Below are 144,179 nucleotides of genomic sequence, written 5' to 3' on the forward strand. Positions count from 1 at the left end.
CCACACTCTGTGACATCAGGTACTAAACTAGTCCAATTAAAGGGTATCTGGAACCTAAGGGCTACTTGCAAAATTCTATTTGCAGGCCAGTAAATAATACGATTGCCTGCAGTGGTAATGAGATTAAAATGTATGTCTTGCAATGTGGTGGTTTTAACATACACACAGCTATCATTAGCTTGAAAAAGTAAGTGTCCTGTCAGGGTAGTTCCTTGTCCCCTACCCTCCCAGCAAACGTAGTCATGAAGAGTAACAACTGCTCCTGGCTTCAGTTTACGGATACACTGAAGCTGTGGGGGTTCTAACAGCCAAAATGTCCATTGACTCCCTAACCCCATCCAAATGTCAGATGTAATCCCAGGAGCACTGACTAAAATTCGATTGGGCATACCAGGTAGTCTAATTTCCCAGCTGTCTCGGTGAATTACCCAATCCCACATGCATCCTCCCCATGGACCCAGCAGGATTCGGTATGTGGGAGCCCACAACCCCCTAATCGGTCCATATGCTTGGAAGGAGCATTGAGAACGTCCACACTTCCACCCAGAAGGTCTCCAAGTATGTCTCCATGGCCACAGATCAGATGGTACTCCTGATGTGTCTGTAAGGGCAGTGGGCCAAGCCTGAGGCTCTAGATCATTCCAAATGGCCATTAGCTGGTCATTCAGGAAATCCTGAATTCCAAGACTTAATGCAAATAGAGATTTGAAAATGTTTGTTGTACTAGTAGTACAAAAGGGGGGGTTGTGGAAGCAGAGAAAGAACTGACAGGAAGGGGATGCAATGCATGACAGTTTGTTAGCAAGAGTCAGGCTAACTGTAACCCTAATAACGCGAGATTTGTAGAAGCGAGGAATGTGTGAGGCAAGTGGGAAAGAACTGTGTGAGAAGTTGTTGCGACCTTGTGTAGATAATATGGAATGTAGACTGAGTCTACATTAGTGAGCAAAACAAGATATCAGAATGATCTATGTATAAACAAAATGCAGCTGTTGCTCATTATTGTCTGTAACAAAAGGTATAAATGCTTGCTGTAATTGTTTACCTGTTGAGAGACCTGTTTAGCTCTCTCCCTCTATGCAATTGCTTGAGAAAATAAAGTATCTGACTTGCTGTACCCAAACAAAAAGTGAGAACTCTGTTATTCTCCGACAACTGTCTGTAATAACAGAAGAAGATAGGGTAAATCAGAGGAATTCCCTTATTCCCCATCACCATCCCAATCCCCCTGTTGTTCAATTGGTTAGGTCAATATTTTTTCTAAAGGGCTGGGAAGAGGATTCCCTAGTAAATGACTTGTAAATAAGCAAAATACCCATGCATTGGGCTCCCAAAGCAGTTGTGGCCCAGGCCCTGCAGGAGGTCGCTCCTGAAGATATCTCCTTCCTAATCAGCTGCATGTTGCCTATTATTTGGGAAATGCAATCCCTATCTAGGTAGAGATGGGAAAGATGGAAGTGACATTTGTCTTCAGCTCACCCCTGGGAGATGCTGGAAATGTGTAGAAAATGAAATCTGTGTTGAATATGGTATAGCTTCTAAAAGATCCCTATTTTTAATAGATACCTGACATTTGGTGTCTTACAGAGATTCTAAGCTGCCCCTGAATTTAGTCCCTAATTTAAATCTGTGCCACTAGATTAAAGAAATAAAAGGGCATAGATGGAGTTATACCTCACTATCACTACTGATATGTTGTGAGGTTGGTGAAGAATTCTACGCCAGAGAAGTGTAGAATTACTCCAAGTAAGGTCAAAGATTCGACAAGAACTCAGGTAGAAATTGTAGGTACTAGTGGTTGATTTTCACCCCAGAGATGGAAGCTATGGTGACCAGTGGCCCAGGTAAACTATTTTTAGGACACTGCTCCCTCGTTAAGTGGCATTGATCACACTCCTCAAGGATGCCATGATTAAATTGGGCACAACTGTCTTTTACCATTTGGATCCAAAGTTTTCATGAAGCACAGAGAGAATCATAGATGATTAGGGTTGGAAGAGACCTCCAGTGGTCATCTAGTCGAACCCCATGCTCAAAGCAGGACCAACACCAACTAAATCATCCCAGCCAGGGCTTTGTCAAGCTGGTCCTTAAAAACCTCTAAGGACAGAGATTCCACCACCTTCCTAGGGAACCCATTCCAGTGCTTCACCACCCTCCTAGTGAAATAGTGTTTCCTAATATCCAACCTAGACCCTCCCCCTGCAACTTGAGACCATTGCCCGTTGTTCTGTCATCTGCCACTACTGAGAGCAGCTGAGCTCCATCCTCTCTGGAACCCCCCTTCAGGCAGTTGAGGGCTGCTATCAAATCCCCCCTCACTCTTCTCTTCTGCAGACTAAACAAGCCCAGTTCCTTCAGCCTCTCCTCATCAGTCACGTGCCCCAGCCCCCTAATAATTTTTGTTGCCCTCCGCTGGACTCTCTCCAATTTCTCCACATCCTTTCTGCACTGGGGGCCCCAAAACTGGATGCAATACTCCAGATGTGGCTTCACCAGTGCTGAATAGAGGGGAATAATAACTTCCCTCGATCTGCTAGCAATGCTCCTACTAATGCAGCCCAATATGCTGTTAGCCTTCTTGGCAACAAGGGCACACTGCTGACTCATATCCAGCTTCATCCACTATAATCCCCAGGTCCTTTTCTGAAGAACTGCTGCTTAGCCAGTCGGTCCCCATCCTGTAGTGGTGCATGGGATTCTTCCCTCCTAAGTTCAGGACTTCGCACTTGTCCTTGTTGAACCTCATCAGATTTCTTTTGGCCCAATCCACTTATTTGTCTAGGGTCACTCTGGACCCTATGCCTACCCTCCAGGGTATCTGCCTCTCGCCGCAGCTTAGTGTCATCCGCGAACTTGCTGAGGGTGCAATCCATCCCATCATCCAGATCATTAATAAATATGTTGAACAAAACCGGCCCCAGGACAGACCCCTGGGGTACTCCGCTTAATACTGGCTGCCAACTAGACATTGAGCCGTTAATCAGTACCCATTGAGCCTGACAATCTAGCCAGCTTTCTATCCACCCTATAGTCCATTCATCCAATCCATACTTCTTTAACTTGCTGACAAGAATACTGTGGGAAACCATATTAGAAGCTTTGCTAAACTCAAGATATATCACATCCACCGTTTTCCCCATATCCACAGAGCCAGTTAACTCATCAGAGAAGGCAATCAGGTTGGTCAGGCATGACTTGCCCTTGGTGAATCCATGTTGATTGTTCCTGATCACCTTCCTCTCCTCCAAGTGCTTCAAAATGGGTTCCTTGAGGACCCGCTCCATGACTTTTCCAGGGACTGAGGTGAGGCTGACCGGTCTGTAGTTCCCTGGGTTCTCCTTCTTCCCTTTTTAAAAGATGGGCATTATATTTGCCTTTTTCCAATCATCCTGGACCTCCCCTGATCGCCACGAGTTTTCAAAGATAATGGCCAATGGCTCTGCAGTCACATCAGTCAATTCCCTGAGCATCCTCAGATGCATTAGATCTGGACCCATGGAGTTGTGCATGTCCAGCTTTTCTAAATAGTCCTTAACCTGTTCTTTCACCACTGAGGGATGCTCACCTCCTCCCCATACTGTGTTGCCCAGGACAGCAGTGTGTTAGCTGACTTTGTCTGTGAAGACTGAGGCACAAAAGCATTGAGTACTTCATTTTTTTCCACATCATCTGTCACTAGGTTGCCTCCCCCATTCATTAAGGGTCCCTTACTTTCCCTCACCGTTATCTTGTTGTTAACATACCTGTAGAAACCCTTCTTGTTACCCTTCACATCCATTGCTAGCTGCAACTCCAGTTGTGTTTTGGCCTTCCTGATTACACCCCTGCATGCTCAATCAATATTTTTATACTCCTCCCTAGTCATTTGACCAAGTTTCCACTTCTTGTAAGCTTCCATTTTGTGTTTAAGCTCAACGAAGATTTCACTATTAAGTCAAGCTGGTCACCTGCCATATTTGCTATTCTTTCTGCTCATTGGGATGGTTTGTTTCTGTGCCCTTAATAGGTCTTCTTTAAAATACAGCCACCTTTCCTGGACACCTTTCCCCCTCATCTTAGCCTCCCAGGGGATCCTGCCCATCAGTTCCTTAATGGAGTCAAAATTTGCTTTTCTGAAGTCCAGGGTCCATATTTTGCTACTCTCCTTTCTTCCTTTTGTGAGGATCCTGAACTCAACCATCTCATGGTCGCTGCTGCCCAGGTTGCCACCCACTTTTACTTTCCCTACCAATTCTTCCCTGTTTGTGAGCAGCTGGTCAAGAGGAGAACGGCCCCTGGTTGGTTTCTCCAGCATTTGCACCAGGAAGTTATCCCCAACACTCTCCAAAAACTGCCTAGATTGTCTATGCACTGCTGTATTGCTCTCCCAGCAGATGTTGGGTGATTGAAGTGCCCCATGAGAACCAGGGCCTATGATCTGGAAACTTCTCTTAGTTGTCCGAAGAAAGCCTCGTCTACCTCATACTCCTGGTCCGGTGGTCTATAGCACACATCCACACCACATCTCCCGTGTTGCTCTCACGTCTAAATATAACCCAAGGACTCTCAACAGGCTTTTCTTCAGTTTCATACTGGAGCTCTGAGCAATCATACCACTCTCTTACATACAGTGCAACTCCTCCACCTTTCCTCCCCTGCCTGTCTTTCCTGAACAGTCTATACCCATCCATGTCAATGCTCCAGTCATGTGAACTGCCCCATGAAGTCTCTGATATTCCAGTCACATCATAGTTCTTTGACTGTGCCAGGACTTCCAATTCTTCCTGCTTGTTTCTCAGGCTCCTTGTGTTCATTTACATACACCTAAGATAACTAGCCAATTGCCCTGTTTCTCAGTATGAATCTGGAGGCCCTCCCATTGCATTCTCCTCCTTGTGTTTCCTCCCGGTATCCCCCTTCCCCACTTACCTCAGGACTTAAGTCACCATCCCCCAGCGAACCTAGTTTAAAGCCCTCCTCACTAGCCTGCCTGTGAAGATACTCTTCCCTCTCTTTGTTAGGTGGATCCCATCTCTTTCTAGCAATCCTTCTTCCCGGAACATGCCATGGTCGAGGAATCCAAAGCCCTGTCTCCAACACCACCTGCGTAACCACGCATTTACCTCCACAATTCAATGGGTCCTACCTGGGCCTTTTCCTTCAACAGGGAGGATGGATGAGAACACGACTTCTTCTTTGAGTAATTGCTCATATCGATTCCAATTAGGTGTGCGCGCACTGCGTGCACCATCGTCGCAAGACTTTTACCCTAGCAACACTCGGTGGGTCGGCTGAGGTGCCCCCTGGAGTGGCGCCCTTATGGTGCTGGATATATGTCCCTGCCAACCCAGTGCCCCCTCAGTTCTTTCTTACCACCCGTGACGGTCGTTGGAACTGTGGAGCACGGCATAGCTGATCTCCACTTCCCTAGCTCTTTACTCATTTGTATCTCTAGTTAGTTTTTGTAGTATAGTTGTTAGTAGTTTATAGTTGTAGTTATTAGTAAACTTTGTAGTTAGTGTATATAGTAGTTGGAGGAAAGGGGCCCTCCCCCTCCCTCCTTCCTGGTACCCGGGCTCATGCCTAGGTCTCCGGGTTTCAAACCCTGCTCGGTCTGCCTTAAGCCGATGCCTACAGGAGACCCCCACAACTCCTGCCTGAAGTGCCTGGGGGAATCCCATCAACCAGATAGTGCCACATCTGTAAGGCATTCAAGCCTCAGACAAAAAACGAGCAGGATTTTTGTTTGAGGCAGCTCCTCATGGAAGCGGCACTTAGCCCTGTGCCCGTGGGCCCGAGCCAAGACCCGGCGCCGTCGGCCAGAAGCGCACCTCTGGCACCGGAACGACCCAGCACCGGCAAAGATTCCCGGCACCGGACGTCCTCAGCGCTCGCTATCTCCGGGGTCTAAGAAGCAACACAAGCAACCTGCTGCTCCTGCACAGTTGCAGGCACCGCCTGTGCCCGCCATGGAGCAACGCCCCATGCCAGACCGTCCCGCAAAGGCTCCAACTCCGACACCGTCAATTTCGGCGCCGCAAGCGCCGTTGAGTCCGGTTCATATAAGTTCCCCGGTGTGCACCGTGGTTGAGCTCGGTCTACCGTCTACCCCGGAGACCTTCTCCACAGCCTGTGACTTAATCGCACTCACCGAGTCGGGACCGTTGCAGCCTCCGGCACCGCCGGTGCAGTCTGTCCCATCGATAGGGAAGCCGGCTACCATGCACCCTCCATCACAGACTGAGATGGCTCGGCACCAACCTCAGTCCCAGTCCAAGTCGCGGTCCCGATCTAGACGCTGGTCCCGTGCATGGTACTGCTCGCAGTCCTGGCACCGATCATCATCTCGGCGCTTGTTGTACTCGTGGCACCGCTCCACCTCAAGAAGATCTCCTTCCTGGTATGGTCGGTACCAGTCAAGCTCCCTGCACCGATCCCGGCGCCAGTCTCCGCGGAGTTGCTCCCGGCACCGCTCCACGCGTAGATCTTCATCGGGGTCCAGATCTGCCTCCCGGTACCGATATGGCCGTCGATCCCGGTCCAGGTTGCGGTACCGCTCCAGATCACAGCACTGATCTCTATCTCCACGATGAGGCCCAGCGACATGGGATAGTTCGACACAGCATGACCAGTTGTGGCTCCACCTTGGCCTTCCCACCCCAACTTGAGGTCGTCCCAGGCGGAGAGTGGCTACCCCGATCTGGCTCAGGGACCACCGCAGTGGTCCTTTTGGACCCCTTGGGCATACCACCAGGCCCAAGGCATCCCCCTTCTTGTTCGGCCCATTTGGAACCCAGAGTCCCGGAGGCCACGGTCAGCTGCCCACCCCAGGGGGCTCGGAGACAGCAGCCCTGCCCTTAACTCAGGCCCATGCCCCTAGCATAGAGGACCTAGGACAGCTGGACCTCCCCCAGCAAGACTTGCCCCAGGAACCGTTAGTCCTGGGGCTGTCTTCCTCGTCGTCGCCTGACGAGGTGGTGGTGGGCACGACCTCCTCTGGCCCACCACCTATAGACCTCCTTGCACACCAAGACTTACTGCATAGGATGGCACAAAATATGAACCTCCAGGTGGAGGAGGTGGTAGAGGTAGAGGATCCGGTGGTGGACATCTTGTCGGCCGATGCCCCCACACGTGTAGCCTTGCCATTTATCCGGACCATCCAGGCTAATGCCAATACGATCTGGCAGTCCCCGGCATCTATTCCTCCCACTGCCATGGGGGTGGAGAGGAAGTACTTGGTCCTCTCGAAGGACTATGAGTACTTATACATTCACCCCCAACCGTGCTCCCTTGTGGTACAGTCAGTTAATGAGAGGGAAAGGCACGGTCAACAAGCGCCCGCTCCTAAATCCAAGGCACCTGGATTTATTTGGGCACAAGGTCTATTCGACTGGTGGCCTACAACTCAGGGTGGCTAACCAGCAGGCTCTCTTGAGCCGTTATAATTACAATACCTGGAACTCGATGGGGAAGTTCAAAGAGCTGGTTCCTCAAGAGTCCAGGAAGGAGTTCGGGGCCTTGCTGGAGGAGGGCAAGAAGGTAGCCAGGACGTCCTTGCAGGCTTCAATAGATGTGGCAGACTCGGTGGCTAGGACTCTAGCCTCCAGCGTAGCTATGCGCCGCATCTCATGGTTGCAGGTGTCCGGTCTTCCTCCGGAGCTGCAGCAAACAATTCAAGACATGCCCTTTGATGGCCAGGGGTTATTCTCGGACAAAACTGACTCTAGACTTCAGAGTCTTAAGGATAACCAGGCCATCATGCGCTCATTGGGCATGTATACCCCAGTGATGCAGCATAGGCCCTTCCGACCCCAACTGCAGCGCACCTACCCTAACCCTCAGCCACAACAGGACTTCTCCAGAAGGTGTGGCCGGGATAGTAGTATTAGGCAATCTGGCCCTCAGACGGGCCAAAACCAGGGCCCCCCCAAGCCGTCAGCGGGGCCCAAGCAAAACTTTTGAAGGTGCGCCCGAGGGCAGAGCACCAGTCTCCTTGCAGGATCCTTTTCCACCTTTCTCCAGCCACCTCTCCTATTTCCTCCCTGCATGGTCCCGCATAACATTAGACCGCTGGGTCCTACGCAAGGTGGAAAGTGGATACCATCTTCAGTTTGGTTTGTCCCCTCTTTCCCACCCTCCCTCCCCGTCCCTCTTCAGGGACCCCTCTCACGAGCAACTCCTTCTACAGGAGGAACAGTCGCTCCTGGCTGTCGGAGCCAGAGAAGAGGTTCCAAGGGACCTGAGGGGCAGGGGGTTTTACTCCCGTTACTTCCTGATCCCCAAGGCAAAAGGGGGCTACGGCCCATTCTGGACATGCGCAGATTCAACAAATTCATGGTAAAGTTGAAGTTCCGCATGGTTTCCCTGGGGACCATTATTCCTTCCCTGGATCCTGGAGACTGGTACGCCGCCCTCGACATGAAGGACGCGTACTTCCACATAGCGATTTACCTACCGCACAGGCGTTTCCTCCGCTTTGTGGTCAACCAACAGCACTTCCAATTTACCATCCTTCCCTTCGGTATATCCACGGCACCAAGGGTCTTTATGAAGTGCATGGCCGTCGTAGCTGCCTCACTCCGTCGACATCGGATCCAAGTGTTTCCGTGCCTCGACGACTGACTCTTTCGGGGTCGCTCCGAGCTCCAGGTGTAATCCCGTGTTCGGTTCACCATGAGCTTGTTCAGACAGCTGGGCCTGCTGCTCAATGCCGAAAAGTTCACTTTGCAGCCTACCCAAAGAATAGACTTAGAATCATAGAATCTCAGGGTTGGAAGGGACCTCACGAGGTCATCTAGTCCAACCCCCTGCTCAAGGTAGGACCAATCCCCAGACAGATTTTTGCCCCAGATCCCTAAATGGCCCCCTCAAGGATTGAACTCATAACCCTGGGTTTAGCAGGCCAATGCTCAAACCACTGAGCTATACCTCCACCCCTTGGAGCAGTCCTGGATTCAAATCTCGCCGTGCATGCCTACCGCACACCCGCTTCCAGTCCATGGTGGACATTATCCACAGCCTCCAGAGCTTCCCGACCTCGACAGCACGCACATGCCTTAGTCTTCTGGGGCACATGGCATCATGCAGCTTCGTGATCAGACATGCCAGACTACGTCTCCGTCCATTTCAGACCTGACTCTCATCAGTGTACCATCCAGGCCGACACAATTTAGACACAGTGCTCACTGTACTGAAGGAAGTCTTATCCTCCCTGGCTTGGTGGCTGAACCCCGACTTTGTATGCGGGGGAATACCATTCCATGCCCCACAGCCCTCCTTGGTCCTAACCACGTACGCATCATCTCTGGGCTGGGGCGCTCACCTTGCGGACCTCCGCACACAGGGCCTTTGGTCCACTCAAGAGATAGCCCTGCACATCAACGCTCGAGAACTGAGAGTAGTACGCCTGGCGTGTCAGGTTTTCCGTGAACACCTTCAGGGCCGTTGTGTCGCAGTCCTCATGGACAACACAACGGCCATGTTTTACATCAACAAGCAAGGGGGAGCGCGGTCATCTCTCCTCTGTCAGGAGGCCATCCAACAGTGGGAATTCTGCATAGCCCACTCGATCGACCTGGTGGCGTCATTTCTCCCGGGAGTCCAAAACATCTTGGCAGATCGCCTCAGCAGATCCTTCCTGGCTCACGAGAGGTCGATTCGCCCGGACGTTATCCATTCTGTTTTCCGGAAGTGGGGATTTCCCCAAGTAGACCTCTTTGCCTCTCGCAAGAATTGGAAGTGCCAGGTGTTCTGCTTTCTCCAGGGACGCTCCCCAGGCTCCCTGTCGGACGCCTTCCTAATACCGTGGAAAGACCACCTGCTCTATGCCTTCCCTCCATTTCCGTTGGTCCACAAGGTCCTTCTCAAGCTACGCAGAGACAGGGCCCGCTTAATATTGATCGCCCCGGCGTGGCCCAGACAACATTGGTACACCACACTCCTTGATCTGTCGTTGGCCACACCAATCCCTCTCCCGTTGTGGCCGGACTTGATCACTCAGGAGCATGGCTGACTATGTCACCCAGACCTGCAATCCCTCCATCTCACAGCATGGATGCTGCATAGCTAACTCAATCTGAGCTGCGTTGCTCCCGCTCGGTGCAGCAAGTGTTCTTGGGTGGCAGAAAGCCCTCTACTAGGTCCACATATCTGGCTAAGTGGAAGCGTTTCTCCTGCTGGTGTGCCCTGAACAATACTGCTCCTCTGGAGGCGTCGGTACCTACCATCCTGGATTATCTCTTGTCCCTGAAACAGCAAGGCCTCGCTGTTTCATCCATCAGAGTACACCTAGCAGCGATTTCAGCCTCCATCCCGGTGAAAACGGGTGCTTGGTTTTCTCCAATCCCATAGTCAGCAGGTTCCTTAAGGGATTGGAACATCTGTACCCACAAATTCGGCGTCCGGCCCCTACCTGAGACCTCAACCTGGTCCTATCTAGACTCATGGGTGCCCCGTTCGAGCCAATGGCCACCTGCTCGCTTCTGTACCTTTCCTGGAAAACAGCATTCCTCATCGCTATCACCTCGGTGAGACGTGTGTCGGAGCTTCGGGCCCTCACTTCAGACCCACCGTATACGGTGTTCCATAAGGACAAGGTACAGCTGCGACCACACCCCACCTTCCTTCCTAAGGTGTCGTCTACCTTTCATGTCAATCAAGACATCTTCCTTCCAGTCTTCTATCCAAAGCCGCACACTTCTTGATGAGAACAACAGCTGCATTCTCTAGATGTTCATAGGGCTCTCACCTTTTACATCGATCTAACAAGACCCTTTAGGAGGACAGCCCAGCTGTTTGTGGCAGTGGCAGACCGGATGAAGGGCCTCCCGGTCTCCACACCGTGCTTCTCATCCTGGATCACATCATGCATCTGTGCGTGCTATGACTTGGCTGGTGTCCCAACTACGCATCTTACTGCCCACTCCACTCAGGCTCAAGCTTCATCCTCCACCTTCCTGGCTCATGTGCCCATACAGGAGATCTGTAGGGCAGCAACTTGGTCATCCGTGCATACCTTCGCTTCCCACTATGCCATAGTGCAGCAGTCAACGGGTGATGCTGCATTTGGTTCAGCAGTCCTGCACTCCGCGACATGTCACTCCAACCCCACCGCCTAGGTAAGGCTTGTGAGTCACCTAATTGGAATCGATATGAGCAAGCACTTGAAGAAGAAAAGACGGTTACTCACCTTTATAACTGTTGTTCTTTGAGATGTGTTGCTCATACCCATTCCAAACCCACCCTCCTTCCCCTCTGTTGGAGTAGAGGGAAGAAGGAACTGAGGGGGCACTGGGTCGGCAGGGGCATATATCCAGCGCCATAAGGGCGCCACTCCAGGGGGCGCCTCAGCTGACCCACTGAGTGATGCTAGGGTAAAAGTCTTCTGACAATCGTGCACGCGGTGCGCGCACACTTAATTGGAATGGATATGAGCAACACAACTTGAAGAACAACAGTTACAAAGGTGAGTAACCATCTTTTTCACCTCAAACTCCTTTATCCTTCTTCCCAGAGCCATGTAGTCTGCAGTGACCCACTCAAGATCATTCTTGACAGTATCATTGGTGCCCACAAGGAGAAGTAGGAAGGGGTAGCGGTCTGAGGGCTTGATCAGTCTCGGCAGACACTCCATCACATCCTGAATTGTAGCTCCAGGCAAGCAGCACACTTCTTGAGTCTCTCAGTCTGGTCAGCAGATGGACGACTTCGTCCCCCTTAGGACGGAGTCCCCGACCACCACCACCCGTCTCCTCCTCTTGGGAGTGTGGTCGTGGAACCCCCATCCCTAGGAAAATGGATCTTATGCCTTCTGGTCGATGGGGTCTCCTTCTGATCGCTAGATTGCTCTTCCAAATCATTCTCCGCAGTAGAACCTGTGCAGAGAGCCTGAAAACGGTTTTGTACCTCTATCTGCATTGGGGGTACATAGGTTCTCCTCATTCTTCTTCTGGAGGTCACATGGTGCCAGTTTTCTTCCCCGTTCTGCCCTGCCCTCTCTGATTCTTTGGCATGTTGTGCCCCCAGAACCAAACACTGACTTCTGTCCAGAAAGTCTTCATTTTCTCTGATGCAACGCAAGGTTGATACTTACATCTCTAGTCCTTTAACCTTCTGGGTGGAAATGGGAATTAAGAGAAAACTGCCCTATCGGTTTATATTTTGTAATCATTGAATAAGTTGTTACCAGCGACAATGAAATTAAACATGAAGTTAATTAATGTAACGTAAGAAGCTGATTATGTGATAACTTTCAGTGTTACGATATAATTCAGGTTTTCTTCTAGTTCTCTCCCTGCCCCCTCCTACTAGATAGGAAATGGTGGCTAATCCTGAAATTAAAACCTCACTCCAAAGGAATTAGAGTTGGGGGAATATGTGAGAGAAATAACATGTACGAGAATAGAGACCCAGTATAGACGGTAATTATTTCTATTTAAAATTGAATCTTTTGATAAATTTTAAATCTTCTGTTAAGAGGAAACTTACTTGAGACAAGATTAGGAACTTTTTACCCAGTTAGAGGGTAACAGCCACAGAGGCTACAGGTGCAGAAATTTCTGTGGTTAAGCAGAGTGTAATTCAAGAAGGTAACACTGCCAGAACTTTTATTAGTAGGAGGTTACAGGATTCGTGTGTCTTTGACTGAAATGCAGATCAACACTGATGGTTTTAAAAACTATTGCCATTGACATACTTATTGGAAATGATTTTTTCAGTGCAGCTCAGGCTGTTATACCCGCGGCAAGAAGAAATACGATGCTGGGACCCCACAGGGAAACAGTAAAGTCCCATGAACTGCTGAACGAATGCCAGAGAGTCTCTAACTGCTCTGCAGGAGGAGGGGGAAGCAGCATTCTTCCAGGTGTGGGGGAGGTGGAGACCAGTTCCTGCACTGCAGCTGAAGGCACCACCACCACCTCAGGAAGGGAGGGGGATAAAGTGCCTGTCGGTGAGAAAACTGTCCAGGCTGTTGGCTGTGAGCCCTTTGCAGCTGACCAGGGGTCATAGACTGCTGTAGAACGCACAGAGGTGTGTGTCCTGGGGGTGGGGGCAGAGAAGAAAACTGGGGAAAGAATAGTGGAAGTACATGAACGTCTCCTCACTGGTCACTTGGGAGAGGATGCCCAGGACAGAGTGGCTGATTCAGCATCTCTGCACCCAGGCACTCAGCCTGTGACTCGGGTTCAGAGAGGACGGACTGTGAAACCGACCTCCCGAAAGGGGAGCAGTCACACAGCTGACTTCTCAGGGATAGATTGGGAACCCCAATCCAGGTCCCAGTTTTTCAGGACACCGGTCGGTCCCGATATGCTTGTGGAAATTAACGGTCTCTTTAAGACAGGATGCAAATTCTACTGAAGAAATACTTGTCTGTAAGAATGCAAATGACCCAATTGGCAGGGGGAGGAGGGCTTCCCCTGGGGTTGGGAAGACACAGAAAGCCACTGAGGGAGATGCAGATTTAATGTTTTATCCTTACCAGTGAGTTTGTCTAAAGTGCTGGAGAAATCTGCCCAGGTTGCAAAGGCTGGTGCATGTCTACTTTCCTTTGACAAAGTGGCAAACTAGGTAATGAACTTACAGTGGCCAGACTTCTGACCAGTGCAAAATGGGACAGTTCTGGGGTGCAGGGCTGGGGAATTGGCTGGAACCTATTGATGGTTCATGAGTGGCTGGGAGATCATTCGTGTAACACAGTTGGGTTTGTCCCTGCCTGTGGATGGCTGTGTAAGTGCAGTGCCTGTCAAAGGCTTGGAGCTTGACATCAGTATCACAGTGTGAGAGGCAGCCCAGGTTGGTGGTTTGGAGGGCTCAAAAGTCCCTGCAGTTCAGGTTTCACCCCGGGAACCCCTTCACCCCCAGGCAGTGCAACCCACACTAAGGCAGTTGAATATTTCAATATTGAAACCAAAACATTGTTCATGTTTAAGCTACAACCCCAAAGCTAATTAAAGCTTCCTCCTTAGATTTCAAGATTGGCTAAATCCTTCTCCTTCCTCCTCTGACACAGATCGAGGCCTCACCGGGGCTTTAATAAGCAGAAATTTAACAGCTTGTCACTGAATAGTTTACAGCTAACAGTTTAGTTTCTTCAGACTTCAAGAATGGGAAGTACACATTCAAGCAAATGAGTGTACTTGAATGCCTGGTTTTAAATGAGATTGATAAAAACAGGTATTACTGAACTTGGTGGAATGATGATAATCAATGGGACATGATAATATCACAATACAAAATATATAGGAATGACAGAATAGGTTGTGCTTGTGGTTTTACCCGCACAGTCTAATGCACCCCACCGAGGGCTCGCGCTGTAAGACACCTATCCTTACCACGGGGCTCAGGAAGAAACCTGGTCAATTTAAGTACCAGCCCTTTCCCAGGGGGCTCAGGGCTCTGCGGGGCTAGAGAACCTTATCCCAGCGAAAGAGCCTTATGCAGCTGTGCTCTAACCATCTATTTATTAGCAACCCACACAACACAAATACCAAGCAAATCTCTTACGCTCACCACTCCCCGTACACAGACAAATTTCAGCCGATGGCCAGTCAGGATCCACTACTCTGCGGGTTCCCAGCGCCCATACATGTCATGGGCGTGTAGTGGGTACGACGTTTTGCAGCTTGTTGTACTGCAGTCCGAGGTTGCGTCCCAAAGAACATTGCTTTTCATCTGCGTTATATCGGTAAAACTAGGTACCGCCTTCAAATTTCCTAAATCGATCAAATTATCCTACAGGCCTAAATACACCATCCTGCTTCCCACCCACGTTTTTTACATTGTATCTTTCATGCCCAAATTGGAACTTAGCTGTGAGTAACGACAGGTTTAATCACACTGTTAAGCAATGGACAGGGCCGGCTCCAGGCACCAGACGAGAAAGCAGGTGCCTGGGGCGGCACATTGTAAGGGGCGGCATTCCGGCCAATCTTGGGGCGGCATATTCCGGCCGCCCTGCTGTGGTTCTTTTTTTTTTTTTTTTTTGGCTTTGGTAGCCCGGTCCGCAGCTCTGGAGCCCCCGGCCGGCTCCCCGTGCTCCGCCAGTCCCAGCCTAGCCCTGCAGGGGCACGGACCCCGGCCTGGGTGGGCAGGAACTAATGATCCCCGCTGTTCACCGTGCTGCCGGGCTCCCCGGGACATGCCACTCCCTGCCGCCTGCACCGGCCTCCACCTCCCGCCCTGCTCTGAGCCCGGCCCAGCCGAGCCGCCTTTAAAGGAGGGGCTGAGCCAGCACCTGCAGCCCCCAGGGGCTCTGCCTGCCCGACTGGGAGGGGTACCCCAAGGCCGGAGGGGGGAGCCCCCTCACCCGGCTGCGAGCGGGCTGCAGCGCCTGGCTGCCCACGGGCGGAGGGAGTGGGCAGGTGCCACCCTTCACCCCCCTGGGAGCCGCCTTGACTGCCCTCCACGCGCTCCTGCGGCTACCTTTTTTTTTTTGCTTGGGGCGGCAAAAAAGCTAGAGCAGGTGTAACGACACAAACAGCTCTCGCTCCCCTTTTGCTACCTTGGGTGTACTGAGCATGCTCACTCGAACTGAGCATGCCCAGTAACCTTCGCTGTAACCACTGCCCTCTCTCTGCCCTTACTTCTACTTACGATTTGCTGCCTCCTCTTTGGGGGGGTTAAAAGGATTAAGGGGGGCAAATCGCAGCGGGGGGCTGTCAGGGTCTGAGCAGGGGGCAGAATTTTACTGGCCTGGGGGGTTCAAGCTACTGTAGCTAGCGGCAGAAGAGGGGCTGAAGGGGAAAAATCGGTGGTGGGGGGTGAGAGCCGGGGTTAAGCTGGGGGGGGGGGGGAGACACTGCCAGACCCCGTGCGGGTACAAAACCCCCGTTTAGGGAGGGGGAGGGGGGGACAGTGACCCCATGGGATGAGCCACCCACTGTGCTCGCTAATCTAGGGGTGTGGGGGGGGGCAGAGGCTGTTTTTGTTCTTCTCACAGGGACGCTGCATGTCAGCCTCGGAGCAGGGGGCGGGTTCCTGGGACTGGGGTCTTAAAGGCACAGGCCTCCAATTCCTAGCCTGTCAAAGCTTAATCAACGCAGCTCCTCTCTATCCTATACAAGTGTTGCAGGGCCAGGGCCGCCCAGAGGGGGGGGCCAAGTGGGGCAATTTTCCGCAGGGGCCCCCACGAATATGTCGGAGGCTGCCCCCGCCTCCGTCTTCCCCCGGTGTCTCAGCGTGCCGCGTCCGGGAGCGGCCCTGGCGCACTGCAGCGCGGTGGCTCCAACGCTGTCCGGGGCTGCTCCTGGTCGCAGCACGCTGAGGTTCCAGGAGAGGGGGTAAGCAGCATGGTAAGGGTCCGCCCCCCCCGACCCCATCCCAACCATCACCATCACCCAGCAACAGCCCATTATGTAATTGCAAATGTATACATACCATTAAAGCATTTAATGTTTTTAAATAATATATTTAGTGTATTTTCAAATTATTACAAATTAATTTTTGAATGTATGTCACTGGTTATTTTTTACATTTCCAAATACATGTTACTATAGTATTGCAACTTTTTTTATGGAAGGGGCCCCCAAACTTGCTTTGCCCCAGGCCCCCTGAATCCTCTGGGCGGACCTGTACACGGCTACGTTACTGCTCCAGCCAGGAGACTGAATGCGGTGAAATATTGTACAGACACTCCCTCCCTCCAACTCTGCCTCCCACATTTTGAATATGTAAAAGTGTCTTCTATCAGTTTCTATGCCTATATGAAATCACTGCAGCTCATTTCTCTTATATAACGTGCTGAGTTGCTAACTCCCTCCCAGAGCCCACATGTCTGCACCCCCTCCTGTACCCCAATCCCATGCCCCAGGTCAGAGCCTGCACCCGTCACTCAAACTCCCCATAGCCTGCAATCCTCCTGCACCCCAAATCCATCCCAGAGCCTGCACCCCAAAAAGGGCTGGATTAACTTTTTGTGGGCCTGGTGCTAAACATATTTGTGGTCCCCAAGGGGGAAATGGGGACTTGGGGCATGGGGGGCAGAGTCCTCAGAGCGACGGGCTGGCCGGGGGCAATGGGAGATGGGTCATGGCACGGCAGGGACAACCCTGCTCCACCCAGCCCAGTACAAGGGCACTGTTTACAAACCGGGAGCTGCCAGCCGCACACTGGCCAGCCCGCTTCTTCCCCTTCGGGGCGGGCCCATGACCCCAAGGTGATACCAGAGTGTCCCCTTTGGTCGATCTGCTTCCTCCTGGCTAATGTGACAAATTGATCTATTGTACGATTGAGGCGCGCTGTTTCACGTATTTGTGTGTGAGTCCGTGAAAAGGGAGGTAAGCTTTGGGGGTACAGAGCATGCCCCTGAGCCCAAGGTGAGACCAGAGTGGCCCCTTTCATTGATCTGCTTCCTCTTGGCTAATGTGACACAGTGATCTATTGGATGATTGAGGCGTGCTGTTTCACGTTTTTGTGTGTGAGTACGTGAAAATGGAGGTAAGCTTTGGGGGTACGGAGCATGCCCCTGAGCCCAAGGTGAGACCAGAGTGGCCCCTTTCATCGATCTGCTTCTTCCTGGCTAGCATGCCCCTGAGCCCAAGGTCATACCAGAGTGGCCCCTTTCATTTTTTCCACTGGCTCCCTCCTTCCTTATTTCCAATGACTTGGCTGCTCATGCACCTGTCACTGGTCCATGGGGTTGCGAATCAGGAGGGATGGGGTTTGTGGTCAAAAACACTCACGGTCTGCTTCCTCCTGGCTAATGTGCCAAATTGATCTATTGGACAATTGAGGCGCGCTGTTTCACGTTTTTGTGTGTGAATACGTGAAAAGACCCCACAAACCCCCATGCCCAGTGCCCTCCCACACACCACTCCGAACCCCCCCCAGATCCTCTCACTGCCCAGTGCCCCCTAGCTGTAGACCCCCCACAGCCCTCCCACAACTGCACAGTGCCCTGCCCCTCCCCGCCCAGAGCCCCCCCACAGATTCCCTCACTGCCCAGTGCCCCCCACCGCCCCACTGCCACCACTGCACTGGACCAAGGTGTGTTGGGTGGGCTTGTGGCCCCCAGAAGGGATGGGGTCTCCAGCAGAAGGTGCGGTGCTGGGGGGCCAGATTCCACCAGCCAGCCCTTCCTCACAGCTGCTGCTGCAGTGGCCAGGAGAACCAGGCCCTTGTAAATCGCCGGAACCCAGGGCACATTTTGCTCCCCCACTGTTGGCAACCCTGCCAGGAGCATCCAACAGCATTGCCGGACCCTATGGCAGGGCCGCTGATGCGGGGGGGCGGGGGAGGGTGCTAAAGGGGGCAGCGACATTAAAGCATAAAGCACTACCACAGCGGAAATGTAACGTCAGCCGTGTACGGGCCGGTACAAGTGGCTGGGTCTTACCGGTATGCTGAACCGGCCCACTTTCACCTCTGGTAATTATGATGTTTATTCTAAATATCAGTGTTGTTAGTTTGCAGAAGCGTATTTGGAGCACAAAGACATCAGTATGGTAGAAACAACACAAGAGGCTAATATTGCGTTTAGAAGACATATAGCAATTCTTCTAATGAAGGAGTCAGGTAATTACTTTCTACCATGTACTGTTGTCTCATTAGGCACATGTGAAGATAACATGAAGAGTGGAATTATGTCACATAGCAGACAGTTATCTTAATACCCTTAAAGTGGGATCTCTCACAGGTTTGGTTCTGTAATGGTGACTATGAACCAATAATATCCTTAAGTACACAAAAATTTGAATCAGGTGAATGATGATTGCTATTGATCGGCCAGCTAAATGAAATTGGCATTTTTAGATACAGGGGCAGTAAACTAAAAATTTGAGAAAATATGAGTCACAAAAAAGGAAAAGATACGTTCAAACCATTGACTGGATTAAAATATTGACATTAATTAATAAATGAAGATTTGCATTTTCAGTTTTGGTCATAATGTATTCATTTCATAACGATATATATATTTTTAAGAAAACGTGGAAGACTACTGCATATACTGCAACCTCGTCAACTGTGAAAAGGAAAGCGAGGATTGCACGATGGTAAGAAACATAGAATTATATGAGAAATAAATGCCATAAACTGCCTAAGGATCATGATTCTTGTAAAAAATCCACATCAGTAAACATTTTCTTCATGCTGATAGGCATACATACGTTAGGTAATGCTGACATGTAGAAGGAATAGCATGAGTGAATGAAAAGTATGTGTAACATTATAACTTCTGTGACTTCATTTCTTAATTGTTACTTATCAAAGGTACAGTGTGATTCTTGCAAGAGGTGGGCACATATGCCCTGCATTACAGAAGGAACCAATCAAGACTACCTTTCACGAATTCAATGAAAGGGGCCACTCTGGTGTCACCTTGGGCTCAGGGGCATGCTCCGTTCCCCCAAACCTTACCTCCCTTTTCACGGATTCACACACAAAGAAGTGAAACAGCATGCCTCAATCATGCAATAGATCAATTTGGCACATTAGCCAGGAGGAAGCAGACCATGAGTGTTTTCAACCACAACCCCCATCCCTCCCGTTTTGCAACCATCCCCCAAAGGAAGCAGACCGTGAGTGTTTTCGACCACAAACCCCATCCCTCCCATTTTGCAACCATCCCTGGACCAGAGACAGGTGCATGAGCAGCCCAGTCATTGGAAATAAGCAAGGAGAAGCCAGTGGAAAAAATGAAAGGGGCCACTGTGGTGTCAACTTGGGCTCAGGGGCACGCTCCATACCCACAAACCCTACCTCCCCTTTCATAAATTCAATGAAAGGGGCCACTGTGGTGTCACCTTGGGCTCAGCGGCACGCTCCATACCCACAAACCCTACCTCCCCTTTCATAAATTCAATGAAAGGGGCCACTGTGGTGTCAACTTGGGCTCAGGGGCACGCTCCATACCCACAAACCCTACCTCCCCTTTCATAAATTCAATGAAAGGGGCCACTGTGGTGTCACCTTGGGCTCAGGGGCACGCTCCATACCCACAAACCCTACCTCCCCTTTCATAAATTCAATGAAAGGGGCCACTGTGGTGTCACCTTGGGCTCAGGGGCATGCTCCGTTCCCCCAAACCTTACCTCCCTTTTCACGGATTCACACACAAAGAAGTGAAACAGCATGCCTCAATCATGCAATAGATCAATTTGGCACATTAGCCAGGAGGAAGCAGACCGTGAGTGTTTTCGACCACAAACCCCATCCCTGGACCAGTGACAGGTGCATGAGCAGCCCAGTCATTGGAAATAAGCAAGGAGAAGCCAGTGGAAAAAATGAAAGGGGCCACTGTGGTGTCAACTTGGGCTCAGGGGCATGCTCCATACCAACAAACCCACAAACTGTCATGTTGCGTGCCCTACCTCCCCTTTCACGAGAAAAAATGAAAGGGGCCGGCCACTCTGGTCAGGAAGCAGATCGGGATTGTTTTTGACCACATACCCCATCTCTCCTGATTCGCAACCCCATGGACAGGCGGTAGCAAGTTAACAAACTGTTTACCAAACTGTCACGTTGCGTGGCAGAAACCGCACCCAGTTGCAAAAGGGGAGGGTTCTGTTTCGTGCCGCTACACCTGGCCCTGGCAATGCAATCCCCATTGGAATGGATCCGATGTTAGCACTAGAGAGTATAGATGTCTCCTGCTCCACGGCGCTATCCCCATTCGGTCGGGGGGGGGGGCGGTCAGACCAAGGGGGGGGGGGGGTCGGGAGGGGCCGCTCGGCCCCGGGGGAGTGAGGGGCGGGGGGGCAGCTCGGACGGGGGGGGGCGGGGACACGAGAGTTCGCCTGAGACGCGGGAAGACGCCGGAGGCGGGTCTGAGAGGCCCGGCGGGGGAGGGGCGCGGGGGGGTCTCTACGGGGGAGGGGATGAGAGGCGAGAGGGGCGCGGGGGTCACTGCGGGCGGGTGGGGACAGGGGCTGGGGGGGGTCTCTACGAGGGGAGGGAAGAGGAGATGGGGAAAGGCTCAGGCTGACCCCGGGGCCCGCCCTTACCTGAGCAGAACAGGGCGGAAGCGCTCCCGGGGCAGGCTGGGAGATGAAGTTCTGGACTCTCCTGGGAGTGGAAGCGACGTCGGGCGGGGCCGGGCTGGGAACGCGCGCGGGGCGCTGTGGCTCTGCCTGGCTCGCCCGGGGCCGGAGCCGGTTTGTGCCGTTGGAGCTCTGGGCATGCGCAGATCGCGCCGGGGGGAGAGACCTTCATTAAACCCGGCCCGGGCCCTGCTCCCGCTGGAGCCGCCCCGGACTCTGCCCGCCCCGCTGCGGCGCTGCAGCCTCCAGGTACCGGAGCGAGCCCGGGGGCGGGGCCGGGCGGTGACTCTGCCCCAGTGGCCGTGGGGGGGACCCGGCATCTCGCAGCGCCGGGATCTGCTCCCTGGGGCCGCGCCCGCGGGGGGCTCGGAGCTGCTGTCCCCGCAGGAGCCCAACGCCCCCGGCCCGGCCAGGCTCTGCCCTGGGGCCCCACGGGGGGGTCCCGGGGGGAGGGGACCGGCCCCCATTGGGATCCCTGCGTGGGGCCGGGCGGGGGCTACCGGGCGGGGGGGGGGAGACCTGGGAAAGGGGCGGATGGGAAATGTCTGTGCAGCCCGGACATGGCCGGGGTGGGGGGAGGAGAAGAGCAGGTGACCCCCGAGGAGCGGGGAGAGAAAGGGGGGGGCTGAGATCCCCTCGGATTTACCGCTGCCCCCTCCCGTGGGGACCCCCCCATCCTCTCTAGCCCTGCCCCTTTCTCTCTAGAGAGCCACATCCAGGGTGACCCCCCCTTTCCTCTCAAATCCCTGAGAAGGTCTGTTCTCCTCCCCTGATTGTGCCCCATTTTCTCTCCTCTTCGCCAATGGCCAGTTCAAATCTCAGGTTTGGGGTGTTTCCCCCCATTTTTACCTGCAGTGATTTGTCCTTGTTCAGGTGGGAAATTGTTCCCCTGAGTGATTTCTGAACTGGGCAGAGGGTTAATGGGCAGAGGCTGGGAGAGCCCTGAGACAGGGCTGGGGTGGGGTGGGGGCCACTCTCTGCTGGCAACAGGGCATGGAAAGGCCCAGGAGGGGAAGGGAGGAGCAAGCGTCCCCCATGGAGACGGCCCAGCCCCAGGTTTCCCAGTCCCAACTACTTCCCCTCCCCCACCCTGCACGACCCAGCAACTCCCCCTCCACACACACACCACTGCCTGTCACATTTCCAGACCCCACAGCCAGTGACCTTCTGACTCCAGCCCCACTCCTTTCCCCTGTGAAAGCCACATCACCCCGGGCTCCCTCCTGGCCATGTGAATGTGAGGGAAGGGGAAACCATCCCATTCTGTTGTTGCTTGAATATCACTGTATAATCCCCTCAAATTTCCCCTCTTTTCTCTTGAACTGTCGAATGGTGACATAAAATCTCCCCAGATGTTGGTGCTTCTCTCTTACATTGAGGCACAAACCAAATATTTGCCATTTTCTCCTCAGTTCTGAAATACTGATATCAAATTATTGAAAATCTTCCTGCTTTTCTCTCCAGGTGTCTGACTGATTTATTATCCCTGGATATTTTCCCATCTAATTATCTGAGAACATCAAAGCTCCTCAGGTGTTGCCCTTTCCTCAACTTCTTGAATATTGATTGATATAAAACCCATTCAAATTTTACCTCTTTCCCTTGTGTCAACTACTGCTAGAAAATTCCTCAAACTTTTCCCACTTTCCTCTAACCTGTGATAAGGATGCTAAAGTTCCCCCTATTTGCAGCCAGGGCTGGTGTAACCACTAGGCCAGTGTTTTTCAACCACTGTTCCGCGGCACACTAGTGTGCCGCGAGATGTTGCCTGGTGTGCCGTGGGAAAAAAATATTAAACCATGCTTGAATGTCGGAACTGGTTACTAAAATTTTTGAATCCCACCACTGATGTTAAGTACTATAAATAGCTCCGGTGTCACTGTTACACTAACAGGAGGAGGACAGGAGGAGACATCGCAGTAGATCGCCGATGAGCAGAAGACCGCCAATGGATCTGGATTTGGAGGAAACATGAGCAGAAGAGCGCTGACTGATGGATCTGGATGGAGACATGCGCAGAAGAGTGCTGAGTGTGACGGACAGCGGCTATCTGGAGGAGACAAGCGCAGTAAGTACTGAGTGACAGTGAGATACTGCAGTGATGGACAAGTTTTTGAAAAGGAAAGAACTGGACTCTGAACAAAATTTGGAGCCAGATGAGAGCCCAAGTATGAGTGGGGATCAAAAGAAAGCAAAGATGGTTAGCTCAAGCAAATTCTCTGGCACAAGGCAATATAGCGAAAGCTATATTTCATTTGGATTTACTTTCACCGGAGATGCAAACAAACCAACTCCACTGTGCGTGGTGTGTGGTGAAAAGCTAGCTAACAGTGCTATGGTCCCAAGCAAACTTAAACGCCATCTCCAAACGAAACACCCTTCGCTTCAAAACAAGAATGCGGACTATTTTGTTCGCCTGCGTGAAAACACGGAGAAACAGGCAACTTTCATGAGAAAAACCACAAAGGTAAATGAAAGAGCTCTTAAAGCTAGCTATCAAGTTGCTGAACTTATAGCCAAGTCAAAAAAGTCGCACACTGTGGCAGAGACATTAATACTTCCCGCCTGCAAAGCTATTGTAGAGGAGATGCTCGGACCTGAAGCAGCTAAGGAAATAGCCAAAGTCCCTCTCTCAGACAACACAATTTCCAGACGTATTAATGACATGTCTGCAGACATCGAAAGTGTGGTTTTGGAAAAGATCCGTATCAGTGAGAAATTTGCATTGCAACTTGACGAGTCTACTGATATCAGTGGACATGCTCAACTCTTGGCCAATGTGCGTTTTGTTGATGGTGATGCAATTAGAGAAAACTTCTTTTTTTGCAAGGCATTGCCAGAAAAAACAACAGGAGAAGAAATTTTTCGGGTCACATCAGAATACCTTGAACAAGGAGGACTTAAGTGGGAAAACTGCACAAGTGTCTGCACCGATGGAGCTGCAGCCATGGTCGGGCGCACCAAAGGCTTTGTAAGCAGAGTGAAGGAAAGAAATCCAGATGTGATTGTTACGCATTGTTTTTTACACCGTGAGGCCCTCGTAGCCAAGACTTTACCAGCAGACCTAGTTCATGTGTTGGATGATGTTGTGCGCATGGTAAACTTTGTAAAGTCACAACCCGTGAAAAGTCGCATATTTGCAGCTTTGTGTGAGGAGATGGGAGCGAAGCATAAAACCTTGCTGTTTCATACGGAGGTCCGGTGGTTGTCGCGTGGCAAGGTCTTGGTTCGTGTGTATGAGCTGCGGGAGGAACTTAAAGTATTTCTGACAAATGAGAGGTCAGATTACGCAAAGCTGCTTGCAAGTGATGAGTGGTGTGCAAGGCTGGCATACCTGGCAGATATATTTCATCATCTGAATGAACTGAACACACGAATGCAAGGCCGAAATGAAAACCTGCTTACAAGTACAGATAAAATAAATGGATTCCGTTCAAAGGTGCAACTCTGGCATCAACACGTGGAAAGTGGCAATCTTGAAATGTTCACACTCACCAAGCAATGGCAAGGTGTTCACACTGCTGCACTGTGTGAGATAATAGTTAAACATTTAAAAACTCTCGAGGAGAAGTTGTCATTTTATTTCTCTTCAGTCTCCACTGAATGCCTTGACTGGGTTAGGGACCCTTATAGCTCAGCATCAGTTGGTGAAAAGGACATGACTTTACAGGAGCAGGAGGAACTAACTGAACTGAGACAAAATCGTGGTTTCAAGCTAAGATTTGCTGATCTACCTTTGGACAGTTTTTGGTTGGATACTGCCAAGGAGTTCCCCCTTCTGGCAAACAAAGCTATTTTGACATTGCTCCCATTTTCCACTACAATCTACATATCTGTGTGAGATGAGCTTTTCAAGCATGATTGCTATAAATACTAAATACAGAGAGAGACTGAGAGCTGTTGACGAAGAGCTACGTGTGTGTCTTTCTTCGATTCCAGCCAGAATATCAGCTTTGTGTTCAGCCAAACAGGCCCAGGTTGCGCACTGAATAAAGTATTTTATAATTTTTCATATTTCTGTTTACTTACTATTTCATAATAAAGTAATTATAAAATACTTTCTTTGTGTTTATTTGATTCCTATTCAAGAGAATTACTTTATATATAGTCAATATAGGCACAGAGTTAAATTTTTTAACATTTTCTAATGGTGGTGTGCCTCGTGATTTTTTTCATGAAACAAGTGTGCCTTTGCCCAAAAAAAGGTTGAAAAACACTGCACTAGGCGAACTAGGCAGCCGCCTAGGGCACCAAGATTTGGGGGTGCCAAACAGCGGTGCCCAAACATTTTTTACACTACAGTGGAGTCACATCTTACATGGGGGTTAGGTTCTAAGGTCCGCGCATAAGAGGAAAATTGCGTATAGTTAAAATTACCATAAAGTACAGTATACACGGTACACTCTAGAACAGGGGTTCTCAACCTACGGCATGCGTGCCAAAGGTGGCATGTGAGCCGATCTTTTTTTAATGGTGGGCTGTGGGTCCCGGCCACCGCTGAGCCTGCTGCCGGCCTGGGGTTCCGTTCACTCAGCCGGCAGTGGGCTGAGCGGGCTGGCGGCTGGGACCCTAGCTGGCAGGAGTCAGCAGACGGAACCCCAGACCGGCAGCAGGCTCAGCCCGCTGCCAGTCTGGAGTTCCGTCCGCCAGCTCCTGCCAGCTGGGGTCCCAGCTGCTGGCGTTGCTCAGTGCGCTGCCCGACGGGGTCCCAGCCAGCGGCTCCGCTCAGCCTCCTGCTGGCCTGGGTGGATGGCCTAGGGTTCCGTTCACCCAGGGTTCCGTCCGCCGGCCTGGGGTTCTGTTCGTGCAGGCTGGCAGGAGGCTGAGCGGAGTCGGCAGCTAGGAGCCTGGCTGGCAGCGGGCTGAGGTCCTAGCCGCCGCCCCGCTTAGCCTGCTGCCGGTCTGGGGTTCCGGCTGCCGGCCCCTTGCCAGCCGGTGTCTCGTCCGCCGGCCCCGCTCAGCCTCCTGCCGGCTGAATGGAACCCCAGACTATCAGTGGACTGAGTGGGGCCGGTGGCCGGGACCCCAGACCGTCAGCGGGCTCAGCTGCTCAGCCCACTGCTGGTCTGGGGTTCCGTCCACCGGTTCCTGGCAGCCGGGATCCCGGCCACGGGCCCCGCTCAGCCCGTTGCTGGCCTGGGGTTCCGTTCACCCAGGCCGGCAGGAGGCTGAGCGGAGCCACTGGCTGGGACCCCGGCTGGCAGGAATCAGCAGACAGAACCCCAGGCCAGCAGCAGGCTCAGCGGCGGCCAGGACCTGCAGTCTGCCATTAAAAAAAGATTGGCTCGTAGGCCACCTTTGGCATGTGTTCCGTAGGTTGAGGACCCCTGTTCTAGTGTATACTGTGTGTAGTGTACTTCGTGGTAATTTTCAGTATATGCAATTTTCCTCTTACACGCTGACCTTAGAACCCCCGCGTAACCTCCGCATAAGATGTGACTTCATTGTATTCATTTTTGTAAATTTATAATAAGCAATACTCTGGGGGGAGGGGTGTGGGGAGGTGCAAGGGGGAATTTTAGCCTAGGGTGCAAAATATCCTTGCACCAGCCCTGTTTGCAGCCTTTTCTTTTTATTACTAAATACCGATTTCAAACATCAGATGTTACCATTTCCTGTATTATTATCCAGCTCTGATTTAAAAAAATCCTCACTGGTTTGAAGGTGCTCCTCATGGGTTTTAATTGCAGCCTCTTCTCCTTTTTTGGAGGGAACCTGTTGCCTGACTCTTTCTCCGTGTTGGAGGTTCCAGGGTTACCTCCGCTCCCAGACCTCCCCAATCTGATGCCTAGAATCCCACCCCCTCCCCCAGATCAGGCCCAGTATCTCCACCCCCCCATCCCTCCCTGTACAAACCCAGACAGAGATCAGGTCCCCTGCTGTGCAGGAGATGGCAGATACCTTAACAGAGATCAGGCCCTGCATTGTGGAAGGCTCTGCTGGATCCCCATTGTGACAAATGTGGCACAAACCATGACTGAGGTCAGGGCTCCTATCGTACTGAACATGGCTCTGACCTGGACTGAACTCAGGGCCCCCGGTGTGCTGGGTGCTGCACAGACCTTAGCCAAGTTTGGGGCCCTCATTCAGCCTGGTGCAGGGTCCAAGCTCAGGGTCCCAATTGTGCCACACACGGCAGAGATCCCGACTGATATCACAGACCCTCTCTCAATGTTCCCTCTCATTTTCCCCATGCATGTGTGGAATGAATTTTGTTATGTGCCTCAATATGGAAGTGATGTGTGGCGGGGGTAGGGCCGAGGAGTTCAGAGTGTGGGAGGGGACGAAGGGCTGGGGTAGCAGGGGGGTGTGAGGGCTCCGGCTGGGGGTGCAGACTCTCCCAGCCCTCTCTCCCCGCAGCAGCATCTGAGTTGGGGGGGGAGGGGGGAGAGGCGCCTCTTCCCACTGCGGCAGCTCCGGGGCTAGGGAGGGGCACTTTTCCCCGGCCTTGGCAGCTCCGGGGCTGGGGGAGAGCGTCTCTCCCCACCTATCCCTGCTGTGGCAGATCCAGGATTGGGGAGAGGCACCTGTGCCTGGCTGCAGCAGCTACGGGGCTGTGGGAGAGTGTCTTTCCCCGCCATGGCAGGTCCAGGGCTGAGGGAGAGGCATCTCTCCCTGCCGCAGCCCTGAGCGTTGCCCGGCCACGCAGCTTAGAGGGAACTTAACTCTCTTGCCAGGCACTGCAGAGACCCCAAATGAGATGAGACCCCGCTGTTGTGCCAGGTAAAACTGAGACCTGGACCGAGATTACAGCCCCCTTTGTGCCAGGCAGCGCATGACTGGCCCAGATTGCTGTCTCCATTGCACTGGGCACTTCAGAGACCTCGGCTGAGATCTGTGTCCCCGTCAGGCCTAGCCCTGCACTGACCCCGACCGAGATCATGCCCTACCACTGTACTAGGCACTGCACAGACCCTGACAGAGATCCTGGCCCCACGTTTTGCCAGATGCTGCAGGGACCCCAAACAAAATCAGGGATCCTGTAATGCCGGGAGTTGCAGAGCCCCTGACTGAGGTCAGGCCCCCTGTTGTGCAGCGCTCTGTACAGACACTGACCAAGATCAGGGTCTCCATTGTGATTGGTGCTGAACAGACACCAAGGGTATCTCTACACTGCCATTAAAAACACATGGCTGGCCCATGCCAGCTGACTCAGGCTCACAGGGCTCAGGCGAAGGGGCTGTTTAATTGCAGTGTCGATGTCTGGGCTCGGGCTGGAGCCAGGCTGTAGCACCCTGCAAGGTGGGAGGGTGCCACATGTTGGTTTGAGTTGAGCTCTTTTGTATGGTGTACTTTTGTCCAAGGTTGTGTTAGTTTGCATTGTGTTGCTGTGCTCTCCTTTGTATTCTGTCATTTGATGTTGTGGAGTGTAGGGGTTTTTTTTGGGTGGGGGGGAGGCTGAATTGCTTGACATTAGGTTGTGGTGGGTTTTATTCTGTATGTTGTGTTTTCATATGTATATATTGTATGGCATCCTAGAAATCTAGGGCTGGACAGGACCTCAAGCTGTCATCAAGTCCAGCTCTCTCTGCCGAGGCAGGACCCAGTATATGTAGATTATCTCTGACAGAGGTTTGTCCTACCTGTTCTTAAAAACTTCCAGGGAAAGAGACTCCACAGCCGCCCTTGTAAGACTATTCCAGAGCTGAACTACCTTAGCTCTGGTAACAGAGAGTCCTGTGGCACCTTTAAGACTAACAGCTGTGTTGGAGCATAAGCTTTCATGGGACCTTCCCTTCCCTGATTGAACTAACCTCGTTATCTCCCTACTGATTCTTGCCTGCATATTTATACTTGCCCCTGGAAATTTCCATTACATGCGTCTGACGAAGTGGGTATTCACCCATGAAAGCTTATGCTCCAACACAGCTGTTAGTCTTAAAGGTGCCACAGGACTCTGTTGCTTTTTACAGATCCAGACTAACACGGCTACCCCTCTGATACTTAGCTCTGGTGACATTCACGCAGATTTTAGTGGTGAGCAGTTCTGGAGAGAGAGGAGACCCCAGTGAGTGGGCAGCTGGGTAAATAGACTAAAGTTGGAAGGAGAAACATTGACATGTCCAAGGTCACCCAGGCTGTCCATGACAGAGCTAGAAATAGATCCCAGTTCTAGTGCCACCATACTGCTGTTTTGGGTACTGAAGATCTCTGCCATGCTGGTGTTTTAGGCACTGGTACAAACCCTTAGTATAGACAGAATTTACACTAGTGCACTCTGATTGGCACTGATGCACCATGTCCCAGTTTGAAGGCATGTGGGGGAGGGGGAACAGTGACCTCACTGAGGCCTGGGGCTGGCTGACCAGTGCAGCTGGTAACGGAGGGGCAGCAGTGAGGTATGAGCCAGGAGCACAGCCCCACAGGACTGGGCACCGACTTCTCCTGACCCAGGACACCCACCCCCAGCTGTGTGCAGGGACTGCAGCTGAGCTGCCCTGCCCAGACAGCCTGTGCATCCATGGACAAACCACCGCTTCTTTTCCTTTTCTGCACATCTAGGAGTCCATGTCTCTGCTCCCTGTGGCCGTGGTGCATTCCGTACCAAAGCAGCACGTCAGCAGAGCAGACGCACACACCATAGCTCTGTCTGGAACACACAGCATTCACTGCCAGACAGGATGGGCGATTTTTCAGGGACCCAGCTTGATATGCCTGGCTGGGGTGGGTTCAGTTGGAAGGGGGTCTGGGGCTCTCATAGTTTGGGATGTTCCTTTTTGCATAGTGAGTTCTTTCTCTTTATTGTTTTCCTCCTGCCTGTGCCCTATGCCACTCTCTTCTTAACTTGCTTTGGTTATTTCAGTTCCAGTTTTTAAATGGGATCTAAGATGGTGAATGAAAGATAAAACAAACAGAACCATTTGAATTTTGGCCCATAGCTGGTAGAATTATACCTAGTGAAGCTATGCTGTAATTACCTGGTTACCTATAGCATTTTCTGGTGGGGCGCATAAAGCAATGTCAAAGAGCCAAAAGCACTTTTCAGGGCAAAAGGGCTCGTCAGGTGTTTGCTCTCTAGGGAGCATGTCACCGGCCAGGGCTTGCAGTCTTTCAGGAGTGGTGCACTGGATTGTATTTAGTAATCCCCAAGAAAAAGGTTAAGACAGCTGGTTCACAATATCCAATGAAATCTTGCAAACAATTATACAAACAGACTCTAATGCTATTAAAACAACATGGTGTTACTATTCAGTCCCTTAAAACTCTGTAATTAAAATTACGAGTTAAGCACGTGAGATATGAACTGATGTCTAATTTCCATTTCTTAATGCCTGATTTTTTTACACTCGCTCACACCATCTGTAGTTTTTTTTTTTTTTTGGGGGGGGGGGGGGGGTTCTTTTTGAAAATTGATGCACAACAACCAATCAAGTTAATTAATGAATGCATGTCAATTACTGATTGCTTTCTGTTGCAAAAGCATCTGATTAAGCACTTAATTAAAACTGTACAATTTCAAATGGAAATGTATCAACACAGCTTATCTCCAGTGTGTTTAAATGCGAATGAAACGTTTAAGTTAAATACATGGCATGATGGTAAATGAGGAAAATACACAGAAGTGCTTCTAAGCAGTCCTGAGGACTTCTGCTCCCAGCCCTTCATGAGTTCTGGCCTCTTGGCCCAGTTGGCTCCCAGTCCCCCATTAGCTGTGTCCCCCTCCCCCAGCCTCACCCCTGCTTTTACTGCAGATCTTCACTCCCCTCAACTAGGCGAGGGGGTTGGCACTGCAGCCCCTAAAGCATCTGGTTTACTCTGGTCTTGCTGATACTGTCTCACATATTGGGGTATTTAGATTTCAGGGGACGATTTGCCAGAGTTACTGACTCTGGGAGGTGGGAGAGAGGAGAGGCTGAGAGGGAGTTTGCTCCCCCCACTCTGTAGGGCCATGTTCAACCCTGGTAGGCTCCATGTTACCTCATCCTCCCCCTCCCCCATGTCTCTCTGCTCATGTGTCAGAGTGTCACCTTCTGATCATAATGCCACTGGCCTCAGCAGAGCTCCCAGACAGGAGCTACATCATGATGGGGTTAATGTGGAGATCATGTTTGAGGGACTGAGGGTGAAATGCATCACAGGGAGGGTGTAATTATCCTCAGAGCAAGCATTACAGTCCAGGAAGTGAAAGAATTAAAAGTACTTCATTACTTAAAAGTCCGTTTGAAAGGATTGGATTTTTATCAGTAAATCTCAGTAAATGTCAATTTCACTGCAGATGCATGAGAACAGCCATACTGGGTCAGGCCAAAGGTCCATCAAGCCCAGTATCCTGTCTTCTGACAGTGGCCAATGGCAGGTGCCCCAAAGGGAATGAACAGACAGGTTTTCATCAAGTGATCCATCCCGTCATCCATTCCCAGCTTCTGGCAAACAGCGACTAGGGACACCATCCCTGCCCATCCTGGCTAATAGATTCTTGGAAGATAGCCATTGATGGACCTATCTAGCTCCCTTTTGAACCCCGTTATAGTAATGCAAACACACACAGATGGAAAAAAAAATATTTATATAGGCAAAATGGCACAAATGCTGCTGGAGTAAGTAGAGTTTGACTTCACTGGGTTGTTCCTTTTATAGGTAATTCCCAGAAGTCAATAGAATCTTATTGATCTATCAGTTATGAATTGGCTGTTTCAGATTTCTGTGTCTATAATTTTGCACTAGGGTCCAGGTCCTTGGAGAGACGGAACCTTGGTAATATCCGGCCAAGCCTAAGAAGGATTGGACCTGTTTGACTTTGGGACAACCACTTTTGGATAGCATTCACTTTGGCCTGTAGGGGGATGATAGTTCCTTGACCCACCTGGTGTCCAAGGTAAGTCACTCAGTTTAGGCCTATTTGGCACTTTTTAGCCTTAACGGTTAGTCCTGCCTCTCTTATGCACACAAAGACTTTTTTTAGATGCTCCAGGTGTTCTGCCCATGAATCAGAAAAGATGGCCACATCATCAAGGTAGGCGACTGCAGAGTCTCCCAATCCCACTAGGAGACTATCTACAAGTTTCTGGAAAGTAGCATGTGCATTTTGCAGCCCGAAAGGGAGCACATTAAGTTCATACAGCCCTACATGGGTGATGAAGGCTGACCTTTCCTTGGTGAATTCATCTAGCGGTACTTGCCAGTACCCCTTGGTTAAGTCTAAGGTAGAGATGAACTGGGCACATCCCAGTTTCTCCAATAGCTCATCTGTGCGTGGCATTGGATAGTTGTCTGGGTGAGTCACAGCATTTAGCTTATGGTAGTCCATGCAAAAGCATCTTTCCCCATCTGATTTGGGAACTAGAACAACTGGAGATGCCCATTCACTTCTAGAGGGGGGGGGATTACCCCCCATCTGTAGCATGTCCTGGATCTCCCGTTCTAAAGCAGTTTTGGCTTGAGGAGCCAGCCAATAAGGTTGGGCTCTAATTGGGTGAGCATTACCTGTGTAAATGGAGTGGTATTCCCGTTCGGTCCGTCCTGGGGTGGCTGAGAATATTGGCGCGAAGCTAGTGCACAGCTCCTTGATTTTCTGTCACTGAATATGTCCGAGGGTCATGGAGAGGTTCACCTCTTCTATGCCACCGTCACTTTTTCCTTCATAGTAGATACTTTCAGGCCACTCAGCGTCATCTCCTCCCTGGGCTGTAAACTGACAAACCTTTAATTCTCTGGAATAAAAGGGCTTTAGAGAATTAACATGGTACACCTAAGGCTTTAGGTGGGGGATGCTATGAGATAGTTAACAGCTCCCAGGCGCTCTTGGACCATAAATGACCCATCCCACAATGCTTCCATCTTATGGGCCTGGAGTGCCTTCAAGACCATGACCTGGTCCCCTACTTTGAAGGAACGCTCTCTGGCATGTTTATCATACCTGGCCTTTTGCTCTTCCTGAGCATCTTTTAGATTTTCTCTAGCAAGGGCTAAAGAGGTTCAGAGGGTGTTTTGTAGGTTGTTTACAAAGTCCAGAATGTTAGTTCCTGGAGAAGGCGTAAACCCCTCCCATTGCTGCTTCACCAACTGTAATGGCCCCTTAACCTCATGACCAGTGTAGAGGAGTGGACTCACCCCTGCGGCGCCTCCTGCTGGTGACTTCTGGGAATTAGCTCTTCCAGCATCCTGGAGCACTCTCTGCAGGCCAGTGGTCCGCCTGTCCTCTGGCCCCTCATGTCCCTCCCGGACCCCAGTGCCCTTTTATCTGGGGTGCTGCCCCCTGGCAGTACACCCCTCAGTACTAGGGTCTCACCTCCCCAGGGAACCCCCACCCACTATCCCTACCTCACCTCAGAATAAGGCCACTGCCAGTCACCAACTAGCCCCTGCTCCCTGGGGCAGACTGCAGTATAGGCCACTCATCACAGGTAAGGTTGGGTTTGGACCTGCTGCCTTGGCCTACCCATGGGCTGCCCTCTGCAACCCCCAGTACCCCTTGGCCTCCTACTAGGCTGCAGCCTGGGGCTATCCAGGCTGGAGCTCCCCAGCTCCTCAGCCTTTCCCCAGCCCTGCTCCACTCAGGTACCCTGTGTCTAGCTTGCTGCAGCCAGGCCTTTCTCCCTCTGAAGGCAGAGAGAGACTGTTGAGCTCCTGGCTCCCAGCCTTTTTATACAGGCCAGCTGAGGCCTGATTGGGGTGTGGCCCAGCTGCGGCAGCTTCCCCAATCAGCCTTGTAGCTTTTCCTTTGCCCCAGCCCTGCTCCCTGGCTGTTTTAAGCTCTTCAGGGCAGGAGTGGGGGACCACCCTGCTACACCATACACAAGTTCAAATGGTGAAAACCCTAAACTGGGATGTGGTACAGCCCTGTAGGCAAAGAGCAACTGCTGCAACACTAGGTCCCAATCATTGTAGTGCTCATTTACGAATTTACGTAACATGGCCCCCAAAGTTCCATTAAACTTCTCCACCAGGCCATTTGTTTGATGGTGGTAAGGGGTGGCAAACAAGTCGTTTACCCCATGAGCTTCCCAAAGGCTTTTCATGGTCCCTGCCAGGAAATTAGTTTCCAAATCTGTAAGGATGTCAGAGTGCCAATCTACTCTGGCAAAAATGTCTGTTAATGCCTGGCACACACTTTTAGCCCTGGTGTTGCTTAGAGCTACTGCTTCCAGCCATCGGGTGGCAAAATCCATGAAAGTCAATATGTACTGCTTTCCTCTGTGTGTGTTTTTCAGAAAAGGACCCAGAATATCCACAGCTACTCACTGAAATGGAACCTCAATTATGGGGAGTGTCTGGAGAGGGGCTTTGACCTGGTCTTGTGGTTTTCCCGTTCCTTGGCACACCTCACAAGACCGGACATAGGTAGAAACGTCCTTGCCCATTCCCTCCCAGTGGATTGACCTCCCCAAACGGTCTTTGGTCCTGTTCACCCCAGCATGGCCACTAGGATGATCATGGGCTAAGCTCAAGAGGTTTACCCGGTACTTAGTTAGAACTACCAACTGTCTTTGAGGATGCCAGTCTTCCTGGTGCCCACCAGAAAGTTTCCTTGTATAAAAATCCTCTTTCTACAACAAACCGGGGTCTATTAGAAGAGCTGAGAGGCGGTGGGTTGCTCCGTGCCTCCGTCCAAGCTCCCTGGAGGCTTTTATCTGCTTCCTGTTCGGCCTGGAACTGTTCCCTTGATGCCGGAGATATCAGTTCCTCATTGGATTGGGGACTTGGGCTTGGTCCCTCTGGAAGCAATGTAGGTGATGGGGCTGTTTCCATTGACTGTGAACCGCTCTCCACTGATGCACTATGTTGTATTTCAGGCTCCTGCTGAGCCTCTTGCGTAGATTTATCTGCTGCTGCCCGGGCAGGCTCGGAGGTGCCCCCTGGCGTTGGAGTTGTAGATGGAGTTGCAAGCGCTGGATTCAGTGCTGGCAATGGTTCTGGTACTGGTTGCTCTGCCAATTCCGGTTCTGGGACTGGTTCTGATTGGGTCTCTGGGACTGGACCCACTACTGTTGTTGCAGTCGTTGGCAGGGGATCTGGTTCTACTACCTCAGTTTGGGGCTCAGGTAACACAGACAGGGCCCTGGTAGAAGGCTCAGGAACAGGTATAGGTGTGAAAACTTGCTTAGCCTGGCTGCGGGTGACCATTCCCACCCTCTTGGCTAGCTTCACATGGTTGGCCAAGTCTTTCCCCAGCAGCATGGGGATGGGATAATCATCATAGACTGCAACAGTCCACATTCCTGACCAGCCCTGGTACTGGACAGGCAACTTGGCTGTAGGCAAGTTTAAAGAGTTTGACATGATGGGTTGAATCGTCATTTGGGCCTCTGGGTTGATGAATTTGGGGTGAACTAAGGATTGGTGGATAGCTGACACCTGTGCTTCAGTGTCCCTCCACGCGATAATCTTCTTCCCGCCCACACTCCGTTTCCCTTCGCTCTGAGGGTATCTCGGAGGCATCTGGGCCTGGGGACCTTTGGTGTGATTCCTGTGTAATAAACTGCAATCTGTTGTTGTTCTTGGGGCAGTTGGCCTTCACATGCCCCAGCTCATTACATTTAAAACATCGCCCAGCTGACTGGTCACTGGGGCGAGGTGGGTTGCTGGAGATTCTTGTGGTGGGACGATAAGGTGTTTGGGGTTTTCCTTGGGATGTAGGTGGGGCCTTGGGTCTGCCCCCGGTGGTAGGGTGTTGTTTCGAGTTGCCCCTTCTGAGATCCGCTCCAACTGCTACGAGCTTTTCTCTTTTCTGCCACCTCCACCCATTTGGTTCCGATCTCCCCTGCCTCAATTACAGTTTTGAGCTTCCCATCTAGGATGTACCTTTCTATTTCCTCAGGAACACCCTCTAAGAACTCCATTTGCATTAGGAAAGACAGATCTTCCAGAGATTTAACGCTTGCTCCTGATACCCAGCCATCCCATTATTTTTACAATGTGGTAGGCGTGTCAGGAAAATGCCACGTCTGTTTTTCACCTTAGGGCTCTGAACCACCGACGGGCATGCTCGGGTGTTAGCCCCATTCTAATTCTGGCCTTTTTTAAAAAAAAAGTTCATAGCTGTTCATGTGTTCTTTAGGCATTTCAGCTGCCACCTCTGCTAAGGGTCCACTGAGCTGTGGCCTCAGCTCCACCGTATACTGGTCTGTAGAGAAGCTGTAGGCACTTTCAAAATTTTCTAAGAAGGCCTCTGTATCATCGCCTAGTTGTAGGTGGGGAATTTTTTGGAATGTGGAGCGGTACCTGGAGAAGGACTGTTAGAGTTATCTGGTAGTCCCAGCTTAGCCCTTTCCAGAGCTAAGTGCTTCAGCTCTAACTCCGTATCCAAGCGTTTCGTCTCTGCCTTCAAGCGGGTTTGCCTCCTTTTCTGTCTCTAAGCATTTCGCTTCTCTCTTCTCCTCCACTTCCAACTCCAAGCCCTTTAAGTCCGTTTGTCTTTTGTGTTCTTTCTGTCTCTCTTCAACTTCCAATCTGGCTAATTCTAGTTTCTTTTGGACCTCACTTTCCGTCATCCTAGCCTTCCTGCACTTAGCCTAGCCTAACCTGAGAGCCTGAAGGGGGGAAAGCTTGTGAATTCCCTTGCAGGAACTTAACTACTCTGCCCTCAGACAAAGGAAAAAAATCCAGCTGCTCTCAGGTTTAAAAAAAAAAAAAGTCCTTTTTAAAAAAAAGAAAAACAAAAAAAAACCTCCCTGGTTTTCAAGCAGCCAAAAGAAAAAATGTGTCCTTTTAAAATCCTGAAGTCTGTGCTTCGGATTCAAAATGATCCCACCGAGCTGCCACTATGTCAGGGTTCCCTCCCCACACTGAACTCTGGGGTACAGATGTGGGGACCCGCATGAAAGACCCCCTAAGCTTATTTCTACCAGCTTAGGTTAAAACTTCCCCGAGGCACAAATACTTTTCTTGTCCTTGGACGGTATTGCTGCCACCACCAAGTGATTTTGATAAAAATCCAGGAAAAAGGGCCACTTGGAGTCCCTGTTTTCCCAAAATATTTCCCCAAGCCACTTCACCCCCTTTCCTGGGGAGGCTTGAGAATAATATACTAACCAATTGGTTACAAAGTGAGCACAGACCAAACCCCTGGGTTTTTAGGACACTGAAAATCAATCAGGTTCTTAAAAGAAGAATTTTATTTAAAAAAAAAAGTAAAAGAATCACACCTGCAAAATCAGGATGGAAGGTAACTTTACAGGGTAAATAAAAAGATTTAAAACACAGAGGATTCCCCTCTGACTCTGCTTTCCAGTTACAAAACAGGAATGAAATTACCTCTTAGCATAGGGAAAATTCACAAGCTAAAACAAAAGATAATCTAACACCTTTCCTTGCCTTTATTTACAATTTTTGTAATCTTACATGCTCATTTCAGGTAGGTTTTTACGAGATGTTTTTTCCTGCCTGCTCCCTCTCTCGTCCAGACAGAGAACAAACAGAAAGCACAAACAAAACCTTCCCCGCGCCCCCCCCTCCAAGATTTGAAAGTATCTTTTCTTATTGGTCCTTTTGGTCAGGTGCCAACCAGGTTATTTGAGCTTCTTAACCCCTTACAGGTAAAGGAGGGATTTTATGCTACCCTTCTTGTCCATCCCCTCCAGCCCTTTCTTAGCACTGTAGAAGCCAGTAGCTGTTTCCTGTCCTAGGCTGCTGCACACACGTGTTACAGGCAGCAGCAGCAGCGTACGGTCTGGCGCATGCCACCTTGGTGATGTAGCCTGAGCTGCAGACTGAGCTGGGCCCCTCACTGCTACTTCCAGCTGGTCTTTCTGCTCCTGGTCCAGCCATGCCCGAGCTCTGCCCAGTCTGCCTCTCCTCCAAACGGGCCCCCTCCCCTATACATTCTGGACTGCCCCTCCACACCATACACATGTAACATGTAGCTTTAAACTATTCCTCTTTTGGATTAGGGATGATTAAATTAGTGTTACCTTCAGTTCTCCCCCCACACTCCTGACCCCAGTTTCACTTGTTTGGTGGTGCCCTGATGGTTTTCCATTGATAGTTTGGAGGGAGCATGGCTGGTCAGTTGAGCCTTGTGTTACATTGCCAGCTGACGAGTGAGAAGTGACGACTCCCTCTTGGGTGGATGGGTCAATCCCGGGGCCCGTTACCTCTCGGTGATTGATTTTTTTCCATTCCAAGTCCATAAAGTAGATTTTCAATATAAATGCTTTGTTCTGTACATATGACCCATACGTTGATCTCGCTGTCATTATGAGTCTTAACCATTTATGAGCTTTCTGTAGACACCTCCCATGACCATCCTCCAAGAGATGTTTGGGGTGATGGGTTTGTCAGGTCTCAGGTGAGAGCTGCTGGCAAAGATCAAGTGACCCTTTGCCAAGGGATCTCTGTGTCACTGTCTGGCACCCGTAGGCCAGGGAGAGGACGACTTTCTGCTAATGGCCTTCAGGACAGGTGCTGAGTTCATTGCAGTGCCCCTTGTCCCCTCTCCATTTCCCTTCTCAGCGTGCTGTCTGGGACGCTGCCCCGCTTCCTGCTCCCCAAGCCACCTCATATCTACTCTAAGTGCCAGGCTGCTGGCAGCCCCCAGTGAGAGGCCATCCAGCCCATCAAACTGGTGCCCAACTGCTGGGCCTCAGGCCTTCTGGGGTGCACCTCTGTGAGTCCAATTGCCCCCTGCCCCAGAGGTGCTACAGGGGCATGTCCTTCTAGTGTGTCAGGGCTCCACCCTCTGGCTGAGGCCTCGGGGCACTTTCTTCCTCTCTCGGGGTACCAAGTGAAACAGAAAAAGAGCCGACTGTCGACAAACAAGGGTAAATAAAGGAAAGAAAAAAAGAAATGGGGGGGGGGGGGTAAATGTGGACAGCTCCCATCACAATATGGGCCTCTCTTACTTCTGGGGGCCCTGGGAGCGTCTCCGTCCCCTTCAGCGTTTACTGGGTCTCCAGCGCAAGTTTTAACCTGCTTCCCCTTTGAGCTCCGGGGATCCCCACCCTCCCTCAGTGAAGGCCAGAGTCCTGAATGCTGCCAGCCCTCTCTTTGGGGCTGGAGATGCTCCACAGACTGTTCTCTTCCCAGGGTTGCCCCCATCTGAGTAGCGTAGGTCTGTCCTGTTAACTCATGCTCCAATCCTGGCATGGTTTTCAGTTGTAAACTGAGGAGCTGGGCCAGTCCAGACTAAAGCAGCAATTTAACCCTTTCTGTGCCAGTGTAGGGTTTATATAGCCCTTCACAGGCACCCAGGGAATGGCTCCCTATCAGCCCCATCCCTGATGTGGTGGGGCGACCCACTGGCAGCATTGCCTTTGAGGGTACTGCTCCCCCCCTCCCGCTTTACTGCCACCACAATGCCTGTCACCTTCACTTCCTGAGGGGTGACCCCCAGGTGGTGTGTTTTGTTATCCCTTTTTCTAACCCCCCCCCAAACCCCAGAATCTGTTGTGCACCCTCGGTAACTCACCTATGTCTCAGGCGACAAGGCGGGTCATGGGGCGCGGGTGATGCTATGCTGGAGATCCATCATCACTGAAGGAGTGGCAGCCTTGACCCCCCCCCCCCCTTGAAGGTTGCCGGGATGCTGACATGCACGGGCGGAGAACTGGGGCTTGACTGAGTCCATGGACCATTTGGCCCACACTGTGTCACTGTAAAGCCTGCTCTGCATTGCTGCCAATTGCTGCTGGTGGCGTTGTGCCCATAAGTCTCTGTAACACTGTTTTCAGCAATGCCCCTCTGCCATGTACATTGGCCAAACCGGACAGTCTCTATGAAAAAGAATAAATGGACACAAATCTGACATCAGGAATCATAACATTCAAAAACCAGTAGGAGAACACTTCAATCTCTCTGGTCACTCAATAACAGACTTAAAAGTGGCAATTCTTCAACAAAAAAGCTTCAAAAACAGACTCCAACGTGAAGCTGCAGAACTGGAATTAATTTGCAAACTGGATACCATCAGCTTAGGCCTGAATAAAGACTGGGAGTGGTTGGGTCATTACAAAACCTAAACCTAATTTCCTCAATACTAATGTCTCCCTACTGTTACACACACCTTCTTGTCAACTGTCTGTAATGGGCCACTCTCTTACCACTTCAATAGTAATTTTTCCTCCCTTGGTTTCCTGCTGTTAATGGATTTATCTCGTTAGACTGACCTCACACTTGGTAAAGCAACCCTATCCTTTCATGTATACCTGCTCCTGTATTTTTCACTCCATGCATCTGATGAAGTGGGTTCTAGCCCACAGAAACTTATGCCCAAATACATTTGTTAGTCTCTAAGGTGCCACAAGGACTCCTCGTTGTTTTTGCTGTCTTCAGTGACTCGAGGGCATGAGCACCAGCCTTAGGTAGACTGGTAAGAAGCAGGGAACAAACCCCAAATTGGTTGTGAGGTCTATATGTAGATTTCACCAACCAAGTATCCAGTGTAAACGCTTCAGGCACTGTAACAGCATTAACGTGGAATCACAGACCATCCCCTTGGGTCATCCTACATATCTCACCATGCAGGTGAGCCAACCTTTGTGACAGATGGTCCCTTACACCATGGGTTCTCAACCTTTTTCTTTTTGAGGCCTCCCCAAAATGGTATAAAAACTCCATGGGCCACGATAACTGGTTTTCTGTATATACAAGCCAGGGCTGGCGTTAGGGGGTAGCAAGCAGGGCAACTGCCTGGGGCCCCATGCCACAGGGGCCCCCACAAAGCTACATTGCTTAGGCTTTGGCTTCAGCCCCGCGTGGTGGGGTTCAGGGGCCTGGACTTCAGCTCCATACGCTGGGACTACAGATTTCTGCCCTCGGCCTCGGTGAGTCTAATACTGGCCTTGCTTGGCAGCCCCCAAAAACCTGCTCATGCCCCCTCAGGGGGTCTCAGACCCCTGGTTGAGAACTACTGCCTTACACCACGAATCACAACAATGTTCAGGTTACTGCCAGTCCCAAAGGACCAGTCACTTAATTAGGTCAATTGAATCTTAGATCTCACAACAAAGACAACACTTGTAGCCAGTCCTGGCATAACCTGTATTGAGATTTATTTAAAAGGAAACGAGAGTTGTTTACAAAGTTAAAGTAGGTTAAAGCAGATGCAGAGGAGTTACAGTCTTAAATTTCAAAATGTAATAGAAGCTTCTATAATAAGCAAGCCCTACATATTCATTAGGACTAATGCAGGCTAAGCAGCTGGGGAACTCTTGCTTATGCCTAGAAACTTTCCCTCCAGAGTTCAAGTAGCATACAGATAATCAGTTCCTTCTGTATGGGGTTTTTTATCCCCTTCCTGCCATGTGCTCTGAGCTCCTGGGATCTCAGCTAATGGGAAGTCAAGAGTAGAACAGTTGTTTGTCTTCTTTAACATCCCATAATAGTCGATGTGGTGTTGATGGACCTCTCTTGCCAGGCAGGGTGTAATGCATTCTGTTGCCAATCAGCACTTCCCCTAGGTAAATTCTCTCTCCTGTCTGGTGATTTACATAGCCACAGAAGCTCACAATGCAACTAGTCAGATATTAATCCAGGCAGCAACTCACAAGCATTCAATAAAGTCTAAACACATTCTTGTCATTCTAATACCTGTTTTAACAATACTAACACTGGTGAGTCAGACTGATTCCAGCTATGCATTTGTCCATGTTCAATTAAGACATGGGCGCTTTTGCAAGAGTCACAGGCAGGATGGGCAGAGATGGTGTCTCTAGCTTCTGTTTGCCAGAAGCTGGGAATGGGTGACAGGGGATGGATCACTTGATGATTCCCTGTTCTCTTCATTCCCTCTGAAGCACCTGGCATTGGCCACTGAGCTAGATGGACCATTGGTCTGACGCAGTGGGTCGCTCTTTTGTTCATATTCTCTATCAGGAGTATCTACTCATTTGGACTCACTGGGGAGCCACAGAAAGAAACAAGGTGTGCTGAGGAAAGAAGACCCAGTCTCAGCGCTCCCGGGGTAATGCTTGCCAAAAGATAAAACTAGGCCCAGCCCATGAAAGGGGGCACTCCCAGGAGAGACTATATAGAGGCTGGAGCATCAAACAACTTTGTAAACCTGAGACAGCTGCTTTGGGGACAATGAGAACTGAAAGGGATCTCGAGAGGTCATGTAGTCCAGTCCCCTGCACTCAAGGCAGGTCAAACTATTATTTAGACCATCCCTGACAGGTGTTTGTCCAGCCTGTTCTTAAAAATCCCCAATGATGGAGATTCCACAACCTCCCTAAGTAATTTATTCCAGTGCATAACCACTCTGACAGGAAGTTTTTCCAAATGTCCAACCTAAACCGCCCTTACTGCAATTTAAGCCCATTGCTTCTTGTCCTATCCTCAGAGGTTAAGAACAACAATTTTTCTCCCTCCTCCTTGTAACAACCTTTTATGTACTTGAAAACTGTGATAATGTCCCCTCTCAATCTTCTCTTCTCCAGACTAAACAAACGCAATTTTTTCAATCTTCCCTCATAGGTCATGTTTTCTAGACCTTTAATCATTTTTGTTGCCCTTCTCTGGACTTTCTCCAATTTGTCCACATCTTTCCTGAAATGTGGCACCGAGAACTGGACACAGTACTCCAGTAGAGGACTAATCAGCGTGGAGTAGAGCGGAAGAATTACTTCTCATGTCTTGCTTACTATACTCCTGCTAATACATCCCAAAATGATGTTTCCTTTTTTTGCAACAGCGTTACACCGTTGTCCAGTGATTCTCAAACTTTTGTACTGGTGACCCCTTTCACATAACAAGCCTCTGAGGGTTACCCTGCTTATAAATTAAAAATTCTTTTTTGTATACTTAATACCGTTATAAATGCTGGAGGCGAAGTGGGGTTTGGGGTGGAGGCTGCCAGCTTGCTACTCCTGCATGTAATAACCTCGTGACCCCCTGAGGGGTCCTGACCCCTAGTTTGAGAACCCCTGCTGTTCACTCATATTTAGCTTGTGATCCACTATGACCCCCCAATCACTTTCCGCAGTATTCCTTCCTAGGACGTCATTTCCCATTTTATATATGTGTGCTGCTGATTATTCCTTCCTAAGTGCAATACTTTTCATTTGCCCTTATTGAATTTCATCCTATTTACTTCAGACCATTTCTCCAAATTGTCTAGATCATTTTGAATTTTAATCCTATCCTCCAAAGCACTTGCAACTCCTCCCAGCTTGGTATCCTCCACAAACTTGATAAGTGTAACAGAGAGACTCTGCTACTGGGAGGTTTTCACCATGTCTCAGCGGGTTACACCCTTGTGGGAGGGGGCTAGGCCTGTACTGGAATAAGGACACTTTCAGCTTCACAGTGTGGCAGAACCTAGAACAGGGGTCTGAAACTCAAATGACCATGACGGCCACATGAGGACTAGTACATTGGCCCTAGGGCCGCATTACTGACACCTCACCCCTGCTGCCCTCAGCCCTGCCCCCTCTCCACCCCTTCCATGAGGCCCCGCTTCTTCCCACCCCTTCCCTGCCCCCATTCCAACCCCTTCCCCAAAATCCCCACCCCAACTCTGCCCCCCCTGCCCCCAGGGAGTGCAGGAGGGGTGTGGGGTGTGGTGGGGGCTGAGGGCAGGGAGTTTGGGTGTGGGGTGCAGGAGGGGTGAGGGGTACAGCAAGGGTGCAGGGTGCGGCAGGGGGCTCAGGGCAGAGGGTTGGGGTGCAAGAGGAGTGTGGGGTGCGGCAGGGGGTTCAGGGCAGGGGGTCGGGGTGCAGGGTGTGGCAGGGGGCTCAGGGCAGGGGTCAGGGTGCAGGGTATGGCAGGGGGTCGGGGTACAGGAGGGGTGCGGCATGGGGCTCAGGGCAGTGGGTTGGCATGCAGGAGGGGTGTGGGGTGAGGCATGGGGCTCAGGGCAGTGGGTTGGCATGCAGGAGGGGTGCGGGGTGAGGCAGGGGGTCAGGGTGCAGGGTATGGCAGGGGGTCGGGGTGCATGGTGTGGCAGGGGGTTCGGCTGCAGGAGGGGTTTGGAGGGCAGGAACTGGCCCGGCGTGTACCGGGGGCAGGGCAGGGCAGGCTCCCTGCCTTCCTGCCTGTCTGCCCTGCCCCCGCAAGAGGCTGGAACATGGGGAAGGGGGGGCGGAGGGGCTGTGCGTTTCTGTTGCTTGAGGCATCGCCTCCAGCAGCTCCCATTGGCCGCGGTTCCCCGTTCCCGGCCAATTGGAGCTGCTGGGGGCGCTGCCTAAAGTAACAGCCACCCACAACCCCTCCGCCCCCCTTCCCCATGTTCCAGCCTCTTCCCGGAGCTGCGCAGGGCAGGCAGGCAGGGAGCCTGCTCTGCTCCCGGTGCTCATCTGGCCGCTCTGGTAAACACTGGGGGAGGGCGGGGGGGGGCTGCGAGGGGCTCGCGGGTCGCAGAAAATCACCCCACAAGCCACGTGTTTGAGACCCCTGACCTAGAATTTCCATTAGTAGGGGAAAATCCTGGGGGGAATCGTCATGTGGATTGGAGAAAAACCCCGTCTGAAGTCTCTCACATTGCCCTTCTCGCTCTGGCAGGCTACAGATTAACGTCCACGTTTCGCTCCAGATCATCCCCTCCTCCCAGCAGGAAGGAAATGGCCGCAATGCAGCTGGCTCAGGTAAGGGAATATCAGGGAGCTGGTGGTGGGTTCTGCTTGGAGGGAGAGGAGCAGTAAATGCATAGGAGGGTGGGAGCTGCTAGAAGTGGTGGGCGGTAGGAAATATCTAGGGTGGAGAAAGGGAGGGGACAGGATGTGACAAACCTGCTGAGACTTGTGTACTCTAGGGTGTGATTGGTTGTCACCCCGGTGTGCAGTCTGGGGGGCTTCTGGGAAACGCTGTGCCCTCTAACCCTGAACCTGGGCTGGCCCTTCTCACACTGCTTTGCTGGAGATTCAGCCAGCGTCTCCAGGCCCTGTTATCACCGAAAACGACAGCAGGTGGCGCCATGCATCCAGCTAAGCTACCTGAGTTCTTTACCTAAGCCACTCAAGGACAGATAGAAAACAAGAGCCAATTTCCTAGCGATAAGTGATAGCAAAGAGATCAAAGCAGATTACTTAGCAAATAACCAAAAACTCAAACTAAGCATAATATACCAGCTGGACAGAATTTGAATTAGCGATTTCTCACCCTGACTGACGATAGAAGCAGTCCACCAAGTTTCCATACACAAGCTAGAAATCCTTTTACCCTGGGATCAACGCTTCCCCCAGTTCAGTCTTTGTTCCTCAGCTCTCTTGTGTGGGGAATGAGGCCAAGAGATGATGTCACACCCCACCTTATGTAGCTTTTTCATATGGTGGGAACCCTTTGTTCCAAACTCAGTTCCCAGTCCAGTTTGTGGGAAAATACTGGTACCAAAATGGAGTTCAGTGTCATGTGGTCTGGTCACATGCCCTAGCATGCCCTGCTGAGTCATAGTAACTGAAACATTCACAGGAAGGCTAAGCTCTTTCATGGTCCATTTTCTTTGTTGATGAGCCATCAGCACTGTCTGGCTTCTTCACTGTTGTACCTGATAGGCTAGTTGTGGGTGTTACCCAGAGTAAGCACATTTGAAATACAGATACATAGTCAATATCCATAACTTCAAATACAAATATGATCCATGCACACAAATAGGATAATCATATTCAGCAAATCATAACTTTTCCAATGACACCACACATGACACATCTTGCACAAAATGCATCACAATTATGTCCTAATCATATTATAATCATACCACTGTGCTGAATGTGGGGTGTAGTGTCAGATAGGGCCTAATTTCAAGGCACAGGAGTTGGGAATGGAACTTCCCCTCTTTGTGGAACAGGAAATAACCCCCCAGCCAGGGCTGGGAAAACTTCCCAGACTCCCAGTGCTGGAGCCTGAATCTACTGACACTTCGTTAGTTACCACCACCCCCAATCTTTGTGGCAACTGCAAACTTTATCAGTGATGATTTTATCTTCTCTTCCAGGTCATTGATAAGAATGTAAAATAGCACAGAGCTAAGAACCAATCCTTGTGGGAACCCGCTAGAAATAAATCCACTCGACCATGGTTCCCCATTTACAATCCCAGTTTTTAATCTATTTAATGTATGCCATGTGTATTTTATATCTTTCTCGTCAAAATATTGTGCTTAACCAAGTCATATGCCTTACAGAAGTCTAGGTATATTACATCAGTACTATTCGCTGTGACCAAACTTTTGATCTTATCCAATAAGGATATCTAGTTAGTTTGATAGGATCTATTGTGTCTAAACCTTTGTTAATGGGTACTAATTATATTACCCTCCTTTAATTCTTTATTAATGAAATCCAGTATCGGCTGCTCCATTCTCTTGCCCAGTATCGATTTCAGACTAACACTCTTGTATTTAGCTGGGTCATCTCTTTTACACTTTTTAAATATTGGAACAGCATTAGCTTTATTCCTGTCTTACGGTATTTCCCCAGTATTCCAAGTCCTAATTAAAATCAACATTAACAGTCCACCATGCTCTTCCACCCGGTCTTTCAAAACTCTTGTTATCGGTACCTGCTGATTTATCACGTCTAACTTGAATAGATGGTGTTTAACGTCCTCGTGAGTTAATGTTGGAATGGAAAGAGTGTCGTCGTCAACATTTTATGATATGTGTTACATCATCTGTTTTTCTCCAAATCCAGGAGAGAAATATTTATTGAACACTTTTACCTCTTCTGCATTATTTTTGATAATTCTGCCATTTCCATCTAGTAATTTACCTCTACCATTGTTAGGATTAATTTTGTACTTAATATACTTTTAAAAACTTCCTTCTTATTTTCATTGATTGATCATTGATTTCTGTTAGCTTCCCTTACCAATTTTCTACAATTCTGACCTTCTAACTTACATTCTTTACTATTGACTTCCCCTTTCTTCCATATATTTTATTTGGAGAGTGTTGGGATTCCTACCAGGGAGCCACCAGCAGGGTCCAGAGACAGCCCCATCTCCTATATCAAGCTCTGGCTAGTAGGTATGTGATAAATGTGACGATCCTGCCTCCGTCTATCAGCTGGACGACACAAAGGTTCTCTCCTTCCACCCTCTGATGCCTCCTGGCTGCTCTAGGCAAGGTGGGGTGGACTCTGTTAACATGTGCCTCCCGGAGCTTCCATTTCCCTGGTGCTGCTGTTCTGTGAATAGTGGGGTTGTGACTGGGGCAGCAGGTACTGAGTATTGGACTCTTTCTCTTTCAGGGGCTGGTGACCTTCGAGGAGGTGGCTGTGTATTTCACCAGGGAAGAGTGGGCTCTGCTGCACCCCACTCAGAGAGCCCTCTACAGGGATGTCATGCAGGAGAATTATGAGATGGTGGTCTTGCTGGGTAAGGATTCCCGTCCCCTCAGTTTTTAGAAGCTGTGGGGTCTCTAAAGAACCTGAGTAGTAATAACTTTATATCTTTATTCGTCATACAAGTTTTGACAAGTTTCCTTGCCCCCCTTTTTTTTGCCTTATCTCCCACCGCTAGTATAATTTTTGGACATGTGCCTTTTTGGTGCCATCAGTCATTTTAAAATTGCATTTAATGTATCCTTGTTGGCTACATTAATAACTGTAGCTTTTATGCCTTTTCCTCATTTTAAGAGGAAAATATGCTGCCTGTAGAATTCTAAATTGAGTAAATTGGTGTATGACTCATGCATGGCTGTATGACAGTCAGATGAGCTCCTCTTTTGATAGGAGAGCGTATAATGTTGCCATTCAGGACCCCACGGGTAAAGGGAGAACAGAGCTGTGGGAGGAGAGTAGAAGGGGGGAGGAGATAATTCTGGGGTGCCAGGACATGGGGAGAGTGTGTGCAGGGTTAGACCTAAGAATCAGCAAGGAGGGATGAGGTAGTGAGAGACGAGGAGGGAACACAAGAAGTTCCCAAGGTGCTGGCTGAGAGTAATGGGATGAAGGGGAGGGGAGTGTGTAGGAAGGGCACGCACGAAGTGGGCTGGGTGGGTCAGTGGGAGGGAGGAGAGGTTTGGGGATCTAGAGCTGTGGGGGATCCCAGACCTTTAACCCCGAATCCCTACCGAAGCCTTGTTGCTTTAGAGCAGGGGTCACTTTCAGAAGTGGTGTGCGGAGTCTTCGTTTATTCACTCTGATTTAAGGTTTCGCGTGCCGGTAATACATTTTAACGTTTTTAGAAGGTCTCTTTCTATAAGTCTATAATATATAACTAAACTATTGTATGTAAAGTAAATAAGGTTTTTAAAATGTTTAAGAAGCTTCATTTAAAATTAAATTAAAATGCAGAGCCCCCTGGACCGGTGGCCAGGATCTGGGCAGTGTGAGTGCCATTGAAAATCAGCTCGCGTGCCGCCTTCGGCACACGTGCCATAGGTTGCCTACCCCTGCTTTAGAGCCTACACTATAGGTTTATTTCTGTTCAGTTTCACTTCATTATACATTTCCCCCCCCCGAAATATTATTATTTTAACTCTTGACCTCCCTCTCCCACTCATTACCCCAGCCCCATATAACCTCCCCATCTCTATGCACGGCGACCCTGGCCACCGATGCTGAGTCCTTGCTGCATTCCTCCCTCCCAGAGCAGGGCCGCTACCCAGGCACAAATGGGCACTTTGTTGATGATGTCACAGGGTGGTAGTATAGCCTGTACAATTTTGACACCTATAAGATTACGTATTCCGAAGCCCTTCACACCAGTCGGGCTTATCTCTATACGCCGATACAGTCTGTTCATAGATTCAAGGGACTGGAAGGGACCTCGAGAGGTCATCGAGTCCAGTCCCCTGCCCTCATGGCAGGACCAAATACTGTCTAGACCATCCCGGATAGACATTTATCTAACCTACTCTTAAATATCTCCAGAGATGGAGATTCCACAACCTCCCTAGGCAGTTTATTCCAGTGTTTAACCACCCGTGACAGGAACTTTTTCCTAATGTCCAACCTAAAACTCCCTTGCTGCAGTTTAAGCCCATTGCTTCTTGTTCTATCCTTAGAGGCTAAGATGAACAAGTTTTCTCCCTCCTCCTTATGACACCCTTTTAGATACCTGAAAACTGCTATCATGTCCCCTCTCAGTCTTTTCTTTTCCAAACTAAACAAACCCAATTCTTTCAGCCTTCCTTCATAGGTCATGTTCTCTAGACCTTTAATCATTCTTGTTGCTCTTCTCTGGACCCTCTCCAATTTCTCCACATCTTTCTTGAAATGCGGTGCCCAGAACTGGACACAATACTCCAGTTGAGGCCTAACCCGTGCAGAGTAGAGCGGAAGAATATCTTGCTCACAACACACCTGTTAATGCATCCCAGAATCATGTTTGCTTTTTTTGCAACAGCATCACATAGATCCCTTTCTGCCATACTCCTTCCTAGACAGTCTCTTCCCATTCTGTATGTGTGAAACTGATTGTTCCTTCCTAAGTGGAGCACTTTGCATTTGTCTTTGTTAAACTTCATCCTGTTTACCTCAGACCATTTCTCCAATTTGTCCAGATCATTTTGAATTATGACCCTATCCTCCAAAGCAGTTGCAATCCCTCCCAGTTTGGTATCATCTGCAAACTTAATAAGCGTACTTTCTATGCCAATATCTAAGTCATTGATGAAGATATTGAACACAGCCGGTCCCAAAACAGACCCCCGAGGAACCCCACTTGTTATACCTTTCCAGCAGGATTGGGAACCATTAATAACTACTCTCTCAGTATGGTTATCCAGGCAGTTATGCACTCACCTTATAGTAGCCCCATCTAAGTTGTATTTGCCTAGTTTATTGATAAGAATATCATGCGAGACCGTATCAAATGCCTTACTGAAGTCTAGGTATACCACATCCACCGCTTCTCCCTTATCCACAAGACTCATTATCCTATCAAAGAAAGCTATCAGATTGGTTTGACATGATTTGTTCTTTACAAATCCATGCTGGCTATTCCCTATCACCTTACCACCTTCCAAGTGTTTGCAGATGATTTCCTTAATTACTTGCTCCATTATCTTCCCTGGCACAGAAGTTAAACTAACTGGTCTGTAGTTTCCTGGGTTGTTTTTATTTCCCTTTTTATAGATGGGCATTATATTTGCCCTTTTCCAGGCTTCTGGAATCTCTCCTGTCTCCCATGATTTTCCAAAGATAATAGCTAGAGGCTCAGATACCTCCTCTATTAGCTTCTTGAGTATTCTAGGATGCATTTCATCAGGCCCTGGTGACTTGCAGGCATCTAACTTTTCTAAGTGATTTTTAACTTGTTCTTTTTTTATTTTATCTTCTAAACCTATCCCCTTCCCATTAGCATTCACTATGTTAGGCATTCCTTCAGACTTCTCGGTGAAGACCGAAACAAAGAAGTCATTAAGCATCTCTGCCATTTCCAAGTTTCCTGTTACTGTATCTCCCTCCTCACTGAGCAGTGGGCCTACCCTGTCCTTGGTCTTCCTCTTGCTTCTAATGTATTGATAAAAAGTCTTCTTGTTTCCCTTTATTCCCGTAGCCAGTTTGAGCTCATTTTGTGACTTTGCCTTTCTAATCTTGCCCCTGCATTCCTGTGTTGTTTGCCTATATTCATCCTTTGTAATCTGTCCTAGTTTCCATTTTTTATATGACTCCTTTTTATTTTTTAGATCATGAAAAATCTTGTGGTTAAGCCAAGGAGGTCTTTTGCCACATTTCCTATCTTTTCTACTCAGCTGAATAGCTTGCTCTTGGGCCCTTAATAGTGTCCCTTTGAAAAACTGCCAACTCTCCTCAGTTGTTTTTCCCCTCAGTTTTGATTCCCATGGGACCTTACCTATCAGCTCTCTGAGCTTACCTAAATCTGCCTTCCTGAAATCCATTGTCTCCATTTTGCTGTACTCCCTTCTACCCTTCCTTAGAATTGTGAACTCGATGATTTCATTATTACTTTCACCCAAGCTGCCTTCTACTTTCAAATTCTCAATGAGTTCCTCCCTATTTATTAAAATCTAGAACAGCTTCCCCCCAGTATCTTTTTCAACCTTCTGAAATAAAAAGTTGTCTGCAATGCAGTCCAAGAACTTATTGGATAGTCTGTGCCCCGCTGTGTTATTTTCCCAACATATATCTGGATAGTTGAAGTCCCCCATCACCACCAAATCTTGGGCTTTGGATGATTTTGTTAGTTGTTTAAAAAAAGCCTCATCCACCTCTTCCACCTGGTTAGGTGGCCTGTAGTAGACTTTTTTTTTACCCCTTTTAGCCTAACCCAGAGACTCTCGACACTTCCGTCTCTTATGTCCATCTGCACCTCAGTCCAAGTGTGTACATTTTTAATATATAAGGCAACACCTCCTCCCTTTTCCCCCTGTCTATCCTTCCTGAGCAAGCTGTACCCATCCACACCAACATTCCAATCGTGTATTATCCCACCAAGTTTCGATGATGCCAACAATGTCATAGTTGTATTTATTTATTAGCACTTCCAGTTCTTCCTGCTTATTACCCATATTTCTTGCATTTGTATATAGGCATCTAAGATACTGATTTGATCTTGCCTCCCAGTTTTGCCCTGACCCTCCTTTCTCTCTGCCATTATGGCCCATGCTCCTTCCTATTTCCGACCCATCTCCCAGGTCTCCATGTTCCCCACTTACCTGTGGGCTTTGCTCACCTGTCCCCGTCGAACCTAGTTTAAAGCCCTCCTCACTAGGTGGAACCAGACTGCTGGCACTTAACATTCAAAAGGTTGCAGAGAAGTTTTTAAACTAGGAGATGGGGGAAAGCCGACTGCTGCAGAGGAGCATGTGGATCGGACAGAGACTTCTCTTAGGGGAGAGTCTATTGATAGAGATTCTCTAGGTTATCGTCAGGAGCAGAGGATGGAAGAGGATAATGTAAGGGCCAGATCAGATGAGAAACATTCACATAAAGAATCGGACACATCAGAAAAGGGCAGACAAATAAACAATGACAAGTTTTTAAAGTGCTCATACACAAATGCTAGAAGTCTAAATAATAAGATGGGTGAACTAGAATGCCTTGTGATAAAGGAGGATATTGATATAATAGGCATCACAGAAACCTGGTGGACTGAGGACAATCAATGGGACACAATCATTCCGGGGTACAAAATATATTGGAAGGACAGAACAGGTCGTGCAGAGGGGGGAGTGGCACTATTTGTGAAAGAAAATGTAGAATCAAATGAAGTAAAAATCTTAAGTGAATCCACATGTTCCATAGAATCTCTATGGATAGTAATTTCATGCTCTAATAAGAATATAACATTAGGGATCTATTATTGACCACCTGATCAGGACAGTGATAGTGATGATGAAATGCTAAGGGAAATTAGAGAGGCTATCAAAATTAAGGAGGTTAGTTAAACAGAAATTAAAAGGTACAGTAACTAAAGTGAAATCCCTGCAAGCTGCAGTAAAAGAACGAAAAGAAAGCCACCGTGGCTTAACAACCATGTAAAAGAAGCAGTGAGAGATAAAAAGACTTCCTTTAAAAAGTGGAAGTCAAATCCTAGGGAGGTAAATAGAAAGGAGCATAAACACTGCCAAATTAAGTGTAAAAATGTAATAAGAAAAGCCAAAGAGGAGTTTGAAGAACGGCTAGCCAAAAACTCAAATGGTAATAACAAAATGTTTTTTAAGTACATCAGAAGCAGGAAGCCTGCTAAGCAACCAGTGGGGCTCCTCGATGATCGAGATACAAAAGGAGCGCTTAAAGACGATAAAGTCATTGTGGAGAAACTAAAGGGATTCTTTGCTTCAGTCTTCACGGCTGAGGATGTTAGGTAGATTCCCAAACCTGAGCCAGCTTTTGTAGGTGACAAATCTGAGGAACTGTCACAGATTGAAGTGTCACTAGACGAGGTTTTAGAATTAATTGATAAACTTAATATTAACAAGTCACCGGACTAGATGGCATTCACCCAAGAGTTCTGAAAGAACTCAAATGTGAAGTTGCGGAACTATTAACTATGGTTTGTAACCTGTCCTTTAAATCGGCTTCTGTACCCAACGACTGGAAGATAGCTAATGTAACGCCAATATTTAAAAAGGGCTCTAGAGGTGATCCCGGCAATTACAGACCGGTAAGTCTAATGTCAGTACCGGGCAAATTGGTCAAAACAATAGTAAAGAATAAAATTGTCAGACACATAGAAGAACATAAATTGTTGGGCAAAAGTCAACATGGTTTCTGTAAAGGAAAATCGTGTCTTACTAATCTATTAGAGTTCTTTGAAGGGGTCAACAAACATGTGGACAAGGGGGATCCAGTGGACATAGTGTAGTTAGATTTCCAGAAAGCCTTTGACAAGGTCCCTCACCAAAGGCTCTTACATCAATTAAGTTGTCATGGGATAAAAGGGAAGGTCCTTTCATGGATTGAGAACTGGTTAAAAGACAGGGAACAAAGGGTAGGAATTAATGGTAAATTCTCAGAACGGAGAGCGGTAACTAGTGGTGTTCCCCAAGGGTCAGTCCTAGGACCAATCCTATTCAACTTATTCATAAATGATCTGGAAAAAGGACTAAAAAGTGAGGTGGCAAAGTTTGCAGATGATACTAAACTGCTCAAGATAGTTAAGACCAAAGCAGACTGTGAAGAACTTCAAAAAGATCTCACAAAACTAAGTGATTGGGCAACAAAATGGCAAATGAAATTTAATGTGGATAAATGTAAAGTGATGCACATTGGAAAAAATAACCCCAACTATACATACAATATGATGGGGGCTAATTTAGCTACAACGAATCAGGAAAAAGATCTTGAAGTCATCGTGGATAGTTCTCTGAAGACGTCCACGCAGTGCGCAGAGGTGGTCAAAAAAGCAAACAGGATGTTAGGAATCATTAAAAAGGGGATAGAGAATAAGAAGGAGAATATATTATTGCCCTTACATAAATCGATGGTACGCCCACATCTCGAATACTGCGTACAGATGTGGTCTCCTCATCTAAAAAAAGATATACTGGCACTAGAAAAGGTTCAGAGAAGGGCAACTAAAATGATTAGGGGTTTGGAACGGGTCCCATATGTGTAGAGATTAAAGAGGCTAGGACTCTTCCGCTTGGAAAAGAGGAGACTAAGGGGGGGGTATGATAGAGATATATAAAATCATGAGTGATGTGGAGAAAGTAGATAAGGAAAAGTTATTTACTTATTCGAATAATGCAAGAACTAGGGGTCACCAAATGAAATTAATAGGCAGCAGGTTTAAAACAAAAGGAAGTTCTTCTTCACACAACGCACAGTCAACTTGTGGAACTCCTTGCCTGAGGAGGTTGTGAAGGTGAGGACTATAACAGGGTTTAAAAGAGAACTGGATAAATTCATGGAGGTTAAGTCCATTAATGGCTATTAGCCAGGATGGGTAAGGAATGGTGTCCCTAGCCTCTGTTTGTCAGAGGGTGGAGATGGATGGCAGGAGAGAGATCACTTGATCATTACCTGTTAGGTTCACTCCCTCTGGGGCACCTGGCATTGGCCACTGCGGTAGACAGGATACTGGGCTACATGGATCTTTGGTCTGACCCAGTTTGGCTGTTCTTATGTTCTAATTCTAACATATTGTGACATAATTCTCTAACCCAGGGGTCGGCAACCTTTCAGAAGTGGTGTGCGGAATTTTCCTTTATTCACTCTAATTTAAGGTTTCGCGTGCCAGTAATATATTTTAACGTTTTTAGAAGGTCTCTTTCTATAAGTCTATAATATATAACTAAACTATTGTTGTATGTAAAGTAAATAAGGTTTTTAAAATGTTTAAGAAGCTTCATTTAAAATAAATTAAAATGCAGAGCCCCCGGACCGGTGGCCAGGACCCAGGCAGTGTGAGTGCCACTGAAAATCAGCTTGCGTACCATAGGTTGCCTACCCCTGATCTAACCAATTATATCCCACTACCCTAATTAACTTACACCTGGCAACATTAATTATACAGCAGAGAGAAACTATTAGAGAACGAGACTGATTAACAATGTAAAAGTGGTGACCATAAAGATAAAACAATACGGAAATGAGAGTTTCACAACCACAACCATTGATAAGTGATTTCTTGCCAGTCAGGATGCTATTAAACTAAGTTTTCTTAAACCATCTTAAGGTCTGTTTCTTTATCTGGTGGTGATGGGCACTATCGGGACAGGATTGTCTTCCTAACAGCCCAATACCACCTTATTTCAGTGTGACTGGTTTGGGATGTGAGGATGTGACACTACGCTTCCCAGCTTATGGCCGCCCCTGCTGCTTAGCCAAAGGCCTTAGCCTGAGAACAAGGCCTCAGACTATCCTGGTGAGAGAAGGCCCATACACAGGCGGACTGTGATTTTGATTCTTTGTTTTTATACCTCTGTAACTAGCTAAGTGATAAAAAATACACCTAAGTTCTTAAAGTATAGGCTTTACAGGCAGGCTTGAATATCTCTATTCTAACAGTGGGTTCTACCCCTTCCTCCATTCTGTGTCTGTCTTGTCTATTTAGATTGTAAATTCTTCAGGGCATAGGCCATCTACTATTCTGTGTTTGTACTTGTCCTAGCACAATGGGGACCCACTGTTAGTTGGTCCTTAGGCACTAAGGCAATGCATATGATTTATAATAATAATAACTCTCATGCCACTTTGAGCCAAGGAAGCTGGCCTTGGGATGTTACTGCTTAAAAATGAGCTGGGGTTAAAACCATGGAATATTCTTTGTGACAAGTATCCCACAAATTCCATTGACCTCCCTTCTTTTCATTGCCTGGAGTAGGGTTTCCAATTTCCAAACCTGATGTGATCTCGCAGCTGGAACGAGGGGAAGAACCATGGGTCCCTGACCTCCAGGGCTCTGAGAAAGAAGTGCTCCCGAGAGCTCCCTGCACAGGTGAGGAATTGGTTAAACCAACTCAAAAACTGTTTAGGAATGCAGGAAACATTAGGGATGCCCTACAAAGACCCTGTGAGCTCTCCAAGTTCAGGATTGTTCCCTGCAGATGTGGAATCATTACGGCAGATGTCACTCATGGCATCCCTCCTATTCTGACTGACGACTGGCAGCAGGTCCCTCCCCGATCTCATTTTCCCCTGAGTGTTCTGGTGAGATGCGGACCAAAACTGATCCCTTCCTCTCTCCTCTGGGGAAGGGTTTGGAGAAAATCAGCTCCTGATAATTTTCATCTCTCCCACACATATTTTGGTTTGTTCATCCCTTTTTCTATTCATCTGAGATTTCCTTTCTTTCTGGTGCAGGGAGTGACCGATATCTGGATTCTCTTTGTCTGCCATCAGGTGATGGGCTGGTGAGTGAGAATGAGGAGGAGAAACCCCATCAGGAAGATGCTGAGCAAGTAGAACCACATGGAACGTTATCAGGAAGATGCAAAGGGAATGTTTCCAGGAGTTGTGCACTCCAAGAAAAAGAAAGAGCCTGTGAGACTCAGGAGAGGCCAGAGGAAAACTTCAGTAGCCTCCCAGACGTTGTAACACGTGACAGAATCAACTTGGAAGAGACACGCTACACATGCTCTGAGTGCGGGAAAAGCTTCACTTGGACCTCACACCTTATCAGACATTGTAGAATCCACACAGGAGAGATGCCCTACACGTGCTCTGAGTGTGGGAAAAGCTTCTATGGCCGCTCACAGCTTATCACACATTCTAGAATCCACACAGGAGAGAAGCCCTACACGTGCTCTGAGTGCGGGAAAAGCTTCAGTCAGCGCTCAGACCTTATCGTACATCAGAGAATTCACACAGGAGAGAAGCCCTACACGTGCTCTGAATGCGGGAAAAGCTTCACTCGGAGCTCACACCTTATCAGACATTGTAGAATCCACACAGGAGAGAAGCCCTACACGTGCTCTGAGTGTGGGAAAAGCTTCTATGGCCGCTCACAGCTTATCACACATTCTAGAATCCACACAGGAGAGAAGCCCTACACGTGCTCTGAGTGCGGGAAAAGCTTCAGTCAGCGCTCAGTCCTTATCAGACATCAGAAAATGCACACAGGAGAGACGGCCTACACATGCTCTGAGTGCGGGAAAAGCTTCAGTCACAGCTCTGCCCTGAGCAATCATAGGAGAATCCACACAGGAGAGACGCCCTACACATGCTCTGAGTGCGGGAAAAGCTTCAAGCAGAGCTCACACCTTATCAGACATCAGAGAATTCCACACAGGAGAGAAGCCCTACACATGCTCTGAGTGCGGGAAAAGCTTCAGTCACAGCTCTGCCCTTATTAGACATCAGAAAATTCACATGAGAGAGAACTGTAATAAATCCCTTGACTAGGGCTGGCCAAAGATTTTTTTTTTTTTAAACAAATCACATTTGCTAATTCCCACATAGTGATTTTTGCACTGTCTTCACCGTGGCCTCTCAGCTCCACCAGATCAGTTACCTGCTTCTGCCTTTTGCAGTTCACCCTTCTTTGGGGTCAGTCCTGTGATCTTTTCTATCAACTCCTTTCCTTTTGAGTCATAGGAGTGTGTGTCCCTCAGCCAGGAATGTTCATCCGCTCCAGGTGGGAGAGAGAGGTTTGATCCCAACAAGCTACACTGAGGCAAAAACTACCTGTGCCTTACGTCCACTAGGACTGTATATAGCGTTGGCTGCTCAAGTTAGTGATCTTGGTGTAAAAAGACAATTTATAGTTGTAGTTCAGATGCCGCCCAGGTGCAGTGGTTGGCATTAGCTTTCCCCTTGACCTGACCTAAACTCCATCACTTTTCCTAGTCTAAACAAACCCTGAGCATCACAGTTATACTGTTCCCCCATTTCAAAGCAATTATTAGTCATCAAGTTCCCTCTTGGGGAAGAAATTGTTTCATTCCCAGTTGCTCTGTTGTTGCTTCAAGTTGTGTTGGAGAGCAGATCTTTTTACTACCATTTTCCTCACTTAAAATATATTGAACTATAACAAAGAGCAGGAACAGGGCAGGGATAGGGGAAAATTGTCATTTCACCCTGTGGAAGCAGAGAAAGAACTGACAGCAAGGGGATGCAGTGCATGACAGTTTGTTAGCAAGAGTCAGGCTAACTGTAACCCTAATAACATGAGATTTGTAGAAGCGAGGAATGTGTGAGGCAAGTGGGAAAGAACTGTGTGAGAAGTTGTTGCAACCTTGTGTAGATAATATGGAATGTAGACTAAGAGTCTACATCAGTGAGCAAAACAAGATATCAGAATGACCTATGTATAAACAAAATGCAGCTGTTGCTCATTGTCTGTAACAAAAGGTATAAATGCTTGCTGTAATTGTTTACCTGTTGAGAGACCTGTTTAGCTCTCTCCCTCTACGCAATTGCTTGAGAAAATAAAGTATCTGACTTGCTGTACCCAAACAAAAAGTGAGAACTCTGTTATTCTCCGACAATTTGGGTATGTAGAGGTAATTTGGAAACTGGCTAAAGGCAATGAAAATTTAACAGTCCCTAGTGTAGTGTTAATCACAGTCCATTGATATATAATGGGGTTGTTGTACAGTCTTAGTCATAAAACACAATACATCATACTTAGTACATAAGGTGGACACTCTATAAGCTGTATGAAAGGCATACTTTTCAACTTGATATATATTTTGGAGCATGTGAATTTGCCCTTGTATTTCAGAGATTTTCTGAACCTCTGGTAACAGTGAAAGCAAATTTTGAAATCGATCAGGTGTGACGGAGCAGGGAGCGGGGCAGATTTGACCTCGGAATGTTGCAGGGGGGTTGCATTGGGGATGGGGGACTTCCCTTGAAGGAAGCTACCTGAGCTGTAACCTGAGCCAGGAGGGGGTTGGGAGAAATGACACCTTCTGCCCGGGAGACTGAACAAAGGGCAGGAGGAGCTGGGGGGAGCGGGAAGAGAGGAGCTGCTGGAAGAGTGAGTAGTTTTTCTCAGTTTTGGGCTGGGTGGTGCAACGCAGGGAACCCCAAGCTGGGGTCTAAGCTCCCTGAACCTCCCAGAAGGACCTAATTGAGGGGTTCTGGTTGTACCTACATGCTCTGCTTGAGACTGTGTTCCTGTCATCTAATAAACCTTCTGTTTTACTGGCTGGTTGAGAGTCACAGTGAATCTCAGGAAGAGGGGTGCAGGGCCCTGACTCCCCCACACTCAGTGACAACTGGTGGCAGCGGCGGGATCTACTGCACCCCGTGGACGGCGCTTCCTGCAGTAAGTGACTGGGGAGAAGTAAAACGAAGGGGGATTGACGGGAACCAGGCGTGCTGAAGAGTCAGAGAGAGACGGTTATCACCCCTGGGAGTGTGTGACCAGCGAGAAGGACTTTTGCAGTAACAGGGTCCCCCGGGGGATCGCAGCGAGTGGTCCCAGGGGCGGAGGAGTCTGCAGCTCGACCCTGGCAGAGAGGTGGTGACCTCGAGAAGGGCTGGCACACTAGGGGTCTCCCTGGAAACTGTGGGGAGCGGTGAGCACACAGGCCTGTGAGTGGCCAGCAGGAAGATGTATGCCAAGCGGCTTAAGAGCAACCTGGTGGAGCTGTGCAAGCAGAGGGGGCTGCGCATTGGGAGGCTCACCAAAGAACAGCTCATTGCCCAGCTGGAGGAGGGAGATCGCTTGAATGAACTGATCCCTGTCTCTTTGGGAAGCAGCCTGGCAGATGTAGCGCAGGCACCAGTGTCTGTCCCAGCTGGGAGTGGTCAGCCGGCTGCTGAGGGCTTCCCGAGACCCCTCCTTCCTATGCCTAGGGGAAGGGTGGGGAGGAGCCCAGCAAATACCGAGGGCGCCATGACCCCCCTGGCCAGCAGAGGATCCTCCCGGCGAAGCTTGCTGCCCAGCAGGGGATCCTCCCGGCCACGCACGCCATCCGTGGAGCGGAATGGGCTGGAATGGGAGAAAGAGCTAAACTGAGAGAGCTGGAGGATCGTGAACAACAGAGACAGCATGAACGGGAGGAGAATGAGAGACAGAGGCAGCATGAAGAGAGACAGCGTCAGCATGAACTGGAGCTGGCGAGGCTGAGGGGCCGCGAGCCCCCGGCTGCGGTGAGTGAGGGGGGACCCAAGACTGCATGGAGCTTTGATAAGTGCATCCTGGCCCCACGTAAGGAGGGGGAGGACATGGATGACTTCCTGGATGCCTTTGAGACGGCCTGCGAGCTGCACCAGGTTGATCCCGCGGACAGACTCCGGGTCCTTACCCCCTTACTGGACCCCAAAGCCGTGGCATTGTACCGCCAACTGGAAGAGGCGGAGAAAGGGGACTACGAACTATTCAAAAAGGCCCTGCTACGTGAGTTTGGGCTGACTCCTGAGATGTACCGGGAAAGGTTCCGGAGTCAGGATAAAACCCCTGAGATCTCATATCTGCAACTAGCCGTCCGCATGGAGGGATACGCCAGCAAGTGGGCTGATGGGGCCCAGACGAAGGAGGACCTGGTTAAACTGCTGGTACTGGAGCAACTGTATAAGCGGTGCCCATCCGACCTGAGGCTGTGGCTGGTGGACAAAAAGCCAGAGAACCCGCGACATGCAGGGCGGCTGGCCGATGAGTTTGTGAAGAGCCGGTCAGGGGGTGGCAGGGAGGAGTCCCAAAGGAACAGGCCCGCCGCGATGCGGAGAGAGAGTCACCCGGGTACCTCCCAAAGGGAGAATATGGGGAATCCCCTCCCAAGGGGAATGCCCAGCATTCGGGACAACCGACCGGCTCGAGGGGACCCACGGGACATGAGCTGCTATTACTGCGGCCGAAGAGGCCACATTCGGGCCCAGTGCCCCAAGCTCAAGGACAGACTGAGCAGACCGAACCCACACCGGGTTAACTTGGTAGAGGCCCAGACGGACGAGGGGCAGGCTTCTCACGCAAGAGGGGCTGGCAGCTTATCAACTGCTCAAGAGAGAGAAGGGCCACAGCCCAGCTTCTCTGGGGGGCCAGATGCTCCGGACTCAAAGTTCTCCGTTTACAGGGTGGGCGTGGGGCTGTCCCTGTGGAGCGAGTGCCTTGTTCCCCTGGAGGTGGATGGGAAGAAAGTTTATGGATACTGGGACACGGGCGCAGAGGTGACACTGGCCCGGCCCGAGGTGGTGGCCCCAGATCGGGTGGTGCCCAACACCTTCCTGACCCTGACAGGGGTGGGCGGGACCCCATTCAAGGTGCCCGTGGCGAGGGTACACCTGAAATGGGGGGCCAAGGAGGGCCCCAAGGACGTGGGAGTGCACCACCATTTGCCCACTGAGGTGTTGATGGGGGGAGACCTAGAGGACTGGCCAAGCAACCCCCAGACTGCCTTAGTCGTGACCCGTAGCCAGAGCCGGCGAGGGGCACTACGCCCTGACCTTGGGAAGGATGTCACATCGGAGGCACAGAACCCTACCCTGGTGGGGAGGGAACACCCAAGGACAAGGCTTGGGATGGCTGTGGCTTCCGACCCAGCCGATGAGTGGGAGCAGGTCCCCGTCTCTTCCCCAGCCGCCGAGTTCCAGGCCGACTTGCAGAAGGACCCCTCCCTGCGGAAGCTAAGGGGCCTGGCTGACCTCAGTGTGGTACAGACCATGATGAGCGGTTGCAAGGAGAGGTTCCAGTGGGAAAAGGGATTCCTATACCGAGAGTGGGCTCCCCCAGGGGAAGTGGAGTCCTGGGGGATCAGGAGGCAGCTGGTGGTTCCCCAGAAGTTTCGCCACAAGCTACTGTACCTGGCCCATGACATCCCTCTCGCAGGGCACCAGGGAATCCGTCGCACCAGGCAGAGGCTGCTACAGAACTTTTACTGGCCCGGGGTCTTTACCAACGTCCGACAGTACTGCCGATCCTGTGACCCCTGTCAGAGGGTGGGGAAGGCCCGGGACAAGGGGAAAGCGGCGTTGAGACCTTTGCCCATCATAGAGAAGCCTTTCCAGAAGGTGGCCATGGACATAGTGGGACCTCTCAGCAAGACGACCCGGTCAGGGAAGAAATACATTCTGGAGGTGGTAGATTTCACCACCCGCTACCCCGAGGCAGTGCCCTTATCGTCCATCGAAGCAGACACTGTGGCAGATGCGCTGCTGACCATTTTCAGCCGAGTGGGGTTCCCCAAGGAAGTCTTGACGGACCAAGGGTCCAACTTCATGTCGGCCCTACTCCGGTGCTTGTGGGAGAGATGTGGGGTCCGGCACAACTGGGCCTCAGCATATCACCCCCAATCCAACGGGCTGGTGGAGAGGTTCAATGGGATGCTAAAAATGATGCTGAAAACATTTATGAATCAGCATGTGCAGGACTGGGACAAGTACTTACCTCACCTGCTGTTCGCGTACAGGGAGGTACCCCAGGAGTCTACCGGGTTTTCGCCTTTCGAACTGTTATATGGAAGGCGGGTAAGGGGGCCCCTAGACCTGATGAGAGACGAATGGGAGGGGAGGGCCACTCCTGATGGAGAGTCGGTGGTGGAGTATGTCCTTACCTTCCGGGAACGACTTGCCGAGCTCATGGGCCTGGCCAGGGAGAATCTGGCCAGAGCCCAGAGGAAGCAGAAGGTCTGGTATGACCGCACAGCACGGGCCCGCGCCTTCGCCACTGGGGATCAGGTGATGGTCCTCATCCCTGTGAGGAAAAACAAACTCCAGGCCACCTGGGAAGGGCCCTTCAAGGTTGTCAAGCAACTAAACGAGGTAAACTATGTGGTGGAGCTGTCGAACCGGGCACACCACCACCGGGTGTACCATGTGAATATGATGAAGCCATATTATGACAGGGGGAATGTGGTGTTGGCCGTGTGTGGACATTGGGAGGAGCAGGGAGATGACCCTTTAGTAGATCTATTCCCTGGGACAAGAGCTGGTTCCCCCCTGGAAACAATTCCCCTCTCTGATCGGCTAACCCCTACCCAGCAAGCTGAGATCAGAGGGGTGCTGCATCTGTACCGACAGCTGTTTTCCAATCAGCCTGGACGCACTAATCTGACTGTCCACCGGGTGCAGACAGGATCGCACCTGCCTATAAAATGCTCCCCCTTCCGAGTCACAGGGAAAACTGCTCAGGACCTGGAAAGAGAGATCAATGACATGTTGGCTTTGGGGTTGATCCAGCCATCTTCCAGCCCTTGGGCCTCGCCAGTGGTGCTGGTCCCCAAAAAGGACGGGTCGATCCGGTTCTGTGTGGACTATCGGAAGCTCAGTGCCATCACTGTAGCCGATGCCTACCCCATGCCCAGGCCTGACGAGCTCCTAGACAAGCTGGGAGGCGCTCGGTACCTTACCACCATGGATCTTACAAAGGGCTACTGGCAAGTGCTGCTGGATGCAGATGCCAGGCTGAAGTCGGCCTTCATCACCCCTCTGGGGCTCTGAGTTCCTGACCCTGCCTTTCGGCCTCAAGGGAGCGCCGGCCACCTTCCAGCGCCTGGTGGATCAGCTACTGAGGGGGATGGAGAGTTTTGCCGTGGCGTATATTGACGACATCTGTGTCTTTATCCAGACCTGGGAGGACCACATGTCCCAGGGTAGACAAGTGCTGGACCGACTCCAGGAGGCTGGGCTGACCGTAAAACCGGAGAAGTGCAAGGTGGGGATGGCTGAGGTATCCTACCTAGGCCACCGGGTGGGGAGCGGCTGCCTAAAGCCGGAACCAGCCAAAGTGGAGGGGATCAGAGACTGGCCCGCTCCGCAAACCAAAAAGCAGGTCCAAGCCTTTATTGGGATGGCGGGGTACTATCGAAGGTTCGTGCCCCACTTTAGCTCCATAGCCGCCCCCATCACTGAGCTGTGCAAGAAGGGGAAGCCAGACAAGGTGGTCTGGACCGAGGAGTGCCAGGGGGCTCTCCAGGCGCTGAAGGAGGCTCTGGTCAGTGGCCCAGTTCTGGCAAACCCAGACTTTGACAAGCCCTTTATGGTGTTCACCGACGCCTCCGACACGGGACTGGGGGCGGTGTTAATGCAGGAGGATGAAAAGGGGGAGAGAGACCCCATCGTGTACCTGAGCAAGAAGTTGCTACCCCAGGAGCAGAACTACGCGTCCATCGAGAAGGAATGCCTGGCCATGGTGTGGGCCCTCAAGAAACTAGAGCCATATCTCTTTGGGTGACACTTCACCGTGTACACCGACCACTCTCCCCTGACCTGGCTGCACCAGATGAAAGGAGCCAACGCCAAGCTCCTGAGGTGGAGCCTGCTCCTGCAGGATTATGACATGGACGTGGTCCATGTGAAGGGAAGTGCCAACCTGATAGCGGACGCGTTGTCCCGGAGAGGGGGCCCTGAACTTCCCCAGGTCACTGGGCACAGTAACCCTGCTCAGTTCAGTCTCGAAGGGGGGAGAGATGTGACGGAGCAGGGAGCGGGGCAGATTTGACCTGGGAATGTTGCAGGGGGGTTGCATTGGGGATGGGGGACTTCCCTTGAAGGAAGCTACGTGAGCTGTAACCTGAGCCAGGAGGGGATTGGGAGAAATGACACCTTCTGCCCGGGAGACTGAACAAAGGGCAGGAGGAGCTGGGGGGAGGGGGAAGAGAGGAGCTGCTGGAAGAGTGAGTAGTTTTTCTCAGTTTTGGGCTGGGTGGTGCAACGCAGGGAACCCCAAGCTGGGGTCTAAGCTCCCTGAACCTCCCAGAAGGACCTAATTGAGGGGTTCTGGTTGTACCTACACGCTCTGCTTGAGACTGTGTTCCTGTCATCTAATAAACCTTCTGTTTTACTGGCTGGTTGAGAGTCACAGTGAATCTCAGGAAGAGGGGTGCAGGGCCCTGACTCCCCCACACTCTGTGACATCAGGTACTAAACTAGTCCAATTAAAGTGTATCTGGAACCTAAGGGCTACTTGCAAAATTCTATTTGCAGGCCAGTAAATAATACGATTGCCTGCAGTGGTAATGAGATTAAAATGTATGTCTTGCAATGTGGTGGTTTTAACATACACACAGCTATCATTAGCTTGAAAAAGTAAGTGTCCTGTCAGGGTAGTTCCTTGTCCCCTACCCTCCCAGCAAACGTAGTCATGAAGAGTAACAACTGCTCTTGGCTTCAGTTTACGGATACACTGAAGCTGTGGGGGTTCTAACAGCCAAAATGTCCATTGACTCCCTAACCCCATCCAAATGTCAGATGTAATCCCAGGAGCACTGACTAAAATTCGATTGGGCATACCAGGTAGTCTAATTTCCCAGCTGTCTCGGTGAATTACCCAATCCCACATGCATCCTCCCCATGGACCCAGCAGGATTCGGTATGTGGGAGCCCACAACCCCCTAATCGGTCCATATGCTTGGAAGGAGCATTGAGAACGTCCACACTTCCACCCAGAAGGTCTCCAAGTATGTCTCCATGGCCACAGATCAGATGGTACTCCTGATGTGTCTGTAAGGGCAGTGGGCCAAGCCTGAGGCTCTAGATCATTCCGAATGGCCATTAGCTGGTCATTCAGGAAATCCTGAATTCCAAGACTTAATGCAAATAGAGATTTGAAAATGTTTGTTGTACTAGTAGTACAAAAGGGGGGGTTGTGGAAGCAGAGAAAGAACTGACAGGAAGGGGATGCAATGCATGACAGTTTGTTAGCAAGAGTCAGGCTAACTGTAACCCTAATAACGCGAGATTTGTAGAAGCGAGGAATGTGTGAGGCAAGTGGGAAAGAACTGTGTGAGAAGTTGTTGCGACCTTGTGTAGATAATATGGAATGTAGACTAAGAGTCTACATTAGTGAGCAAAACAAGATATCAGAATGATCTATGTATAAACAAAATGCAGCTGTTGCTCATTATTGTCTGTAACAAAAGGTATAAATGCTTGCTGTAATTGTTTACCTGTTGAGAGACCTGTTTAGCTCTCTCCCTCTATGCAATTGCTTGAGAAAATAAAGTATCTGACTTGCTGTACCCAAACAAAAAGTGAGAACTCTGTTATTCTCCGACAACTGTCTGTAATAACAGAAGAAGATAGGGTAAATCAGAGGAATTCCCTTATTCCCCATCACCATCCCAATCCCCCTGTTGTTCAATTGGGTAGGTCAATATTTTTTCTAAAGGCCTGGGAAGAGGATTCCCTAGTATATGACTTGTAAATAAGCAAAATACCCATGCATTGGGCTCCCAAAGCAGTTGTGGCCCAGGCCCTGCAGCAGGTCGCTCCTGAAGATATCTCCTTCCTAATCAGCTGCATGTTGCCTATTATATGGGAAATGCAATCCCTATCTAGGTAGAGATGGGAAAGATGGAAGTGACATTTGTCTTCAGCTCACCCCTGGGAGATGCTGGAAATGTGTAGAAAATGAAATCTGTGTTGAATATGGTATAGCTTCTAAAAGATACCTATTTTTAATAGATACCTGACATTTGGTGTCTTACAGAGATTCTAAGCTGCCCCTGAATTTAGTCCCTAATTTAAATCTGTGCCACTAGATTAAAGAAATAAAAGGGCATAGATGGAGTTATACCTCACTATCACTACTGATATGTTGTGAGGTTGGTGAAGAATTCTACGCCAGAGAAGTGTAGAATTACTCCAAGTAAGGTCAAAGATTCGACAAGAACTCAGGTAGAAATTGTAGGTACTAGTGGTTGATTTTCACCCCAGAGATGGAAGCTCTGGTGACCAGTGGCCCAGGTAAACTATTTTTAGGACACTGCTCCCTCGTTAAGTGGCATTGATCACACTCCTCAAGGATGCCATGATTAAATTGGGCACAACTGTCTTTTACCATTTGGATCCAAAGTTTTCATGAAGCACAGAGAGAATCATAGATGATTAGGGTTGGAAGAGACCTCCAGCGGTCATCTAGTCCAACCCCATGCTCAAAGCAGGACCAACACCAACTAAATCATCCCAGCCAGGGCTTTGTCAAGCTGGTCCTTAAAAACCTCTAAGGACAGAGATTCCACCACCTTCCTAGGGAACCCATTCCAGTGCTTCACCACCCTCCTAGTGAAATAGTGTTTCCTAATATCCAACCTAGACCCCCCCCCTGCAACTTGAGACCATTGCCCGTTGTTCTGTCATCTGCCACCACTGAGAGCAGCTGAGCTCCATCCTCTCTGGAACCCCCCTTCAGGCAGTTGAGGGCTGCTATCAAATCCCCCCTCACTCTTCTCTTCTGCAGACTAAACAAGCCCAGTTCCTTCAGCCTCTCCTCATCAGTCACGTGCCCCAGCCCCCTAATAATTTTTGTTGCCCTCCGCTGGACTCTCTCCAATTTCTCCACATCCTTTCTGCACTGGGGGCCCCAAAACTGGACGCAATACTCCAGATGTGGCTTCACCAGTGCTGAATAGAGGGGAATAATAACTTCCCTCGATCTGCTAGCAATGCTCCTACTAATGCAGCCCAATATGCTGTTAGCCTTCTTGGCAACAAGGGCACACTGCTGACTCATATCCAGCTTCATCCACTATAATCCCCAGGTCCTTTTCTGAAGAACTGCTGCTTAGCCAGTCGGTCCCCATCCTGTAGTGGTGCATGGGATTCTTCCCTCCTAAGTTCAGGACTTCGCACTTGTCCTTGTTGAACCTCATCAGATTTCTTTTGGCCCAATCCACTTATTTGTCTAGGGTCACTCTGGACCCTATGCCTACCCTCCAGGGTATCTGCCTCTCGCCGCAGCTTAGTGTCATCCGCGAACTTGCTGAGGGTGCAATCCATCCCATCATCCAGATCATTAATAAATATGTTGAACAAAACCGGCCCCAGGACAGACCCCTGGGGTATTCCACTTAATACTGGCTGCCAACTAGACATTGAGCCGTTAATCAGTACCCATTGAGCTTGACAATCTAGCCAGCTTTCTATCCACCCTATAGTCCATTCATCCAATCCATACTTCTTTAACTTGCTGACAAGAATACTGTGGGAAACCATATTAGAAGCTTTGCTAAACTCAAGATATATCACATCCACCGTTTTCCCCATATCCACAGAGCCAGTTAACTCATCAGAGAAGGCAATCAGGTTGGTCAGGCATGACTTGCCCTTGGTGAATCCATGTTGATTGTTCCTGATCACCTTCCTCTCCTCCAAGTGCTTCAAAATGGGTTCCTTGAGGACCCGCTCCATGACTTTTCCAGGGACTGAGGTGAGGCTGAACGGTCTGTAGTTCCCTGGGTTCTCCTTCTTCCCTTTTTAAAAGATGGGCATTATATTTGCCTTTTTCCAATCATCCTGGACCTCCCCTGATCGCCACGAGTTTTCAAAGATAATGGCCAATGGCTCTGCAGTCACATCAGTCAATTCCCTGAGCATCCTCAGATGCATTAGATCTGGACCCATGGAGTTGTGCATGTCCAGCTTTTCTAAATAGTCCTTAACCTGTTCTTTCACCACTGAGGGATGCTCACCTCCTCCCCATACTGTGTTGCCCAGGACAGCAGTGTGTTAGCTGACTTTGTCTGTGAAGACTGAGGCAAAAAAAGCATTGAGTACTTCATTTTTTTCCACATCATCTGTCACTAGGTTGCCTCCCCCATTCATTAAGGGTCCCTTACTTTCCCTCACCGTTATCTTGTTGTTAACATACCTGTAGAAACCCTTCTTGTTACCCTTCACATCCATTGCTAGCTGCAACTCCAGTTGTGTTTTGGCCTTCCTGATTACACCCCTGCATGCTCAATCAATATTTTTATACTCCTCCCTAGTCATTTGACCAAGTTTCCACTTCTTGTAAGCTTCCATTTTGTGTTTAAGCTCAACGAAGATTTCACTATTAAGTCAAGCTGGTCACCTGCCATATTTGCTATTCTTTCTGCTCATTGGGATGGTTTGTTTCTGTGCCCTTAATAGGTCTTCTTTAAAATACAGCCACCTTTCCTGGACACCTTTCCCCCTCATCTTAGCCTCCCAGGGGATCCTGCCCATCAGTTCCCTAATGGAGTCAAAATTTGCTTTTCTGAAGTCCAGGGTCCATATTTTGCTACTCTCCTTTCTTCCTTTTGTGAGGATCCTGAACTCAACCATCTCATGGTCGCTGCTGCCCAGGTTGCCACCCACTTTTACTTTCCCTACCAATTCTTCCCTGTTTGTGATCAGCTGGTCAAGAGGAGAACGGCCCCTGGTTGGTTTCTCCAGCATTTGCACCAGGAAGTTATCCCCAACACTCTCCAAAAACTGCCTAGATTGTCTATGCACTGCTGTATTGCTCTCCCAGCAGATGTTGGGTGATTGAAGTGCCCCATGAGAACCAGGGCCTACGATCTGGAAACTTCTCTTAGTTGTCCGAAGAAAGCCTCGTCTACCTCATACTCCTGGTCCGGTGGTCTATAGCACACATCCACACCACATCTCCCGTGTTGCTCTCACGTCTAAATATAACCCAAGGACTCTCAACAGGCTTTTCTTCAGTTTCATACTGGAGCTCTGAGCAATCATACCACTCTCTTACATACAGTGCAACTCCTCCACCTTTCCTCCCCTGCCTGTCCTTCCTGAACAGTCTATACCCATCCATGTCAATGCTCCAGTCATGTGAACTGCCCCATGAAGTCTCTGATATTCCAGTCACATCATAGTTCTTTGACTGTGCCAGGACTTCCAATTCTTCCTGCTTGTTTCTCAGGCTCCTTGTGTTCATTTACATACACCTAAGATAACTAGCCAATTGCCCTGTTTCTCAGTATGAATCTGGAGGCCCTCCCATTGCATTCTCCTCCTTGTGTTTCCTCCCGGTATCCCCCTTCCCCACTTACCTCAGGACTTAAGTCACCATCCCCCAGCGAACCTAGTTTAAAGCCCTCCTCACTAGCCTGCCTGTGAAGATACTCTTCCCTCTCTTCGTTAGGTGGATCCCATCTCTTTCTAGCAATCCTTCTTCCCGGAACATGCCATGGTCGAGGAATCCAAAGCCCTGTCTCCAACACCACCTGCGTAACCACGCATTTACCTCCACAATTCAATGGGTCCTACCTGGGCCTTTTCCTTCAACAGGGAGGATGGATGAGAACACGACTTCTTCTTTGAGTAATTGCTCATATCGATTCCAATTAGGTGTGCGCGCACTGCGTGCACCATCGTCGCAAGACTTTTACCCTAGCAACACTCGGTGGGTCGGCTGAGGTGCCCCCTGGAGTGGCGCCCTTATGGTGCTGGATATATGTCCCTGCCGACCCAGCGCCCCCTCAGTTCTTTCTTACCACCCGTGACGGTCGTTGGAACTGTGGAGCACGTCATAGCTGATCTCCACTTCCCTAGCTCTTTACTCATTTGTATCTCTAGTTAGTTTTTGTAGTATAGTTGTTAGTAGTTTATAGTTGTAGTTATTAGTAAACTTTGTAGTTAGTGTATATAGCAGTTGGAGGAAAGGGGCCCTCCCCCTCCCTCCTTCCTGGTACCTGGGCTCATGCCTAGGTCTCCGGGTTTCAAACCCTGCTCGGTCTGCCTTAAGCCGATGCCTACAGGAGACCCCCACGACTCCTGCCTGAAGTGCCTGGGGGAATCCCATCAACCAGATAGTGCCACATCTCTAAGGCATTCAAGCCTCAGACAAAAAACGAGCAGGATTTTTGTTTGAGGCAGCTCCTCATGGAAGCGGCACTTAGCCCTGTGCCCGTGGGCCCGAGCCAAGACCCGGCGCCGTCGGCCAGAAGCGCACCTCTGGCACCGGAACGACCCAGCACCGGCAAAGATTCCCGGCACCGGACGTCCTCAGCGCTCGCTATCTCCGGGGTCTAAGAAGCAACACAAGCAACCTGCTGCTCCTGCACAGTTGCAGGCACCGCCTGTGCCCGCCATGGAGCAACGCCCCATGCCAGACCGTCCCGCAAAGGCTCCAACTCCGACACCATCAATTCCGGCGCCGCAAGCGCCGTTGAGTCCGGTTCATATAAGTTCCCCGGTGTGCACCGTGGTTGAGCTCGGTCTACCGTCTACCCCGGAGACCTTCTCCACAGCCTGTGACTTAATCACACTCACCGAGTCGGGACCGTTGCAGCCTCCGGCACCGCCGGTGCAGTCTGTCCCATCGATAGGGAAGCCGGCTACCATGCACCCTCCATCACAGACTGAGATGGCTCGGCACCAACCTCAGTCCCAGTCCAAGTCGCGGTCCCGATCTAGACGCTGGTCCCGTGCATGGTACTGCTCGCAGTCCTGGCACCGATCATCATCTCGGCGCTTGTTGTACTCGTGGCACCGCTCCACCTCAAGAAGATCTCCTTCCTGGTATGGTCGGTACCAGTCAAGCTCCCTGCACCGATCCCGGCGCCAGTCTCCGCGGAGTTGCTCCCGGCACCGCTCCACGCGTAGATCTTCATCGGGGTCCAGATCTGCCTCCCGGTACCGATATGGCCGTCGATCCCGGTCCAGGTTGCGGTACCGCTCCAGATCACAGCACTGATCTCTATCTCCGTGATGAGGCCCAATGACATGGGATAGTTCGACACAGCATGACCAGTTGTGGCTCCACCTTGGCCTTCCCACCCCAACTTGAGGTCGTCCCAGGCGGAGAGTGGCTACCCCGATCTGGCTCAGGGACCACCGCAGTGGTCCTTTTGGACCCCTTGGGCATACCACCAGGCCCAAGGCGTCCCCTCAAGGCCCACCAGGCCCAAGGCGTCCCCCTTCTCGTTCAGCCCATTTGGAACCCCGAGTCCCGGAGGCCACGGTCAGCTGCCCACCCCAGGGGGCTCGGAGACAGCAGCTCTGCCCTTAACTCAGGCCCATGCCCCTAGCATAGAGGACTTAGGACAGCTGGACCTCCCCCAGCAAGACTTGCCCCAGGAACCGTTAGTCCTGGGGCTGTCTTCCTCGTCGTTGCCTGACGAGGTGGTGGTAGGCACGACTTCCTCTATCCCACCACCTATAGACCTCCTTGCACACCAAGACTTACTGCATAGGATGGCACAAAATATGAACCTCCAGGTGGAGGAGGTGGTAGAGGTAGAGGATCCGGTGGTGGACATCTTGTCGGCCGATGCCCCCACACGTGTAGCCTTGCCATTTATCCGGACCATCCAGGCTAATGCCAATACGATCTGGCAGTCCCCGGCATCTATTCCTCCCACTGCCATGGGGATGGAGAGGAAGTACTTGGTCCTCTCGAAGGACTATGAGTACTTATACATTCACCCCCAACCGTGCTCCCTTGTGGTACAGTCAGTTAATGAGAGGGAAAGGCACGGTCAACAAGCGCCCGCTCCTAAATCCAAGGACGCTAGGCACCTGGATTTATTTGGGCACAAGGTCTATTCGACTGGTGGCCTACAACTCAGGGTGGCTAACCAGCAGGCTCTCTTGAGTCGTTATAATTACAATACCTGGAACTCGATGGGGAAGTTCAAAGAGCTGGTTCCTCAAGAGTCCAGGGAGGAGTTCGGGGCCTTGCTGGAGGAGGGCAAGAAGGTAGCCAGGACGTCCTTGCAGGCTTCAATAGATGTGGCAGACTCGGTGGCTAGGACTCTAACCTCCAGCGTAGCTATGCGCCGCATCTCATGGTTGCAGGTGTCCGGTCTTCCTCCGGAGCTGCAGCAAACAATTCAAGACATGCCCTTTGATGGCCAGGGGTTATTCTCGGACAAAACTGACTCTAGACTTCAGAGTCTTAAGGATAACCAGGCCATCATGCGCTCATTGGGCATGTATACCCCAGTGATGCAGCATAGGCCCTTCCGACCCCAACTGCAGCGCACCTACCCTAACCCTCAGCCACAACAGGACTTCTCCAGAAGGTGTGGCCGGGATAGTAGTATTAGGCAATCTTGCCCTCAGACGGGCCAAAACCAGGGCCCCAGCAAAACTTTTGAAGGTGCGCCCGAGGGCAGAGCACCAGTCTCCTTGCAGGATCCTTTTCCACCTTTCTCCAGCCACCTCTCCTATTTCCTCCCTGCATGGTCCCGCATAACATTAGACCGCTGGGTCCTACGCAAGGTGGAAAGTGGATACCAACTTCAGTTTGGTTTGTCCCCTCTTTCCCACCCTCCCTCCCCGTCCCTCTTCAGGGACCCCTCTCACGAGCAACTCCTTCTACAGGAGGAACAGTCGCTCCTGGCTGTCGGAGCCAGAGAAGAGGTTCCAAGGGACATGAGGGGCAGGGGGTTTTACTCCCGTTACTTCCTGATCCCCAAGGCAAAAGGGGGCTACGGCCCATTCTGGACATGCGCAGATTCAACAAATTCATGGTAAAGTTGAAGTTCCGCATGGTTTCCCTGGGGACCATTATTCCTTCCCTGGATCCTGGAGACTGGTACGCCGCCCTCGACATGAAGGACGCGTACTTCCACATAGCGATTTACCCACCGCACAGGCCTTTCCTCCGCTTTGTGGTCAACCAACAGCACTTCCAATTTACCATCCTTCCCTTCGGTATATCCACGGCACCAAGGGTCTTTATGAAGTGCATGGCCGTCGTAGCTGCCTCACTCCGTCGACATCGGATCCAAGTGTTTCCGTGCCTCGACGACTGACTCTTTCGGGGTCGCTCCGAGCTCCAGGTGTAATCCCGTGTTCGGTTCACCATGAGCTTGTTCAGACAGCTGGGCCTGCTGCTCAATGCCGAAAAGTTCACTTTGCAGCCTACCCAAAGAATAGACTTAGAATCATAGAATCTCAGGGTTGGAAGGGACCTCAGGAGGTCATCTAGTCCAACCCCCTGCTCAAGGTAGGACCAATCCCCAGACAGATTTTTGCCCCAGATCCCTAAATGGCCCCCTCAAGGATTGAACTCATAACCCTGGGTTTAGCAGGCCAATGCTCAAACCACTGAGCTATACCTCCACCCCTTGGAGCAGTCCTGGATTCAAATCTCGCCGTGCATGCCTACCGCACACCCGCTTCCAGTCCATGGTGGACATTATCCACAGCCTCCAGAGCTTCCCGACCTCGACAGCACGCACATGCCTTAGTCTTCTGGGGCACATGGCATCATGCAGCTTCGTGATCAGTCATGCCAGACTACGTCTCCGTCCATTTCAGACCTGACTCTCATCAGTGTACCATCCAGGCCGACACAATTTAGACACAGTGCTCACTGTACTGAAGGAAATCTTATCCTCCCTGGCTTGGTGGCTGAACCCCGACTTTGTATGCGGGGGAATACCATTCCATGCCCCACAGCCCTCCCTGGTCCTAACCACGTACGCATCATCTCTGGGCTGGGGCGCTCACCTTGCGGACCTCCGCACACAGGGCCTTTGGTCCACTCAAGAGATAGCCCTGCACATCAACGCTCGAGAACTGAGAGTAGTACGCCTGGCGTGTCAGGTTTTCTGTGAACACCTTCAGGGCCGTTGTGTCGCAGTCCTCATGCACAACACAACGGCCATGTTTTACATCAACAAGCAAGGGGGAGCGCGGTCATCTCTCCTCTGTCAGGAGGCCATCCAACAGTGGGAATTCTGCATAGCCCACTCGATCGACCTGGTGGCGTCATTTCTCCCGGGAGTCCAAAACATCTTGGCAGATCGCCTCAGCAGATCCTTCCTGGCTCACGAGAGGTCGATTCGCCCGGACGTTATCCATTCTGTTTTCCGGAAGTGGGGATTTCCCCAAGTAGACCTCTTTGCCTCTCGCAAGAATTGGAAGTGCCAGGTGTTCTGCTTTCTCCAGGGACGCTCCCCGGGCTCCCTGTCGGACGCCTTCCTAATACCGTGGAAAGACCACCTGCTCTATGCCTTCCCTCCATTTCCGTTGGTCCACAAGGTCCTTCTCAAGTTACGCAGAGACAGGGCCCGCTTAATATTGATCGCCCTGGCGTGGCCCAGACAACATTGGTACACCACACTCCTCGATCTGTCGTTGGCCACACCAATCCCTCTCCCGTTGTGGCCGGACTTGATCACTCAGGAGCATGGCTGACTATGTCACCCAGACCTGCAATCCCTCCATCTCACAGCATGGATGCTGCATAGCTAACTCAATCTGAGCTGCGTTGCTCCCGCTCGGTGCAGCAAGTGTTCTTGGGTGGCAGAAAGCCCTCTACTAGGTCCACATATCTGGCTAAGTGGAAGCGTTTCTCCTGCTGGTGTGCCCTGAACAATACTGCTCCTCTGGAGGCGTCGGTACCTACCATCCTGGATTATCTCTTGTCCCTGAAACAGCAAGGCCTCGCTGTTTCATCCATCAGAGTACACCTAGCAGCGATTTCAGCCTCCATCCCGGCGAAAACGGGTGCTTGGTTTTCTCCAATCCCACAGTCAGCAGGTTCCTTAAGGGATTGGAACATCTGTACCCACAAATTCGGTGTCCGGCCCCTACCTGAGACCTCAACCTGGTCCTATCTAGACTCATGGGTGCCCCGTTCGAGCCAATGGCCACCTGCTCGCTTCTGTACCTTTCCTGGAAAACAGCATTCCTCATCGCTATCACCTCGGTGAGACGTGTGTCGGAGCTTCGGGCCCTCACTTCAGACCCACCGTATACGGTGTTCCATAAGGACAAGGTACAGCTGCGACCACACCCCACCTTCCTTCCTAAGGTGTCGTCTACCTTTCATGTCAATCAAGACATCTTCCTTCCAGTCTTCTATCCAAAGCCACACACTTCTTGATGAGAACAACAGCTGCATTCTCTAGATGTTCATAGGGCTCTCACCTTTTACATCGATCTAACAAGACCCTTTAGGAGGACAGCCCAGCTGTTTGTGGCAGTGGCAGACCGGATGAAGGGCCTCCCGGTCTCCACACAGTGCTTCTCATCCTGGATCACATCATGCATCTGTGCGTGCTATGACTTGGCTGGTGTCCCAACTACGCATCTTACTGCCCACTCCACTCGGGCTCAAGCTTCGTCCTCCACCTTCCTGGCTCATGTGCCCATACAGGAGATCTGTAGGGCAGCAACTTGGTCATCCGTGCATACCTTCGCTTCCCACTATGCCATAGTGCAGCAGTCAACGGGTGATGCTGCATTTGGTTCAGCAGTCCTGCACTCCGCGACATCTCACTCCAACCCCACCGCCTAGGTAAGGCTTGTGAGTCACCTAATTGGAATCCATATGAGCAAGCACTTGAAGAAGAAAAGACGGTTACTCACCTTTATAACTGTTGTTCTTTGAGATGTGTTGCTCATACCCATTCCAAACCCACCCTCCTTCCCCTCTGTTGGAGTAGAGGGAAGAAGGAACTGAGGGGGCACTGGGTCGGCAGGGGCATATATCCAGCGCCATAAGGGCGCCACTCCAGGGGGCGCCTCAGCTGACCCACTGAGTGATGCTAGGGTAAAAGTCTTAATTGGAATGGATATGAGCAACACAACTTGAAGAACAACAGTTACAAAGGTGAGTAACCATCTTTTTCACCTCAAACTCCTTTATCCTTCTTCCCAGAGCCATGTAGTCTGCAGTGACCCACTCAAGATCATTCTTGACAGTATCATTGGTGCCCACAAGGAGAAGTAGGAAGGGGTAGCGGTCTGAGGGCTTGATCAGTCTCGGCAGACACTCCATCACATCCTGAATTGTAGCTCCAGGCAAGCAGCACACTTCTTGAGTCTCTCAGTCTGGTCAGCAGATGGACGACTTCGTCCCCCTTAGGACGGAGTCCCCGACCACCACCACCCGTCTCCTCCTCTTGGGAGTGTGGTCGTGGAACCCCCATCCCTAGGAAAATGGATCTTATGCCTTCTGGTCGATGGGGTCTCCTTCTGATCGCTAGATTGCTCTTCCAAATCATTCTCCGCAGTAGAACCTGTGCAGAGAGCCTGAAAACGGTTTTGTACCTCTATCTGCATTGGGGGTACATAGGTTCTCCTCATTCTTCTTCTGGAGGTCACATGGTGCCAGTTTTCTTCCCCGTTCTGCCCTGCCCTCTCTGATTCTTTGGCATGTTGTGCCCCCAGAACCAAACACTGACTTCTGTCCAGAAAGTCTTCATTTTCTCTGATGCAACGCAAGGTTGATACTTACATCTCTAGTCCTTTAACCTTCTGGGTGGAAATGGGAATTAAGAGAAAACTGCCCTATCGGTTTATATTTTGTAATCATTGAATAAGTTGTTACCAGCGACAATGAAATTAAACATGAAGTTAATTAATGTAACGTAAGAAGCTGATTATGTGATAACTTTCAGTGTTACGATATAATTCAGGTTTTCTTCTAGTTCTCTCCCTGCCCCCTCCTACTAGATAGGAAATGGTGGCTAATCCTGAAATTAAAACCTCACTCCAAAGGAATTAGAGTTGGGGGAATATGTGAGAGAAATAGCATGTACGAGAATAGAGACCCAATAGAGACTGTAATTATTTCTATTTAAAATTGAATCTTTTGATAAACTTGAAATCTTCTGTTAAGAGGAAACTTACTTGAGACAAGATTAGGAACTTTTTACCCAGTTAGAGGGTAACAGCCACAGAGGCTACAGGTGCAGAAATTTCTGTGGTTAAGCAGTGTATAATTCAAGAAGGTAACACTGCCAAAACTTTTATTAGTAGGAGGTTACAGGATTCTTGTGTCTTTGACTGAAATGCAGATCAACACTGATGGTTTTAAAAACTATTGCCATTGACATACTTATTGGAAATGATTTTTTCAGTGCAGCTCAGGCTGTTATACCCGCGGCAAGAAGAAATACGATGCTGGGACCCCACAGGGAAACAGTAAAGTCCCATGAACTGCTGAACGAATGCCAGAGAGTCTCTAACTGCTCTGCAAGAGGAGGGGGAAGCAGCATTCTTCCAGGTGTGGGGGAGGTGGAGACCAGTTCCTGCACTGCAGCTGAAGGCACCACCACCACCTCAGGAAGGGAGGGGGATAAAGTGCCTGTCGGTGAGAAAACTGTCCAGGCTGTTGGCTGTCAGCCCTTTGCAGCTGAACAGGGGTCATAGACTGCTGTAGAAAGCACAGAGGTGTGTGTCCTGGGGGAGGGCGGCAGAGAAGAAAACTGGGGAAAGAATAGTGGAAGTACATGAACGTCTCCTCACTGGTCACTTGGGAGAGGATGCCCAGGACAGAGTGGCTGATTCAGCATCTCTGCACCCAGGCACTCAGCCTGTGACTCGGGTTCAGAGAGGACGGACTGTGAAACCGACCTCCCGAAAGGGGAGCAGTCACACAGCTGACTTCTCAGGGATAGATTGGGAACCCCAGTCCAGGTCCCAGTTTTTCAGGACACCGGTCGGTCCCGATATGCTTGTGGAAATTAACGGTCTCTTTAAGACAGGATGCAAATTCTACTGAAGAAATACTTGTCTGTAAGAATGCAAATGACCCAATTGGCAGGGGGAGGAGGGCTTCCCCTGGGGTTGGGAAGACACAGAAAGCCGCTGAGGGAGATGCAGATTTAATGTTTTATCCTTACCAGTGAGTTTGTCTAAAGTGCTGGAGAAATCTGCCCAGGTTGCAAAGGCTGGTGCATGTCCACTTTCCTTTGACAAAGTGGCAAACTAGGTAATGAACTTACAGTGGCCAGACTTCTGACCAGTGCAAAATGGGACAGTTCTGGGGTGCAGAGCTGGGGAATTGGCTGGAGCCTATTGATGGTTCATGAGTGGCTGGGAGATCATTCCTGTAACACAGTTGGGTTTGTCCCTGCCTGTGGATGGCTGTGTAAGTGCAGTGCCTGTCAAAGGCTTGGAGCTTGACATCAGTATCACAGTGTGAGAGGCAGCCCAGGTTGGTGGTTTGGAGGGCTCAGAAGTCCCCGCAGTTCAGGTTTCACCCCGGGGACCCCTTCACCCCCAGGCAGTGCAACCCACACTAAGGCAGTTGAATATTTCAATATTGAAACCAAAACATTGTTCATGTTTAAGCTACAACCCCAAAGCCAATTAAAGCTTCCTCCTTAGATTTCATGATTGGCTAAATCCTTCTCCTTCCTCCTCTGACACAGATCGAGACCTCACCGGGGCTTTAATAAGCAGAAATTTAACAGCTTGTCACTGAATAGTTTACAGCTAACAGTTTAGTTTCTTCAGACTTCACAGAATGGGAAGTACACATTCAAGCAAATGAGTGTACTTGAATGCCTGGTTTTAAATGAGATTGATAAAAACAGGTATTACTGAACTTGGTGGAATGATGATAATCAATGGGACATGATAATATCACAATACAAAATATATAGGAATGACAGAATAGGTTGTGCTTGCGGTTTTACCCGCACAGTCTAATGCACCCCACCGAGGGCTCGCGCTGTAAGACACCTATCCTTACCACGGGGCTCAGGAAGAAACCTGGTCAATTTAAGTACCAGCCCTTTCCCAGGGGGCTCAGGGCTCTGCGGGGCTAGAGAACCTTATCCCAGCGAAAGAGCCTTATGCAGCTGTGCTCTAACCATCTATTTATTAGCAACCCACACAACACAAATACCAAGCAAATCTCTTACGCTCACCACTCCCCGTACACAGACAAATTTCAGCCGATGGCCAGTCAGGATCCACTACTCTGCGGGTTCCCAGCGCCCATACATGTCATGGGCGTGTAGTGGGTACGACGTTTTGCAGCTTGTTGTACTGCAGTCCGAGGTTGCGTCCCAAAGAACATTGCTTTTCATCTGCGTTATATCGGTAAAACTAGGTACCGCCTTCAAATTTCCTAAATCGATCACATTATCCTACAGGCCTGAATACACCATCCTGCTTCCCACCCACGTTTTTTACATTGTATCTTTCATGCCCAAATTGGAACTTAGCTGTGAGTAACGACAGGTTTAATCACACTGTTAAGCAATGGACAGGGCCGGCTCCAGGCACCAGACGAGAAAGCAGGTGCCTGGGGCGGCACATTGTAAGGGGCGGCATTCCGGCCAATCTTGGGGCGGCATATTCCGGCCGCCCTGCTGTGGTTCTTTTTTTTTTTTTTTTTTGGCTTTGGTAGCCCGGTCCGCAGCTCTGGAGCCCCCGGCCAGCTCCCCGTGCTCCGCCAGTCCCAGCCTAGCCCTGCAGGGGCACGGACCCTGGCCTGGGTGGGCAGGAACTAATGATCCCCGCTGTTCACCGTGCTGCCGGGCTCCCCGGGACATGCCACTCCCTGCCGCCTGCACCGGCCTCCACCTCCCGCCCTGCTCTGAGCCCGGCCCAGCCGAGCCGCCTTTAAAGGAGGGGCTGAGCCAGCACCTCCTGCAGCCCCTGGGGGCTCCGCCCGCCCGACTGGGAGGGGTACCCCAAGGCCGGAGGGGGGAGCCCCCTCACCCGGCTGCGAGCGGGCTGCAGTGCCTGGCTGCCCACGGGCGGAGGGAGTGGGCAGGTGCCACCCTTCACCCCCCTGGGAGCCGCCTTGACTGCCCTCCACGCGCTCCTGCGGCTACCTTTTTTTTTTTGCTTGGGGCGGCAAAAAAGCTAGAGCAGGTGTAACGACACAAACAGCTCTCGCTCCCCTTTTGCTACCTTGGGTGTACTGAGCATGCTCACTCGAACTGAGCATGCCCAGTAACCTTCGCTGTAACCACTGCCCTCTCTCTGCCCTTACTTCTACTTACGATTTGCTGCCTCCTCTTTGGGGGGGTTAAAAGGATTAAGGGGGGCAAATCGCAGCGGGGGGGCTGTCAGGGTCTGAGCAGGGGGCAGAATTTTACTGGCCTGGGGGGTTCAAGCTACTGTAGCTAGCGGCAGAAGAGGGGCTGAAGGGGAAAAATCGGTGGTGGGGGGTGAGAGCCGGGGTTAAGCTGGGGGGGGGGGAGACACTGCCAGACCCCGTGCGGGTACAAAACCCCCGTTTAGGGAGGGGGAGTGGGGGGACAGTGACCCCGTGGGATGAGCCACCCACTGTGCTCGCTAATCTAGGGGTGTGGGGGGGGGGCAGAGGCTGTTTTTGTTCTTCTCACAGGGACGCTGCATGTCAGCCTCGGAGCAGGGGGCGGGTTCCTGGGACTGGGGTCTTAAAGGCACAGGCCTCCAATTCCTAGCCTGTCAAAGCTTAATCAACGCAGCTTCTCTCTATCCTATACAAGTGTTGCAGGGCCAGGGCCGCCCAGAGGGGGGGCCCAAGTGGGGCAATTTTCCACAGGGGCCCCCACGAATATGTCGGAGGCTGCCCCCGCCTCCGTCTTCCCCCGGTGTCTCAGCGTGCCGCGTCCGGGAGCGGCCCTGGCGCACTGCAGCGCGGTGGCTCCAACGCTGTCCGGGGCTGCTCCTGGTCGCAGCACGCTGAGGTTCCAGGAGAGGGGGTAAGCAGCATGGTAAGGGTCCGCCCCCCCCGACCCCATCCCAACCATCACCATCACCCAGCAACAGCCCATTATGTAATTGCAAATGTATACATACCATTAAAGCATTTAATGTTTTTAAATAATATATTTAGTGTATTTTCAAATTATTACAAATTAATTTTTGAATGTATGTCACTGGTTATTTTTTACATTTCCAAATACATGTTACTATAGTATTGCAACTTTTTTTATGGAAGGGGCCCCCAAACTTGCTTTGCCCCAGGCCCCCTGAATCCTCTGGGCGGACCTGTACACGGCTACGTTACTGCTCCAGCCAGGAGACTGAATGCGGTGAAATATTGTACAGACACTCCCTCCCTCCAACTCTGCCTCCCACATTTTGAATATGTAAAAGTGTCTTCTATCAGTTTCTATGCCTATATGAAATCACTGCAGCTCATTTCTCTTATATAACGTGCTGAGTTGCTAACTCCCTCCCAGAGCCCACATGTCTGCACCCCCTCCTGTACCCCAATCCCATGCCCCAGGTCAGAGCCTGCACCCGTCACTCAAACTCCCCATAGCCTGCAACACTCCTGCACCCCAAATCCATCCCAGAGCCTGCACCCCAAAAAGGGCTGGATTAACTTTTTGTGGGCCTGGTGCTAAACATATTTGTGGTCCCCAAGGGGGGAAATGGGGACATGGGGCAGGGGGGGCAGAGTCCTCAGAGTGACGGGCTGGCCGGGGGCAATGGGAGAAGGGTCATGGCACGGCAGGGACAACCCTGCTCCACCCAGCCCAGTACAAGGGCACTGTTTACAAACCGGGAGCTGCCAGTCGCACACTGGCCAGCCCGGCCCTGCGCTCCCATCATGCTTCTTCCCCTTCGGGGCGGGCCCATGACCCCAAGGTGATACCAGAGTGTCCCCTTTGGTCGATCTGCTTCCTCCTGGCTAATGTGACAAATTGATCTATTGTACGATTGAGGCGCGCTGTTTCACGTATTTGTGTGTGAGTCCGTGAAAAGGGAGGTAAGCTTTGGGGGTACAGAGCATGCCCCTGAGCCCAAGGTGAGACCAGAGTGGCCCCTTTCATTGATCTGCTTCCTCTTGGCTAATGTGACACAGTGATCTATTGGATGATTGAGGCGTGCTGTTTCACGTTTTTGTGTGTGAGTACGTGAAAATGGAGGTAAGCTTTGGGGGTACGGAGCATGCCCCTGAGCCCAAGGTGAGACCAGAGTGGCCCCTTTCATCGATCTGCTTCTTCCTGGCTAGCATGCCCCTGAGCCCAAGGTCATACCAGAGTGGCCCCTTTCATTTTTTCCACTGGCTCCCTCCTTCCTTATTTCCAATGACTTGGCTGCTCATGCACCTGTCACTGGTCCATGGGGTTGCGAATCAGGAGGGATGGGGTTTGTGGTCAAAAACACTCACGGTCTGCTTCCTCCTGGCTAATGTGCCAAATTGATCTATTGGACAATTGAGGCGCGCTGTTTCACGTTTTTGTGTGTGAATACGTGAAAAGACCCCACAAACCCCCATGCCCAGTGCCCTCCCACACACCACTCCGAACCCCCCCCAGATCCTCTCACTGCCCAGTGCCCCCTAGCTGTAGACCCCCCACAGCCCTCCCACAACTGCACAGTGCCCTGCCCCTCCCCGCCCAGAGCCCCCCCACAGATTCCCTCACTGCCCAGTGCCCCCCACCGCCCCACTGCCACAACTGCACTGGACCAAGGTGTGTTGGGTGGGCTTGTGGCCCCCAGAAGGGATGGGGTCTCCAGCAGAAGGTGCGGTGCTGGGGGGCCAGATTCCACCAGCCAGCCCTTCCTCACAGCTGCTGCTGCAGTGGCCAGGAGAACCAGGCCCTTGTAAATCGCCGGAACCCAGGGCACATTTTGCTCCCCCACTGTTGGCAACCCTGCCAGGAGCATCCAACAGCATTGCCGGACCCTATGGCAGGGCCGCTGATGCGGGGGGGCGGGGGAGGGTGCTAAAGGGGGCAGCGACATTAAAGCATAAAGCACTACCACAGCGGAAATGTAACGTCAGCCGTGTACGGGCCGGTACAAGTGGCTGGGTCTTACCGGTATGCTGAACCGGCCCACTTTCACCTCTGGTAATTATGATGTTTATTCTAAATATCAGTGTTGTTAGTTTGCAGAAGCGTATTTGGAGCACAAAGACATCAGTATGGTAGAAACAACACAAGAGGCTAATATTGCGTTTAGAAGACATATAGCAATTCTTCTAATGAAGGAGTCAGGTAATTACTTTCTACCATGTACTGTTGTCTCATTAGGCACATGTGAAGATAACATGAAGAGTGGAATTATGTCACATAGCAGACAGTTATCTTAATACCCTTAAAGTGGGATCTCTCACAGGTTTGGTTCTGTAATGGTGACTATGAACCAATAATATCCTTAAGTACACAAAAATTTGAATCAGGTGAATGATGATTGCTATTGATCGGCCAGCTAAATGAAATTGGCATTTTTAGATACAGGGGCAGTAAACTAAAAATTTGAGAAAATATGAGTCACAAAAAAGGAAAAGATACGTTCAAACCATTGACTGGATTAAAATATTGACATTAATTAATAAATGAAGATTTGCATTTTCAGTTTTGGTCATAATGTATTCATTTCATAACGATATATATATTTTTAAGAAAACGTGGAAGACTACTGCATATACTGCAACCTCGTCAACTGTGAAAAGGAAAGCGAGGATTGCACGATGGTAAGAAACATAGAATTATATGAGAAATAAATGCCATAAACTGCCTAAGGATCATGATTCTTGTAAAAAATCCACATCAGTAAACATTTTCTTCATGCTGATAGGCATACATACGTTAGGTAATGCTGACATGTAGAAGGAATAGCATGAGTGAATGAAAAGTATGTGTAACATTATAACTTCTGTGACTTCATTTCTTAATTGTTACTTATCAAAGGTACAGTGTGATTCTTGCAAGAGGTGGGCACATATGCCCTGCATTACAGAAGGAACCAATCAAGACTACCTTTCACGAATTCAATGAAAGGGGCCACTCTGGTGTCACCTTGGGCTCAGGGGCATGCTCCGTTCCCCCAAACCTTACCTCCCTTTTCACGGATTCACACACAAAGAAGTGAAACAGCATGCCTCAATCATGCAATAGATCAATTTGGCACATTAGCCAGGAGGAAGCAGACCATGAGTGTTTTCAACCACAACCCCCATCCCTCCCGTTTTGCAACCATCCCCCAAAGGAAGCAGACCGTGAGTGTTTTCGACCACAAACCCCATCCCTCCCATTTTGCAACCATCCCTGGACCAGAGACAGGTGCATGAGCAGCCCAGTCATTGGAAATAAGCAAGGAGAAGCCAGTGGAAAAAATGAAAGGGGCCACTGTGGTGTCAACTTGGGCTCAGGGGCACGCTCCATACCCACAAACCCTACCTCCCCTTTCATAAATTCAATGAAAGGGGCCACTGTGGTGTCACCTTGGGCTCAGGGGCATGCTCCGTTCCCCCAAACCTTACCTCCCTTTTCACGGATTCACACACAAAGAAGTGAAACAGCACGCCTCAATCATGCAATAGATCAATTTGGCACATTAGCCAGGAGGAAGCAGACCGTGAGTGTTTTCGACCACAAACCCCATCCCTGGACCAGTGACAGGTGCATGAGCAGCCCAGTCATTGGAAATAAGCAAGGAGAAGCCAGTGGAAAAAATGAAAGGGGCCACTGTGGTGTCAACTTGGGCTCAGGGGCATGCTCCATACCAACAAACCCACAAACTGTCATGTTGCGTGCCCTACCTCCCCTTTCACGAGAAAAAATGAAAGGGGCCGGCCACTCTGGTCAGGAAGCAGATCGGGATTGTTTTTGACCACATACCCCATCTCTCCTGATTCGCAACCCCATGGACAGGCGGTAGCAAGTTAACGAACTGTTTAGCAAACTGTCACGTTGCGTGGCAGAAACCGCACCCAGTTGCAAAAGGGGAGGGTTCTGTTTCGTGCCGCTACACCTGGCCCTGGCAATGCAATCCCCATTGGAATGGATCCGATGTTAGCACTAGAGAGTATAGATGTCTCCTGCTCCACGGCGCTATCCCCATTCGGTCGGGGGGGGGGCGGTCAGACCAAGGGGGGGGGTCGGCAGGGGCCGCTCGGCCCCGGGGGAGTGAGGGGCGGGGGGGCAGCTCGGACGGGGGGGGGCGGGGACACGAGAGTTCGCCTGAGACGCGGGAAGACGCCGGAGGCGGGTCTGAGAGGCCCGGCGGGGGAGGGGCGCGGGGGGGGTCTCTACGGGGGAGGGGATGAGAGGCGAGAGGGGCGCGGGGGTCACTGCGGGCGGGTGGGGACAGGGGCTGGGGGGGTCTCTACGAGGGGAGGGGAGGGGAGAGGAGATGGGGAAAGGCTCAGGCTGACCCCGGGGCCCGCTCTTACCTGAGCAGAACAGGGCGGAAGCGCTCCCGGGGCAGGCTGGGAGATGAAGTTCCGGACTCTCCTGGGAGTGGAAGCGACGTCGGGCGGGGCCGGGCTGGGAACGCGCGCGGGGCGCTGTGGCTCTGCCTGGCTCGCGCGGGGCCGGAGCCGGTTTGTGCCGTTGGAGCTCTGGGCATGCGCAGATCGCGCCGGGGGGAGAGACCTTCATTAAACCCGGCCCGGGCCCTGCTCCCGCTGGAGCCGCCCCGGACTCTGCCCGCCCCGCTGCGGCGCTGCAGCCTCCAGGTACCGGAGCGAGCCCGGGGGCGGGGCCGGGCGGTGACTCTGCCCCAGTGTCCGTGGGGGGGACCCGGCATCTCGCAGCGCCGGGATCTGCTCCCTGGGGCCGCGCCCGCGGGGGGCTCGGAGCTGCTGTCCCCGCAGGAGCCCAACGCCCCCGGCCCGGCCAGGCTCTGCCCTGGGGCCCCATGGGGGGGTCCCGGGGGGAGGGGACCGGCCCCCACTGGGGTCCCTGCGTGGGGCCGGGCGGGGGCTGCCGGGCGGGGGGGGGAGACCTGGGAAAGGGGCGGGTGGAAAATGTCTGTGCAGCCCGGACATGGCCGGGGTGGGGGGAGGAGAAGAGCAGGTGACCCCCGAGGAGCGGGGAGAGAAAGGGGGGGGCTGAGATCCCCTCGGATTTACCGCTGCCCCCTCCCGTGGGGACCCCCCCATCCTCTCTAGCCCTGCCCCCTTTCTCTCTAGAGAGCAACATCCAGGGTGACCCCCCTTGTCCCTCAAATCCCTGAGAAGGTCTCTGTTCTCCTCCCCTGATTGTGCCCCATTTTCTCTCCTCTTCGCCAATGGCCAGTTCCAATCTCAGGTTTGGGGTGTTTCCCCCCATTTTTACCTGCAGTGATTTGTCCTTGTTTAGGTGGGAAATCGTTCCCCTGAGTGATTTCTGAACTGGGAAGAGGGTGAATGGGCAGAGGCTGGGAGAGCCCTGAGACAGGGCTGGGGTGGGGTGGGGGCCACTCTCTGCTGGCAACAGGGCATGGAAAGGCCCAGGAGGGGAAGGGAGGAGCAAGCGTCCCCCATGGAGACGGCCCAGCCCCAGGTTTCCCAGTCCCAACTACTTCCCCTCCCCCACCCTGCACGACCCAGCAACTCCCCCTCCACACACACACCACTGCCTGTCACATTTCCAGACCCCACAGCCAGTGACCTTCTGACTCCAGCCCCACTCCTTTCCCCTGTGAAAGCCACATCACCCCGGGCTCCCTCCTGGCCATGTGAATGTGAGGGAAGGGGAAACCATCCCATTCTGTTGTTGCTTGAATATCACTGTATAATCCCCTCAAATTTCCCCTCTTTTCTCTTGAACTGTCGAATGGTGACATAAAATCTCCCCAGATGTTGGTGCTTCTCTCTTACATTGAGGCACAAACCAAATATTTGCCATTTTCTCCTCAGTTCTGAAATACTGATATCAAATTATTGAAAATCTTCCTGCTTTTCTCTCCAGGTGTCTGACTGATTTATTATCCCTGGATATTTTCCCATCTAATTATCTGAGAACATCAAAGCTCCTCAGGTGTTGCCCTTTCCTCAACTTCTTGAATATTGATTGATATAAAACCCATTCAAATTTTACCTCTTTCCCTTGTGTCAACTACTGCTAGAAAATTCCTCAAACTTTTCCCACTTTCCTCTAACCTGTGATAAGGATGCTAAAGATCCCCCTATTTGCAGCCAGGGCTGGTGTAACCACTAGGCGAACTAGGCAGCTGCCTAGGGCGCCAAGATTTGGGGGTGCCAAAAAGCGGTGCCCAAACATTTTTTTACACTACAGTGGAGTCGCATCTTACATGGGGGTTAGGTTCTAAGGTCCGCGCATAAGAGGAAAATTGCGTATAGTTAAAATTACCATAAAGTACAGTATACACTGTACACTCTAGAACATGGGTCCTCAACCTACGGCATGCGTGCCAAAGGTGGCATGCGAGCCGATCTTTTTTTAATGGTGGGCTGTGGGTCCCGGCCACCGCTGAGCCTGCTGCCGGCCTGGGGTTCCGTTCACTCAGCCGGCAGCGGGCTGAGCGGGCCGGCGGCTGGGACCCCAGCTGGCAGGAGTCAGCAGACGGAACCCCAGACCGGCAGCAGGCTCAGCCCGCTGCCAGTCTGGAGTTCCGTCCGCCAGCTCCTGCCAGATGGGGTCCCAGCTGCTGGCGCTGCTCAGTCCGCTGCCAGACGGGGTCCCAGCCAGCGGCTCCGCTCAGCCTCCTGCTGGCCTGGGTGGACGGCCTAGGGTTCCGTTCACCCAGGGTTCCGTCCGCCGGCCTGGGGTTCTGTTCGTGCAGGCTGGCAGGAGGCTGAGCGGAGTCGGCAGCTAGGAGCCTGGCTGGCAGCGGGCTGAGGTCCTAGCCGCCGCCCCGCTTAGCCTACTGCCGGTCTGGGGTTCCGGCTGCCGGCCCCTTGCCAGCCGGTGTCTCGTCCGCTGGCCCCGCTCAGCCTCCTGCCGGCTGAATGGAACCCCAGACTATCAGCGGACTGAGTGGGGCTGGTGGCCGGGACCCCAGACCGTCAGCGGGCTCAGCTGCTCAGCCCACTGCTGGTCTGGGGTTCCGTCCACCGGTTCCTGGCAGCCGGGATCCTGGCCACGGGCCCCGCTCAGCCCGCTGCCGGCCTGGGGTTCCGTTCACCCAGGCCGGCAGGAGGCTGAGCGGAGCCGCTGGCTGGGACCCCGGCTGGCAGGAGTCAGCGGACGGAACCCCAGGTCAGCAGCAGGCTCAGCGGCGGCCGGGACCTGCAGTCTGCCATTAAAAAAAGATTGGCTCGTAGGCCACCTTTGGCATGTGTTCCGTAGCTTGAGGACCCCTGTTCTAGTGTATACTGTGTGTACTGTACTTTGTGGTAATTTTCAGTATACGCAATTTTCCTCTTACACGCTGACCTTAGAACCCCCGCATAAGATGTGACTTCATTGTATTCATTTTTGTAAATTTATAATAAGCAATACTCTGGGGGGAGGGGTATGGGGAGGTGCAAGGGGGAACTTTAGCCTAGGGTGCAAAATATCCTTGCACCAGCCCTGTTTGCAGCCTTTTCTTTTTATTACTAAATACCGATTTCAAACATCAGATGTTACCATTTCCTGTATTATTATCCAGCTCTGATTTAAAAAAATCCTCACTGGTTTGAAGGTGCTCCTCATGGGTTTTAATTGCAGCCTCTTCTACTTTTTTGGAGGGAACCTGTTGCCTGACTCTTTCTCCGTGTTGGAGGTTCCAGGGTTACCTCCGCTCCCAGACCTCCCCAATCCGATGCCTAGAATCCCACCCCCTCCCCCAGATCAGGCCCAGTATCTCCACCCCCCCATCCCTCCCTGTACAAACCCAGACAGAGATCAGGGCCCCTGCTGTGCAGGAGATGGCAGAGACCTTAACAGAGATCAGGCCCTGCATTGTGGAAGACTCTGCCCAGACCCTGACCAAGAGCTGGATCCCCATTGTGACAAATGTGGCACAAACCGTGACTGAAGTCAGGGCTCCTATCGTACTGAACATGGCTCTGACCTGGACTGAGCTCAGGGCCCCCAGTGTGCTGGGTGCTGCACAGACCTTGGCCAAGTTTGGGGCCCTCATTCAGCCTGGTGCAGGGTCCAAGCTCAGGGTCCCAATTGTGCCACACACGGCAGAGATCCCGACTGATATCACAGACCCTCTCTCAATGTTCCCTCTCATTTCCCCCATGCATGTGTGGAATGAATTTTGTTATGTGCCTCAATATGGAAGTGATGTGTGGCGGGGGTAGGGCCGAGGAGTTCAGAGTGTGGGAGGGGACGAAGGGCTGGAGTAGCAGGGGGGTGTGAGGGCTCCGGCTGGGGGTGCAGACTCTCCCAGCCCTCTCTCCCCGCAGCAGCATCTGAGTTGGGGGGGGGGAGGGGGGAGAGGCGCCTCTTCCCACTGCGGCAGCTCCGGGGCTAGGGAGGGGCACTTCTCCCCGGCCTTGGCAGCTCCGGGGCTGGGGGAGAGCGTCTCTCCCCACCTATCCCTGCTGTGGCAGATCCAGGATTGGGGAGAGGCACCTGTGCCTGGCTGCAGCAGCTACGGGGCTGGGGGAGAGTGTCTTTCCCCGCCATGGCAGGTCCAGGGCTGAGGGAGAGGCATCTCTCCCTGCCGCAGCCCTGAGCGTTGCCCGGCCACGCAGCTTAGAGGGAACTTAGCTCTCTTGCCAGGCACTGCAGAGACCCCAAATGAGATGAGACCCCGCTGTTGTGCCACGTAAAACTGAGACCTGGACCGAGATTACAGCCCCCTTTGTGCCAGGCAGCGCATGACTGGCCCAGATTGCTGCTTCCATTGCACTGGGCACTTCAGAGACCTCGACTGAGATCTGTGTCCCCGTCAGGCCTAGCCCTGCACTGACCCCGACCGAGATCATGCCCTACCACTGTACTAGGCACTGCACAGACCCTGACAGAGATCCTGGCCCCACGTTTTGCCAGATGCTGCAGGGACCCCAAACAAAATCAGGGATCCTGTAATGCTGGGAGTTGCAGAGCCCCTGACTGAGGTCAGGCCCCTGTTGTGCAGGGCTCTGTACAGACACTGACCACGATCAGGGTCCCCATTGTGACAGGTGCTGAACAGACACCAAGGGTATCTCTACCCTGCCATCAAAACCCCCCAGCTGGCCCATGGCAGCTGACTCAGGCTCACAGGGCTCAGGCGAAGGGGCTGTTTAATTGCAGTGTCGATGTCTGGGCTCGGGCTGGAGCCAGGCTGTAGGACCCTGCGAGGTGGGAGGGTGCCACGTGTTGGTTTGAGTTGAGCTCTTTTGCATGGTGTACTTTTGTCCAAGGTTGTGTTAGTTTGCATTGTGTTGCTGTGCTCTCCTTTGTATTCTGTCATTTGATGTTGTGGAGTGTAGGGGGTTTTTTTGGGTGGGGGGGGAGGCTGAATTGCTTGACATTAGGTTGTGGTGGGTTTTATTCTGTATGTTGTGTTTTCATATGTATATATTGTATGGCATCCTAGAAATGTAGGGCTGGACAGGACCTCAAGCTGTCATCAAGTCCAGCTCTCTCTGCCGAGGCAGGACCCAGTATATGTAGATTATCTCTGACAGAGGTTTGTCCTACCTGTTCTTAAAAACTTCCAGGGAAAGAGACTCCACAGCCGCCCTTGTAAGACTATTCCAGAGCTGAACTACCTTAGCTCTGGTAACAGAGAGTCCTGTGGCACCTTTAAGACTAACAGCTGTGTTGGAGCAGAAGCTTTCATGGGACCTTCCCTTCCCTGATTGAACTAACCTCGTTATCTCCCTACTGATTCTTGCCTGCATATTTATACTTGCCCCTGGAAATTTCCATTACATGCGTCTGATGAAGTGGGTATTCACCCATGAAAGCTTATGCTCCAACACAGCTGTTAGTCTTAAAGGTGCCACAGGACTCTGTTGCTTTTTACAGATCCAGACTAACACGGCTACCCCTCTGATACTTAGCTCTGGTGACATTCACACAGATTTTAATGGTGAGCAGTTCTGGAGAGAGAGGAGACCCCAGTGAGTGGGCAGCTGGGTAAAGAGACTAACGTTGGGAGGAGAAACATTGACGTGTCCAAGGTCACCCAGGCTGTCCGTGACAGAGCTAGAAATAGATCCCAGTTCTAGTGCCACCATACTGCTGTTTTGGGTACTGAAGATCTCTGCCACGCTTGTGTTTTAGGCACTGGTACAAACCCTTAGTATAGACAGAATTTACACTAGTGCACTCTGATTGGCACTGGTGCACCATGTCCCAGTTTGAAGGCATGTGGGGGAGGGGGAACAGTGACCTCACTGAGGCCTGGGGCTGGCTGACCAGTGCAGCTGGTAACGGAGGGGCAGCAGTGAGCTATGAGCCAGGAGCACAGCCCCACAGGACTGGGCACTGACTTCTCCTGACCCAGGACACCCACCCCCAGCTGTGTGCAGGGACTGCAGCTGAGCTGCCCTGCCCAGACAGCCTGTGCATCCATGGACAAACCACCGCTTCTTTTCCTTTTCTGCACATCTAGGAGTCCATGTCTCTGCTCCCTGTGGCCGTGGTGCATTCCGTACCAAAGCAGCACGTCAGCAGAGCAGACGCACACACCATAGCTCTGTCTGGAACACACAGCATTCACTGCCAGACAGGATGGGCGATTTTTCAGGGACCCAGCTTGATATGCCTGGCTGGGGTGGGTTCAGTTGGAAGGGGGTCTGGGGCTCTCATAGTTTGGGATGTTCCTTTTTGCATAGTGAGTTCTTTCTCTTTATTGTTTTCCTCCTGCCTGTGCCCTATGCCACTCTCTTCTTAACTTGCTTTGGTTATTTCAGTTCCAGTTTTTAAATGGGATCTAAGATGGTGAATGAAAGATAAAACAAACAGAACCATTTGAATTTTGGCCCATAGCTGGTAGAATTATACCTAGTGAAGCTATGCTGTAATTACCTGGTTACCTATAGCATTTTCTGGTGGGGCGCATAAAGCAATGTCAAAGAGCCAAAAGCACTTTTCAGGGCAAAAGGGCTCGTCAGGTGTTTGCTCTCTAGGGAGCATGTCACTGGCCAGGGCTTGCAGTCTTTCAGGAGTGGTGCACTGGATTGTATTTAGTAATCCCCAAGAAAAAGGTTAAGACAGCTGGTTCACAATATCCAATGAAATCTTGCAAACAATTATACAAACAGACTCTAATGCTATTAAAACAACATGGTGTTACTATTCAGTCCCTTAAAACTCTGTAATTAAAATTACGAGTTAAGCACGTGAGATATGAACTGATGTCTAATTTCCATTTCTTAATGCCTGATTTTTTTACACTCGCTCACACCATCTGTAGTTTTTTTTGGGGGGGGGGGGTTCTTTTTGAAAATTGATGCACAACAACCAATCAAGTTAATTAATGAATGCATGTCAATTACTGATTGCTTTCTGTTGCAAAAGCATCTGATTAAGCACTTAATTAAAACTGTACAATTTCAAATGGAAATGTATCAACACAGCTTATCTCCAGTGTGTTTAAATGCGAATGAAACGTTTAAGTTAAATACATGGCATGATGGTAAATGAGGAAAATACACAGAAGTGCTTCTAAGCAGTCCTGAGGACTTCTGCTCGCAGTCCTGAGGACTTCTGCTCCCAGCCCTTCATGAGTTCTGGCCTCTTGGCCCAGTTGACTCCCAGTCCCCCATTAGCTGTGTCCCCCTCCCCCAGCCTCACCCCTGCTTTTACTGCAGATCTTCACTCCCCTCAACTAGGCGAGGGGGTTGGCACTGCAGCCCCTAAAGCATCTGGTTTACTCTGGTCTTGCTGATACTGTCTCACATATTGGGGTATTTAGATTTCAGGGGACGATTTGCCAGAGTTACTGACTCTGGGAGGTGGGAGAGAGGAGAGGCTGAGAGGGAGTTTGCTCCCCCCACTCTGTAGGGCCATGTTCAACCCTGGTAGGCTCCATGTTACCTCATCCTCCCCCTCCCCCATGTCTCTCTGCTCATGTGTCAGAGTGTCACCTTTTGCTCATAATGCCACTGGCCTCAGCAGAGCTCCCAGACAGGAGCTACATCATGATGGGGTTAATGTGGAGATCATGTTTCAGGGACTGAGGGTGAAATGCATCACAGGGAGGGTGTAATTATCCTCAGAGCAAGCATTACAGTCCAGGAAGTGAAAGAATTAAAGTACTTCATTACTTAAAAGTCCGTTTGAAAGGATTGGATTTTTATCAGTAAATCTCAGTAAATGTCAATTTCACTGCAGATGCATGAGAACAGCCATACTGGATCAGGCCAAAGGTCCATCAAGCCCAGTATCCTGTCTTCTGACAGTGGCCAATGGCAGGTGCCCCAAAGGGAATGAACAGACAGGTTTTCATCAAGTGATCCATCCCATCATCCATTCCCAGCTTCTGGCAAACAGCGACTAGGGACACCATCCCTGCCCATCCTGGCTAATAGATTCTTGGAAGATAGCCATTGATGGACCTATCTAGCTCCCTTTTGAACCCCGTTATAGTAATGCAAACACACACACACAGATGGAAAAAAAAATATTTATATAGGCAAAATGGCACAAATGCTGCTGGAGTAAGTAGAGTTTGACTTCACTGGGTTGTTCCTTTTATAGGTAATTCCCAGAAGTCAATAGAATCTTATTGATCTATCAGTTATGAAGTGGCTGTTTCAGATTTCTGTGTCTATAATTTTGCACTAGGGTCCAGGTCCTTGGAGAGACGGAGCCTTGGTAATATCCGGCCAAGCCTAAGAAGGATTGGACCTGTTTGACTTTGGGACAGCCACTTTTGGATAGCATTCACTTTGGCCTGTAGGGGGATGATAGTTCCTTGACCCACCTGGTGTCCAAGGTAAGTCACTCAGTTTAGGCCTATTTGGCACTTTTTAGCCTTAACGGTTAGTCCTGCCTCTCTTATGCACACAAAGACTTTTTTTAGATGCTCCAGGTGTTCTGCCCATGAATCAGAAAAGATGGCCACATCATCAAGGTAGGCGACTGCAGAGTCTCCCAATCCCACTAGGAGACTATCTACAAGTTTCTGGAAAGTAGCATGTGCATTTTGCAGCCCGAAAGGGAGCACATTAAGTTCATACAGCCCTACATGGGTGATGAAGGCTGACCTTTCCTTGGTGAATTCATCTAGCGGTACTTGCCAGTACCCCTTGGTTAAGTCTAAGGTAGAGATGAACTGGGCACATCCCAGTTTCTCCAATAGCTCATCTGTGCGTGGCATTGGATAGTTGTCTGGGTGAGTCACAGCATTTAGCTTATGGTAGTCCATGCAAAAGCATCTTTCCCCATCTGATTTGGGAACTAGAACAACTGGAGATGCCCATGCACTTCTAGAGGGGGGGATTACCCCCATCTGTAGCATGTCCTGGATCTGCCGTTCTATAGCAGTTTTGGCTTGAGGAGCCAGCCAATAAGGTTGGGCTCTAATTGGGTGAGCATTACCTGTGTAAATGGAGTGGTATTCCCGTTCGGTCCGTCCTGGGGTGGCTGAGAATATTGGCGCGAAGCTAGTGCACAGCTCCTTGATTTTCTGTCACTGAATATGTCTGAGGGTCATGGAGAGGTTCACCTCTTCCATGCCACCGTCACTTTTTCCTTCATAGTAGATACCTTCAGGCCACTCAGCATCATCTCCTCCCTGGGCTGTAAACTGACAAACCTTTAATTCTCTGGAATAAAAGGGCTTTAGAGAATTAACATGGTACACCTAAGGCTTTAGGTGGGGGATGCTATGAGATAGTTAACAGCTCCCAGGCGCTCTTGGACCATAAATGACCCATCCCACAATGCTTCCATCTTATGGGCCTGGAGTGCCTTCAAGACCATGACCTGGTCCCCTACTTTGAAGGTACGCTCTCTGGCATGTTTATCATACCTGGCCTTTTGCTCTTCCTGAGCATCTTTTAGATTTTCTCTAGCAAGGGCTAAAGAGGTTCAGAGGGTGTTTTGTAGGTTGTTTACAAAGTCTAGAATGTTAGTTCCTGGAGAAGGCGTAAACCCCTCCCATTGCTGCTTCACCAACTGTAATGGCCCCTTAACCTCATGACCAGTGTAGAGGAATGGACTCACCCCTGCGGTGCCTCCTGCTGGTGACTTCTGGGAATTAGCTCTTCCAGCATCCTGGAGCGCTCTCTGCAGGCCAGTGGTCCGCCTGTCCTCTGGCCCCTCATGTCCCTCCCGGACCCCAGTGCCCTTTTATCTGGGGTGCTGCCCCCTGGCAGTACACCCCTCAGTACTAGGGTCTCACCTCCCCAGGGAACCCCCACCCACTATCCCTACCTCACCTCAGAATAAGGCCACTGCCAGTCACCAACTAGCCCCTGCTCCCTGGGGCAGACTGCAGTATAGGCCACTCATCACAGGTAAGGTTGGGTTTGGACCTGCTGCCTTGGCCTACCCATGGGCTGCCCTCTGCAACCCCCAGTACCCCTTGGCCTCCTACTAGGCTGCAGCCTGGGGCTATCCAGGCTGGAGCTCCCCAGCTCCTCAGCCTTTCCCCAGCCCTGCTCCACTCAGGTACCCTGTGTCTAGCTTGCTGCAGCCAGGCCTTTCTCCCTCTGAAGGCAGAGAGAGACTGTTGAGCTCCTGGCTCCCAGCCTTTTTATACAGGCCAGCTGAGGCCTGATTGGGGTGTGGCCCAGCTGCGGCAGCTTCCCCAATCAGCCTTGTAGCTTTTCCTTTGCCCCAGCCCTGCTCCCTGGCTGTTTTAAGCTCTTCAGGGCAGGAGTGAGGGACCACCCTGCTATACCATACACAAGTTCAAATGGTGAAAACCCTAAACTGGGATGTGGTACAGCCCTGTAGGCAAAGAGCAACTGCTGCAACACTAGGTCCCAATCATTGTAGTGCTCATTTACGAATTTACGTAACATGGCCCCCAAAGTTCCATTAAACTTCTCCACCAGGCCATTGGTTTGATGGTGGTAAGGGGTGGCAAACAAGTCGTTTACCCCATGAGCTTCCCAAAGGCTTTTCATGGTCCCTGCCAGGAAATTAGTTTCCAAATCTGTAAGGATGTCAGAGTGCCAATCTACTCTGGCAAAAATGTCTCTTAATGCCTGGCACACACTTTTAGCCCTGGTGTTGCTTAGAGCTACTGCTTCCAGCCATCGGGTGGCAAAATCCATGAAAGTCAATATGTACTGCTTTCCTCTGTGTGTGTTTTTCAGAAAAGGACCCAGAATATCCACAGCTACTCACTGAAATGGAACCTCAATTATGGGGAGTGTCTGGAGAGGGGCTTTGACCTGGTTTTGTGGTTTTCCCGTTCCTTGGCACACCTCACAAGACCGGACATAGGTAGAAACATCCTTGCCCATTCCCTCCCAGTGGATTGACCTCCCCAAACGGTCTTTGGTCCTGTTCACCCCAGCATGGCCACTAGGATGATCATGGGCTAAGCTCAAGAGCTTTACCCGGTACTTAGTTGGAACTACCAACTGTCTTTGAGGATGCCAGTCTTCCTGGTGCCCACCAGAAAGTTTCCTTGTATAAAAATCCTCTTTCTACAACAAACCGGGGTCTATTAGAAGAGCTGAGAGGCGGTGGGTTGCTCCGTGCCTCTGTCCAAGCTCCCTGGAGGCTTTTATCTGCTACCTGTTCGGCCTGGAACTGTTCCCTTGATGCCGGAGACATCAGTTCCTCATTGGATTGGGGACTTGGGCTTGGTCCCTCTGGAAGCAATGTAGGTGATGGGGCTGTTTCCATTGACTGTGAACCGCTCTCCACTGGTGCACTATGTTGTATTTCAGGCTCCTGCTGAGCCTCTTGCGTAGATTTATCTGCTGCTGCCCGGGCAGGCTCGGGGGTGCCCCCTGGCGTTGGAGTTGTAGGTGGAGTTGCAAGCGCTGGATTCAGTGCTGGCAATGGTTCTGGTACTGGTTGCTCTGCCAATTCCGGTTCTGGGACTGGTTCTGATTGGGTCTCTGGGACTGGACCCACTACTGTTGTTGCAGTCGTTGGCAGGGGATCTGGTTCTACTACCTCAGTTTGGGGCTCAGGTAACACAGACAGGGCCCTGGTAGAAGGCTCAGGAACAGGTATAGGTGTGAAAACTTGCTTAGCCTGGCTGCGGGTGACCATTCCCACCCTCTTGGCTAGCTTCACATGGTTGGCCAAGTCTTTCCCCAGCAGCATGGGGATTTGATAATCATCATAGACTGCAACAGTCCACATTCCTGACCAGCCCTGGTACTGGACAGGCAACTTGGCTGTAGGCAAGTTTAAAGAGTTTGACATGATGGGTTGAATCGTCATTTGGGCCTCTGGGTTGATGAATTTGGGGTGCACTAAGGATTGGTGGATAGCTGACACCTGTGCTCCAGTGTCCCTCCACGCGATAATCTTCTTCCCGCCCACACTCCGTTTCCCTTCGCTCTGAGGGTATCTCGGAGGCATCTGGGCCTGGGGACCTTTGGTGTGATTCCTGTGTAATAAACTGCAATCTGTTGTTGTTCTTGGGGCAGTTGGCCTTCACATACTCCAGCTCATTACATTTAAAACATCGCCCAGCTGACTGGTCACTGGGGCGAGGTGGGTTGCTGGAGATTCTTGTGGTGGGACGATAAGGTGTTTGGGGTTTTCCTTGGGATGTAGGTGGGGCCTTGGGTCTGCCCCCGGTGGTAGGGTGTTGTTTCGGGTTGCCCCTTCTGAGATCCGCTCCAACTGCTACGAGCTTTTCTCTTTTCTGCCACCTCCACCCATTTGGTTCCGATCTCCCCTGCCTCAATTACAGTTTTGAGCTTCCCATCTAGGATGTACCTTTCTATTTCCTCAGGAACACCCTCTAAGAACTCCATTTGCATTAGGAAAGACAGATCTTCCAGAGATTTAACGCTTGCTCCTGATACCCAGCCATCCCATTTTTTTTTACAATGTGGTAGGCGTGTCAGGAAAATGCCACGTCTGTTTTTCACCTTAGGGCTCTGAACCACCGACGGGCATGCTCGGGTGTTAGCCCCATTCTAATTCTGGCCTTTTTTAAAAAAAAGTTCATAGCTGTTCATGTGTTCTTTAGGCATTTCAGCTGCCACCTCTGCTAAGGGTCCACTGAGCTGTGGCCTCAGCTCCACCATATACTGGTCTGTAGAGAAGCTGTATCCAAGGTAGGCACTTTCAAAATTTTCTAAGAAGGCCTCTGTATCATCGCCTAGTTGTAGGTGGGGAATTTTTTGGAATGTGGAGCGGTACCTGGGAGAAGGACTGTTAGAGTTATCTGGTAGTCCCAGCTTAGCCCTTTCCAGAGCTAAGTGCTTCAGCTCTAACTCCGTATCCAAGCGTTTCGTCTCTGCCTTCAAGCGGGTTTGCCTCCTTTTCTGTCTCTAAGCATTTCGCTTCTCTCTCCTCCACTTCCAACTCCAAGCCCTTTAAGTCCATTTGTCTTTTGTGTTCTTTCTGTCTCTCTTCAACTTCCAATCTGGCTAATTCTAGTTTCTTTTGGACCTCACTTTCCGTCATCCTAGCCTTCCTGCACTTAGCCTAGCTTAACCTGAGAGCCTGAAGGGGGGGAAGCTTGTGAATTCCCTTGCAGGAACTTAACTACTCTGCCCTCAGGCAAAGGAAAAAAATCCAGCTGCTCTCAGGTTTAAAAAAAACAAAAACAAAAAAAAACCTCCCTGGTTTTCAAGCAGCCAAAAGAAAAAATGTGTCCTTTTAAAATCCTGAGGTCTGTGCTTCGGATTCAGAATGATCCCACCGAGTTGCCACTATGTCAGGGTTCCCTCCCCACACTGAACTCTGGGGTACAGATGTGGGGACCCGCATGAAAGACCCCCTAAGCTTATTTCTACCAGCTTAGGTTAAAACTTCCCCGAGGCACAAATACTTTTCTTGTCCTTGGACGGTATTGCTGCCACCACCAAGTGATTTTGATAAAAATCCAGGAAAAAGGGCCACTTGGAGTCCCTGTTTCCCCAAAATATTTCCCCAAGCCACTTCACCCCCTTTCCTGGGGAGGCTTGAGAATAATATACTAACCAATTGGTTACAAAGTGAGCACAGACCAAACCCCTGGGTTTTTAGGACACTGAAAATCAATCAGGTTCTTAAAAGAAGAATTTTATTAAAAAAAAAAAGGTAAAAGAATCACACCTGCAAAATCAGGATGGAAGGTAACTTTACAGGGTAAATAAAAAGATTTAAAACACAGAGGATTCCCCTCTGACTCTGCTTTCCAGTTACAAAACAGGAATGAAATTACCTCTTAGCATAGGGAAAATTCACAAGCTAAAACAAAAGATAATCTAACACCTTTCCTTGCCTTTATTTACAATTTTTGTAGTCTTACATGCTCATTTCAGGTAGGTTTTTACGAGATGTTTTTTCCTGCCTGCTCCCTCTCTCGTCCAGACAGAGAACAAACAGAAAGCACAAACAAAACCTTCCCTGTGGGCCCCCCCCCCCAAGATTTGAAAGTGTCTTTTCTTATTGGTCCTTTTGGTCAGGTGCCAACCAGGTTATTTGAGCTTCTTAACCCCTTACAGGTAAAGGAGGGATTTTATGCTACCCTTCTTGTCCATCCCCTCCAGCCCTTTCTTAGCACTGTAGAAGCCAGTAGCTGTTTCCTGTCCTAGGCTGCTGCACACACGTGTTACAGGCAGCAGCAGCATACGGTCTGGCGCATGCCACCTTGGTGATGTAGACTGAGCTGCAGACTGAGCTGGGCCCCTCACTGCTACTTCCAGCTGGTCTTTCTGCTCCTGGTCCAGCCATGCCCGAGCTCTGCCCAGTCTGCCTCTCCTCCAAACGGGCCCCCTCCCCTATACATTCTGGACTGCCCCTCCACACCATACACGTGTAACATGTAGCTTTAAACTATTCCTCTTTTGGATTAGGGATGATTAAATTAGTGTTACCTTCAGTTCTCCCCCCACACCCCTGACCCCAGTTTCACTTGTTTGGTGGTGCCCTGATGGTTTTCCATTGATAGTTTGGAGGGAGCATGGCTGGTCAGTTGAGCCTTGTGTTACATTGCCAGCTGACGAGTGAGAAGTGACGACTCCCTCTTGGGTGGATGGGTCAATCCCGGGGCCCGTTACCTCTCGGTGATTGATTTTTTTCCATTCCAAGTCCATAAAGTAGATTTTCAATATAAATGCTTTGTTCTGTACATATGACCCATACGTTGATCTCGCTGTCATTATGAGTCTTAACCATTTATGAGCTTTCTGTAGACACCTCCCATGACCATCCTCCAAGAGATGTTTGGGGTGATGGGTTTGTCAGGTCTCAGGTGAGAGCTGCTGGCAAAGATCAAGTGACCCTTTGCCAAGGGATCTCTGTGTCACTGTCTGGCACCCGTAGGCCAGGGAGAGGACGACTTTCTGCTAATGGCCTTCAGGACGGGTGCTGAGTTCATTGCAGTGCCCCTTGTCCCCTCTCCATTTCCCTTCTCGCTGTGCTGTCTGGGACGCTGCCCCGCTTCCTGCTCCCCAGGCCACCCCATATCTACTCCATGTGCCAGGCTGCTGGCAGCCCCCAGTGAGAGGCCATCCAGCCCATCAAACTGGTGCCCAACTGCTGGGCCTCAGGCCTTCTGGGGTGCACCTCTGTGAGTCCAATTGCCCCCTGCCCCAGAGGTGCTACAGGGGCATGTCCTTCTAGTGTGTCAGGGCTCCACCCTCTGGCTGAGGCCTCGGGGCACTTTCTTCCTCTCTCGGGGTACCAAGTGAAACAGAAAAAGAGCCGACTGTCGACAAACAAGGGTAAATAAAGGAAAGAAAAAAAGAAATGGGGGGGGGGTAAATGTGGACAGCTCCCATCACAATATGGGCCTCTCTTACTTCTGGGGGCCCTGGGAGCGTCTCCGTCCCCTTCAGCGTTTACTGGGTCTCCAGCGCAAGTTTTAACCTGCTTCCCCTTTGAGCTCCGGGGATCCCCACCCTCCCTCAGTGAAGGCCAGAGTCCTGAATGCTGCCAGCCCTCTCTTTGGGGCTGGAGATGCTCCACAGACTGTTCTCTTCCCAGGGTTGCCCCCATCTGAGTAGCGTAGGTCTGTCCTGTTAACTCATGCTCCAATCCTGGCATGGTTTTCAGTTGTAAACTGAGGAGCTGGGCCAGTCCAGACTAAAGCAGCAATTTAACCCTTTCTGTGCCAGTGTAGGGTTTATATAGCCCTTCACAGGCACCCAGGGAATGGCTCCCTATCAGCCCCATCCCTGATGTGGTGGGGCGACCCACTGGCAGCATTGCCTTTGAGGGTACTGCTCCCCCCCTCCCGCTTTACTGCCACCACAATGCCTGTCACCTTCACTTCCTGAGGGGTGACCCCCAGGTGGTGTGTTTTGTTATCCCTTTTTCTAACCCCCCCCCCCAAACCCCAGAATCTGTTGTGCACCCTCGGTAACTCACCTATGTCTCAGGCGACAAGGCGGGTCATGGGGCGCGGGTGATGCTATGCTGGAGATCCATCATCACTGAAGGAGTGGCAGCCTTGACCCCCCCCTTGAAGGTTGCCGGGATGCTGACATGCACGGGCGGAGAACTGGGGCTTGACTGAGTCCATGGACCATTTGGCCCACACTGTGTCACTGTAAAGCCTGCTCTGCATTGGTGCCAATTGCTGCTGGTGGCGTTGTGCCCATAAGTCTCTGTAACACTGTTTTCAGCAATGCCCCTCTGCCATGTACATTGGCCAAACCGGACAGTCTCTATGAAAAAGAATAAATGGACACAAATCTGACATCAGGAATCATAACATTCAAAAACCAGTAGGAGAACACTTCAATCTCTCTGGTCACTCAATAACAGACTTAAAAGTGGCAATTCTTCAACAAAAAAGCTTCAAAAACAGACTCCAACGTGAAGCTGCAGAACTGGAATTAATTTGCAAACTGGATACCATCAGCTTAGGCCTGAATAAAGACTGGGAGTGGTTGGGTCATTACAAAACCTAAACCTAATTTCCTCAATACTAATGTCTCCCTACTGTTACACACACCTTCTTGTCAACTGTCTGTAATGGGCCACTCTCTTACCACTTCAATAGTAATTTTTCCTCCCTTGGTTTCCTGCTGTTAATGGATTTATCTCGTTAGACTGACCTCACACTTGGTAAAGCAACCCTATCCTTTCATGTATACCTGCTCCTGTATTTTTCACTCCATGCATCTGATGAAGTGGGTTCTAGCCCACAGAAACTTATGCCCAAATACATTTGTTAGTCTCTAAGGTGCCACAAGGACTCCTCGTTGTTTTTGCTGTCTTCAGTGACTCGAGGGCATGAGCACCAGCCTCAGGCAGACTGGTAAGAAGCAGGGAACAAACCCCAAATTGGTTGTGAGGTCTATATGTAGATTTCACCAACCAAGTATCCAGTGTAAACGCTTCAGGCACTGTAACAGCATTAACGTGGAATCACAGACCATCCCCTTGGGTCATCCTACATATCTCACCATGCAGGTGAGCCAACCTTTGTGACAGATGGTCCCTTACACCATGGGTTCTCAACCTTTTTCTTTTTGAGGCCTCCCCAAAATGGTATAAAAACTCCATGGGCCACGATAACTGGTTTTCTGTATATACAAGCCAGGGCTGGCGTTAGGGGGTAGCAAGCAGGGCAACTGCCTGGGGCCCCATGCCACAGGGGCCCCCACAAAGCTACATTGCTTAGGCTTTGGCTTCAGCCCCGCGTGGTGGGGTTCAGGGGCCTGGACTTCAGCTCCATACGCTGGGACTACAGATTTCTGCCCTCGGCCTCGGTGAGTCTAATACTGGCCTTGCTTGGCAGCCCCCAAAAACCTGCTCATGCCCCCTCAGGGGGTCTCAGACCCCTGGTTGAGAACTACTGCCTTACACCACGAATCACAACAATGTTCAGGTTACTGCCAGTCCCAAAGGACCAGTCACTTAATTAGGTCAATTGAATCTTAGATCTCACAACAAAGACAACACTTGTAGCCAGTCCTGGCATAACCTGTATTGAGATTTATTTAAAAGGAAACAAGAGTTGTTTACAAAGTTAAAGTAGGTTAAAGCAGATGCAGAGGAGTTACAGTCTTAAATTTCAAAATGTAATAGAAGCTTCTATAATAAGCAAGCCCTACATATTCATTAGGACTAATGCAGGCTAAGCAGCTGGGGAACTCTTGCTTATGCCTAGAAACTTTCCCTCCAGAGTTCAAGTAGCATACAGATAATCAGTTCCTTCTGTATGGGGTTTTTTATCCCCTTCCTGCCATGTGCTCTGAGCTCCTGGGATCTCAGCTAATGGGAAGTCAAGAGTAGAACAGTTGTTTGTCTTCTTTAACATCCCATAATAGTCGATGTGGTGTTGATGGACCTCTCTTGCCAGGCAGGGTGTAATGCATTCTGTTGCCAATCAGCACTTCCCCTAGGTAAATTCTCTCTCCTGTCTGGTGATTTACATAGCCACAGAAGCTCACAATGCAACTAGTCAGATATTAATCCAGGCAGCAACTCACAAGCATTCAATAAAGTCTAAACACATTCTTGTCATTCTAATACCTGTTTTAACAATACTAACACTGGTGAGTCAGACTGATTCCAGCTATGCATTTGTCCATGTTCAATTAAGACATGGGCGCTTTTGCAAGAGTCACAGGCAGGATGGGCAGAGATGGTGTCTCTAGCTTCTGTTTGCCAGAAGCTGGGAATGGGTGACAGGGGATGGATCACTTGATGATTCCCTGTTCTCTTCATTCCCTCTGAAGCACCTGGCATTGGCCACTGAGCTAGATGGACCATTGGTCTGACGCAGTGGGTCGCTCTTTTGTTCATATTCTCTATCAGGAGTATCTACTCATTTGGACTCACTGGGGAGCCACAGAAAGAAACAAGGTGTGCTGAGGAAAGAAGACCCAGTCTCAGCGCTCCCGGGGTAATGCTTGCCAAAAGATAAAACTAGGCCCAGCCCATGAAAGGGGGCACTCCCAGGAGAGACTATATAGAGGCTGGAGCATCAAACAACTTTGTAAACCTGAGACAGCTGCTTTGGGGACAATGAGAACTGAAAGGGATCTCGAGAGGTCATGTAGTCCAGTCCCCTGCACTCAAGGCAGGTCAAACTATTATTTAGACCATCCCTGACAGGTGTTTGTCCAGCCTGTTCTTAAAAATCCCCAATGATGGAGATTCCACAACCTCCCTAAGTAATTTATTCCAGTGCATAACCACTCTGACAGGAAGTTTTTCCAAATGTCCAACCTAAACCGCCCTTACTGCAATTTAAGCCCATTGCTTCTTGTCCTATCCTCAGAGGTTAAGAACAACAATTTTTCTCCCTCCTCCTTGTAACAACCTTTTATGTACTTGAAAACTGTGATAATGTCCCCTCTCAATCTTCTCTTCTCCAGACTAAACAAACGCAATTTTTTCAATCTTCCCTCATAGGTCATGTTTTCTAGACCTTTAATCATTTTTGTTGCCCTTCTCTGGACTTTCTCCAATTTGTCCACATCTTTCCTGAAATGTGGCACCGAGAACTGGACACAGTACTCCAGTAGAGGACTAATCAGCGTGGAGTAGAGCGGAAGAATTACTTCTCATGTCTTGCTTACTATACTCCTGCTAATACATCCCAAAATGATGTTTCCTTTTTTTGCAACAGCGTTACACCGTTGTCCAGTGATTCTCAAACTTTTGTACTGGTGACCCCTTTCACATAACAAGCCTCTGAGGGTTACCCTGCTTATAAATTAAAAATTCTTTTTTGTATACTTAATACCGTTATAAATGCTGGAGGCGAAGTGGGGTTTGGGGTGGAGGCTGCCAGCTTGCTACTCCTGCATGTAATAACCTCGTGACCCCCTGAGGGGTCCTGACCCCTAGTTTGAGAACCCCTGCTGTTCACTCATATTTAGCTTGTGATCCACTATGACCCCCCAATCACTTTCCGCAGTATTCCTTCCTAGGCAGTCATTTCCCATTTTATATATGTGTGCTGCTGATTATTCCTTCCTAAGTGCAATACTTTTCATTTGCCCTTATTGAATTTCATCCTATTTACTTCAGACCATTTCTCCAAATTGTCTAGATCATTTTGAATTTTAATCCTATCCTCCAAAGCACTTGCAACTCCTCCCAGCTTGGTATCCTCCACAAACTTGATAAGTGTAACAGAGAGACTCTGCTACTGGGAGGTTTTCACCATGTCTCAGCGGGTTACACCCTTGTGGGAGGGGGCTAGGCCTGTACTGGAATAAGGACACTTTCAGCTTCACAGTGTGGCAGAACCTAGAACAGGGGTCTGAAACTCAAATGACCATGATGGCTACATGAGGACTAGTACATTGGCCCTAGGGCCGCATTACTGACACCTCACCCCTGCTGCCCTCAGCCCCGCCCCCTCTCCACCCCTTCCATGAGGCCCCGCTTCTTCCCACCCCTTCCCTGCCCCCATTCCAACCCCTTCCCCAAAATCCCCACCCCAACTCTGCCCCCCCTGCCCCCAGGGAGTGCAGGAGGGGTGTGGGGTGTGGTGGGGGCTGAGGGCAGGGAGTTTGGGTGTGGGGTGCAGGAGGGGTGAGGGGTACAGCAAGGGTGCAGGGGGCTCAGGGCAGGGGGTTGGGGTGCAAGAGGAGTGCGGGGTGCGGCAGGGGGTTCAGGGCAGGGGGTCAGGGTGCAGGGTGTGGCGGGGGCTCAGGGCAGGGGTCAGGGTGCAGGGTATGGCAGGGGGTCGGGGTACAGGAGGGGTGCGGCATGGGGCTCAGGGCAGTGGGTTGGCATGCAGGAGGGGTGCGGGGTGAGGCATGGGGCTCAGGGCAGTGGGTTGGCATGCAGGAGGGGTGCGGGGTGAGGCAGGGGGTCAGGGTGCAGGGTATGGCAGGGGGTCGGGTTGCATGGTGTGGCAGGGGGTTCGGCTGCAGGAGGGGTTTGGAGGGCAGGAACTGGCCTGGCGTGTACCGGGGGCAGGGCAGGGCAGGCTCCCTGCCTTCCTGCCTGTCTGCCCTGCCCCCGCAAGAGGCTGGAACATGGGGAAGGGGGGGCGGAGGGGCTGTGCATTTCTGTTGCTTGAGGCATCGCCTCCAGCAGCTCCCATTGGCCGCGGTTCCCCGTTCCCGGCCAATTGGAGCTGCTGGGGGCGCTGCCTAAAGTAACAGCCACCCACAACCCCTCCGCCCCCCTTCCCCATGTTCCAGCCTCTTCCCGGAGCTGCGCAGGGCAGGCAGGCAGGGAGCCTGCTCTGCTCCCGGTGCTCATCTGGCTGCTCTGGTAAACACTGGGGGAGGGCGGGGGGGCTGCGAGGGGCTCGCGGGCCGCAGAAAATCACCCCACGAGCCACGTGTTTGAGACCCCTGACCTAGAATTTCCATTAGTAGGGGAAAATCCTGGGGGGAATCGTCATGTGGATTGGAGAAAAACCCCGTCTGAAGTCTCTCACATTGCCCTTCTCGCTCTGGCAGGCTACAGATTAACGTCCACGTTTCGCTCCAGATCATCCCCTCCTCCCAGCAGGAAGGAAATGGCCGCAATGCAGCTGGCTCAGGTAAGGGATTATCAGGGAGCTGGTGGTGGGTTCTGCTTGGAGGGAGAGGAGCAGTAAATGCAAAGGAGGGTGGGAGCTGCTAGAGGTGGTGGGAGGCAGGAAATATCTGGGGTGGAGAAAGGGAGGGGACAGGATGTGACAAACCTGCTGAGACTTGTGTACTCTAGGGTGTGATGGGTTGTTACCCCCGGGGTGTAGTCTGGGGGGCTTCTGGGAAACGCTGTGCCCTCTAACCCTGAAGCTGGGCTGGCCCGTCTCACACTGCTTTGCTGGAGATTCAGCCAGCGTCTCCAGGCCCTGTTATCACCGAAAACGACAGCAGGTGGCGCCATGCATCCAGCTAAGCTACCTGAGTTCTTTACCTAAGCCACTCAAGGACAGATAGAAAACAAGAGCCAATTTCCTATCGATAAGTGATAGCAAAGAGATCAAAGCAGATTACTTAGCAAATAACCAAAAACTCAAACTAAGCATAATGTACCAGCTGGACAGAATTTGAATTAGCAATTTCTCACCCTGACTGACGATAGAAGCAGTCCACCAAGTTTCCATACACAAGCTAGAAATCCTTTTACCCTGGGACCAACACTTCCCCCAGTACAGTCTTTGTTCCTCAGCTCTCTTGTGTGGGGAATGAGGCCAAGAGATGATGTCACACCCCACCTTATGTAGCTTTTTCATATGGTGGGAACCCTTTGTTCCAAACTCAGTTCCCAGTCCAGTTTGTGGGAAAATACTGGTACCAAAATGGAGTTCAGTGTCATGTGGTCTGGTCACATGCCCTAGCATGCCCTGCTGAGTCATAGTAACTGAAACATTCACAGGAAGGCTAAGCTCTTTCATGGTCCATTTTCTTTGTTGATGAGCCATCAGCACTGTCTGGCTTCTTCACTGTTGTACCTGATAGGCTAGTTGTGGGTGTTACCCAGAGTGAGCACATTTGAAATACAGATACATAGTCAATATCCATAACTTCAGATACAAACATGATCCATGCACACAAATAGGATAATCATATTCAGCAAATCATAACTTTTCCAATGACACCACACATGACACATCTTGCACAAAATGCATCACAATTATGTCCTAATCATATTATAATCATACCACTGTGCTGAATGTGGGGTGTAGTGTCAGATAGGGCCTAATTTCAAGGCACAGGAGTTGGGAATGGAACTTCCCCTCTTTGTGGAACAGGAAATAACCCCCCAGCCAGGGCTGGGAAAACTTCCCAGACTCCCAGTGCTGGAGCCTGAATCTACTGACACTTCGTTAGTTACCACCACCCCCAATCTTTGTGGCAACTGCAAACTTTATCAGTGATGATTTTATCTTCTCTTCCAGGTCATTGATAAGAATGTAAAATAGCACAGAGCTAAGAACCAATCCTTGTGGGAACCCGCTAGAAATAAATCCACTCGACCATGGTTCCCCATTTACAATCCCAGTTTTTAATCTATTTAATGTATGCCGTGTGTATTTTATATCTTTCTAGTCAAAATATTGTGCTTAACCAAGTCATATGCCTTACAGAAGTCTAGGTATATTACATCAGTGCTATTCGCTGTGACCAAACTTTTGATCTTATCCAATAAGGATATCTAGTTAGTTTGATAGGATCTATTGTGTCCAGGAGAGAAATATTTATTGAACACTTTACCTCTTCTGCATTATTTTTGATAATTCTGCCATTTCCATCTAGTAATTTACCTCTACCATTGTTAGGATTAATTTTGTACTTAATATACTTTTAAAAACTTCCTTCTTATTTTCATTGATTGATCATTGATTTCTGTTAGCTTCCCTTACCAATTTTCTACAATTCTGACCTTCTAACTTACATTCTTTACTATTGACTTCCCCTTTCTTCCATATATTTTATTTGGAGAGTGTTGGGATTCCTACCAGGGAGCCACCAGCAGGGTCCAGAGACAGCCCCATCTCCTATATCAAGCTCTGGCTAGTAGGTATGTGATAAATGTGACGATCCTGCCTCCGTCTATCAGCTGGACGACACAAAGGTTCTCTCTTTCCACCCTCTGATGCCTCCTGGCTGCTCTAGGCAAGGTGGGGTGGACTCTGTTAACATGTGCCTCCCGGAGCTTCCATTTCCCTGGTGCTGCTGTTCTGTGAATAGTGGGGTTGTGACTGGGGCAGCAGGTACTGAGTGTTGGACTCTTTCTCTTTCAGGGGCTGGTGACCTTCGAGGAGGTGGCTGTGTATTTCACCAGGGAAGAGTGGGCTCTGCTGCACCCCACTCAGAGAGCCCTCTACAGGGATGTCATGCAGGAGAACTATGAGATGGTGGTCTTGCTGGGTAAGGATTCCCGTCCCCTCAGTTTTTAGAAGCTGTGGGGTCTCTAAAGAATCTGAGTAGTAATAACTTTATACCTTTATTCGTCATACAAGTTTTGACAAGTTTCCTTGCCCCCCTTTTTTTTTGCCTTATCTCCCACCCGCTAGTATAATTTTTGGACATGTGCCTTTTTGGTGCCATCAGTCATTTTAAAATTGCATTTAATGTATCCTTGTTGGCTACATTAATAACTGTAGCTTTTATGCCTTTTCCTCATTTTAAGAGGAAAATATGCTGCCTGTAGAATTCTAAATTGAGTAAATTGGTGTATGACTCATGCATGGCTGTATGACAGTCAGATGAGCTCCTCTTTTGATAGGAGAGCGTATAATGTTGCCATTCAGGACCCCACGGGTAAAGGGAGAACAGAGCTGTGGGAGGAGAGTAGAAGGGGGGAGGAGATAATTCTGGGGTGCCAGGACATGGGGAGAGTGTGTGCAGGGTTAGACCTAAGAATCAGCAGGGAGGGATGAGGTAGTGAGAGACGAGGAGGGAACACAAGAAGTTCCCAAGGTGCTGACTGAGAGTAATGGGATGAAGGGGAGGGGAGTGTGTAGGAAGGGCACCCACGAAGTGGGCTGGGTGGGTCAGTGGGAGAGAGGAGAGGTTTGGGGATCTAGAGCTGTGGGGGATCCCAGACCTTTAACCCCGAATCCCTACCGAAGCCTTGTTGCTTTAGAGCAGGGGTCGGCAACCTTTCAGAAGTGGTGTGCGGAGTCTTCGTTTATTCACTCTGATTTAAGGTTTCGCGTGCCGGTAATACATTTTAACGTTTTTAGAAGGTCTCTTTCTATAAGTCTATAATATATAACTAAACTATTGTTGTATGTAAAGTAAATAAGGTTTTTAAAATGTTTAAGAAGCTTCATTTAAAATTAAATTAAAATGCAGAGCCCCCTGGACCGGTGGCCAGGATCTGGGCAGTGTGAGTGCCATTGAAAATCAGCTCGCGTGCCGCCTTCGGCACACGTGCCATAGGTTGCCTACCCCTGCTTTAGAGCCTACACTCCAGGTTTATTTCTGTTCAGTTTCACTTCATTATACATTTTCCCCCCCGAAATATTATTATTTTAACTCTTGACCTCCCTCTCCCACTCATTACCCCAGCCCCATATAACCTCCCCATCTCTATGCACGGCGACCCTGGCCACTGATGCTGAGTCCTTGCTGCATTCCTCCCTCCCATAGCAGGGCCGCTACCCAGGCACAAATGGGCACTTTGTTGATGATGTCACAGGGTGGTAGTATAGCCTGTACAATTTTGACACCTATAAGATTACGTATTCCGAAGCCCTTCACACCAGTCGGGCTTATCTCTATACGCCGATACAGTCTGTTCATAGATTCAAGGGACTGGAAGGGACCTCGAGAGGTCATCGAGTCCAGTCCCCTGCCCTCATGGCAGGACCAAATACTGTCTAGACCATCCCGGATAGACATTTATCTAACCTACTCTTAAATATCTCCAGAGATGGAGATTCCACAACCTCCCTAGGCAGTTTATTCCAGTGTTTAACCACCCTTGACAGGAACTTTTTCCTAATGTCCAACCTAAACCTCCCTTGCTGCAGTTTAAGCCCATTGCTTCTTGTTCTATCCTTAGAGGCTACGATGAACAAGTTTTCTCCCTCCTCCTTATGACACCCTTTTAGATACCTGAAAACTGCTATCATGTCCCCTCTCAGTCTTTTCTTTTCCAAACTAAACAAACCCAATTCTTTCAGCCTTCCTTCATAGGTCATGTTCTCTAGACCTTTAATCATTCTTGTTGCTCTTCTCTGGACCCTCTCCAATTTCTCCACATCTTTCTTGAAATGCGGTGCCCAGAACTGGACACAATACTCCAGTTGAGGCCTAACCCGTGCAGAGTAGAGCGGAAGAATGTCTTGCTCAGAACACACCTGTTAATGCATCCCAGAATCATGTTTGCTTTTTTTGCAACAGCATCACATAGATCCCTTTCTGCCATACTCCTTCCTAGACAGTCTCTTCCCATTCTGTATGTGTGAAAATGATTGTTCCTTCCTAAGTGGAGCACTTTGCATTTGTCTTTGTTAAACTTCATCCTGTTTACCTCAGACCATTTCTCCAATTTGTCCAGATCATTTTGAATTATGACCCTATCCTCCAAAGCAGTTGCAATCCCTCCCAGTTTGGTATCATCTGCAAACTTAATAAGCGTACTTTCTATGCCAATATCTAAGTCATTGATGAAGATATTGAACACAGCCGGTCCCAAAACAGACCCCCGAGGAACCCCACTTGTTATACCTTTCCAGCAGGATTGGGAACCATTAATAACTACTCTCTGAGTATGGTTATCCAGGCAGTTATGCACTCACCTTATAGTAGCCCCATCTAAGTTGTATTTGCCTAGTTTATTGATAAGAATATCATGCGAGACCGTATCAAATGCCTTACTGAAGTCTAGGTATACCACATCCACAGCTTCTCCCTTATCCACAAGACTCATTATCCTATCAAAGAAAGCTATCAGATTGGTTTGACATGATTTGTTCTTTACAAATCCATGCTGGCTATTCCCTATCACCTTACCACCTTCCAAGTGTTTGCAGATGATTTCCTTAATTACTTGCTCCATTATCTTCCCTGGCACAGAAGTTAAACTAACTGGTCTGTAGTTTCCTGGGTTGTTTTTATTTCCCTTTTTATAGATGGGCATTATATTTGCCCTTTTCCAGGCTTCTGGAATCTCTCCTGTCTCCCATGATTTTCCAAAGATAATAGCTAGAGGCTCAGATACCTCCTCTATTAGCTCCTTGAGTATTCTAGGATGCATTTCATCAGGCCCTGGTGACTTGCAGGCATCTAACTTTTCTAAGTGATTTTTAACTTGTTCTTTTTTTATTTTATCTTCTAAACCTACCCCCTTCCCATTAGCATTCACTATGTTAGGCATTCCTTCAGACTTCTCGGTGAAGACCGAAACAAAGAAGTCATTAAGCATCTCTGCCATTTCCAAGTTTCCTGTTACTGTATCTCCCTCCTCACTGAGCAGTGGGCCTACCCTGTCCTTGGTCTTCCTCTTGCTTCTAATGTATTGATAAAAAGTCTTCTTGTTTCCCTTTATTCCCGTAGCCAGTTTGAGCTCATTTTGTGACTTTGCCTTTCTAATCTTGCCCCTGCATTCCTGTGTTGTTTGCCTATATTCATCCTTTGTAATCTGTCCTAGTTTCCATTTTTTATATGACTCCTTTTTATTTTTTAGATCATGAAAAATCTTGTGGTTGAGCCAAGGAGGTCTTTTGCCACATTTCCTATCTTTTCTACTCAGCTGAATAGCTTGCTCTTGGGCCCTTAATAGTGTCCCTTTGAAAAACTGCCAACTCTCCTCAGTTGTTTTTCCCCTCAGTTTTGATTCCCATGGGACCTTACCTATCAGCTCTCTGAGCTTACCAAAATCTGCCTTCCTGAAATCCATTGTCTCCATTTTGCTGTACTCCCTTCTACCCTTCCTTAGAATTGTGAACTCGATGATTTCATTATTACTTTCACCCAAGCTGCCTTCTACTTTCAAATTCTCAATGAGTTCCTCCCTATTTATTAAAATCTAGAACAGCTTCCCCCCAGTATCTTTTTCAACCTTCTGAAATAAAAAGTTGTCTGCAATGCAGTCCAAGAACTTATTGGATAGTCTGTGCCCCGCTGTGTTATTTTCCCAACATATATCTGGATAGTTGAAGTCCCCCATCACCACCAAATCTTGGGCTTTGGATGATTTTGTTAGTTGTTTAAAAAAAGCCTCATCCACCTCTTCCACCTGGTTAGGTGGCCTGTAGTAGACTTTTTTTTACCCCTTTTAGCCTAACCCAGAGACTCTCGACACTTCCGTCTCCTATGTCCATCTGCACCAATCAGTCCAAGTGTGTACATTTTTAATATATAAGGCAACACCTCCTCCCTTTTCCCCCTGTCTATCCTTCCTGAGCAAGCTGTACCCATCCACACCAACATTCCAATCGTGTATTATCCCACCAAGTTTCGATGATGCCAACAATGTCATAGTTGTATTTATTTATTAGCACTTCCAGTTCTTCCTGCTTATTACCCATATTTCTTGCATTTGTATATAGGCATCTAAGATACTGATTTGATCTTGCCTCCCAGTTTTGCCCTGACCCTCCTTTCTCTCTGCCATTATGGCCCATGCTCCTTCCTATTTCCGACCCATCTCCCAGGTCTCCATGTTCCCCACTTACCTGTGGGCTTTGCTCACCTGTCCCCGTCGAACCTAGTTTAAAGCCCTCCTCACTAGGTGGAACCAGACTGCTGGCACTTAACATTCAAAAGGTTGCAGAGAAGTTTTTAAACTAGGAGATGGGGGAAAGCCGACTGCTGCAGAGGAGCATGTGGATCGGACAGAGACTTCTCTTAGAGGAGAGTCTATTGATAGAGATTCTCTAGGTTATCGTCAGGAGCAGAGGATGGAAGAGGATAATGTAAGGGCCAGATCAGATGAGAAACATTCACATAAAGAATCGGACACATCAGAAAAGGGCAGACAAATAAACAATGACAAGTTTTTAAAGTGCTCATACAAAATGCTAGAAGTCTAAATAATAAGATGGGTGAACTAGAATGCCTTGTGATAAAGGAGGATATTGATATAATAGGCATCACAGAAACCTGGTGGACTGAGGACAATCAATGGGACACAATCATTCCGGGGTACAAAATATATTGGAAGGACAGAACAGGTCATGCAGAGGGGGAAGTGGCACTATTTGTGAAAGAAAATGTAGAATCAAATGAAGTAAAAATCTTAAGTGAATCCACATGTTCCATAGAATCTCTATGGATAGAAATTTCATGCTCTAATAAGAATATAACATTAGGGATCTATTATTGACCACCTGATCAGGACAGTGATAGTGATGATGAAATGCTAAGGGAAATTAGAGAGGCTATCAAAATTAAGAACTCAATAATAGTGGGGGATTTCAGTTATCCCCATATTGACTGGGAACATGTCACCTCAGGACGAAATGCAGAGACAAAATTTCTTGATACTTTAAATGACTGCTTCTTGGAGCAGCTGGTACGGGAACCCACAAGGGGAGAGGCAACTCTAGATTTAGTCCGGAGTGGAGTGCAGGAGCTGATCCAAGAGGTAACTATAACAGGACTGCTTGGAAATAGTGACCATAATATAATAACATTTAACATCCTTGTGGTGGGAAGAACAGCTCAACAGCCCAACACTGTGGCATTTAATTTCAAAAAGGAACTATGCAAAAATGAGGAGGTTAGTTAAACAGAAATTAAAAGGTACAGTAACTAAAGTGAAATCCCTGCAAGCTGCAGTAAAAGAACTAAAAGAAAGCCACCGTGGCTTAACAACCATGTAAAAGAAGCAGTGAGAGATAAAAAGACTTCCTTTAAAAAGTGGAAGTCAAATCCTAGGGAGGTAAATAGAAAGGAGCATAAACACTGCCAAATTAAGTGTAAAAATGTAATAAGAAAAGCCAAAGAGGAGTTTGAAGAACGGCTAGCCAAAAACTCAAATGGTAATAACAAAATGTTTTTTAAGTACATCAGAAGCAGGAAGCCTGCTAAGCAACCAGTGGGGCCCCTCGATGATCGAGATACAAAAGGAGTGCTTAAAGATGATAAAGTCATTGTGGAGAAACTAAAGGGATTCTTTGCTTCAGTCTTCACGGCTGAGGATGTTAGGTAGATTCCCAAACCTGAGCCAGCTTTTGTAGGTGACAAATCTGAGGAACTGTCACAGATTGAAGTGTCACTAGACGAGGTTTTAGAATTAATTGATAAACTTAATATTAACAAGTCACCGGACTAGATGGCATTCACCCAAGAGTTCTGAAAGAACTCAAATGTGAAGTTGCGGAACTATTAACTATGGTTTGTAACCTGTCCTTTAAATCGGCTTCTGTACCCAACGACTGGAAGATAGCTAATGTAACGCCAATATTTAAAAAGGGCTCTAGAGGTGATCCCGGCAATTACAGACCGGTAAGTCTAATGTCAGTACCGGGCAAATTGGTCAAAACAATAGTAAAGAATAAAATTGTCAGACACATAGAAGAACATAAATTGTTGGGCAAAAGTCAACATGGTTTCTGTAAAGGAAAATCGTGTCTTACTAATCTATTAGAGTTCTTTGAAGGGGTCAACAAACATGTGGACAAGGGGGATCCAGTGGACATAGTGTAGTTAGATTTCCAGAAAGCCTTTGACAAGGTCCCTCACCAAAGGCTCTTACATCAATTAAGTTGTCATGGGATAAAAGGGAAGGTCCTTTCATGGATTGAGAACTGGTTAAAAGACAGGGAACAAAGGGTAGGAATTAATGGTAAATTCTCAGAACGGAGAGCGGTAACTAGTGGTGTTCCCCAAGGGTCAGTCCTAGGACCAATCCTATTCAACTTATTCATAAATGATCTGGAAAAAGGACTAAAAAGTGAGGTGGCAAAGTTTGCAGATGATACTAAACTACTCAAGATAGTTAAGACCAAAGCAGACTGTGAAGAACTTCAAAAAGATCTCACAAAACTAAGTGATTGGGCAACAAAATGGCAAATGAAATTTAATGTGGATAAATGTAAAGTGATGCACATTGGAAAAAATAGCCCCAACTATACATACAATATGATGGGGGCTAATTTAGCTACAACGAATCAGGAAAAAGATCTTGAAGTCATCGTGGATAGTTCTCTGAAGACGTCCACGCAGTGCGCAGAGGTGGTCAAAAAAGCAAACAGGATGTTAGGAATCATTAAAAAGGGGATAGAGAATAAGAAGGAGAATATATTATTGCCCTTATATAAATCGATGGTACGCCCACATCTCGAATACTGCATACAGATGTGGTCTCCTCATCTAAAAAAAGATATACTGGCACTAGAAAAGGTTCAGAGAAGGGCAACTAAAATGATTAGGGGTTTGGAACGGGTCCCATATGTGTAGAGATTAAAGAGGCTAGGACTCTTCAGCTTGGAAAAGAGGAGACTAAGGGGGGGTATGATAGAGATATATAAAATCATGAGTGATGTGGAGAAAGTAGATAAGGAAAAGTTATTTACTTATTCGAATAATGCAAGAACTAGGGGTCACCAAATGAAATTAATAGGCAGCAGGTTTAAAACAAAAGGAAGTTCTTCTTCACACAGCGCACAGTCAACTTGTGGAACTCCTTGCCTGAGGAGGTTGTGAAGGTGAGGACTATAACAGGGTTTAAAAGAGAACTGGATAAATTCATGGAGGTTAAGTCCATTAATGGCTATTAGCCAGGATGGGTAAGGAATGGTGTCCCTAGCCTCTGTTTGTCAGAAGGTGGAGATGGATGGCAGGAGAGAGATCACTTGATCATTACCTGTTAGGTTCACTCCCTCTGGGGCACCTGGCATTGGCCACTGCGGTAGACAGGATACTGGGCTACATGGATCTTTGGTCTGACCCAGTTTGGCTGTTCTTATGTTCTAATTCTAACATATTGTGACATAATTCTCTAACCCAGGGGTCGGCAACCTTTCAGAAGTGGTGTGCGGAATTTTTGTTTATTCACTCTAATTTAAGGTTTCGCGTGCCAGTAATACATTTTAACGTTTTTAGAAGGTCTCTTTCTATAAGTCTATAATATATAACTAAACTATTGTTGTATGTAAAGTAAATAAGGTTTTTAAAATGTTTAAGAAGCTTCATTTAAAAATAAATTAAAATGCAGAGCCCCCGGACCGGTGGCCAGGACCCAGGCAGTGTGAGTGCCACTGAAAATCAGCTTGCGTACCATAGGTTGCCTACCCCTGATCTAACCAATTATATCCCACTACCCTAATTAACTTACACCTGGCAACATTAATTATACAGCAGAGAGAAACTATTAGAGAACGAGACTGATTAACAATGTAAAAGTGGTGACCATAAAGATAAAACAATACGGAAATGAGAGTTTCACAACCACAACCATTGATAAGTGATTTCTTGCCAGTCAGGATGCTATTAAACTAAGTTTTCTTAAACCATCTTAAGGTCTGTTTCTTTATCTGGTGGGGATGGGCACTATCGGGACAGGATTGTCTTCCTAACAGCCCAATACCACCTTATTTCAGTGTGATTGGTTTGGGATGTGAGGATGTGACCCTACGCTTCCCAGCTTATGGCTGCCCCTGCTGCTTAGCCAAAGGCCTTAGCCTGAGAACAAGGCCTCAGACTATCCTGGTGAGAGAAGGCCCATACACAGGCGGACTGTGATTTTGATTCTTTGTTTTTATACCCCTGTAAGTAGCTAAGTGATAAAAAATACACCTAAGTTCTTCAAGTATAGGCTTTACAGGCAGGCTTGAATATCTCTATTCTAACAGTGGGTTCTACCCCTTCCCCCATTCTGTGTCTGTCTTGTCTATTTAGATTGTAAATTCTTCAGGGCATAGGCCATCTACTATTCTGTGTTTGTACTTGTCCTAGCACAATGGGGACCCACTGTTAGTGGGTCCTTAGGCACTAAGGCAATGCATATGATTTATAATAATAATAACTCTCATGCCACTTTGAGCCAAGGAAGCTGGCCTTGGGATGTTACTGCTTAAAAATGAGCTGGGGTTAAAACCATGGAATATTCTTTGTGACAAGTATCCCACAAATTCCATTGACCTCCCTTCTTTTCATTGCCTGGAGTAGGGTTTCCAATTTCCAAACCTGATGTGATCTCGCAGCTGGAACGAGGGGAAGAAGCATGGGTCCCTGACCTCCAGGGCTCTGAGAAAGAAGTGCTCCCGAGAGCTCCCTGCACAGGTGAGGAATTGGTTAAACCAACTCAAAGACTGTTTAGGAATGCAGGAAACATTAGGGATGCCCTACAAAGATCCTGTGAGCTCTCCAAGTTCAGGATTGTTCCCTGCAGATGTGGAATCATTACGGCAGATGTCACTCATGGCATCCCTCCTATTCTGACTGACAACTGGCAGCAGGTCCCTCCCCGATCTCACTTTCCCCTGAGTGTTCTGGTGAGATGCGGACCAAAACTGATCCCTTCCTCTCTCCTCTGGGGAAGGGTTTGGAGAAAATCAGCTCCTGATAATTTTCATCTCTCCCACACATATTTTGGTTTGTTCATCCCTTTTTCTATTCCTCTGAGATTTCCTTTCTTTCTGGTGCAGGGAGTGACCGATATCTGGATTCTCTTTGTCTGCCATCAGGTGATGGGCTGGTGAGTGAGAATGAGGAGGAGAAACCCCATCAGGAAGATGCTGAGCAAGTAGAACCACATGGAACGTTATCAGGAAGATGCAAAGGGAATGTTTCCAGGAGTTGTGCACTCCAAGAAAAAGAAAAAGCCTGTGAGACTCAGGAGAGGCCAGAGGAAAACTTCAGTAGCCTCCCAGACGTTGTAACACGTGACAGAATCAACTTGGAAGAGACACGCTACACGTGCTCTGAGTGCGGGAAAATCTTCAGTCGGAGCTCAGACCTTATCAGACATCAGAGAATCCACACAGGAGAGAAGCCCTACACGTGCTCTGAATGCGGGAAAAGCTTCACTTGGAGCTCACACCTTATCAGACATTGTAGAATCCACACAAGAGAGATGCCCTACACGTGCTCTGAGTGCGGGAAAAGCTTCTATGGCCGCTCACAGCTTATCACACATTCTAGAATCCACACAGGAGAGAAGCCCTACACGTGCTCTGAGTGCGGGAAAAGCTTCAGTCAGCGCTCAGTCCTTATCAGACATCAGAAAATGCACACAGGAGAGACGCCCTACACATGCTCTGAGTGCGGGAAAAGCTTCAGTCACAGCTCTGCCCTGAGCAATCATAGGAGAATCCACACAGGAGAGACGCCCTACACATGCTCTGAATGCGGGAAAAGCTTCACTTGGAGCTCACAGCTTATCACACATTCTAGAATCCACACAGGAGAGAAGCCCTACACGTGCTCTGAGTGCGGGAAAAGCTTCAGTCAGCGCTCAGACCTTATCGGACATCAGAGAATTCACACAGGAGAGAAGCCCTACACGTGCTCTGAATGCGGGAAAAGCTTCACTCGGAGCTCACACCTTATCAGACATTGTAGAATCCACACAGGAGAGATGCCCTACACGTGCTCTGAGTGTGGGAAAAGCTTCTATGGCCGCTCACAGCTTATCACACATTCTAGAATCCACACAGGAGAGAAGCCCTACACGTGCTCTGAGTGCGGGAAAAGCTTCAGTCAGCGCTCAGTCCTTATCAGACATCAGAAAATGCACACAGGAGAGACGCCCTACACATGCTCTGAGTGCGGGAAAAGCTTTAGTCACAGCTCTGCCCTGAGCAATCATAGGAGAATCCACACAGGAGAGACGCCCTACACATGCTCTGAGTGCGGGAAAAGCTTCAAGCAGAGCTCACACCTTATCAGACATCAGAGAATCCACACAGGAGAGAAGCCCTACACATGCTCTGAGTGCGGGAAAAGCTTCAGTCACAGCTCTGCCCTTATTAGACATCAGAAAATTCACATGAGAGAGAACTGTAATAAATCCCTTGACTAGGGCTGGCCAAAGATTTTTTTTTTTTTTTAAACAAATCACATTTGCTAATTCCCACATAGTGATTTTTGCACTGTCTTCACTGTGGCCTCTCAGCTCCACCAGATCAGTTACCTGCTTCTGCCTTTTGCAGTTCACCCTTCTTTGGGGTCAGTCCTGTGATCTTTTCGATCAACTCCTTTCCTTTTGAGTTGTAGGAGTGTGTGTCCCTCCAGCCAGGAATGTTCATTAGCTCCAGGTGGGAGAGAGAGGTTTGATCCCAACAAGCTACACTGAGGCAAAAACTACCTGTGCCTTACGTCCACTAGGACTGTATATAGCGTTGGCTGCTCAAGTTAGTGATCTTGGTGTAAAAAGACAATTTATAGTTGTAGTTCAGATGCCGCCCAGGTGCAGTGGTTGGCATTAGCTTTCCCCTTGACCTGACCTAAACTCCATCACTTTTCCTAGTCTAAACAAACCCTGAGCATCACAGTTATACTGTTCCGCCATTTCAAAGCAATTGTTAGTCATCAAGTTCCCTCTTGGGGAAGAAATTGTTTCATTCCCAGTTGCTCTGTTGTTGCTTCAAGTTGTGTTGGAGAGCAGATCTTTTTACTACCATTTTCCTCACTTAAAATATATTGAACTATAACAAAGAGCAGGAACAGGGCAGGGATAGGGAAAAATTGTCATTTCACCCTGTGGAAGCAGAGAAAGAACTGACAGCAAGGGGATGCAGTGCATGACAGTTTGTTAGCAAGAGTCAGGCTAACTGTAACCCTAATAACATGAGATTTGTAGAAGCGAGGAATGTGTGAGGCGAGTGGGAAAGAACTGTGTGAGAAGTTGTTGCAACCTTGTGTAGATAATATGGAATGTAGACTAAGAGTCTACATCAGTGAGCAAAACAAGATATCAGAATGACCTATGTATAAACAAAATGCAGGTGTTGCTCATTGTCTGTAACAAAAGGTATAAATGCTTGCTGTAATTGTTTACCTGTTGAGAGACCTGTTTAGCTCTCTCCCTCTACGCAATTGCTTGAGAAAATAAAGTATCTGACTTGCTGTACCCAAACAAAAAGTGAGAACTCTGTTATTCTCCGACAATTTGGGTATGTAGAGGTAATTTGGAAACTGGCTAAAGGCAATGAAAATTTAACAGTCCCTAGTGTAGTGTTAATCACAGTCCATTGATATATAATGGGGTTGTTGTACAGTCTTAGTCATAAAACACAATACATCATACTTAGTACATAAGGTGGACACTCTATAAGCTGTATGAAAGGCATACTTTTCAACTTGATATATATTTTGGAGCATGTGAATTTGCCCTTGTATTTCAGAGATTTTCTGAACCTCTGGTAACAGTGAAAGCAAATTTTGAAATCGATCAGGTGTGACGGAGCAGGGAGCGGGGCAGATTTGACCTGGGAATGTTGCAGGGGGGTTGCATTGGGGATGGGGGACTTCCCTTGAAGGAAGCTACCTGAGCTGTAACCTGAGCCAGGAGGGGATTGGGAGAAATGACACCTTCTGCCCGGGAGACTGAACAAAGGGCAGGAGGAGCTGGGGGGAGGGGGAAGAGAGGAGCTGCTGGAAGAGTGAGTAGTTTTTCTCAGTTTTGGGCTGGGTGGTGCAACGCAGGGAACCCCAAGCTGGGGTCTAAGCTCCCTGAACCTCCCAGAAGGACCTAATTGAGGGGTTCTGGTTGTACCTACACGCTCTGCTTGAGACTGTGTTCCTGTCATCTAATAAACCTTATGTTTTACTGACTGGTTGAGAGTCACAGTGAATCTCAGGAAGAGGGGTGCAGGGCCCTGACTCCCCCACACTCTGTGACATCAGGTACTAAACTAGTCCAATTAAAGGGTATCTGGAACCTAAGGGCTACTTGCAAAATTCTATTTGCAGGCCAGTAAATAATACGATTGCCTGCAGTGGTAATGAGATTAAAATATATGTCTTGCAATGTGGTGGTTTTAACATACACACAGCTATCATTAGCTTGAAAAAGTAAGTGTCCTGTCAGGGTAGTTCCTTGTCCCCTACCCTCCCAGCAAACGTAGTCATGAAGAGTAACAACTGCTCCTGGCTTCAGTTTACGGTTACACTGAAGCTGTGGGGGTTCTAACAGCCAAAATGTCCATTGACTCCCTAACCCCATCCAAATGTCAGATGTAATCCCAGGAGCACTGACTAAAATTCGATTGGGCATACCAGGTAGTCTAATTTCCCAGCTGTCTCGGTGAATTACCCAATCCCACATGCATCCTCCCCATGGACCCAGCAGGATTCGGTATGTGGGAGCCCACAACCCCCTAATCGGTCCATATGCTTGGAAGGAGCATTGAGAACGTCCACACTTCCACCCAGAAGGTCTCCAAGTATGTCTCCATGGCCACAGATCAGATGGTACTCCTGATGTGTCTGTAAGGGCAGTGGGCCAAGCCTGAGGCTCTAGATCATTCCGAATGGCCATTAGCTGGTCATTCAGGAAATCCTGAATTCCAAGACTTAATGCAAATAGAGATTTGAAAATGTTTGTTGTACTAGTAGTACAAAAGGGGGGGTTGTGGAAGCAGAGAAAGAACTGACAGGAAGGGGATGCAATGCATGACAGTTTGTTAGCAAGAGTCAGGCTAACTGTAACCCTAATAACGTGAGATTTGTAGAAGCGAGGAATGTGTGAGGCAAGTGGGAAAGAACTGTGTGAGAAGTTGTTGCGACCTTGTGTAGATAATATGGAATGTAGACTAAGAGTCTACATTAGTGAGCAAAACAAGATATCAGAATGATCTATATATAAACAAAATGCAGCTGTTGCTCATTATTGTCTGTAACAAAAGGTATAAATGCTTGCTGTAATTGTTTACCTGTTGAGAGACCTGTTTAGCTCTCTCCCTCTATGCAATTGCTTGAGAAAATAAAGTATCTGACTTGCTGTACCGAAACAAAAAGTGAGAACTCTGTTATTCTCCGACAACTGTCTGTAATAACAGAAGAAGATAGGGTAAATCAGAGGAATTCCCTTATTCCCCATCACCATCCCAATCCCCCTGTTGTTCAATTGGTTAGGTCAATATTTTTTCTAAAGGCCTGGGAAGAGGATTCCCTAGTATATGACTTGTAAATAAGCAAAATACCCATGCATTGGGCTCCCAAAGCAGTTGTGGCCCAGGCCCTGCAGGAGGTCGCTCCTGAAGATATCTCCTTCCTAATCAGGTGCATGTTGCCTATTATTTGGGAAATGCAATCCCTATCTAGGTAGAGATGGGAAAGATGGAAGTGACATTTGTCTTCAGCTCACCCCTGGGAGATGCTGGAAATGTGTAGAAAATGAAATCTGTGTTGAATATGATATAGCTTCTAAAAGATACCTATTTTTAATAGATACCTGACATTTGGTGTCTTACAGAGATTCTAAGCTGCCCCTGAATTTAGTCCCTAATTTAAATCTGTGCCACTAGATTAAAGAAATAAAAGGGCATAGATGGAGTTATACCTCACTATCACTACTGATATGTTGTGAGGTTGGTGAAGAATTCTACGCCAGAGAAGTGTAGAATTACTCCAAGTAAGGTCAAAGATTCGACAAGAACTCAGGTAGAAATTGTAGGTACTAGTGGTTGATTTTCACCCCAGAGATGGAAGCTCTGGTGACCAGTGGCCCAGGTAAACTATTTTTAGGACACTGCTCCCTCGTTAAGTGGCATTGATCACACTCCTCAAGGATGCCATGATTAAATTGGGCACAACTGTCTTTTACCATTTGGATCCAAAGTTTTCATGAAGCACAGAGAGAATCATAGATGATTAGGGTTGGAAGAGACCTCCAGCGGTCATCTAGTCCAACCCCATGCTCAAAGCAGGACCAACACCAACTAAATCATCCCAGCCAGGGCTTTGTCAAGCTGGTCCTTAAAAACCTCTAAGGACAGAGATTCCACCACCTTCCTAGGGAACCCATTCCAGTGCTTCACCACCCTCCTAGTGAAATAGTGTTTCCTAATATCCAACCTAGACCCCCCCCCCCTGCAACTTGAGACCATTGCCCGTTGTTCTGTCATCTGCCACCACTGAGAGCTGCTGAGCTCCATCCTCTCTGGAACCCCCCTTCAGGCAGTTGAGGGCTGCTATCAAATCCCCCCTCACTCTTCTCTTCTGGAGACTAAACAAGCCCAGTTCCTTCAGCCTCTCCTCATCAGTCATGTGCCCCAGCCCCCTAATAATTTTTGTTGCCCTCCGCTGGACTCTCTCCAATTTCTCCACATCCTTTCTGCACTGGGGGCCCCAAAACTGGACGCAATACTCCAGATGTGGCTTCACCAGTGCCGAATAGAGGGGAATAATAACTTCCCTCGATCTGCTAGCAATGCTCCTACTAATGCAGCCTAATATGCTGTTAGCCTTCTTGGCAACAAGGGCACACTGCTGACTCATATCCAGCTTCATCCACTATAATCCCCAGGTCCTTTTCTGAAGAACTGCTGCTTAGCCAGTCGGTCCCCATCCTGTAGTGGTGCATGGGATTCTTCCCTCCTAAGTTCAGGACTTCGCACTTATCCTTGTTGAACCTCATCAGATTTCTTTTGGCCCAATCCACTAATTTGTCTAGGTCACTCTGGACCCTATGCCTACCCTCCAGGGTATCTGCCTCTCGCCGCAGCTTAGTGTCATCCGCGAACTTGCTGAGGGTGCAATCCATCCCATCATCCAGATCATTAATAAATATGTTGAACAAAATTGGCCCCAGAACAGACCCCTGGGGTACTCCACTTAATACTGGCTGCCAACTAGACATTGAGCCGTTAATCAGTACCCATTGAGCCTGACAATCTAGCCAGCTTTCTATCCACCTTATAGTCCATTCATCCAATCCATACTTCTTTAACTTGCTGACAAGAATACTGTGGGAGACCATATTAGAAGCTTTGCTAAACTCAAGATATATCACATCCACCATTTTCCCCATATCCACAGAGCCAGTTAACTCATCAGAGAAGGCAATCAGGTTGGTCAGGCATGACTTGCCCTTGGTGAATCCATGTTGATTGTTCCTGATCACCTTCCTCTCCTCCAAGTGCTTCAAAATGGGTTCCTTGAGGACCCGCTCCATGACTTTTCCAGGGACTGAGGTGAGGCTGACCGGTCTGTAGTTCTCTGGGTTCTCCTTCTTCCCCTTTTAAAAGATGGGCATTATATTTGCCTTTTTCCAATCATCCTGGACCTCCCCTGATCGCCACGAGTTTTCAAAGATAATGGCCAATGGCTCTGCAGTCACATCAGTCAATTCCCTGAGCATCCTCAGATGCATTAGATCTGGACCCATTGAGTTGTGTATGTCCAGCTTTTCTAAATAGTCCTTAACCTGTTCTTTCACCACTGAGGGATGCTCACCTCCTCCCCATACTGTGTTCCCCAGGACTGCAGTGTGTTAGCTGACTTTGTCTGTGAAGACTGAGGCAAAAAAAGCATTGAGTACTTCAGTTTTTTCCACATCATCTGTCACTAGGTTGCCTCCCCCATTCATTAAGGGTCCCTTACTTTCCCTCACCTTTATCTTGTTGCTAACATACCTGTAGAAACCCTTCTTGTTACCCTTCACATCCATTGCTAGCTGCAACTCCAGTTGTGTTTTGGCCTTCCTGATTACACCCCTGCATGCTCAATCAATATTTTTATACTCCTCCCTAGTCATCTGACCAAGTTTCCACTTCTTGTAAGCTTCCATTTTGTGTTTAAGCTCAACGAAGATTTCACTATTAAGTCAAGCTGGTCACCTGCCATATTTGCTATTCTTTCTGCTCATTGGGATGGTTTGTTTCTGTGCCCTTAATAGGTCTTCTTTAAAATACAGCCACCTTTCCTGGACACCTTTCCCCCTCATCTTAGCCTCCCAGGGGATCCTGCCCATCAGTTCCCTAATGGAGTCGAAGTTTGCTTTTCTGAAGTCCAGGGTCCATATTTTGCTACTCTCCTTTCTTCCTTTTGTGAGGATCCTGAACTCAACCATCTCATGGTCGCTGCTGCCCAGGTTGCCACCCACTTTTACTTTCCCTACCAATTCTTCCCTGTTTGTGAGCAGCCGGTCAAGAGGAGAACGGCCCCTGGTTGGTTTCTCCAGCATTTGCACCAGGAAGTTATCCCCAACACTCTCCAAAAACTGCCTAGATTGTCTATGCACTGCTGTATTGCTCTCCCAGCAGATGTCGGGTGATTGAAGTGCCCCATGAGAACCAGGGCCTATGATCTGGAAACTTCTGTTAGTTGTCCGAAGAAAGCCTCGTCTACCTCATACTCCTGGTCCGGTGGTCTATAGCACACACCCACCACCACATCTCCCGTGTTGCTCTCACGTCTAAATATAACCCAAGGACTCTCAACAGGCTTTTCTTCAGTTTCATACTGGAGCTCTGAGCAATCATACCACTCTCTTACATACAGTGCAACTCCTCCACCTTTCCTCCCCTGCCTGTCCTTCCTGAACAGTCTATACCCATCCATGTCAGTGCTCCAGTCATGTGAACTGCCCCATGAAGTCTCTGATATTCCAGTCACATTTCTTTGACTGTGCCAGGACTTCCAATTCTTCCTGCTTGTTTCTCAGGCTCCTTGTGTTCATTTACATGCACCTAAGATAACTAGCCAATTGCCCTGCTTTCTCAGTATGAATCAGGAGGCCCTCCCATTGCATCCTCCTCCTTGTGTTTCCTCCCGATATCCCCCTTCCCCACTTACCTCAGGACTTAGGTCACCATCCCCCGGCGAACCTAGTTTAAAGCCCTCCTCACTAGCCTGCCTGTGAAGATACTCTTCCCTCTCTTCGTTAGGTGGATCCCATCTCTTTCTAGCAATCCTTCTTCCTGGAACATGCCATGGTCGAGGAATCCAAAGCCCTGTCTCCGACACCACCTGCGTAACCACGCATTTACCTCCACAATTCGATGGTTCCAAGCTGGGCCTTTTCCTTCAACAGGGAGGATGGATGAGAACACGACTTCTTCTTTGAGTAATTGCTCATATCGATTCCAATTAGGTGTGCGCGCACTGCGTGCACCATCGTCGCAAGACTTTTACCCTAGCAACACTCGGTGGGTCGGCTGAGGTGCCCCCTGGAGTGGCGCCCTTATGGTGCTGGATATATGTCCCTGCCGACCCAGCGCCCCCTCAGTTCTTTCTTACCGCCCGTGACGGTCGTTGGAACTGTGGAGCACGGCATAGCTGATCTCCACTTCCCTAGCTCTTTACTCATTTGTATCTCTAGTTAGTTTTTGTAGTATAGTTGTTAGTAGTTTATAGTTGTAGTTATTAGTAAACTTTGTAGTTAGTGTATATAGTAGTTGGAGGAAAGGGGCCCTCCCCTTCCCTCCTTCCCAGTACCCGGGCTCATGCCTAGGTCTCCGGGTTTCAAACCCTGCTCGGCCTGCCTTAAGCCGATGCCTACAGGAAACCCCCATGACTCCTGCCTGAAGTGCCTGGGGGAATCCCATCAACCAGATAGTGCCACATCTGTAAGGCGTTCAAGCCTCGGACAAAAAACGAGCGGGATTTTTGTTTGAGGCAGCTCCTCATGGAAGCGGCACTTAGCCCTGTGCCCGTGGGCCCGAGCCAAGACCCGGCGCCGTCGGCCAGAAGCGCACCTCTGGCACTGGAACGACCCAGCACCGGCAAAGATTCCCGGCACCGGACGTCCTCAGCGCTCGCTATCTCCGGGGTCTAAGAAGCAACACAAGCAACCTGCTGCTCCTGCACAGTTGCAGGCACCGCCTGTGCCCGCCATGGAGCAACGCCCCATGCCAGACCGTCCCGCAAAGGCTCCAACTCCGACACCGTCAATTTCGGCGCCGCAAGCGCCGTTGAGTCCGGTTCATATAAGTTCCCCGGTGTGCACCATGGTCGAGCTCGGTCTACCGTCTACCCCGGAGACCTTCTCCACAGCCTGTGACTTAATCGCGCTCACCGAGTCGGGACCGTTGCAGCCTCCGGCACCGCCGGTGCGGTCTGTCCCATCGATAGGGAAGCCGGCTACCATGCGCCCTCCATCACAGACTGAGATGGCTCGGCACCAACCTCAGTCCCAGTCCAAGTCGCGGTCCCTATCTAGACGCTGGTCCCGTGCATGGTACTGCTCGCAGTCCTGGCACCGATCATCATCTCGGCACTTGTTGTACTCGCGGCACCGCTCCACCTCAAGAAGATCTCCTTCCTGGTACGGTCGGTACCAGTCAAGCTCCCTGCACCGATCCCGGCGCCAGTCTCCGCGGAGTTGCTCCCGGCACCGCTCCACGCGTAGATCTTCATCGGGGTCCAGATCTGCCTCCCGGTACCGATATGGCCATCGGTCCCGGTCCAGGTTGCGGTACCGCTCCAGATCACAGCACCGATCTCTATCTCCGCGATGAGGCCCAGCGACATGGGATAGTTCAACACAGCATGACCAGTTGGCTCCACCTTGGCCTTCCCACCCCAACTTGGGGTCGTCCCAGGCGGAGAGTGGCTACCCTAATCCGGCTCAGGCACCACCGCAGTGGTCCTTTTGGACCCCTTGGGCATACCACTAGGCCCAAGGCGTCCCCTCAAGGCCCACCAGGCCCCAGGCATCCCCCTTCTCGTTTGGCCCATTTGGAACCCCGAATCCTGGAGGCCACGGTCAGCTGCCCACCCCAGGGGGCTCGGAGACAGCGGCCCTGCCCTCAACTCAGGCCCATGCCCCTAGCATAGAGGACCTAGGACAGCCGGACCTCCCCCAGCAAGACTTGCCCAAGGAACCGTTAGTCCTGGGGCTGTCTTCCTCGTCGTCGCCTGACGAGGCGGTGGTGGGCACTACCTCCTCTGGCCCACCACCTATAGACCTCCGTGCACACCAAGACTTACTGCGTAGGATGGCACAAAATATGAACCTCCAGGTGGAGGAGGTGGTAGAGGTAGAGGATCCGGTGGTGGACATCTTGTCGGCCGATGCCCCCACACGTGTAGCCTTGCCATTTATCCGGACCATCCAGGCTAATGCCAATACTAGGAGGCGTGGTAGATACACTAGAGGGTAGGGATAGGATACAGAGGGAGCTAGACAAATTAAAGGATTGGGCCAAAAGAAACCTGATGAGGTTCAACAAGGACAAGTGCAGAGTCCTGCACCTAGGACGGAAGAATCCTATTCACTGCTACAGACTAGGGACCGAGTGGCTATGTAGCAGTGCTGCAGAAAAGGACCTAGGGGTCACAGTGGACGAGAAGCTGGATATAAGTCAACAGTGTGCTCTTGTTGCCAAGAAGGCTAATGGCATTTTGGGCTGTATAAGTAGGGGCATTGCCAGCAGATCGAGGGACGTGATCGTTCCCCTTTATTCGACATTGGTGAGGCCTCATCTGGAGTACTGTGTCCAGTTTTGGGCCCCACACTACAAGAAGGATGTGGAAAAATTGGAAAGAGTCCAGCGGAGGGCAACAAAAATGATTAGGGGTCTGGAGCGCATGACTTATGAGGAGAGGCTAAGGGAACTGGGATTGTTTAGTCTCCAGAAGAGAAGAATGAGGGGGGATTTGATAGCAGCCTTCAACTACCTGAAGGGGGGTTCCAAAGAGGATGGAACTCGGCTGTTCTCAATGGTGGCAGATGACAGAACAAGGAGCAATGGTCTCAAGTTGCAGTGGGGGAGGTCTAGGTTGGATATTAGGAAACACTATTTCACTAGGAGGGTGGTGAAGCACTGGAATGCGTTACCTAGGGAGGTGGTGGAGTCTCCTTCCTTGGAGGTTTTTAAGGCCCGGCTTGACAAAGCCCTGGCTGGGATGATTTAGTTGGGAATTGGTCCTGCTTTGAGCGGGGGGTTGGACTAGATGACCTCCTGAGGTCCCTTCCAACCCTGATATTCTATGATTCTATGATTCTATAATACGATTTGGCAGTCCCCGTCATCTATTCCTCCCACTGCCATGGGGGTGGAGAGGAAGTACTTGGTCCTCTCCAAGGACTATGAGTACTTGTACATTCACCCCCAACCGTGCTTCCTTGTGGTACAGTCAGTTAATGAGAGGGAAAGGCACGGTCAACAAGCGCCCGCTCCTAAATCCAAGGACGCTAGGCACCTGGATTTATTTGGGCACAAGGTATATTCGACTGGTGGCCTACAACTCAGGGTGGCTAACCAGCAGGCTCTCTTGAGCCGTTATAATTACAATACCTGGAACTCGATGGGGAAGTTCAAAGCGCTGGTTCCTCAAGAGTCCAGGGAGGAGTTCGGGGCCTTGCTGGAGGAGGGCAAGAAGGTAGCCAGGACGTCCTTGCAGGCTTCAATAGATGTGGCAGACTCGGTGGCTAGGACTCTAGCCTCCAGCGTAGCTATGCGCCACATCTCATGGTTGCAGGTGTCCGGTCTTCCGCCGGAGCTGCAGCAAACAATTCAAGACATGCCCTTTGATGGCCAGGGGTTATTCTCGGACAAAACTGACTCTAGACTTCAGAGTCTTAAGGATAATCAGGCCATCATGCGCTCATTGGGCATGCATACCCCAGTGATGCAGCATAGGCCCTTCTGACCCCAACTGCAGCGCACCTACCCTAACACTCAGCCACAACAGCTTCTCCAGAAGGTGTGGCCAGGATAGTAGTAGTAGGCAATCTGGCCCTCAGACGGGCCAAAACCAGGGCCCCCCCAAGCCGTCAGCGGGGCCCAAGCAAAACTTTTGAAGGTGCGCCCGAGGGCGGAGCACCAGTCTCCTTGCAGGATCCTTTTCCACCTTTCTCCAGCCACCTCTCCTATTTCCTCCCTGCATGGTCCCGCATAACATTAGACCGCTGGGTCCTATGCAAGGTGGAAAGTGGATACCAACTTCAGTTTGGTTTGTCCCCTCTTTCCCACCCTCCCTCCCCGTCCCTCTTCAGGGACCCCTCTCACGAGCAACTCCTTCTACAGGAGGTACAGTCGCTCCTGGCTGTCGGAGCCAGAGAAGAGGTTCCAAGGGACCTGAGGAGCAGGGGGTTTTACTCCCGTTACTTCCTGATCCCCAAGGCAAAAGGGGGCTACGGCCCATTCTGGACATGCGCAGATTCAACAAATTCATGGTAAAGTTGAAGTTCCGCATGGTTTCCCTGGGGACCATTATTCCTTCCCTGGATCCTGGAGACTGGTACGCCGCCCTCGACATGAAGGACACGTACTTCCACATAGCGATTTACCCACTGCACAGGCATTTCCTCCGCTTTGTGGTCAACCAACAGCACTTCCAATTTACCATCCTTCCTTTCGGTATATCCACGGCACCAAGGGTCTTTATGAAGTGCATGGCCGTCGTAGCTGCCTCACTCCGTTGACATCGGATCCAAGTGTTTCCGTGCCTCGACGACTGACTCTTTCGGGGTCGCTCCGAGCTCCAGGTGTAATCCCGTGTTCGGTTCACCATGAGCTTGTTAAGACAGCTGGGCCTGCTGCTCAATGCCGAAAAGTTCACTTTGCAGCCTACCCAAAGAATAGACTTAGAATCATAGAATCTCAGGGTTGGAAGGGACCTCAGGAGGTCATCTAGTCCAACCCCCTGCTCAAGGTAAGACCAATCCCCAGACAGATTTTTGCCCCAGATCCCTAAATGGCCCCCTCAAGGATTGAACTCATAACCCTGGGTTTAGCAGGCCAATGCTCAAACCACTGAGCTATACCTCCACCCCTTGGAGCAGTCCTGTATTCAAATCTCGCCATGCATGCCTACCGCACACCCGCTTCCAGTCCATGGTGGACATTATCCACAGCCTCCAGAGCTTCCCGACCTCGACAGCACGCATGTGCCTCAGTCTTCTGGGGCACATGGCATCATGCAGCTTCGTGATCAGACATGCCAGACTACGTCTCCGTCCATTTCAGACCTGACTCTCATCAGTGTACCTTCCAGGCCGACACAATTTAGACACAGTGCTCACTGTACTGAAGGAAGTCTTATCCTCCCTGGCTTGGTGGCTGAACCCCGACTTTGTATGCGGGGGAATACCATTCCATGCCCCACAGCCCTCCTTGGTCCTAACCACGTACGCATCATCTCTGGGCTGGGGCGCTCACCTTGCGGACTTCCGCACACAGGGCCTTTGGTCCACTCAAGAGATGGCCCTGCACATCAACGCTCGAGAACTGAGAGTAGTACGCCTGGCATGTCAGGTTTTCCGTGAACACCTTCAGGGCCGTTGTGTCGCAGTCCTCATGGACAACACAACGGCCATGTTTTACATCAACAAGCAAGGGGGAGCGCGGTCATCTCTCCTCTGTCAGGAGGCCATCCAACAGTGGGAATTCTGCATAGCCCACTCGATCGACCTGGTGGCGTCATTTCTCCCGGGAGTCCAAAACACCTTGGCAGATCGCCTCAGCAGATCCTTCCTGGCTCACGAGAGGTCGATTCGCCCGGACGTTATCCATTCTGTTTTCTGGAAGTGGGGATTTCCCCAAGTAGACCTCTTTGCCTCTCGCAAGAATTGGAAGTGCCAGGTGTTCTGCTCTCTCCAGGGACGCTCCCCGGGCTCCCTGTCGGACGCCTTCCTAATACCATGGAAAGACCACCTGCTCTATGCCTTCCCTCCATTTCCGTTGGTCCACAAGGTCCTTCTCAAGTTACGCAGAGACAGGGCCCGCTTAATATTGATCGCCCCGGCGTGGCCCAGACAACATTGGTACACCACACTCCTCGATCTGTCGGTGGCCACACCAATCCCTCTCCCGTTGTGGCCCGACCTGATCACTCAGGAGCATGGCTGACTATGTCACCCAGACCTGCAATCCCTCCATCTCACAGCATGGATGCTGCATAGCTAACTCAATCTGAGCTGCGTTGCTCCCGCTCGGTGCAGCAAGTGCTCTTGGGTGGCAGAAAGCCCTCTACTACGTCCACGTATCTGGCTAAGTGGAAGCGTTTCTCCTGCTGGTGTGCCCTGAACAATACTGCTCCTCTGGAGGCGTCGGTACCTACCATCCTGGATTATCTCTTGTCCCTGAAACAGCAAGGCCTCGCTGTTTCATCCATCAGAGTACACCTAGCAGCGATTTCAGTCTCCATCCCGGCGAAAACGGGTGCTTGGTTTTCTCCAATCCCATAGTCAGCAGGTTCCTTAAGGGATTGGAACATCTGTACCCACAAATTCGGCGTCCGGCCCCTACCTGAGACCTCAACCTGGTCCTATCTAGACTCATGGGTGCCCCGTTCGAGCCAATGGCCACCTGCTCGCTTCTGTACCTTTCCTGGAAAACAGCATTCCTCATCGCTATCACCTCGGTGAGACGTGTGTCGGAGCTTCGGGCCCTCACTTCAGACCCACCGTATACGGTGTTCCATAAGGACAAGGTACAGCTGCGACCACACCCCACCTTCCTTCCTAAGGTGGTGTCTACCTTTCATGTCAATCAAGACATCTTCCTTCCAGTCTTCTATCCGAAGCCGCACACTTCTTGATGAGAACAACAACTGCATTCTCTAGATGTTCATAGGGCTCTCACCTTTTACATCGATCTAACAAGACCCTTTAGGAGGACAGCCCAGCTGTTTGTGGCAGTGGCAGACCGGATGAAGGGCCTCCCGGTCTCCACACAGTGCTTCTCATCCTGGATCACATCATGCATCTGTGCGTGCTATGACTTGGCTGGTGTCCCAACTACGCATCTTACTGCCCACTCCACTCGGGCTCAAGCTTCGTCCTCCACCTTCCTGGCTCATGTGCCCATACAGGAGATCTGTAGGGCAGCAACTTGGTCATCCGTGCATACCTTCGCTTCCCACTATGCCATAGTGCAGCAGTCAACGGGTGATGCTGCATTTGGTTCAGCAGTCCTGCACTCCGCGACATCTCACTCCAACCCCACTGCCTAGGTAAGGCTTGTGAGTCACCTAATTGGAATCGATATGAGCAAGCACTTGAAGAAGAAAAGACGGTTACTCACCTTTATAACTGTTGTTCTTTGAGATGTGTTGCTCATACCCATTCCAAACCCACCCTCCTTCCCCTCTGTTGGAGTAGAGGGAAGAAGGAACTGAGGGGGCACTGAGTCGGCAGGGGCATATATCCAGCGCCATAAGGGCGCCACTCCAGGGGGCGCCTCAGCTTACCCACCGAGTGATGCTAGGGTAAAAGTCTTCTGACGATCATGCACGCGGTGCGCGCACACTTAATTGGAATGGATATGAGCAACACAACTTGAAGAACAACAGTTACAAAGGTGAGTAACCATCTTTTTCACCTCAAACTCCTTTATCCTTCTTCCCAGAGCCATGTAGTCTGCAGTGACCCACTCAAGATCATTCTTGGCAGTATCATTGGTGCCCACAAGGAGAAGTAGGAAGGGGTAGCGGTCTGAGGGCTTGATCAGTCTCGGCAGACACTCCATCACATCCTGAATTGTAGCTCCAGGCAAGCAGCACACTTCTCGAGTCTCTCAGTCTGGTCAGCAGATGGACGACTTCGTCCCCCTTAGGACGGAGTCCCCGACCACCACCACCCGTCTCCTCCTCTTGGGAGTGTGGTCGTGGAACCCCCATCCCTAGGAAAATGGATCTTATGCCTTCTGGTCGATGGGGTCTCCTTCTGATCGCTAGATTGCTCTTCCAAATCATTCTCCGCAGTAGAACCTGTGCAGAGAGCCTGAAAACGGTTTTGTACCTCTATCTGCATTGGGGGTACATAGGTTCTCCTCATTCTTCTTCTGGAGGTCACATGGTGCCAGTTTTCTTCCCCGTTCTGCCCTGCCCTCTCTGATTCTTTGGCATGTTGTGCCCCCAGAACCAAACACTAACTTCTGTCCAGAAAGTCTTCATTTTCTCTGATGCAATGCAAGGTTGATACTTATGTGTCTAGTCCTTTAACCTTCTAATATGGAGACCAGTTTGCACTTTGTACAGCCAAAGTCACTTCTATCCTCTGGGAGAAAGACAAACATGGCACAGCCTGTGCAGGTCACAACAGCTGATCGCTCAGTATCCATGTCTTCCTTCTAAAAGTGTCCTCAGATGATGTATTTACTTCTCACAGAAGCCTGAAAGGCAAAAACACTCTGTGGGAACTACCCCCAGGCAAACTCCCAGGCAACAGCTGATTCCTTCAGAGCCATTCCATGCCTATGGGTCCCAATCTGGCTGCCTTGTTGGACAAGAAACACTTCCATGCTGGGCAAATGATTTGTAGACAATGAGGGAATGTATCAGATTCCACGTTCAGACTGAAGGTAACGTGAATGTTGAGTCCAGAGTCTGTGGTTTGGTCTCTTAGTTTTGCTCTAGAGTCTAATGCATTTGTATCACATATCCACCTCCTGCTACTTTGAAAGATTAGAAAGTGTGAAAATAGAGCACAGGTGGTTTTTCTCATGATGCAGCCTTCCCACATAGTGTGAGACTCCTTCCACCCACACTTCTGGGAGAAGACCCAGGGAGAAATGAACTCACAGAAATGGAAGGCTACTAGATTATTGTAGAATGTGACTTCACACAAAGCTCACTGGGTGGAAATGGGAATTAAGAGAAAACTGCCCTATCGGTTTATATTTTGTAATCATTGAATAAGTTGTTACCAGCGACAATGAAATTAAACATGAAGTTAATTAATGTAACGTAAGAAGCTGATTATGTGATAACTTTCAGTGTTACGATATAATTCAGGTTTTCTTCTAGTTCTCTCCCTGCCCCCTCCTACTAGATAGGAAATGGTGGCTAATCCTGAAATTAAAACCTCACTCCAAAGGAATTAGAGTGGGGGAATATGTGAGAGAAATAGCATGTACGAGAATAGAGACCCAGTAGAGACTGTAATTATTTCTATTTAAAATTGAATCTTTTGATAAATTTTAAATCTTCTGTTAAGAGGAAACTTACTTGAGACAAGATTAGGAACTTTTTACCCAGTTAGAGGGTAACAGCCACAGAGTTCTCCAGGTCTCTTGTTTGCAAAGAAAAGATGTCACATCAGGCAGGAGATGTCAAAATGTAAAATTGTGATGGATGTGTGATGGTAGCTTTTCTGGGGTTTTTTGTTTTTGTTTGGTTTTTTAATTTAATTTAAATTTTGCAACCAGTTATTTTTATAAGTGCTGAGGCCCCTTTTCCTTTTGAGCACAGCTGTTTAACCCTCAGGCCTGGCTCTGGAAACCTCCCCAAAACTGGCCTTGTGTTTCTTTCATGTTTGATATCTTTGGGGTTCGCACATCCACACTACATGCGGTTCACAGCAACAGATACTTTGAGAAACCTGCTGGGTTAAGTGGGCCTTTTCCAAACTGACATTGGCCCAAAGTCTGCCTCAATTCAGCTGGATTGGGACACGTCTGTATCAAAGGAGTGGTTCACACCTGATTTGCCCAGAGACCTCGGGGGAGGTGTGGTAAAATAGAATAAGTAGGAATCCACAACAATAAAGTTAAAGGTAAGGGTGAAAGACTCTCACCTTGCAGGTCAACAAGCCTGTTCTGTTCATTCCCTCTGACGCCTCTGGCACTGGTCACTCTCAGGCAGCTCACTGGGCTAGATGGATGAATGTGGCTTTCCTCATCTGAAAGCTCTGCAGCCACTGTTTGTCATCCCAGACGTGCATCACGATGTGATCCCACCACTCGGTGCTTGTTTCCTGAGCCCGAAAGCGGCGTTCCACTGTGGTCAGCACCTCCGTGAATGCCACAAGCAATCTCCTGTCGTAGCTACTACGTGTGGTGAGATCAATGTTGAACTCCTCCTCTGCTTTTGTAGTTTAAGAAATAACTCCACTGCCACTCGTGACGTGTAGCATATTGGTCAACAGTGCGGGATCCATTCCTGCAGCACGAAGAGGCAGAATGCGCAGTACACCAACCGTTGAAAGATGGCGCCAAATGCGGATGGAAGCACAGGGATTGCTGAGATGCGAAGCAATGCCTCATGGGACATTGGGACAGGACCCAGGATGCCCCACAACCCCCTCTGTCTTCTCACAATGCTTAGTGGCAGAAGAGGAAGCGATGCTCAGTGGGATAGCTGCCCAGAGTGCACCGCTCCGAACACGGCTGCAAGTGCCACAAGTGTGAACACGCTATTGCACAGGCAGCTGACTGTGAACACACAATAGCGGTTTCCCTTCAGCGCTCTCTGAGCGGCGCTGTAACTCCCAGCGCTGTAACTCTGCCAGTGTAGACATAGCCTCAGAGGGACTGACTGCCAGGATCCCAGGACTGATCCCCTCTGGGGAATGAAGCACAATGTCAACAAAACCCTGCTAGTCCAAAGTACTGGACAATCTATGCCATTACCTGGTTCCTAAACTGCAGCTACAGTTCCTACTCCAAGTGAATCCAAAGACCAAGAGGTGCAGAGATCCAACCCCTTATAATCTTAGAAACGTTTCGTTTCTTCTTCTATTTTTTGTCTGTTTATTTTTATGAACTTGGAGACCTCCCAGACTTTCTATTAGATTGGGGTGTAACAGTGCGGGTGTGTGTGTGTGTGTGTGTGTGTGTGTGTGTGTGTGTGTGTGTGTGTGTGTGTGTGTGAGAGAGAGAGAGAGAGAGAGAGAGAGAGAGAGAGAGAGAGACCACCTCTGAAATCTATAAAGGGAAGATGCTAGGAATAATAGTTCCCCAAATCTTAATAGTCTTAAAACTCTGCCCTATGAAATGACTGAACGCATGCTCCTCACCTATGGAAGCACTGCAAGGAATTGAGCTGTCAGATACGTATTGTTCAGCAAGAGCTGTTTGAACTTTTTTTTACTAATGTCTCTCTAAGGTCTGTATGTGTTTTGGGGCGAGAAGGCAGGAAGTATTAGCTACACAATAGTGACATCTAAGGAGAAAACTTATTGGCTTTGAGGTTGTAGGCTCAATGTAAGCAATAATTTGGTTTTGGTATTGAAATATTCAGCTGGCTAAATCTGGGTTGCACTGCCTGGGTAAATCTCTGACTGGGGTTTCGGCATCACTAACTATTCACCTGCCTTCTTGGGTTGCTCTTTTACGATTTATAAAGGTTGGTTTTCTGGTGTATTAATCTGATGGTTTGACTAAATTGATGACTTGATTCCAATGCAATATCCTTGTTAACGCATTGATTTACTAATTTGACCTGAACTTTGTCACTGTATTGTTTAACCCTTAGCTGAGTGGAGTCTATAGTCATTTAGCCTTAGTGATGTGTGCTCTTGGATTTATTTGTTCATGTTAATAAAACATGTAACTGGGCTATTGAGTCATTTCTTTCAATAAGCAACCGGGGCTGGAACTTTTATTTGTATATTTCCCTTTAATTCAATCTCCATTTTCTTCATTTCATACTGTTCTACGTTAAGGAATGTGCAGCACCAGAAACTGACACAAGCCTTTTGCTGCCCCATTCTGTGCCCATCCAGCAGCAATAGAGAACAAACACCTCCTGGGGCAGGGATTGTCACACTGGACTGTAAATACAGACACATGTTCCCAAGCTGTGCTGTCTTTCTCAAATCCTGGCATAAGGGTGACACCTACAGCTGCTTGTAATCACGCCTGGCAGGAAAGAGACCCCTATGTGCATTCCCTTGGGAGGCAGGGGGATCTGGGAGACCCTGGACACTGGGGGATATTTACCCAGAGCTCAGGAGCAATCTACTCAGGGGTGACGCAGGAGAAAAGAGCTGGGTGCTGCTTTCCTCACTTATTTCTCCTTATCCCCTTTCGGTCTCTCTCTCCTCTTTCCCTTTGTTCCATCCCCCTGCCCCCTTGCAAGGAGACTTGGTCACTTCCCTGTTCCCAGGGGCACTCATTTTCCCGTAGCTGGATCGGCCCCTGCGAGTGCTAATAGGAATGAGAGCCTGGGTGCGGGACAGTCCCTGCAGCGGCTCTGGGACACACACAAGCAAGAGGAGCAGCAGAGATGGGGCTAATTCCCACCTCAGAAAGTCCCTGGCCTGGTGAGTGCGGCAGCTGCAGCCCAGGTTGGGCTTGAAGGAGTCAGGAAGGGCCCAGAACAGGGAACTGGGAAGAAGGAAGCAGGAAAAACAAGGAAAAGAGCCGTGGGGCAGCTCCTGGAGGCGGAGCTCTGTAAGGTACGAGACACTGCTGGTGCTGCTGCCTCCAGTGTGAGCTGGGAGCCCGGGCTGCAGTGTGAGAAACTGCTGTCTGTAGGATTGTGCTACTGAGAGTGCACTGAGCATGCTCAGTAACATCTGCTGAAGCCACTTCCCTTCACCCTGCCCTTACTTGGAATCATATTCTGCAGACTGTTATTTACAGGGGCTCAAAGGGGGAAAATCTGAGGAGGGGGTGGAAATGGACTGGTCAGTGGGGTCAGCTGGAGGCAGGGTTAGGAGAGGGGCTGAGGGGCAAAATCAGGGATGAGGGGGAAAGGAGCTGGGGTGAAACCCAGGGGTGAGGCAGTGACAGAGGGTAAAACTCCAGCACAGGCAGGGTCAGAGGGGATAACAGTTGCCGTGATGGACAGACACTAGTGTTTGCAAAAATAGCATGTGGGGGGGGGGCAGAGGGGCTTTTTTATTTCCCCTCCCACAGACATTACCCCTGATCTTATTGTGGTCACTTAGAACAGGGGCGAGGGTGTCCCCACTCTGGGGTCCTCTCTCCACACTGGACTCTTCCCTGACCCACTGATCATTGCATATGCTTCAAGCAAATACCATTTATTAAAGAGCAATCAATTTAAAAAATAAGGAAAGATGGGAAAGGTTAAAGGCAAACACGTAACCTCATTCTGTGGCACAGGGATATCACAAACAGCATCTCTGGAACATAAGGGAAGTTCACAGTCTCTCCCTCACGTGTCCCAGGCCTCCTTCCCAGGTCCTGGCTGTGGTGCAGAGATGCTACAGGTCAGACACTTGCTCTGGTGGTGGCCACATGTCCTCAGGCGCTAGATGGCAGGACACTTCTTCCCAGCATCGGCCCCCATGTCGGGGTTACGATCTCCCAAATCTGGCCTGCAAGGCCTCTTGACTGGTGGCGTCTCCCTGCGCTTCTGCCCTGGGTCCCCCTCACTGTCCCACGCTGCTCCCCGCACCCACCTCCAGCCACAGGCTGCCGCTGCACTGCCTCCATCTCCCTGGGCTGCTTCTCTGCCTCTGGCTGTCACACCTTGGTTCCCCGGCTCTGCTTGGGCTCCTGCTCTCTCCTTAGCTCGGCCCCACTCGGGCCCAGGTAGTTCCAGCTCACATGGAGGAAGGGACCCCCTGGCCTGCTAAATCTCTCATCAGACTACCTGCCCTGTCCGTCAGGGTGACCTGGAGCTTTGGCATCTCTGCATTGCTCCTAGAGCTGAAAGCCGAGGAAGCTGAACGCCAAAGACTCGCCATGAAGGAGAAAGAAAGAGCAAAAACATTAATTGGACGGCTAGAAAAGCAGAACCAGAACCTTCCCCGTCACTGATTCCCACCTTCCAAAAATTCACAAATGGGAACAATTGTGTCTTGCATCCAAAGTGACACATGATGTTACAAAATATTTCACTACCTTTGAGAGGCTGTGTGTGATTCATGAGATTCCTGAGGACAAGAAAATCCCCACTTTGGTTGCAAAGTTAACTGGTAAAGTTCTGAATACATTCAAGGAAATGCCAATTCAGGATGCTTTAGATTATTAGAAATTCAAAGAAATGATTTCAGATCAGCCCTGAAACAGATCGGGTGAATTTTAGGAATCTTAAGAGAAATGCGGGTTTGAGTAACGGGGAATATGTAACAGGATGAAAGATCTGATGGGAAATGGTGAGGGGAAGGGGAATTGCAAGCTTTGAAGAAATGTTTGAACTTGTTGCTCTGGAACATTTCTTAAGCATATGTAGAGATGATATGAAGCAGTGTCTGTGGGATAAAAATGTGAACACTCTGGATGAGGTGGTCTCTCTAGCTGATGCTTTGAGTGAGTGTAAACCACAGACAGGGAAGTTTAAACCTGGTGGGAAGCAGGGTTCCCGTTTTATGGGAAAAAGGAGGGTGGCTGGGAGGCTGGGCACTCACAGCCTGTGATGTTGCCCTCTGGTGTTGTCTGGACCAGTGATCTGCTAGGTCACTCCAATTCTTGCCTCTGGGAGCCAGCTTTACCCTGCTCTGCTGTGAGAACCCCCACTCCTGGGGTGCTCACGCACAGCCTCTGGCATGTCAGCTGCTCCCAGCTACTTGTGAGCGAATGACACTAGCCAGTATCTCCGGTCCCAGACACAACCCTAGGAACCTCCATCCTGCAGTGTCCAGTTATGCCCACTGGACACTGCAAGCTTATATAAGTTCGTCAATTTAACAAAGAAATTGATACGTACCAGGCTTGTTCTCCCAAGGGAGTCTCTGACACACTGCAAACCAAACGCACTGCTTCAGGTAGAATAAACAGATGTATTAACTATAAAGGTAGATCTAAGTGATTATAAGTCAAAGCACAACAAAGTCAGATTTGGTCAAATGAAATAAAAGCAAAATACATTCTAAGCTGACCTTAACACTTTCAATGTCCTTTCAAACTTAGAGGCTTCTCACCACAGGCTGGCTCTTCGGCTAGGGTCTCCCCTTTGATCAGTGGTTCAGTCACTTGGTGGTGGTGGTGTCTGTAGATTGTGACAAAGTTCCTCCTCTGCCTTGGTGGGTCCTGCGCTTATAGGCGAATTTGCTCACCTCAGAGATTCACGGCAGCTCTCAGTTTGCCCACTTTTTCTAGTGGCTCAACCCTGCCGTTCTCTCAGCTAACCTCATCACTGGCCAGCATGGGGAAAGGGAGGAGAACAATCCCCCGCAGTCTCTGCTGATCCACCTAGTGGGTCGGGGACAGGCCAGGGACCTTCTCCTCTGGTGGGACCAACAGTCCAGGTCAACTCCTCTTCTATCCAATAGGGAGTTGGGGGGAACCCAGGCCCACCCTCTACTCTGTGTTGCAGCCCAGGGCCCTGTGGATTGCAGCTGTCTACTGTGTTTCCTGTAACAGCTGCGTGACAGCTACAACTCCCTGGGCTACTTCCCCATGGCCTCCTCCCAACACCTTCTTTATCCTCACCGCAGGACCTTCCTCCTGATGTCTGATGACTCTTGTACTCCTCAGTCCTCCAGCAGTACGACTACTCACTCTCAGCTTCTTGCATGCCTCTTGCTCCCAGCTCCTCGCACGCACCTCACTAACTGAAGTGAGGTCCTTTATAAACCAGGTTCCCTGATTAGCCTGCCTGTGCTAATTGATTCTAGTACTTTCTTAATTGGCTCTGGGTGTCCTAATTAGCCTGCCTGCCATTATAGGTTCGAGCAACTTCCTGATTGTTCTGGAACAGCCCATTACCTTACTCAGGGAAAAGGGACCTGCTTAATCTGGGACTAATAGATCTCTGCCTTCGATCACTCTCCTGTAGCCCTCTGGCCTGGAGGTAGGTAGGTAGGGGGCTGCTCCTCCAGCTACTAGGCCCTGGGCTCTCCCTACAACTGCTGCTGTTGCTCTAGCTACTCCCCTGGCTGGGATAAACCGCCCCCTTCTCTGCTACCTGCTTGCTGGCTGGCTGCTAAACCCCCCTCCACACCCTTGGTTGCTGCTGCTCCAGCTACAGCCCCTTGGGGGGGGGGCTGCTGGCCTACTCCCCAGAGGAGGGGAGGGAGGGACCCCAGCCATTGCTCCTGCTGCTGTGGATACCACCACCACCACCTCCACCTGAGAGGGGTCCTTCCTGCTGGCCACCAGACTGCCGCCTAAAGCTGCTGTGTTTGCTGCTGGAGCACCGAGGAGGAGAAGAAGAGGACCATCTGCCAGTGGGGGAGCGCGTAGGAATTCTACAGACCACTGTGGAGGGGATTCTCACGGACTGAGTAACTTCCCCACCTTGACCAGGAAGCACGTCGTCCGTTGCCTCCTGGTACCCGCTTCGCCCCACGTGGAGACCTACGTGTGGGCGTTGGCGAGGGTGGTAGGGCCCACGGCCATTGTGGTGGCCTCCAAGATGTACGGAAAGGTCGTCTTCTTCCTAGCATCGGAGGCCGCCACCCAGGAGGCGGTGGAGAAGGGCCTGGCGGTGGGGGGCTTGTTCGTCCCCCTGGAGCCGCTAGAAGACCTGGGCGCCCGACTGGTCCTGACTTCTGTCCCTCCTTTCCTTCCTAATGCCACCCTGTTACCCGCCCTCTCTGCCCTGGGGAGGCCGATCTCCGTGGTCAGCCCTCTCCCATTGGGCTGCAAAGACCCCGCCCTCCGTCATGTCCTCTTCTTCCGTCGGCACGTACAGTTACAACTGCTGGCGGCGGTGCGTGACGGAGAGGCGCTCGAGGTGTCCTTCTTGGTCCCCTACCAGGGGGCCCGCTACCGGGTGCATTATTCGATGGGGGAGGCCCGGTGCTACCTCTGCCGGGCGATGGGGCACGTCCGGAGGGACTGCCCCTTGGCTCGGCACGGAGGGGCATCCGGGACCCCCGAGCCCTGGCAGGGCGCTGGCCCCGTCATCGCCGGCGCCCCTGGCTGCCCGGTGCCCGAAGCCGCCCCTCCTCCTTTCCGGCCCACCAACGCTCCCACTCGGGCCCAAGGGGTATCTCCCCCAGTGCACCCAGACGAGCGGGAGGACCCCGCCTCTGTTGCCTGCGATCTGGCGGGGCCTGTGGAGGAGGGTGAGGTAGGTATACCGCCGGGCATAGAAGAGGGCACGCCCCAGGGAGAATCCTCCCTCCTACATACTGCCCCACCATTACCTCCCCGAATCCCTAAGCCTTCGCCCTTGCTCCCCGACCCGACCCCTGTTAGCCAGCCCCCAGATGATGCCGTGGAGGGCTGGTCCTTAGCACAGGGGAAGCGGGGCAAGTGGAAGGCTCGAGCTCCGCTCCTCCCATCTAATGTGGAAGCCCCCCGGAAGACCAGGAAAGAGAGCATTGCTGCCGAGCCTTCCGCTTTGCCCCCTGCCGATTCCCATTCAATGGTGCCGGCTGGGGACGCCGTGGCAGCACCGGAAGGTACTATCGCCCCTCCTCCGGAGTCCCTTCCTATGGAAGCCCCTGATGGCGCCCCTCTCGCCCCCTTACAATCTGAAGCCCCTGCAAGCACCAAGGCGAGTGTCACTTCGGGTGCTGGCTGGGAGAGCCCTGGGGTGGTGGAAGGTGATCTCCCCTCCATTTATGAGGAGATCGAGGCCCTGGGTCTGACCCCGGTTACCCAGGGGGAGGACGACCCTCTACCAGCGGGCCTCGATCTGAGCGACCTCGCCTCGGCCCCCCTTTCCCCGTGTTCCATCCCCTTATCCACTGCCTCCACTCCCACCTCAGAGGAGCCCCTGGACTCTTCCACCAACCAGGCCGAAGATGGCACCCCGCTAGCGGCCGCTGAGCTTCTTGAGGCGACGGCCAGTGCCACGCGGCCGGGACCCGAGTCGCCAGGGAACTCCCTCGTGGCTGCGGGGCAGCCGACCTCCTTCCCGGGTGGGGGCCGCATCATTGATTCTCCACCTACGGATGCCGTGGCCTTAGCATCTGCCCTGGAGCACGAACCTGGCATCGCCGAGAGCCCCCCTCCTTCCCCGCAAAACCCTGAGTCTATTTGCGGGGTGCCACCCCCCCCACCCAGTGGCCTGGCTGCTGGGGCCCCTGATCCCACTATTGCCCCTTCCCCTGTCCCTATTCCTGACTCCGGCCCTGCCCCTGACACCGACCCCGTCCCTGTCCCCTCCACTTCCCGTGATGCTTTTGCCGCCCCTGGTGCTGTCTCCTTCCATATCCCAGAGGATGACCCCCAAGGAGCGGACTTTGTTTTTCCCTGTCCCGACCCACTAGGGGCTGCTATCTTCCCTCCGCCGCCCCCCATTGAGCCAGGGTCTGCGGCGGGCCATGTGGCGCCAGCCCATCGGACGCCACGTCGAGGGTCTGCCCCTTGCTTGCCCGTCTCGGTGGGCCACGGGGCTGTGACAGGGACCCACTGGGGGAAAGCCATAGATCAGTAACCCCACCCCCCCATACGCTGAGAGAGGAGCTACGGGAGTTCCTTGAGGACGTCCGTGGCTCCCGCAACAAGGTACAGCTTCCACTCCAGCAATGGGGGGATTTCCATCAGATCCTCAGGGCCGCGAGGGCCCTCATGGTGGAGGGTAAGAGGACCGGGAGGCAGGCCGCCGCGGCCTACCAATGGGTCCGCCTCTTCCGTGACTCCTTAATCGCCCACGGGGTAGGTCACAGATTGTTGCGCGGCCCGACGGAGGCCGTGGGCGTCTCTGCCGGCGAGGATCCCCCCCCAGCCCTCCTTATGGCACCGATCATCTTCGCAACATTGAACACCCGGGGCTGTAGGATGGGTCTCCGCAGGAGCCAGGTGCTCTCCTTCCTTCGGGAGGGGG

At 50.2% G+C, this 144,179-nt stretch overlaps 1 protein-coding gene across 1 annotated transcript; it reads left to right on the plus strand.

Annotated features, from left to right (window-relative positions):
• The first annotated feature begins 56,303 nt into the window (after window positions 1–56,303).
• LOC135889374 (zinc finger protein 420-like) lies at window positions 56,304–119,999 on the plus strand. Its single transcript, XM_065417242.1, has 2 exons — window positions 56,304–56,744; window positions 117,903–119,999. The coding sequence occupies exons 1-2, from the start codon at window positions 56,338–56,340 to the stop codon at window positions 118,948–118,950; spliced, it is 1,455 nt and encodes a 484-aa protein (XP_065273314.1). The 5' UTR covers window positions 56,304–56,337; the 3' UTR covers window positions 118,951–119,999.
• Window positions 120,000–144,179: the final 24,180 nt, after the last annotated feature.

The sequence above is a fragment of the Emys orbicularis genome, chromosome 15 (genome assembly GCF_028017835.1).
Source record: "Emys orbicularis isolate rEmyOrb1 chromosome 15, rEmyOrb1.hap1, whole genome shotgun sequence".
Lineage (NCBI taxonomy): Eukaryota > Metazoa > Chordata > Testudines > Emydidae > Emys > Emys orbicularis.

Coding starts and splice junctions, on each gene's coding strand:
- LOC135889374 (XM_065417242.1), top strand. CDS start 56,338: ATGCCCTACACGTGCTCTGAGTGTGGGAAAAGCTTCTATGGCCGCTCA. Junction 56,745..117,902: donor CTTATCAGACATCAGAAAAT/GCACACAGGAGA, acceptor CAGACATCAGAG/AATCCACACAGGAGAGAAGC.